This window comes from Moschus berezovskii, chromosome 28 (genome assembly GCF_049115385.1).
Source record: "Moschus berezovskii isolate FMDL1 chromosome 28, NW_MosBer_1.0, whole genome shotgun sequence".
In the NCBI taxonomy this organism is placed as follows: Eukaryota; Metazoa; Chordata; class Mammalia; order Artiodactyla; family Moschidae; genus Moschus; species Moschus berezovskii.
Window position 1 is genome coordinate 14,518,098 of NC_142487.1, and position 144,179 is coordinate 14,662,276.

Here is a 144,179-nt window from a genome sequence, read left to right on the forward strand (position 1 = left end):
AAATCTTTTCTCTCCCTAGCCTTGGGTGAGGCATACATTTCCAGTGTTTTGATTTGTCTTATTTTGGCTTTCACTTGTCCAAAGTGGTTTATCAAAGCCCCACGTCCCCTCCCCATTTGGGGCTGGAAGAGCTTTGGTGGCAGAGAAGGTGGAGAAACTCCCAGGCTCCTACCCCATCCAGCCTCCCCTGTTACCAAGGCTGCTGCCCCAGAATCATACTCTGCCCCTCCCTCAAAGAGAAACTGATTGCTCTTACTAAGTTTCAGGAAGAAGCTGCAAAGAGAAAAAACAATTTAGAACCAACCAGGCCCAAGATGATAGATTTGATTTCCAGTGGACCTTGAGCCTCAGTATACGCTCTTTCTAATGCATTAGAATCTGAATGACAAGGACCTTCCTGGTGGTCCAGTGGCCAAGACTCCCCATGCAGGGGGCTCAGGTTCCATTCCTGGTCAGGGAACTAGATCCCATATGCTGCAACTGAAGATCCTGCGTGCTGCAACTAAGTTCCAGAGCAACCAAATAAATACTGAAAAAAAAAAGAATCTAAATGACACACCCAAGGCACAATGACAGTTGACAATTGCCTTGACAACAAGTAGAAAAGCTCCGCTAACTCATGAACATTCCTCTGACTCTTTCCAAATCCCTTCCTTTTACTCGATCCTCCTATACTGTATATTTGGTGTCTCAGCCCTAATCAGGTTGAGAGGTTGATTTGTGAACCGGGTTCCTGCCTTTCCATTCATTGGCCACTGAATAAAGCTTGTGCTATTCCATTCTTATTTTTTTTTTTATTGGCTGCACAAAATCAATTGTAAAAGAACCTTCCTAGATGAGATAAGGGGTCTTAGCCTGGGCTAGAACTCCAGAGTAGATCCAGTTAATCGGTTTGGTAACACTCCCACCCCCAAGTCAGAGAATACAGAGCTCACTTGAAAGAGAAGAAGGTGCCCTCCCCCTGCCCAGCCCGTTTCCAACCTCCAGCCCCTCCTGCCCCGCCTGCTGCCCTCTGTCCAGGCCCCCTCCACCCACACACAGTGAAATAAAAGCCTCCCACTTAGCTCAAAAAAAAAGAAAGAAAGAAAGAGAAGAAGGAAAGGAGAGGAAAATGATTGATATCTTGAAAATATCTCCCTTCACAGGATTCTGAGAATGCACAAGACTTAGCCCAAATCTGTTGTGAGCAAGAACTCAATGGGTATTAGTTATTAAATGTCCACAGTCCTTTACTGGAATTTCCAAAGTCCCAAAGCTTTAAAAACCCGAAAGTCCTTCATAATTCATTTGGCAAAACCTAATCTGACCTAAGCTTATTTGGCAGCAAAACCTCACCTGAACCACCATGCAGCTAATTTTGGTCTACATGTACCACAAGGTATGAGTAATCATATATTTCACTGCAGAAATCTACAGTGATTACAGAGTGCCATCCCAGACTGCACCAAGGATGTTGTGAATCTATGGTGTAACTGTCTGATTGTCTTTTTTAAAATCTAGAACACTCTGAATTCTGAAACGTAACTGAACCCTGAAACTGGTTTCTATATGAAACTTAGGTTCTATACCTGAACTCTGCTTTTATCTAGCTGTGTGACATGTGGTGATTTCGTGACCCTAAGCTTCATGTCTCCTGCATTTATCCATGTTTCCCTGGTGGCTCAGCTAGGAAAGAATCCGCCTGAAATGCAGGAGACCTGGGTTCGATCCCTGGGTTGGGAAGATCTCTGCCCTTTGAGTGTGGGCAGGACCTGTGGTCTAACATCTAACAGAATACGGCAAAGGTGAAAAGATTTTGAGGATGTAATTAAGATCCCAAATCGACTGATCCTTATTTAATCAAAGAGGAAATGAGTATAAGTGGGCCTGGCTTAATCAGGTAAAAGCTTCAAAAGAGGGACTGAGGGCCTTCCCTGAGGCCAAGGCTCTCTCACGTGTGGGCTTTGAATAAATGTCGATGCTGTGAGAGGGTCTATGGAGGGGCCCTTGGCGAGGAACTGTGGGCAGCTTTTAGTCACTGAGAACACTCGGCTGACTACCAGCCCGAAAACAAAGACCTCAGTCCTGTTACCACAGGGAGAGGGATTCTGCCAGTAGCCCGAGGAGCTTGGAGACAGATCTTTCCCCACTCGAGACCCTGATGAGATGGCAGCCCAACTCACACCCTGATTTCAACCTATCACAATGCTGAGTCACAGAACCCACGAAGTCAAGGTCAGACCCCTGACCCAAGGAAGCTGAGCTAATTAGCCTGTGCTGCCTGTATCCACCGTATTGTGGTTGCTGGTTATGCAACCCAGGGAACTAGCACACTGGAGTGAGTCCTTAATCTCCCTGGGCCCCAGCTAGCTGCCCATCCATAAACTGGGGAGACGGGTGGACGAAGGTCACATCTATGAGTCTTTCTGGATCCAGCTTTTGGAGACCCTCTGAGATTCTGGGTGCCTTGGTTTTGGCAGAGAAGGGAGAATGGTCCTCCAGCAGGTGAGCAGACATGGGGCAGGGGGCCGTGGGCGCCAATAAAGTGCACACGCAGAGAAAAATGCAGACAGCCGAGAACTCCCCCCAAGTGCCCAGTGACCCATCTTCTGCTGGGCTGGACGCTGCCCGCAGCTGGCACCACTCCTGGCTACAGAGGCGATCGTCTTTCAAAAGCAGGGAAAACAAGCATCCTCTTTTCCTTGCTCTGTCAGGGGAGCTCCACACTACCCTGAACACTGCCCCATCTCTAGCAGTTTAGGAGGGGCGAAAAGTCCATTCCCAGCCATCTTCTCGAGACTGCTTTGGGCTGGTGGCCGCAGGACAGGGAACCACAGTGGGCTGAGTCAGGGCAGGCATCAGGTTTCCTATGAGTTCTTGGCAAACCTCCGGAGAGGGTGAGCTTGTGCTTCCGTATCCTCTCACCGAGTCCCTAGGCCACACGTCCCTGCTTTCCACACTTCTGTGCCTGTCAGGGGGGCCCGGACCACCGCCGTGCCCCAGGGGTGGCGCAGCAAACTTCCCTCTGCAAAGACTCCCTGAGACCCAGTTGACACTCGCATTTCACTGGCTGAAGGGATGGTCCCTTATGAAATTCCTTGGGGGATGATCTCATTAAGCCTTGTTATGGGTCACTTCTATTTTAGGGAGAATAAATTTGCTGGAATCTTTCTATGGGCAGCTGGTTAATTGAAACCTGAGGTGGGGGTTGGGGGAGGGGTGGGCATAGGTGAGGCGGTAGAGAAAACTTGAAAGGCTGGGGAGTGGGGAGCGGCGAGCTGGTTGGAAGAAGGAGGCGGGTGGGGGGGTACATATGAGGGGAGCCGATAAGGAGGACACCACAGGCTGAGGCGGGGGAAGGAACCTGAAACAAGCGTCCACTGCAGGCTGATCCGCTTAGATAACCTCCTAGGTGCCGTGTGGGCCTCTGTGCTCAACCCTGCCAGACACGTGAGTCCAGACCAGCGTTGACGTGATAAGGGCCTAGGCCAGGATGTGGCAATAGAGATGGAAAAGAAGGAGATATGAGAGAACTTGGAAACAAATTTGATATAGGGATGGAGGAGAGGAAAGAAGCCAAGATGACCTTGAAAGATGCCTGCAGGATGGGGAGAGGTGTCAGAGTGCAAGCCCAGCAGAGGCCTAGATCAATGCCAAGTTCAGGGTTCTTTTGTTTGAAGAATCCTTCTTCACCCACTTCTGGAAAAAACACTTCCTGTCTGCAGTCTTCTGACTCTTCGAGCATTCACGCCTGCAGGCAGCTAATGTGAACTGAGTACCTGCTGTCGGTGGCACCCAGGCTGAGCACTGGGCGATGCGAATGTAAACACACACACGTTTTAGGCCAAGTCACTTGAGTCCCTTCAGAGCAGTTAGCAGCTCAGCAACTCTTTTACTTCAATTTCTTTTTCAAACAGCTGTGCTGATCTTCAGGATAGGTCCTACAGAGAAGTGGATATAAAGATGGTAGAAAATCTTGGGTTGGGGACCGTAAAGTCAAATGAATCACAAGTGGTCACAGGTGACCACTGATTAATTGTGTGACCCTTGGCTGGACTGCAATCAGGCCTGGGTTCTTTCATCTATAAAAGGAGTATGGTTAGGCGATTTCTGAAAACTCTCCTACCTTTCTTTCATGTTTTTGTTTTTTTTTAACTTAAATTTTTTTTATTTTTTAATTTAAAAAATTTATTTATTTGAATTTTTTAAATTTTGACTGCACTCGGTCTTTGCTGTGGCACGCAGTCTTCTCTAGTTGCAACACTTGGGTTTAGTTGCCCCACGGCATAGAGGATCTGAGCTCCCCGATCAGGGACTGAGCTCGTGTCTCCTGCATTGGAAGGTAGATCATTAAGCACCCACCACCAGGGAAGTCCCTCGTGCTTTGATTTTGATGACAGTGTTATGAAAAGTTGGGTTTCTACATAAATGTGAAGTGGGCAGTGGTGGGCTTCTGTCTGTGGGATCGCACAGAGTCGGACACGACTGAAGCGACTTAGCAGCAGCAGCAGCAGCAGTGCTTTATTTCAGAAAATGATAATAATGTGAGCGCTCACAGAGGGATGTAGGTGTGACGAGGGACATCCCACGGATGGAGGAGCTGGGCGGGCTGGAGTCCATGCGGTCGCAAAGAGGAGCACATGACTTAGTGACCAAACAACAACAATAAAGTTGAATCGGTGTCCTTATAGGAGGAGATAAGGACAAAGACAGTACAGACTGAGGGGTGCCCACGTGAAGACAGCAGGGGGGAAGCCGACTGTAAGTGTCAGAAGAAACCGAACCAGCTGACACCTTGATCTTGGAATTTAGACTCTAGAACTATGAGGAAACACATTTCTGCTGTTTAAGTCACCAGTGGTCCTTCAGCCCTAGTGAACTAATAAAAACTCTCTGTAGGGCCTGCCCACTTGCACAGGGACTATATTCTGGCCTGCTCACCAGGCAGTAAATCCACTACGTGGGGGAAGGTCTGAGGTTGTCCAGTCTGTCTGCAGCTGGGTGAATACAGTCTACGGTGGCCGTGACATATTAGGAAGATGGTGGGGCCTGCACATTTCTCTGTGTCCTCCTATTTAGCTTTTCTTTATCATAAAGTTGACATGGAAATGTTCACCTGTTTTCTGTGTCATATTTTTCAATTGGTTCCAAACTTTCTTTTTGAGGACAGGGAGAGAGGGCTATTTATTGCACCTATCCTAGCAAGAAAAAGGAAAGAAAAAACCATCTCAGCCCATCTTACAAATAAGTTTTCCTTGGGGACTTTGTTCTTGTTTCTTAACTCCTCTTTTGCTGTTTCCCTCATCACTCCCAAATGAGCACTCTGACCCCAAGCCCACTCATTCCCAGAACGACTTGGCTCTTTTTGACATCTGCCTAGAAGACTTAGCTCCTCTTCTCGATGCTGCAAATTCTCTTCATTCTCAGAGTCTTGGCTCAGAAGTCTTCTTCCAGCTGAGTCCTCCCTGGGCACAGGCCATGTTTGCAGCTTCCTGGTCTCAGCTCCTGGGACTCTGGGTACACACTCCCTTTATGTTGTCACAGAACCCTACAGTTAGGGGACCTCAAGTCTGTCTTCCCCACTAGGACAGGGTAGGCTGAGTTCTGAACCTGGAAGGGCTCTGGGTCTGTGTCTCCAGGGCTGGCATGGTGCTTGGCTCCAAAGCAGGTCCATAAAGTGCTGGAGAATGAAAGAGTGGCAGGATGATGTTTTGACATACTGATTTATGTTTCTTATAGTATCCCAACTAATTCTTCCATTTCAAGTAGACTGCCAGGTTGGTAATTTCTTGTTTCCTTGATTCGGGTTTGGTACAAGGCAGAAGGAGGCTGAGGTCAATGACTCTTCTTATCTTTAAAAAAAAAAAGTCTAAACTCAATGGGTTTCATGTACGTTGTAAGGGGAAGGGACAAGGTAAGAAGGGGAGATGGCCTTTGAGAGAGAAGAAATCATGAGGGCCTGGGCGGTAAAAGAGGTGTGAGTAATGTTATTCTCGTACAGATGTCCGTGATGGAAGTGGCCTGCCCACCTTCGTGGGGTTGGGGGCCTTTGGGGATCCGGTGTTGGCAAAGATTTCTCTCCATGCATCACATGGAAACAGACCCCAGCTACTGCCCACCACTGTGCTTTGGTAAATGACAGGTCGATGTACGTGAGAGAACAGGCCCTATACTAATTTTCCAAGAACTTGGGCCTCCTGAGTACGGAAGGGAAATGAAGCTTCAGCCATGACTGACATGGACTTTCCTGCCAGGTCGGGGCTTTAGAGTACAAATTAAATTGGTTTACAGACATAAGGAAAGTGAGTTGAATACAGATGGCCAACATGCACATGAAAAGATGCTCAACATGGCTAATTATTAGAGAAATGCAAATCAAAACTACAATGAGGTACCACCTCATCCCTGTCAGAACTGCCGTTATCAAAGAGTCTACAAATAATAAATGCTGGGGACAGTGTGGCAAGAAGGGAACCCTCTTACACTGTGGGTGGGAATGCAAGTTGGGACAGTTACTATGGAAAACACCACAGAGGTTCCTCAAAAAACTACAAATAGAGTTGCCTTATGATCCAGTAACCCCAATTTTGGGAATATATCTAGACAAAATTGTAATTCAAAAAGATACGTGCACCCTTATGTTCGAAACAGCCTTGTTCATACTAGCCAAGACAAGGAAACAACCTAAATGTCCATCGACAGCAACGTGAAAGGGTAAAGAAGACGGGGTATATGTATACAGTGGAGTACTATTCAGCCATAAAAAGAATAAATAATGGCATTTGCAGCAACAGGGATGGGCTTAGAGATTATTATACTAAGTGAAATCCGAAACAGAAAGGTAAATACCATGTAATATCACTTATATGTGGAATTTAAAACGACACAGATGAACCTGTCTAGGAAACAGAAACAGACCCACAGACACAGAGAACAGACTTGTGCTTGCCAAGGGGGTGGAAGCGTGGGCGAGGGGTGGATTGGGAGGTCGGGGTAAGCAGATGCAAACCATGATGTATAGACTGGATAAACAACAAGGCCCAAATATATATGGTGCTGGGAACTATATTCAATATCTTGTGATAAACCGTAACAGAAAAGAATATTAAAAAACATGTGTATAACTGAATCACTTTGCTATACAGTAGAAATTAGTACAACATTGCAAATCAAGTATACATTAATTTTTTTAAAAGGCTCAAAACAAAAAATGTGAGTTGGGGATCTAGATTATAATCCACTAGAAGTTGACTCAATGAATTCCCCAACGGGGACTGAACTCCGGCCTCGGCAATGAAAGCCTAGCATCCTAACCACTAGGCCACCGGGAACTCCCAGGAAATTTTGCTAAGGCCTCATCTGGTCCAGAATCTACTTCTTCATCCCTTTACCTGTTGCCTGGAATGTGGCTGTTTGGGGGTGAGCTGGTGAGGAAGGCACTCACAGTAGCCTGGGGCAGCCCAGGTAGGAGAATCCTTCAGTCAACGGATGTTTCCTGCCAGGGACTAAAGGCCCCAGGGGGAAAAGTTCTTCTAGGGAACACAGTGAGGACCAGGATCGTGAGACACACAGACCTCGCTCCGCGCTGAGTCACCTCCAGCCCAGTTCAGTCTGCTGGCGCCTCCTCCTTAGCCCCACGCTGTCCCTGATGGCCTCCTCTCCCTTGATGCGGAGCCCAGGCTCCCCAGGGGTAGTCCAGTGATGGACTTACTGGTGGCCGGCCTGGGACACACCATCTGCCTGGAGGGAGGCAGGGGAGAACATACTTTGAGAGGACGACAGAGCAGCAGAGAGAAGAGAGGGAGCTGAGTGGGGCTGGGGGAGACGGAGAGGAAGGGGAGCGGTGGGCTTGAAAGTGAAAAGTGAAAGTGCTAGTCGCTCAGTCATGTCCGACTCTTCTCGACCCATAGACGGTAGCCAGCCAGACTCCTCAGTCCATGGGATTCTCCAGCAAGAATAGTGCAGTGGGTTGCCATTTCCTTCTCCAGGGGATCTTCCTGACCCCAGGATCGAACCCAGGTCTCCAGCACTGCAAGCAGATTCTTTACCATCTGAGCGGGGATAGCGGGGACAGGGAGAAGAAGGAGAGTGGTGGGCTTGGCTTCGCCCAAAACAGAGTCCAGGACAAGAGCTTGTGCACAGGCTGTGGACTTGGGGAAATTCTCCAGGAATAGAAGGGAGTAACTTCGAAGAGCAGCTCAAGGAAGCAGGGAGGGCCACTGCAGGGTGTACTACCCAGTGGATCTCCAGAGAGGCCTTGGAGCATGGTCCTGCTGGTGGCCACTAAGGAGCCTGGCAGAGAAGGCTTCAGACTCATCTGCCTGCAAGAAGGCAGCCAGACATTTATCCCCCAGCTCTGGCCTCTGCTGGCTTGAGGGTCACCCTGAGGGGTAATACTAATTCCTTCTCTCCTTCAGTTTATCCAGGGTCCTCCAAGTCCTGGGAGGGAAGCCCTGGGACAGGGGACAGCAGGCAGCTGAGTGGCGATGCAGACTAAGAAGCCGTGAGTTGGGGCATATGCAAGAGGGGAGGGTGAAGACGGAGCAAAGACACTGCTGCTGCTGCTAAGTCGCTTCAGTCATGGCCGACTCCGTGCGACCCCACAGACAGCAGCCCACCAGGCTCCCTCGTCCCTGGGATTCTCCAGGCAAGAACATTGGAGTGGGCTGCCATTTCCTTCTCCAGTGATGAAAGTGAAAGTGAAGTCGCTCAGTCGTGTCTGACTCTTTGCGACCCCATGGACTGCAGCCCACCAGGGTCCTCCGTCCATGGGATTTTCCAGGCAAGAGTACTGGAGTGGTCTTCTCCAAGAGACACAGAGAGGAAGGCAAAGAGGGCGGTGATGGGGAGATGAGGCAGGACAGACAGGAGCCGCCCGTTTGGACGGAGTCGGAGGGGAGCAGGTTTTCGGTGATGACAGTGGTGAAGAACCGCTTGCCAACGCAGGAGACAGAAGAAACACGGGTTTGCACGGCTCTGTGGGCTCGGCCCAGGTCGGGAGAGGCCGGCCGGCCGCCCAGAGCCTGTCCTCACCCTCCTCGGCCCTGCCACTGAGGAGCCTCCTGCAGCAGGCACACTGCGGGACCCCCGGCCTCCCCACCCCTCCTTCCCCCACTCCGAAGCGGAGAGGTTCCTGATCTAGGTGGCGGGGCGCGCGGGCTGCCTGGGCCCTGGGCCCTACCTCTCCACACCACCCGCCGCTGCGGCCTCTTCCCGCCTCGGACAGTTCACCACGAAGACTCCCTACATGTGCCCACGTGCCGAAACCCCGTGGGTGCCCAGGCCCCCTCCTCACCTCCCGGCACCACCCCCCTGCCACCCTGCTGGCCTCCTGGCCCAGCTCCCGCTGTGGCTGATGCCAAGGGCCAGCATCCAGCCATGTGCCAGCGCCCCTCCGTCACTGCCGTTTTGTCTTTAGCTTCAAGGAAAGAGTCATTGTGCCATTGCAGACGTTCCCCCCACTTTCCCCTGGCCTGGAAGGGCCCCGCTCTCCCTCGGGGGCTGGGGGCACATGCTCACTGCACATCCCTCTGTGCTGGCCGGGACCAGGTTGGGGACGAGGGGCTGGGCAGTGTGGTTTTTCAGTGCCAAACACAGAGCCAGGGGGTGGCGGGGGTTGCCCTGTGATGTCCCGGTACTCAGGACAGACAGGGTATGGGCTGGGCTGGGCAGAGGCCAGTGACCCGGGCAGGGGTGCAGCCCACGGGGACATTTGGGGCAGGAACCCCACTGCTGTGAGCCTTTGGTGCCAACACAACTGCCGAACTCAGCGTGTGGGTCGGTCGGCCACACACACAGACACAAGCTCATCCACACTCAGGGCGAGCCCAGGCACAGCCCACACCAAGCACGTCCAGCGAGGGTCTCAGACCCTGCATTTGGCTTCTGGGGCTTCTGGTGAACCACCAGGTGAGGTGAGCCGTTGACCAAAGTGGCCAAAACCCCGGGGCTTCCAGAAGCTTCCTGGAAAGCGCGCCCCACCCCGTCTGCTGGACACTGTGGACACTAAATTGGGTGCCCCTCAGGCCTCCATGCACCAGTCCTGTGGGGGTGGGGATGGGAACAGCCCCCCAGGAACAGCTCATGTCTCAGGATTCTCTCAGCTGGGAAGGAGCCAGGCAGCAGAGCCCCTCCTTCCTAGGGGGCTGATGTTTCTGGAGCCTCTAGGCCACAGAGCCCACTGGCGGTGGTGGGTGGGAGTGGGGCCGCCCCAGCTAGACCAGCCTGGGGTGGGGGTGCTCCCACCCTGCCTGGCATCTGCACTCATGTTGATTGCGAGAAGGGACCCACTGCTGGGGGCGGGGTCCCCGAGGCGGGACCAGAGGCCCGCAGGTGCAGGTCTGGGCCGCGGGGGTCGACGCGTGTCTGTCTTTACGTCTAGCTGACATGGCACCCAATGCCCAGGCCCTGTGCCCCTGCCCGATGTTCACGTGTGTGAGTGAACACACGAGCCTGCTGTGTCCACACAGAGGAGGTGCTCATCCTGGTGCCCCCGCCACCTCCCACCCCCATGACCCACACAGCTGTCCCCCGGAAACAAGCAGTCCATCCACCCCACCTCATCCACCCCACCTCATCTACCCCCTCACCCCCTGTGGTGATCACTGTACAATTTATTCACAAATCCATGCTCCTTTCCCCTTTAGCCTTCACCTTGGGATCGGTAGCTTATTTGTCTGGCTTCTTGGAGGCACCTCTGTGCATTTGTCCTCAGGTGGTCTTATGGATGTCTTTCAAACAATGGTTATTTTTTATGATTTGTCATGGAATTTGTTCTGATAAATCATTCTATTGTGTGGCAAAAATAAAAGAAGAAAGAAATGCAGGTTTGATTCCTGGGTCCAGAAGATCTTCTGGAGAAGGAAATGGCAACCCACTCCAGTATTCTTGCCTGGAGAATCCCATGGACGGAGGAGCCTGGTGGGCTACAGTCCATGGGGTCACAAAGAGTCAGACACGACTGAGCGACTTAGTCCAGAGGGGAGCAGAGGCAGGAGAAAGACGGGGACAGAGGCAGCGGAACGGGGACTAGCTGGGGTGAGTCCTCGGTGTCAGTCTCCTCGTCCCCTAGACTCTGGCAGGCCCTCAGGCAGGGACGGAACATCCTCCACCCTTGTAGCCACGGGCCATCTCTTTTGTGCTTCCCAGGTAGATAAGCTGCCTCCTGGGTGTTCCTGGCTTTTACGCCACAACATCAATTTAGGGTTTGGCTGAGAACAAGTTTCTCCCAAGGGGCAGTTGAAGGCACGTGATTATACCAAAGGATGTGACCTGCCTGCCTGGAAGCGAGCTCCCTGCAGTCCTTGTGGTAATGGGAAATCCAGTTTGGGTGATTTGAGGAGAGAGGCTCTTGAAACTTCTGAAGTTTAAAGAGCCTGCAGCGTTCCATACTTGTATTCCACCTACACTTCAGACCCAGTCTCATCCCACCATCGAGTGGGACTCCTCCCACACAGCATCAGTCTTTTCCTTCTCTGAGTTATCATAGCACTGATAACCAATAGCACCAACTCAGTTCTCAGCTCTCCTCCTGTTCTCTCTGGGATATTTTTGTCTTCTTGGGTTGTAAATTCTAGAGCTTCTTGGTATTTCCCAGGTTCCTGGTACACCAGGAATGCACAACAGTTGGCATTAGGCCTTGGTGAGATCACACAGATGACTCTGTTAGACTGGCTCTCCTCGGTCGTCAGAACGTCGTGATTTGAGAATGCTGAAAAACCTGGTGAACTAAAAATACCTTCCTCTCCCCAACTTACCTGCCCTGCTGTCTGAAATGCCTTCCTTTTATGTCACTTCCTGACAGCTTCTAGGGAAGTGTTCATTTTCGTTTAGTCAGCTATCACTCTAGCAAGAATTAGGTTCCTTAATTAATTTTTTTAAAACAAAGAGTAGAAACCTTGGAGACTGAGTCCTAGACCAGGAAGTCTTGGTTGTCAGAAGGTGGGGGAGTGAGACAAGGAGGGCTAAAGTCCTAAGGCCTTGAGTGGTAGGAGGTAAAGGCACTGACTTGGTTGGGGGGTGGGATTGGGAGGGGTGGTCCTGGACATAATGTGTTTTAAAAAAACATGCAGCAAACTGTTTGCCTTCTGTAAGGCCACTTGCAGTGGAGGGAGGTTGTTCAGGAGACACTGTGTTGTCCATTAGTTCCCTGAGGGCAGGGATAGCCAGCATACATCCCTCTGTCTCATCTGCGGTACAAGCTGAGTGTTTTCTTGGGTGACAAGAATGGAGCCAACTTGGCACGCACTCCTCAACTTTGCAAACATCCTGGACTTGTGGTGAGCCTATATTCACTCAGGGCGGCCTCCCCGTCACTTCAGAAAGGGACCTTGAGATGACCCCTGCAGAGCTGGCCTTTGGCCTGTCTACTGACTATGGACTCGGGGCAGAAATCACAAGCAGAATTAAAAAGCCAGAATGGGGCTTCTCTGGTGGTCCAGTGGTTAAGAATCTGCCTTGCGATGCAAGGGACACTGGTTTGATCCCTGGTCTGGGAAGATCCCACATGCCATGGGGCAACTGAGCCTCTGTGCCACTGCAACTGTGGAAGGCCTCGATCCCTAGAGCCCGTGTTCTGCAACGAGAGAAGGCATGGCGATGAGAAGCCCACTCACAGCAGCTAGAGACAGCCCATACGCAGCAGTGAAGACCCAGCACAGGCGAAAATAATAAATAAATAATTTTTCTTCTTAAAGCCAGAACAGTTCCACTAAGTGCTTTAAGAAACACATGTCTCTAAAAAGTATAATTAGTAAACATATACTGCTGCTGCTGCTGCTAAGTCACTTCAGTCGTGTCCGACTCTGTGCGACCCCATAGATGGAAGCCCACCAGGCTCCCCCGTCATATACTAGTTTTCTGCAAAATAAGAGGTGATCTCTAAGCCTCCTTCCTCGGCCTGGTGGCTACTCATGGTTCCCAGTGAATCAGTCACTCAAAGAGGAGGGGAGGCTTGTAGCCTATGTTCCTGGGGACTTGCCTGCCTGGCTGGTGGGGGCCCTTCCAGCCTGCTGCCTCCCACACAGGTTCTGTAAATCTCTGCTTTGTCTTTCTCCAAGGGAGCCCCGTCCTCTTTTCCCAAAGCCTGGTGCTTTTGTACCGACTCCTCAAGAGAGGAGTCACATGAGATACTCTGCTTCGTTTAATTTTAGATTATTGTTGCTGCTGTCAGTCTATTGAAGTACTTTAATGAATGCCTGTATTGTTCTCAGGCCCCAAGCCTTTTTCAAATGATCAGCACATTATAAAACACAATAATGAGCCTAATTCCCTACCCTCAATACACACTCACACACACACACACAATGAGATTGCTAAGTCCCCCAGCTACAAACAGTAGTGAAGAGTCTGGGATTTGGAGGCTGTAGAGCAAAGTTTGGTCCTGAGTCTCCTATTTAGTGCTGGTGACCTTGGGTAAGTTGTTCACTCATTCATTCACTCAGAGCAAACTTTCACTGGGACCTTCCTGGTGATCCAGTGGCCAAGACTCTGTTCTGCCAGTACAGGAGGCCTGAGTTCGATCCCTGGTCAAGGAACTAGATCCTGCATGCCGCCACAAGGAGTTTGAGTGCCGCAGCTAAAAATCTCACATGCACCAACCTAAAGACCCTGCACGCTGCAACTAAGGCTTGCTGCTGCTGCTAAGTCACTTCAGTCGTGTCCGACTCTGTGTGACCCCATAGACGGCAGCCCACCAGGCTCCTCTGTCCCTGGGATTCTCCAGGCAAGAACACTGGAGTGGGTTGCCATTTCCTTCTCCAATGCATGCATGAATGCTAAGTCGATTCAGTCGTGGCCGACTCTGTGTGACCCCATGGACAGCAGCCCGCCAGGCTCCTCTGTCCACGGGATTCTCCAGGCAAGAATACTGGAGTGGGTCACCATGTCCTTCTCCCAGCTAAGGCTTGGTGCAGCCAAATAAATAGATTTTTTTTTAAAAAAAGAACAAGCATTTATTCAGAATCTCCTTGGATCAGTTGGATATATAATCTCTGCAAACTGTTAACAACATCCACCTCACACTACCCTTTAGGACTGCTTGGAGCAGCTAATGAAGTCATACTTACGAAGCGGTCAAGGTAAGCTCTAAACAAGAGAACATTGTTGGAATTAATCAGTAAAAAGACAAAGACAAAACTGGAGGGTGGGTGATGAGGTTCCAAACCACAACACCTGATCCATCACTAGTGTGAGAGACACACCTGTTTTGCTGTCTGGTGGTACCTGTGCTTTCAGAGTCCAGCCTTCCCTCAAGCCAGACCTGATTTGCCCAGGGCATCTTTCTCGTCATCTCTGTCCTTGGAAGCCCTGCTCTTTCTCCAAGCCACTGGTCAAAAACTTCCTCTTCCTCGAGGAATTAATTTCTCCTCTCTCACGTCCCTCCTCTGCCTCTGTGAATTTTTCTAGACAGAGCCCTGTTATGCACTGTCTTGAGGGATGTAACTGTAAGGTCATGGAAACGGGCGTCTCAAGCTGTAAGGAAATAACCCAGACACCAAGGGAAAGTAACAGGCTTTATTGGCAGTGCTCTCCCGGGCAGAACCCACTGACCGCAAGAATGGCCACGAGGAGTTCTGCCCCGAACAAAGGCAGGGTGCGATTTTTATGCCTTCGGGGCAGGAAGTGGCATCATATAACTTGGACAGGCCTAAAATAAGGTAAAGCTCGGGAACACGAGATTGTGAGTGGTCAGCTAGTCGAGGTGGTGAGACCGGGTTGGTCACTCTGGAGGTCAGGAAGCGGGGTAGATCTCCACAGAGGGTTATTACATCAGAGATTCCTCAGCGGTTTGGTGGGAATTTTTCCCCTCTGGCGGGGGTTGAAGAGGGGAAGAAGGAGACAAGATAGCCACCGGGAAGGGGAAGCCAAGAAGGCCACCAGGGTCCGACCTTACAGTAACATGTTCTCCTCCAGGAATCCTGGCTCTGCCCATTTAGCTCCTGTGGTCTTGGTCAGGCGCACGGTCTTCTCTGGCCTCTGTGTCCTCTTTGGTGAAACCTCCCTCCCCTTGCTGACTGGTGTTCGGTTGCTCAGTTGTGTCCGACTCTTTGCAACCCCATGGACTGCAGCACGCCAGGCCTCCCTGTCCATTACCATTTCCCAGAGTTTTATCAAATTCATGTCCATTGAGTCGGTGATGCCATCCAACCATCTCATTCTCTGTCGTCCCCTTTTCCTCCCGCCTTCAATCTTTCCCAGCATCGGGGTTTTTTCCAATGAATCAGTTCTTCACATCAGGTGGCCAAAGGATTGGAGTTTCAGCTTCAGCATCAGTCATTCCAATGAATATTCAGGACTGATTTCCTTTAGGATGGACTGGTTGAATCTCCGTGCAGTCCAAGGGACTCTCAAGAGTCTTCTCCAACACCACAGTTCGAAAGCATCAGTTCTTCAGTGCTCTGCCTTCTTTATGGTCCAACTCTCACAGTGGCTCAAATGGTAAAGAATTTGTCTGCAATGCAAGAGACCTGAGTTAAATCCTTGGGTTGGGAAGATCCCCGGAAGAAGGGAATGGGCTACCCACCCCAGTATTCTTGCCTGGAGAATTTCATGGACAGAGGAGCCTGGTAGGCTATAGTCCCTGGGGTCGCAAAGAGTAGAACGTGACTGAGCACCACTTGCTGACTGTGGTGAGGATTAAAGCAACACCACGCCCAGGGCCTACAGTGCCTGTGCTTAGTAGACAGGACTCTGATGGATGTCTGCTGAATAAGACTGAATGGCAGGCATGCTTTTCTGGGCTCTCCTAAGACTCACAGCTGACGTGCTGCTTTCCACATGCAAATGAGGAAACTCCAGATCCTCCCCACCCAGGAATGCTCCCTGCACTGTCACCAGGAGAGAGGAATTCCTCAGAGGCACTGCTTTCTGTTTCCATACCACCGGGACAGGCTAGCATTGAACTTGCCTTCCAGAGGCTTGGGTGTTGACAGCATCGGCTGCCCTCAAAGAGGGAGATGCCGTCACAGGGAAGGGAGGTGAGGATTCTGAAGAGAGACTGTTCCTGCTTAATGTCATGCTTATTTGAAACCAAACATAATGTATTTATTTCAAGTCAAAGCTTAGGACCCTATGTGATTTCTTTTCTGACACCAGTTCTCCAACAACTGGGTGTCCAGCCATTCAGTTCAGTTCTGACACTAACTGCCCAGAATTAGTGCACATCCTACAGGTTCAGGGCTCAGCCTCACGAGACTGTCCCAATTCTGATGCCACCTGCAAGCAGCGGCCCTGGGCTTATGGGACTCACACTTGTGTTCTGCAGACTATAACAAATTGAGGAGTTCTGTGGTTCCTCCTTGTGTGCGTGCAAGTCACCTCAATCGTGTCCGACTCTTTTCTACCCTATGGACTGTAGGTTGTCAGGTTCCTCGGACCATGGGGTTCTCCAGGCAAGAAGACTGGAGTGAATTGCCATACCCTCCTTCAGGAGATCTTCCTGACCCAGGGATCGAATCCGCATCTCTCATGTCTCCTGCCTTGGCAGGCACGTTCTTTACCACTAGTACCACCTGGGAAGCCCAGTTCCTCCTTCCCTTTGATAATTCGCTAGAATGACTCACAGAACTCAGGAAAGCATTTTCCTTACTGTTGCTGGTTTATTACCAAGGATACAACTCAGGAACAGCACATGCGGGTTGTGGGGGTGGGGCTGGCACAGCACTTCCATGCTCTGTAGGAGAGCATCCCAGCATCTGGGCGTGTTCACCAACCGGGCAGCTCTCTCCACCCCATCAGGTGGGGGTTATCCAGGTTTCATTATGTAGGCATTGTTAATGAAACCATTAGCCTTTGGTGACTGAACTCTTTTTATTCCTGGAAGTGGCAGCGGGGCTGAAAGTTCCAACCCTCTCTCTCCTCAAGGGATAGTTCCTCTGAACTATCCAGAGGAACTATCTGATAGCCCCTCATCCAAAACCTACCCTAGGGGTCCATTAAGAATCACTTACTTTGTAAATCAACTATACTTCAATCAGAAAAAGAAGAATCGCTTCCTTAGCCTGAACTTGGGCTTCTTACGAATAACAATAGGCCCTCCTATCACCCAGGAAATTCCAAGCATTTTATGGGCTCTGTGCCAGAGACCTGGGACAAAGAGCAAATATAAGTTTTTTAATTACACCCAGAGTCTCCTGATGTTGTTCCCACTTAAAGGCTGCAGTTTTTGGAGCTGCAGGGGAGAAGATGGAGGACTGGAGATGCTCTCCTCAAAGCCGGTGTTTCCCAGAGGCTTTTACAAGTCTTTGCTTCCCAGTCACTCTGTGTCTTTGGAATGTGTCTTATCCGCCACCCACAGGGAAGGTCCTTGGGGCTCCAGGTCCTTCTGTTACCGAGTCCAGGCTCGCTCTGGGCTTGCCGCACAGTAGGCCAATGAATCCGAGAGATGAGGTGCTGAGACAAGGAAGAGACTTTAATTGGGGAGTGGGCAGACCGAAATGATGGCAGGCTAGTGCCTCAAAATAACCATCTTATTGGGGTCTGGATGCCAGAATATCTTATAGATCAGAGAGAAAGAAGCAATGAGGAACTAAAGTCAAAAGGTAGAACAGGGAGGGCGATGCAGTGAGGAAGTAAAGTGAAAGGGTCTTCAGTGTTGCAAAACATCTCCAAGGGAATGTCCAGCCTTCAGAAGGGGTGTGTTAATCTCCTCTATTCACAGGTGGGCAGGGACAAACTATCCCTCCGGGAACTGAACAAAGGCACTTCAGTTTACAGTCAAGCAGAGGGGCAGGGTCCTCCAGGCAAGCCATTGAGTATGATTATAATAATAAAAGCAAGTCAAACAGTTTCCAACATGGAGTCAGAATTGGCTTCCTCCCTGCCAACACATCCTTTCTTTTCTAAAGCTTTCCTTTCTTTCTCTCCAGCAGCTGGCAGTTCGACTTTCTCCCTCCATGGACAGTCTGGGCTCCATGTTCTCCTTCCTTTCCAAGTGGGCCGGGAGGGTCTGTTTTCTGCTGGCCTTGACCCGAACACTCCCCAGAAGTCCAGTGAGAACTTCGAACATGGCTTCCCCAAGAGGGTTTAAAAAAAGAAGCCCCGGCTCCTTCCACTCACATTAAGCCTCTGACTTACTACCTTTCACTGTCCAGCCATGGGCAGCAAGGCCCTCAGGCTGTCATCCTGCAGACATCCCAGGGATTTTTCCACCTCTTGTCCCCTTGACCTCAAAGGTCAGCTTCTCTGCACAGCTGTTCTTCAGTCACAGCCATTACTTTCCGTGTTCTGTCTGCCAGGCCCTGAGCTGGACAACGAGGCTGCTGCGAGGAAGGTCGGCCAGAGCGCTGCCCTCCAGGCACTGAGCCCTCCTCCTTCTCAACAGCTGTCTGCAAGCCCGCCGCCCTCCTCCCAGCTTCTCATCCAATCGGCATCTGGCACCACTTTCTTGTTTTGACATCTTTTCGGTTTTCTGTGTCTCCCCAGCTTAGGTGCTTAGACTTCCTCCATCCACACCCATCCACATATGGAGCATGTCCACCGCAGAGCAGGACAACTCAGTCCAACCCCCTCGGAACTCTCTGCTGTGTTGGATGGATGAGAAAGACGCAGGACGGGTGTATAGGAGGGCAGATGTCACTAACGGAAAAGTAGCTGTGGTGACAGGCGGTGGGTGCTAGTACTGATGAGGCATGAGGGGAAATCCTCACCCTTCCCACCCTAAAGGTCCCACAGAGTTAGGCGCTGTTACACAGAGCTGTTCTTTTTTTTTTATTGCTGTGTTCTATGGTCTTGAGATTCCCTTGGACTGCACGGAGATCCAACCAGTCCATCCTAAAGGAAATCAGTCCTGAATGTTCATTGGAAGGACTGATGCTGAAGCTGAAAACGCCAATCCTTTGGCCACCTGATGCAAAGAAGTGACTCACTGGAAAAGAACCCTGATGCTGGGAAAGATTGAGGGCCGGAGGAGAAGGGGACGACAGAGAATGAGATGGTTGGATGGCATCACCAACTCAATGGGCATGAGTTTGAGTGAACTCCGGGAGTTGGTGACGGACAGGGAGGCCTGGCGTGCTGCAGTCCATGGGGTCGCAAAGAGTCGGACACGACTGAGCAACTGAACTGAACTGAACTGATGGCATATGGGATCTTAGCTCCCTGGCCAGGGATGGGGCTCATACCTCCTGCAGTGCGAGTGCAGAGTCTTACCTACTAGACCACCCAGGAATTCCCGGGGATATTCTTTTATTTAAAAAGAGAGGAACTTCCCTGGTGGTCCAGTGGTTAAGAATCTGCCTGCCAATGCAGGGGATACAGGTTCGATCCTTGGTGCAGGAGGATTCCACATGGTGCAGGGTAACTAAACCCGTGCATCCAGAGCCCCGTCCTCTGCAACAAGAAGCCAGGGCAGCAGAGAGAAGAGGAGCCTCTGCTCACCGCAGCTAGAGAAAAGCCCACGTGTAGTTAATGAAGACCCACTGCAGCCAAAAATAGATTTTTTTTTAAAAGAGAGGTTAACACCTACTTGTTGAAAAACTCAGAACTGTCCTTTGCACTTATTTCCACTTTTTAATAGACTCACAGACTTTCCATATAGAGGGGGTGTCACCTGATTGTAAAGAGGGACTTTACTCAAGAGAGATGAGCCGCCATCACCCACCCCAGAGGACCAGAGCAGGGTGGTGGTGGTGTGGCTCCACCTTCACGGCATCCTTTTGCCCTGTTTCATTCTGATTCCACGTGAACTTGTTGCACTGGAAATATGAGTCCTTCGAGATGGCAACACCACCGTACTTGACCCATGTGAGTCTGTGCTTGTAGGAGGCGCTGGCCTGGAGTGTAGCCATCCGAACAACGGCCCTGTTGCGAGTGTTCTCTCTGAGCCAAGAGCTGTGCTGGAAGCTTTACCTAAACTCCTTTCAACCTCACCCCTCACAAGTAGTTGTTTGACAGGCGAGGACGCTGAGTATCAAGGAGGTTACAGAACTGCCCGGAGGTCACTCTGCTCGAGGGAGGCAGACCCGATCCACATCCAGGTCTGTCCAGACCCCAGAGCTCTCAGTCCTGGAGACCAAGTCACCTTCCACTACTCAGCCGGCTTCCAGATGGCCTTCCAACATGGGGACATTAATTCTCTGGCATAACGCTGTGAGGTAGAACAGGGGATGTTAACTCTGGACATGGTGACCTGAATGAAATTATGAGGCCACCACAGTGAAGATGGCCAACACCACCCCTCCCTGCACTCAACCGTTCCACGGCCTCATGGCAGGTGCGGGGAGATTGCAGCAGAGGCTGCTTCTGCCGGCGGGGGTGGAAAGGTCAGGGTGGTTACACGAGGGAGAGGTAGCCCAGAGCTGGAGGTTCCATCCCTCGGATCCCCCATTTCCCTCATCTAACCAGTGGTTCTAACAATAGTGTCTGTCTTACAGGGGCAAATTTTGAAAGTAACCTGCTCAGTCAGGAGAACAGACTTCAGTCAAAGCAAGGCCAGCCACATTCTGATGCCATGGCTCAGGCCACTCTTTCTATTAGGTGCCTGCTGTCAGCCCAGCCCCAGTTCCAACGATGAATCAGGTGCAAGCAATGAAGCTGAAGATGAGTCAAGGCTGGGCCTCCAGGGTTTAAGACAAACTGAGTAGGACCACTGATGTGATGCAGCAGTAACTCCACAGATAGGGCACCGGGTGGACACGTTGGTAGGACAGTATCTGTGAGCAGAGGAATCTTGAGAGAAATTTCCTACAGAGGCAACAGGATGTGGTTTAGACTGGGCTGGTTTTATGGAGATATGATTTCAGGAGCTTGGAGGGCTGAGTATATAACGCACAGGAGATTCCAGGAGGCAATTCCAAGATAAGTAGGATCAGCTGCCCAGCACTTCCTGCTCCTACAGAAGGGGAAGAAGACAGCAAGCACCCTATTTACGGATCTAAATATGGCAGTAATAGCAAAGTTGCTCAGTTGTGTCTGACTTTTTGTGACCCCATGGATTATACAGTCCATGGAATTCTCCAGGCCGGAATACTGGAGTGGGTAGCCTTTCCCTTCTCCAGAGGATCTTCCCGACCCAGGAATTGAACCAGGATCTTCTGCATTGCAGGTGGATTCTTACCAGCTGAGCTACTAGGGAAGCCCGGCAGTAATAGGGATTACTATTATTACTATTAGTAATCCCTATTATTAGTAAGTAGGATATCAAACTCCCCAGACTTCGAAAATAAGCAGTCCACTCACTGTAGGGAATTGACTTGTTGGTATCAAACAGAAGGAGCCAAGTCAGTACCTATGAAGTCAGGGTCCCACTTCAGCATCTCTGCAGCACTGATGAGATAAGATCGTGGAGAGGCTGTTTTAAAACTGAATACAGAACTGAATGATTGGAGAGAATGGAATTGTAGCATGTATATTATCATAAGTGACCAGTCCAGGTTCGACGCATAAATTTTCCTCTGTTCATTTCTTTGCATTTGTGCTTTTTTAATAAAATTCTTTTTTAGATATAAAAAAAATAAAAAAAAAAACTGAATACAGTGCTCACTTTGTCAGCACATACACTAAATTTGGAAGGATACAAAGATTAGCATGGCCCCTGCACAAGGATGACATGCAAATTTGAGAAGCATTCCTTATTTTTTAGTGAAAAAAAGGAAAACTGAATGCATTTGTCCATATTCATTCGTTCATTTCGGACCGACAGCGCTCATCTTAGTTAGTCCTTTTCTCTTCTTCTCCTCAAAGAGCCTGGGCTCTTGTCACTACCCCCAAACCTCTCAAATTCCTTGAGGACTAAGGAAGCAGGGAAATGAATGAAATAACACACATAAACAAAATGTTTATCTGGCACATAGCGTGTTCTCATTGAATTTCAAGGAGGCACGTGGTGGTAGCAGTTGAGAATGCAGGCTCTGGAGTTGGGCTGTCTGCGTCTTGCCACTTTCTGATGAGCAACCTTGGGCAGGTCACTTTACCACTGTCGGTTTCCACTTTTGTCATCTGGGGCCAAGAATACCACCCATGGAGTTCTTGTGAGAATTAGATGAATGAATTCATTTAGATGCATAGTACAGTGCCTTGCACATAACAGGCATTCAGAGAAGTTAGCTATTATTATTATTTTGTCAATTTACTCATTAAGGAATGGAAAATTGCCATGCCTGTAGGCAGTAGGCATAAATGCGTGAACTAGTGGAGCTGGAGGGCCTGATCTAAAGGGGAGACTGACGTTAAGGGAAGCATGGAACCAGCGCTGTGATTTTCAGAATGTCCTCCAGTGTCACCCCAACTCCCAGCACGGCTCCTGAAAAGGTAAATCTTTGACATTTTCTCCTCAAGCCCTTATGTATTTATTTATTTCTCAAAACCCTGCTTTTAGGGAGAGCGAAGCGTTGGCCAGATCTTGAGTTGTGAGGTTTGTTCTTTCTCCTTCTTAAGCCCACCTTACCTTTCTTCCAGGTCTCGCGTCCGGCACGTTTCTCCCTCGATCCCAGACCTCAGCGAAGGGCGTCGAAGGCTCAGTGCAAATCCGGAGCGACTGCAAAGATGGGATTGGGGGCGTCTGCATAGCGCCACCGAAGCGATTTAGCAGCAGCAGCAGCAGCACAGCGCGTAGGGGGCGGAGCGGGGTCTCCCTGGGGGACTCTTGATTCACCAGCAGGTGGCGGTCTGTGTGCAAGGCGTGCAAGGTTCATCCAGAAAACTTGAACGGAATGTTGATGCCACTGCATGAGAGAGGCACAGCCAAGTCTCCCCGAGCAGAGCCGTGGGCATCCGCGAAAAGGTGGGGGAGAGAACGGAGCGGACTTCCTTGCCGGCGTGACTCAAGGATTCAAACGCCAAGAGCTTCCTTCGGTAAACGCTTCAGGAGAGGTGAGTCCTGAGCAGCGCACAGACAAGGGAGCGCCGACTTTCTCTTAGGGCATTGTCCGTGGCTTGTCTTGACTGGCTTCCCAGCCCCCCCGGGGCAAGACATTTCTTAGAAGGGAACTTGCCTGAGCGGATACGGGGAGCGTGGGAAAACCCGGGAGGCCGATGCCCGCGCGCCGGGCGAGCTGCAGCGGGAGGAGCGTGGGGTCCGTCCCGCCAGGGGGCGCTGTCTGGCTTCCTCGCGGCGTCCCGCGCTCGTCCCTGGAGGCTCCCCCGTCGCAGCGGCCGCTCTAGCCGGGCGGGCTCAGGGCTCTGTGGTTCCGGGCGGAAGTGAGGCGCCGAGCGGAACGGCCTCTGGTGACATTTTCTCCGGGCGGCGCGGACGAGTGCAGGGACTCGGCGGAGGAGGCTGCGGAGGCGGTGGGGCTCGCGTCGGCCTCCCCTCCACCCCGGCTGGGGTCCTGACCGCAGCCCTCTACTCGCCGCTGGAGCTTGTGCCGAGGAGCGAAGGCGGCGGCGGGGCCGTCGCGTTCCGAGTCGCCGCGGCGCGGAGGGACCCGGCCGGGGGGCCCGGTGCGAGCCCCGACGGGGCGCGCGCGGCGCGGACGGCGAGGCGCGGGGCGCGGCGCAGGTGAGGCGCGCGGGCGTGGGGCCGGGCGGCCTCCCGGGGACGCGGGGGCGGGTTCCGCGCGGCGGCCGCGGGCCGCGGGCGAGGCTTCTGCGGCGTTCAGGGCGCCGGGGTCGTGGCGGGCAGGGCTGTCGGGCGCCGGGTCTTGGAGCCCGGAACCCGGCGGCGGGCGCGGCCCGGGGAGCGGCCGACCCGGGGGGCGAAAACAGCCCGACCCCTGGCTCGCCGGCCGGCCGGTGACCCTCGCGTCCTCCGGGCCCGGCGGGCCGAACCCTTCTGCCCGCCTCCCTATCCCCGGTGGAGCCCTTTCCCCGGCGGCTGGAGGTGTCGCAGCCCGCGGGCCGCGCGCGTGGCTGGGCAGCGGCTTCGCGGCCCCGGAGTTGTCTTCCGCGCAACTTTCCGGGGCCCCGGGTGGCCGGGCGTAGCGGCCGCGGCGGCTTTGCCAACTCTGCTGGCCCCGCGAGCCGGGAATCTGGCGCCGACACCTGCTCGGACTCCTCCGAGAGCCCGGGCGGCCGCCCCAGCGCCGCGGCTGCTAGCAAGGCCTGGGAGGAGGGAGGAAGGCTCCCTCCGGCTTGGCGCCGCCTGCGTTTTCCGGCGGTTCCACTACCTTCTTCGGTCGGCAGACGCCCCCCTGGTCAATGGGACAGATGTGTCAGTCTCCAAAATTGATCTCTTTCTGGCGAATTTGTCAACTCCGTTTAGAAAAACCCGGCGAGGATGTAACCTGACGAGCCTCAACTTCGTCATCATCATCTTTCGCTTTTCTTCAGTGGTACTTTGTACTTTATTTTCTCGTAGCACCGATTTCAGTGGCTTGTTGGGGCGGCAACTCCCCCCAGAACCTCAGCCCGTCATTCATTCTCCCTTGTAAATCGTCCTCTCTGCTGTCACAGAATAGATGCTCACAGGTTGAAGGAATGAACGTCTGTACCTGTTCCAGATTGAACCGCTTGAGCAGTTTTTGCTGGATGTGCTTTTGGTTTCTCGCCTGAGCTTCTGCTTTCTGAATCCTTCCACCCCGTAGGATGCAAAACCCACTGATGATGCTTTGTCAAGGTTGGGCCTTTTCATTACATCTGGCAGTTTTGCTTAGGCTCTTGTGTAGTGTCGTGTGTTAACAGTTTGAAATTACTCTCTTGCTTCTCCTGGGATATTTTAAGGAGAGAGGCTATTAACTTTCTAATGTGGTTTTGCTGATCCTGGCAATCTGGATCCCTTCAGTAAGAACATTGCCTTTTAACAAGCATCTTTTGAGGCCTACAGTTGCTACCTGGTGTCCTGAGGAGTGACAGTGTTGATCTTTTTTAGTAGGAAGTGTAATATTTCTGTCAAATAGTCTGGGTAACACAGTACTTACTTGAGTGCTTTATGCACAGTAAATATAAAATTAGGAATTAAATTTGAATTCAGGAAACTTAAGATGAAATTTACTGTGATGACTTATATGCTACTCTATGAAGCGCTTTAGTGAGATTTCATGCCGTTTTGTAAAATGAGAAATAAAGACATTTCTAAATCACATTCCTTCAGAGTGCTTTTCAGTACGACTGTGATCTTGAGATGTGAAACCATACATTTTTCATAATGTTAACAAAGAGGTAAACGTCAAAACATAAAATAGGAAAGGAGAATCTTCAAGGTAATTCCACCTGAAGTGTCAGCTAAATATGATTTCTTAATGGGAAAATTTTTTTTCTGACATCTTATTTGTGAAAAATAGGATACACTAGATTTTGGAACTGGAAACTTTCTCTGTTGTTAGCTTTATATTAAGCTCACAATGTTACATTACTGACTAATCCAATTTGTATTACTCTTAAATGCATTTATGAAAGAGTGTCATAAACGCTCTTTGTTTTATAGTTTGCATGATTAAAGATAGATTTCCCTTTAGATTCTAATTTAATGAGGTTCTGAGAGAACTGAGTGCTCAGTGTTTGTTCTTCAAAGGGTCTGTTTCATTTGTGACATTACCCTTAGTGTATGACTAGTAACTTCTAGGGGGTTGTGTAGTTACTCATTATTCAAGGGGGTGTTTTGGTGGGATCTTCAGTCTTATGGATTTATTTTGATGTGTACATGAATAGAGTTGACATATGGGCAGTTAGAATGTTTTCTTTCTTTTGAAAGTTTGGAAGTGATGTATGTATGCATACACGCAGACACTCACACACATGGGCTTCCCTGGTGGCTCAGTTAGCAAAGAATCTGCCTGCAATTTAAGAGACCTGGGTTTGATCCCTGTGTTGGGAAGATCCCCTGGAGAAGGGCATGGCAACCCACTCCAGTATTCTTGACTGGAAAATCCCCATGGATAGAGGAGCCTGATGACTGTAGTCCATGAGATCACCGAGAGTCCGACACGACTAGGTGATTAAGCACACACACACACAGACATACACACACCCTGGAGACTGAGACCCTGTGTTTGTAACTTTGATAAATCATCTTAGACCTTCTTGATTTTCTTGTAGGTAACTGGCACCATGAAAACAGTTTATATTCATATTTACTGAATTGGTAGTAATTGAGAAAGTCTGTAAAAGGTGAAAAATGTTGTATTATTAATGTGTTTTTTTTTTTTGAACCACACTGATTTCAGTATTCTGTATTATTTTTATTAGGGCCAAATAAACTTTGCTGTGTAAGTAAGTAAAGTTGACATAGACATTGATAATGGAGTAAAAAGCTCTGGGACTGTAGAAGAGGGGAAGAGCCATTGTGCAGACAGAGGCCAAATGTTCCAACGGGCCTTCATTCTCCCAGCACTGATTCGGTGGCTGCTCGCCGGCACGGCGGCACTCAGGTCGCCGGTGCTTCTAGGGGTGAGTCTGACTGGCAGGCCTCGATGCTCAAGAAACTTACTTTTTTTTTTTTTAATAAGCTTACACTGCTGTTCTCGGTGTTATACATTCTGTAAATTTGGTCAAATGTGTAGTGATATGGATCCATCTTTATGGTATTACAGAGTACCTTTCACTACCCTAAAAATGCTCTGTCTATCCATCTCTCTTTTCCCACCTCGCTTCCAATGACTGGCAGTTACTGATCTTTTTATTGTCACCACTGTTTCACATTTTCCATAACATCATATAGTTGGAATCATACAGTATGTAGGCTTTTCAGATTGGCTTTTTCTTAATAATACATATTTAAACATCCTCTATGTTTTTTCATGGCATAATATTTAGGTTGGTGCAAAAGTAATTGTGATTTTGCATTGTTGAACTTTGCTGTTTGATATTGGAATACATTCTTAAATAAATGTGGTTATAGTTTCCATTATTTAAAATTTTTTATTTATTTGTTTATTTGGCTGTGCCAGGTCTGGTATGTATGTGTCATCTGGTTCCCTGACCAGGGATCGAACCCCACCCCCTGCAATGGGAGCTGGGGAGTCTTAGCCACTGGAACCACCAGGGAAGTCCTGTTACACATCGTTTTAATGGGCATTTTTCACTTTGTTTTTTTGTTAATGACTTATTACTTGCTATTTACTTTGTATTTATTTTAGACCATGGAAATGATGTTAGACAAAAAGCAGATTAGAGTGATTTATTTATTCAAGTTCAAAATGGGTCGTAAAGCAGTGGAGACAACTTGCAACATCAACAAGCCTTTAGCCCAGGAACCTGCTAAGGAATGTACATTGCAGTGGTGGTTCAAGAAGTTTGCAAAGGAGATGGGAGCCTTGAAGATGAGGAGTGTGGTGGCCGGCCATCCGAAGTTGACAGTGACCAGTTGAGCGCAGTCATCAAAGTTGATCCTCTTACAACTACGTGAGAAGTTGCCAAAGAACTCAGTATCAACCATTCTGGGGTCATTCGGCATTTGAAGCAAATTGGAAAGGTGACAAACCTCGATAAGTGGGTGCCTCATGATCTGACTGAAGATGAAAAAAATCTTCGTTTGGAAGTGTCATCTGCTCTTAAACTGTGCAACAGCTGTGAACCATTTTTTGATCAGATTGTGATGTGTTACAAAAAGTGGATTTTATATAACAACCAGCAACAACTAGCTCAGTGGTTGGACTGAGAAGAAGCTCCAAAGCATTTCCCAAAGCCCAACGTGCATCAAAAAAAAGTCATAATCACTGTTTGGTGGTCTGCTGCTGGTCTGATCCACTACAGCTTTCTCAGTCCTGGTGAAACCATTACGTTTGAGAAGTGTGCTCAGCAAATTGATGAGATGCACTGAAAACTGCACCTGCAGCCAGCATTGGTCAGCAGAATGGGCCCAGTTCTTCTTCACAACAGTGCCCGACTGCATGTCACGTGACCAGTGCTTCAAACGTTGAACAAATGGGGCTACAAAGTTTTGCCTCATATGCCACATTCACCTGACCTCTTGCCAACTGATTACCATTTCTTCAAGCATCTAGACAACTTTTTGCAGGGAAAATGCTTTCACAACCAGCAGGAGGCAGAAAATGCTTTCCAATAGTTAATTGAATACTGAAACATGGATTTTTACATTGTAGGGACAAACTGACTTGTTGGCAAAAATGTGTTGATTGTAATGGTTTCCAGTTGATTAATAAAAATGTGTATGAGCCTAGTTATAATGATTTAATATTCACTGTCTGAAACCGCAATTACTTTTATACAAACCCATGTCCGTCTAGTCAAGGCTATGGTTTTTCCCGTGGTCGTGTATGGATGTGAGAGTTGGACTGTGAAGAAAGCTGATCGCCGAAGAATTGATGCTTTTGAACTGTGGTGCTGGAGAAGACTCTTGAGAGTCCCTTGGACTGCAAGGAGATCCAACCAGTCCATTCTAAAGGATATCAATCCTGGGTGTTCATTGGAAGGACTGATGCTAAAGCTGAAACTCCAATACTTTGGTCACCTCATGCGAAGAGTTGACTCACTGGAAAAGACTGATGCTGGGAGTGATTGGGGGTGGGAGAAGACAGGGACGACAGAGAATGAGATGGCTGGATGGCATCACCGACTCGATGGACATGAGTTTGAGTGAACTCCGGGAGTTGGTGATGGACAGGGAGGCCTGGTGTGCTGTGATTCATGGGGTCGCAAAGAGTCTGACACGACTGAGCAACTGAACTGAACTGAATCATTTCTTTATAGTGTTGAATACTATATCTTTGTCTGGATCTACCACCTGAAGGTTGGTAGGTTGAAGAAACTTACACATTTAAACTTGGAACTGGAAATAGATTTCCAGGTGGACATTCCAGGCTAGGGAACAGCCTAAGCAAAGTTGTGAGTATCAGTGATTTTGGATGGTGTGGCCAGTGCCTTGAGTTTACAGAGGGATAGATGTCAGCTCAGTGGGGTATCAATCAAATTATCAAATTTTCAATCAAATTTGATAAATTGGTATTTTTCTTTAGTTGTCAAATTCCAGTCTTAAATGTGATTGGTGTCATGAAACTTTCTAAATCCTTTTATCTTTAGTTGAAACTACTTAACTTACTCTTCAGAACTCATGATTGAACTTAGGGAAGTAAACAGTGTTTTCTGCTTCTGTGTGGGCAGTTTGTTTTAGTAGAAGTGAGATTGATGTTCAATCAGTTTTCACACACGGCTAACAGGTCCTTGTGGTAAAAGAAAGGAACAAGGTGAAACTAAAATTACCTTGCTTGTTTTACTCTTGTATTTTTAAACTGCCAGGAGAGAGAATATGTACTGTATATATTGTACATATTTATCATAGCATTTTAATAGAAATGAATAATAGTAAATGTGATTTTAAAATAATTTGCAATGGGTGTTATTTATTGAACTGTGTATGTGATTTACAGTGTTGTGTTAATATCTGTTGTACAGCAAAGTGTTTCAGCTGTGTATAGGTAAATATGTGTGTGTGTATATATATACACATTATTTTTATATTATTTTCCACAGTGATTTCTCACAGGATATCCAGTGTAGTTCCCTGTGCCATCCAGCAGGACCCCATTGTTCATCCATTCCGTATATACTAGCTTGTATTGCATAACCCCAGTCTCTCTCCATTCCCCAACTTGTCTTGCTCCTGGCAACCACAAGTCTATTATCTGTTAATAGGGTTTAAGTTTTGCTTCTATTCTCTTTCATGTCTTTATTCAGAATAGATACCTCATACCTCTTTGCTCAGGTTCTGTCACTTGAAATAGCCAATAGATAGATGATGCAAGTCCTAAGTTACTAATTTAACTTTATTTACTTTTAAAACTACTTGGGTGAGTATTTTCTAGTTGGGCTGTGTGCTTAGTTGCTCAGTTGTTTCTGACTCTTTGCGACCTCATGGACTGTAGCCCGCCAGGCTTCTCTGTCCATGGGATTCTCCAGGCAAGAATACTGGAGTGGGTTGCCATGCCCTCCTCCAGGGGATCTTTCCAACCCAGGGATCGAACCCAGGTCTCCCACATTGCACATGAAGATTAATCAGAAGTAGAAATCTGTCTGCAGAACTTAATTTGCGGGTGGGGCAGTTATACCTGGTTAAACTGAAAACCCATTTTCTGAGCACTCAGTCACCAGGTGGAGATGGGCACAAAAATAAAAGAAATTTATGCTGAAGGAACTCAAATCTAGAGAACCAGATGATTTCTGTTTCTTTCCTGCTCTAAAATGTGGAGAAGAAAAGTAGGCTGTAGGAAAAAAAAGTATTGGATAACCAAACAACTAGTGTATGGAGTTAGTCTTTTCATTTATAAAATAAAATCAGATATTGGAAAGTGGCTTTTTTTCCTTAAACGGGTCTGTAAGTAAAAGAAAATGATTGGAGACTTGAATGTTCTTTTTGTACTGCCAGTTCATGTACCAAATACTTTTTTCTCTGCCTGAACTTAAAGTCCATGTATTGGTAAATTTGTTCTGATTGTTGTTCAGAGAGCAACAAAATTAAATGTTAGATCTTGTTTATTTGCAGCAGCCATTCCCAAGAATGTGGATAAACTAGGATTGTGTTTAGGTAAGACAGAAATTCAAGTTTTCATTAGCATGGTTAACATTCAGGAAACCAGGTACTGACCAAAGGAATCAATAGAAGTTATTTTTTTACTGAATTGTCTGGCTTAAAAAAATAGCTTCTGTGATGTCCAGAGTCAGCGTTTTGTTAGGTGTGTTATAATTAGAGAAAGATATTGTTGAGGATAGGGAAGTTGGGTGTGTACTAAAATTCTAGGAAAACAGGACTGTTTTCCTTTCTGTATTAAGGACAAAAACCTCATGTGGTCAAGATTTTAAGCAGTATCCTGTCTGCCTTAGTGTTAACCTAGCACAGAAGCATAGTTTATTCTTAAATCAGCATTATATCATCAAGGGTTTCCCGTTATTTATGTCTGCTGTTTGCTATGAGCCTGAGGGCATGATAGGTTTTTGGCAATATTTTGGGGACCTCAGGTCTCAGCATGTGGTAACCCATCTTTATTTGTACCCTCTTCTGAGCGAGATAGAGAATGGCCAGAGCAGAAATCTTGGAGGAAATCTAGAACCTGTGCTTTAAAATTATTCTTGATTTCCACTAATAGTGCTTATGAGTACTTAGAGGGTCTGTCATTAGCACTGGTGCATTCTTTGCATTGGATAACTTCCTTGGCTTCTTTCTTGATGCTAGTTTATTCACAGCCCTGGTTCTGGGCCAGATACATGTCAGTGGTGGAAGTATCCGCAACATGAAATGATTTGAGCAGCCATTATCACTTGGGGCCTATTTATAGAGCTTATATCAGTGGAGAAGAGGTTGGCTGGCAAGCAAGTAAAGCTGCTCTCTTCCCCTGGTTGCAATCTCATAATTTATTTTTCAGTTCCAAGTAGACCAGATCCATTCCGCTGCATTAATTTTTAGTGTTCCTTTTCTGTACTCCAGCCCTTTTGCACTCTAGTGTGTTTTAATCACCTTTACTCTTGAAGGAAAAAAAACCACATAACTTATCACACTGAAAAATAGTTAGCAATACTTCCTTGATAGCATCTGCTATTCAATGTTCAGATTTCTCCTATCTCATAAGTGTGTTTTTACAGTTATTCAGATTGAGTCCAGTAGGTCTCTGCATTGTTTTGTATTAAATAGGTGTCACCCCCACCCCCACCCCGTTTGTTTTTCCTGGCCAATTATTTGTTGAAAAAACAGGAGCCTTCCCACAGTTTGAATTTCCAGTTAACATTGCTGTAGTGGTATACCAGTCTCCTGTGCTTCTTGTTAATTGATATTAGGTTTAAAGGTTGAGCAGACTTGGTTTCTGTAATATATTATCTCTTTTCTCATTTTTTCTATATTTTCTTTGAGGGGGGCAAAAATATTTTATAGGTTTTTCTGTGTACTTGCATCAGGAGGCACTTAACGTTTGGGTCTCTGCAGTGTTAGCCACTGATAATGCTCATTGCTCATTACTTACTCATAGTTCTTTACTCTGAATGCCTTTCATCATTCCCAGTTCTGAGTCTTTTATACTCTGTCTTGTTTATAGTTATAGCCTCTTCAACCTCTTTCTTTTGAGAGCTGAGGGAAAGGAAGAGATGAGTTGCTGTGTAGAAAAGGGTTATTTCCACTGTATTGTAATTCTGTAGATGTTTTTATTTCAGTCTTGATCTTTTTTTAAATAAATGCATTTACTTATTTTGGCTCTGCTAGGTCTTTGTTGCTGTGTGAGCTTTTCTGTAGTTGCAGCGAGTGGGAGCTACTTTCTAGTTGCAGTGCACAGGCTTCTCATGGCAGTGGCTTTTCTTGTTACGGGCTCTAGGGCATGATGGCTTCAGTAGTTGCGACGTGTGGGCTCAGTAGTTGAGGTTTCCAGGCTCTAGAGCACAGGCTCAATAGTTGTGACACATGGGCTTAGTTGCTGTGCAGTAAGTGGGATCCTCCTGGACCAGAGATGGAACTCGTGTTTCCTTCATTGGCAGATGGATTCTTTACCACTGAGCTATGAGGGAACCCCAATCTTGAGTTTCGATTTCTGCCCTGTCCACATTACCTGTGTTACAACTTCTCAGTGGAAAACTTAACCCAAATCCTGACAAATAATTGAAAGAAGTCCTTCAGAAGCAAAATTTATTGTGAGATATTGGTACTTAAAAATACTGTTGTCATTAGAGTATGTTAGTATTTATGTATATAAAATAGAAAAAAGATTATTTTTTCTATTTCAAATGATTTGGGAAAATCACTGCTGCTGCTGCTGCTGCTAAGTCGCTTCAGTCATGTCTGACTCTGTGCGACCCCATAGATGGCAGCCGACCAGGCTCCGCCGACCCTGGGATTCTCCAGGCAAGAACACTGGAGTGGGTTGCCATTTCCTTCTCCTGGGAACATCACTATTGTAGTAGAATGTCTTCTAAGAACTAAATATCTGGAGAGAGGGGGTTTTATTTTGATCTTTAGTAAAATACTGTCTTTTACATTGTTTGGGTTATGTGGCTTAAGATACTTAGTTTCATGGTGTCTGGTTTTGTATCCTTATAAATATACAGTCACTTCATATATTGTTATAAATGTAAGGGAGCAGCTTTATTAGACTTTTAGCAGTTGTGTCTGTTTTGTCTATTTTATCTGGAAAGATAAAAGGGGAATTACTCTATTATAAATCATGCTGATTCTATGTAATGGAATATATATATATATATTAAACTTCTCTATTTTATTTTATTTTTAATTACTTTTTTGGCTGTGCCACGCAGCATGTGGAATCTTTACTGCCCTGACCAGGGATCTAACCCATGCCCCTTGCAGTTGAAACATGGAGTCTTAACCACTGGACCACCAGGGAAGTCCATGTGATGGAATATGTTTCTATATACAAGTCACTAGTACTACTAAGCAAACCCAGTATTTCTTTAGTTAAGTCTTGGTGATATTTTTAAGTGATTCAGTTCATCAGTTCAACCAGTATTTGTTAAATATTTCGTTAGGAACTGTAGGGAACTCAAGGTGATTAACATAATCTCTGTTTTCAAAGAAGACTGTAATGTAATGGGGCTGGGGAGGGTGAATAAAAACATTGATACAAATACATTGTATCCTTAATTGCTTTCTTCATAATGTATTATTTCCCTTCTCCCCATTTATAAGGTAAATACTTGATTTCTTGGGGTTAAATGTTCTTGGTCATGATGTATATGTGTGGAGGGGGAGGTGGTTTGCTTTAAAAGTATCACCCTCTCACAGCAGTGTATTTGTGTGCCACAGTCAGAACAGTCGGTTAATAATTGTTAGATGCTAACTTTTTTTTTATAATTGCTAGTATTGTGATTCTCTCCCCCCACTAGATTTTCACAATATCTATTCTGATATCCACCTTGTAGAATCACTTTTTGTGACAGTCTTTCTGTGACAACTGCCCATCCCAGCCGGAAGTAAGCACACAATATGGTTTGAAAGCCCTGCTTCATTTCTAGTTTTATCTTAACAGATTGCAGTGCTGTCTCTGGTTCCAGTCTCCTGTTCTTGTTTATTGGGGCAAAAAAAAAGGATTAAAAAAAATTAAAAAAAACCAAGGGTTCAGTGGTACAGAATCTGCCAGCTAGTATACAATCACTTTATATAGTGTTCTAAGTGTAAGCGAACAGCTTTACGAGGCTGTTTGCAGTTGTGTCTGTTTTGTCTATTTTATCTTGAAAGATAAAATAAGAGGGGAATTACTCTATTAGAAATAATGCTGATTCTGTGTAATTTTTTTTAAACTTCTCTTTTATTTTTGTTTTTTGGCTGCACCACGCAGCATGTGGAATCTTACTACCCTGCCCAGGGATCGAACCCATGCCCCTTTTAGTGAAAGCATGGCGTCTTAACCACTGGACAGGAGACACAGATTTGTTCCATGGTCTGGGAAGCTCCCACGTGCAACTAAAACCAAAAACCTGTGATCCGCAACTGCTGAGCCTGTGCTCTAAAGCCCAGGAGCCACAACTACTGGGCCCATGTACCACAGCTACCGAAGCCCAAGGTTGCACTTGCTCTGCAACACGAGAAACCACTGCAGTGCGAAGCCCAAGCACCGCAACTAGAGAGTAGCCCCTGCTTCTGCAACTGGAGAAAAGCACACAGCAACAAAGACTTGCCAACACAGACATGAATAAAGTAAAATAAAAACCCAAACCAGGCAAAGCTTCAAAACACTTCAGGCCTTTTAAAAAAAGTTTCTAGGTGTAGAGTAGGCAAAGTTTGACAGAGACCCAAGAGTGGTTTTAAAAACACATGACTGATGTCAGGATTTTTTTTTTTTTAATTTTGATTCCAGTTACATATTAGGAAAGTTACTACTACTTAAAAAATGAGTTAGAAGAAGATGCAAGCTATAATCTGTTTCATATCATTACTGTCTTGAAAGGAGGAAATTTCTGTTATCTTAGAGTTAGCTACATTCTTATTGGTCGTCACATGACTTTTAAGTCTCATCTATGTAAGAAGTAAGTATTTTTAACAAAAATATAGAAACAGTCCAATTGCTTTGATTTTTAGTGCTAGGAAAGTGCATCATTTTTGAATCATAAATTCGGTAATAGTGTGTAGTTGAATATTTAAACTATAAGGCAGCTAACAATAAATATTGTTAGACTTTCAAGCCTATTTTAAAAAAAGAACTTTAAAAAAATGTTTTTAGGGACTTCCCTGGTGCTCCAGTGGTAGGAGTCAGTGCTTTCACTTCCATGACCCTGCTTTCAATTTCTGATCAGGCAGTGCGGCCAGATAAATAAAAATTTGTTTAGACTAGATTGCAATGAAACTAAACTGCACCTCCTTTGCTTAATAGCTCCTTTCCTCTCCTTTAGTGGCATAGTTTTTACTTTAATAGATTAACCATTTGGCATACTTTGGCCACCTCATGCGACGAGTTGACTCACTGGAAAAGACTCTGATTCTGGGAGTGGTTGGGGGCGGGAGGAAAAGGGGACGACAGAGGATGAGATGGCTGGATGGCATCACCGACTCTGTGGACATGAGTTTGAGTGAGCTCCGGGAGTTGGTGATGGACAGGGAGGCCTGGCGTGCTGTGGGGTCGCGGAGAGTCGGACATGGCTGAGCGACTGAACTGAACTGGGCATAATTTTAAATAAATACAGTGAGTAAAAAGCTATACCATTTGCTTCACATATGAAGATAACGAAGAAATGGTGGTTGTGTGGTTTCTATAAAATGAATCAAAAATGATTCATGATTCGAAAATGGATCAAAACAAAGTCTGTATTTTTAGGGAAGGCTATCAAAGGAGCAGTCTTGTTTACCTTCTTAAGTATAAAATGTAGATATATCTTCTCATGAGAAAGATGTATTCTTATATATTTGTGGGCAAAACAGATTATGAAGTGGCTTGGTGTTTTTTGGAGGGCCAAGCCACACCATGTGTAGGGTCCTAGTTCCCTCAGCAGTGATAGAAATTGTGCCTCCTACAATGGAAGCAAAGTCCTAACCACTGGACTGCCAAGGAATTCCTGGTGTTTATATTACTAGCTTGTAGTAATAGGGTAATAGATCTAAGCAAGGATATGGCATGTATTTGCATATCTGGTGGCTGCTGTTTTGAAAACAATAATTCATTTCTAAAGCCTTGTACCAAAAAAAAAGCCTTGTATCATTATGATGTATATTTGAAAGATGATGATATGCCGATGATGCACTTATAGTTAAAAGTCAGTGCTGAAGTAACTGCACAGCAGCAGTTTGTCCTTAAGAATTTTAAACGGTTCATACATTATTAACAAATATGTGAGATTTTAAAATGTCAACTTAATTAAAAAAATGAAGATGTCCTTAAGATTATATTTTAATAAAAGATTTTATTTTAAAATGATATGGAACTTCTTATCCACAGGGCCTAGCAAAATGTCTTTTTTTTTTAAATAAATACTGATTGTATGTTTAAGAACAAGACTTCTCTGGCAGTCCAGTGGTTAAGACAGTGTGCTTCCACTCTGGGGCACATGGTTTGATCCCTGGTCAGGGAACTAAAATCCAGCATGCTGCAAGGCCAAAAACAAACAGACAAAAATAATATGTTCAAGAGATTTTATATACCTACTACACATAGGGTATTTTTCTAGTGGTTTGGTTATAATAATGAGACAAAATCTTGGCCTTCTTCTATCTTACAGTCTATGAAGCATATAGGCAATAAACTAGACATATAAATAAGCACGATAATTTTAGGCACTTTAAAAAGAATAATGGGCTGTGGGTGAGAGGATGCATTTAATGCATTCAAGGAAGGCCTTTTTAAATGTGAATAATTGAGAATACCTGAAATATTAGAGCCAACCTCAAAAAGAGCTGGGGGAGTTCTTTCCTAGTAGTTTGAACAGCAAGTACAAAATACCCTGAATCTAAAAAGATCTGATGAAGAATTTGGAGCCTAAAGAGACAGAAATGATGCTGAAGTGAAGTTTGAGCAATACATACTTGTAAGTTTCAAAAAAAAAAAAAAAAAAAATTTTATTCTAATTGTAAGGAAATTTATATAAAGTTTCTAAGCAAGTAGCAGCCTTGTTTGCCCTCTCCAGTGTAAAATGTAGATGTGCCTTGATTTACGCAGGTGATATATTCTTGTATATTTGTGGACAAATCTAAATTTTAGCACCAGGTTCCCCACAAATGTGTGTGTGTGATGGATGGTCTGCCCAGAAGCAGGTCATCTACAGATGGTTTAGCAACAGAACCAAATTTTGAATATCAGACTTCAAATACATTACAAAAACTTGTTTTAAAAAGAATCTGTATTAAAACTTTATCTTTTAAATATAACCTACTTTATCTTTTGTAAATATCCAGGTGTTCAGAATTTTTTTAAAATTTTGGTTAAAGGAGACTACTTGTGTAGCATGATCTAGTCTTAGGTTGAGAAGCAGGTTGGAAATTCAGAAACTGTTCTAAATATATCTGTCTAAATATATCTAAATATAACTTGGCCATTGACCTACATATTCTTTTCTTAGAAATGAGGATTATACATATTGTAGGTTAACTATGAACAGTAATTAATAAAAATAATTAAAATGTTCTGAAACCCTACATAGAATTGTTTAGATAAATTGTCAGTGTGGATAGATCACTTATTCTGTGTATCTTTTTAAATTACAGCTTTTATAAAAGCCTACAAATAGGCAGTAAAACATTTACGAATTTCTTTTTTTATATGTATTTGTTATTTTATTAATGGAGTCCTGTGACTCAAAGTACTGTCATATTCACTGATATGGTTTTCTAAAACTGTCTGATTATTCAGGCATCAAGCATTTGCTAAAGGATATCAGTATCCTCTTAAAATATGTAAGGTTTTTGAGTTTGGTGAGCAAGTCAGAAACTGTACTACTACAATTATATCAACGGAAAGTCTATGATTGAAAATACAGATTTCGTTGGTAAGGAATCTGTATTCCTGAGATTAGAGCTGAAAACAGTTCTTTGTTGCAGAAAGAATATCAATAGTATATTAATGAAGTAACTACCAGTTTGTTTTTAAAAATCATTAGTGACTGAAAGAAACATTGTTTCATGGAGTTTTTCAAATGAAATTTCCTGTATCTTTTAAGAATATTCCTTGAAACTTTCTGAAAACATTGAGAGGCTTCAACTAATCCATGCTTGAGTATTTCATGTTGTGGCTAAAATTGACCAGCAGCACTAGCAGTGCCGCTTAGAGGCATTGGTTTTCCGATGCTGAGAAGCACAGGCCAGAGTAATGCAGTTTGTGCTCATGTTACCTTTTCCATGAAGTCTGTGTAAGTAGAGCCACTAATTGCAGCGGTTTTCTGTATGCTATGACCCTAGTTTCTGTGGAGATGTTTATGCAGAAGATGACTGTAACGTGTGTGTGGAACCGTACGGATTTTTTTAAAAAACAAAAAGGAGCTCTGATAGGTTCATTTCACTGTGATAAGTCCAGTGTACCACTGGCCTAGTTGAGTCTGGGAGCTCATTTGATATCATCTGGGCACTGTTTTTCTATTTTTTTCTCTCTTTACTGCTGTTCTTTGTGGGCCTCATTTCCAGTCAGGCATTCCTCTCATAAGGACACAGTTGGCCTTCCTAGCAGCTCTAAGCCCGCAAGTTTCCTCAGCATTAATTAAAAAAATTAATAGACTATTTTTAGAGCAGTTTTAGCTTTGTAGAAAAGTTTAGCAGAAAGTACAGAGAGTTCCTTTATGCCCCTCTCCTCCAGTTTCCTATGTTATTAACACTTTGCATTAGTTTGATGTTTATTGTTGATGAGCTAACACTGATACATTATTAACATTCAAATTTGTATTAAAGCTCACTCTGTTGAAAAAGAGACACTCTGTTGAATAACACAATATAACAGTTCTCTGGGTTTTGACAAATGCCTGTCCATCATTGCAGTGCTTAGTTGCTCAGTCCTGTCTTAACTCTTTGTGACCCCATGGACTATATAGCCCTCCAGACTCCACTGTCTGTCGGGATTCTTCAGGCAAGAATACTGGAGTGGGTTGCCATGTATTAAGGTGATCTTCCCAACCCAGGGATTGAACCCAGGTCTCCCCTATTGCAGGCGAATTCTTTACCGGCAGTGCTACCAGGGATTCTGTCATTACAGAATCCAACAATAGTTTCACTCTCCTGAAGATCTCTCCTTATTAATTCCTCCTTCTTCTCCACTACCCTCTGGTAACTTCTGATTTTTTGACAGACTTTGTTTTCTTGGGCTCCCAAATCACTGCAAATGGTGACTGCATCCATGAAATTATTAGACGCTTACTCCTTAGAAGAAAACCTAGACCAACCTAGACAGCATATTAAAAAGCAGAGACATTACTTTGCCAAAAAAGGTCCATCTGATCAAAGCTATGGTTTTTCCAGTAGTCATGTATGGATGTGAGAGTTGGACTGTAAAGAAAGCTGAGCACCAAAGAATTGATGCTTTTGAACTGTGGTGTTGAAGACTCTTGAGGGTCCCTTGGACTGCAAGGAGATCCGACTAGTCCATCCTAAAGGAAATCAGTCCTGAATATTCATTGGATGGACTGATGCTGAAGCTGAAACTCCAATACTTTGGCCATCCGATGAGAAGAACTGACTCATTGGAAAAGACCCTGATGCTGGGAAAGATTGAGGGCAGGAGGAGAAGGGGACAACAGAGGATAAGATGGTTGGATGGCAACACCAACTTGATGGACGTGAGTTTAAGTAAGCTCTGGGAGTTGGTGATGGAGGGAAGCCTGGCATATTACAGTCCACTGGGTTGCAGAGTCAGACACGACTGAACTGAACTTTCTCATCACATTAAATATATCATTCCATTTCCTTTTGGCTTGTAGACTTTTTGTTGAGAAATCAGCTGATAGCCTGATGGGAATTCCCTTGTATATTATTTGTTGATTTTGCCCTTGTTGCTTTTAATGTTTTATTTCTGTCTGGAGAAGGAAATGGCAGCCCACTCTAGTACTCTTGCCTGGAAAATCCCATGGACGGAGGAGCCTGGTAGGTTACAGTCTGTGGGGTCGCAAAGAGTTGGACTGAGCGACTCCACTTTCTTTCTTTCTTTTAATTTTTGTCAATTTGATTACTATGTGTCTCGGTGTTCTTCCTTGGGTTTCTCCTGCCTGGGATTTCTGCGCTTCCTGGACTTGGTTGACTATTTCTTTTCCCACGTTAGGGACGTTTTCAGCTCTTCTTCAAATATTTTCTCAGGTCCTTTCTCTCTCCTCCTTTTGTGCTGTGCTAAGTCGCTCAGTCATGTCCAACTCTTTGGGACCCTATGGACTGTAGCTGGCTAGGCTCCTCTGTCCCTGGGGATTCTCCAGGCAAGAATACTGGAGTGGGTTGCCATGCCCTGCTCCAGGGGATCTCCCCAACCCAGGGATTGAACCCAGGTCTCTCATATTGCAGGCAGATTCCTTACCGTATGAGCCACCAGGAAAGCTCAAGAATATTGGAGAAGCCTATCCCTTCTCCAGGGGATCTTCCCGACCCAGGAACCGAACCAGGGTCTCCTGCATTGCAGGAGGATTGTTTACCATCTGAGCTTCAGGGAAGCTGCCTTCTCCTTCTGGGACCCCTATAATGTGAATGTTAGTGTCTTTAATGTTGTCTCAGAGGACTCATAGGCTGTGCTTATCTCTTTTCATCTTCTTTGCATATTCTGTTTTGTGGCAGTGATTTCCACCATTCTCTCCTCCTGGTCATTTATCCATTCTTCTGCATCAGTTATTCTGCTGTTGATTCCTTCTAGTGTATTATTTATCTCTGTTCATTTGTTCTTTAGTTCTTCTAGGTGTTTGGTAAACGTTTCTTGCATTTTTCTCAATCTTAGACCCATTCTTTTCCTGAGATCCTGTATCATCTTTATCATTATTCTGAATTCTTTTTCTGGTAGGTTGCCTATCTCTACTTCCTTTAGTTGTTTTTCTGGGGTTTTTATCTTGTCCCTTCATCTGCTTTTTCATGCTGAGTAACTTTCTGTATTGTGACTTTTGTTCTAGTTGTAGGATTTTGGTTCTTGCTTCTTCTGTCTGCTCGTTGATGGTTGGGGCTAAGAGGCTTGTGTAAGCTTCTCTGATGGGAGGGAATAGTGCTGGGAAAACTGGGTCTTGCTCTGGTTGACTGGGCCTTGCTCAGTAAAGCTTTAATCCAATTATCTGTCAATGGGTGGGGTTTCACTCCTTCCCTGGTAGTTTTTTGGCCTGAGGCAACTTGGCCCTGTGGGCTTTGTGCTTGGGTTAATGGCAATCTTCAAGAGGGTTTATGCCAAGGGGGACCTTCCTAAACTGCTGCTGTCAATGCCCCATCCCTGTGGGGAGCCCCTCCTGACCTACACCTCCAAACCTCCACAGGAGACCCTCCAACACTAGCAGGTAGTTTGGTTCAGTCTTCTGGGGTTCATTGCTCCTTTCCTCTGGGTCTTGGCAAAACAAAAAAGGTTTTGTTTGTGTCCTCCAAAACTGGAGTCTCCGTTTCCCCCAGTCCTGTGGAAGTCTTGTAATCAAATTCCGCTGGCCTTCAAGGTTCAGATTCCCTGGGGATTCCCAGTCACTTGGTCAGATCCCCAAGCTGGGAAGCCTGAAGTGGGATTCAGAACCTTTACACCAGTGGGAGAACGTCTTTGGTATATTATTTTTCCAGTTTGTGGGTCACCCACCTGGCAGGAGTGGGATTTGAGTTTATCATGATTTTGCCCCTCCTACTGTCTCACTGCAGCCTCATCTTTGTTTTTGTACATGGGGTATCTTTCATTTTTTTTGCTTCCCTTGTAGGTCAGTCAGTAAAGAATCTGCCTGCAGTGCAGAAAACCCAGGTTTGATGGCTGAGTTGGGAAGATCCCCTGGAGAAGGAAATGGCAACCCACTCCAGTATCTTTGCCTGGAAAATCTCATGGACAGAGGAGCCTGGTGGGCTGCAGTCCATGGGGTCACAAAGAGTCGGGCATGACTGAGAGACTAACACTTATCTTTTATTTGGTAAATTCCAGTGTCTTCCTGTCGATGGTTGTTCAACAACTAGCTGTGATTTTGGTGCGCTTGCAGGAGGAAATGAGCGCTCGTCCTTCCTCTCTGCCATCTTGAACCTCACAATTTTTTAAAAAGACTGTAGAATCTCTTGTGTTCACTCACTCTGTTTTCTTCCTGGGTGAGCTGATGTATTCAGCGGTCACTTCTGCTTATAGTGATAGCGTCCTCTTGTATTTCTGCTTTTTTATTTTCCTTTGAGACTTGTGTTCCCATGAACATTATCTAACTCAAATCATAGTTGATTTTTTTGTCTTTTTATTTTTCTTATAGACTGCATATACCCAATTGTATATGCCATTAACCAGCCCAAGGAGTGTAGTGTTCTGTATATGTCTTACGGGTTGAGTTTGTTAATAATGTTAAAAAATCTATATTATTGTTGATTTCCTGTCTAGTTTTATCCATTTACAATGAGGCTTGACATCTGCAACTATTAGTGTTAACTCCTTTCTATGTGGTTGGTGCAAACGTAATTATAGTTTCAGACTGTGAATTTTAGATCATTATAACTGGCTCAACATATTTATTAATCAAGGTAGGAACCATTACAGTCAACACATTTTTGCCAAGGAGAAATAAGTTTGTTTATTCCTGTAGTGTAAAAGCTGTGTTTCAGGATTCAGTGAACTCTTGAAAAGCATTTTCTGCCCTCTGCTGGCTTTGGAAGCATTTTCCCTGCAAAAAAGTTGTCGAGATGCTTGAAGAAGTGGTAGATGGTTGGTGAGAGGTCAAGTGAATGCGACGGATGAGGCAAAACTTCATAGCCTAATTTGTTCAACTTTTGAAGTATTGGTTGTGCGACCTGTGGTCAGGTGTTGTCATGGAGAAAAATTGGGCCCTTTCTGTTGACCAATGCTGGCTACAGATAGATGGTGTGGTTTTTGGTGCATCTCGTGGATTTACTGAGCATACTTCTCAGATGTAATGGTTTCCCTGGGATTGAGAAAGCTATAGAGGATCAGACCAGCAGCAGACCACCAAACAGTGACCATGAAATTTTTTTGGTGCAAGTTTGGCTTTGGGAGATGTTTTGAAGCTTCTTCTCGGTCCAGCCATTGAGGTGGTTTGATGCTGATTGTCTATTATATAAAATCCACTTCGGCAACTTCTTGTGTAGTTGTAAGAGGATTAGCTTCCATGATTGCTCTCAGTTGGTCATTTGTCAACTTCTGATGGCTGGCCACTGTACTCCTTATCTTCAAGACTCCTGTCTCCTTTGCAAAACTTCTTGAACCACCACTGCATTGTATGTTCTTTAGCAGTTCCTAGGCTAAATACCGGAGAAGGCAATGGCAAGCCACTCCAGTACTCTTGCCTAGAAAATCCCATGGATGGAGGAGCCTGGTAGGCTGCTGTCCATGGGATCGCTATGAGTCGGACATGACTGAGCGAATTCACTTTCACTTTTCCCTTTCACACATTGGAGAAGGAAATGGCAACCCACTCCAGTGTTCTTGCCTGGAGAATCCCAGGGACGGGGGAGCCTAGTGGGCTGCCGTCTATGGGGTCACACAGAGTTGGACACGACTGAAGTGACTTAGCAGCAGCAGGCTAAATGCATTGTTGATAATGAGAGTTGTCTCCACTACTTTACGACCCATTTGAACTCGAATAAGAAAACTGCTCAAATTTGCTTTTTGTCTAATGTCATTTACAGTCTAAAATAATTACAAAATAAACAACAAGTAATAGGTCATTAGTAAAAAAACATAAGGCGAGAAATGTGCATTACAATTACGGATAACATAACCACATTTAAGAAAGTATTCCAGTATCAAATGACAAATTTCAATAATGCAAAAACCACAGCTACTTTTGCAACAGAGTCATGTTCTGTTAGTTTTTGTTTTATGTAACAAAGGTTCAAATTTTGTTAAGTGCACATATTTATAAGTAATGTATACATTTGCAGTTTTTATGTTTTCCTGATACTTCTTTTGTATCCTTATGAAGTGTCCCTCTTTGTCTCTAGCAATGTTTCTTAAAGTCAGTTTTGTCTGATACTGATACGTTGTAGCTTTCTTATGTTTGCTCCTTGCTAGTGCATCTTGTTCCACTTTTTTTAAAAATTAGTCTATTATATTTTTGAATCTAAGATATGTCTCTTGAAAACTACATGCAGTTAGATTTTTTTTTTATCCAGTCTGAAAACTCAGCCTGTTGATTGTAGTGTTCAGGGCATTTATATTTAATGTAACTATTAATATGGTTATATTTACTGTTGCCATTTTGTTATTTATTTTCCAATGGCTTGTTTTTTTGTGTGTTGTTGATCTTCTGTATTTACTTTTACTGCTTTTTTTGGAGGTGGGGATTGTTTTTCAACTATATTTTTGGAGTTATTTTCCTAGTGGCTACTCTGGAAATTGCATCTTTATCTTTATTTACCACATTCTACTTCAGATTAATACTTATATCCAAAAAAATACACCAGCAGTTCTCCAGTATGGGAGAGCTCTGTCTTTTCCCTCCTTTCTTTGCTATTATTTTTATACATATAACATCTGTGTGTATTATAAACCTAGCAATACAGTGTTACAGTCATTTGTACAATCTTGTATTTTTGAAAAGAAGATTCTCTTATTGCATACATGTTGGCATTCTTGATGTTGTCCCATAAATTTCTAAGGCTCTTTTCATTGCTCTTTACTTTTTTAATTCTTCAGATTGTATACTTTCTATTGAGCTCTCGTTGTTCCCTGATTCTTTTTCTTCCGTCTTGAATCGGCTGTTGTAAATTTTTCCTTTCAAATGGGCAAAATGTCCATTTAGTTCTTCTTTTATTGATTTCTATCTTTTTATTGAGATTTTTGTGGAATCATTGTTACCATGCTGCTGCTGCTAAATCGCTTCAGTCGTGTCCGACTCTGTGCGACTCCATTGATGGCAGCCCACCAGGCTCAGACTTCCCTGGGATTCTCCAGGCAAGAACACCAGAGTGGGTTGCCATTTCCTTCTCCATTGCATGAAAGTTTGAAGTGAAAGTGAAGTCGCTCAGTCGTGTCCGACTCCCTGCGACCCCATGGACTGCAGCCTACCAGGTTCCTCTGTCCATAGGATTTTCCAGGCAAGAGTACTGGAGTGGAGTGCCATTGCCTTCTCCGCATTGTTACCATATGTTTCTGTAATGTAAAAAATCGTTTGCGGCTTTGCTGGGCTTTCCTTGCTGTGAGCAGGCTTTCTCGAGTTGCAGCTTTCTCTTTGGGGGCTGTTCTTGGTTGCAGTGCTTGGGCTCATTGCAGCGACTTCTCTTGCTGTGGAGCTCGGACTCTGGGCACATGGGCTTCAGTAGTTGTGGCACATGGGCTTAGTTGCCCTGAAACGTGGGATTTTCCCAGACCAGGGTTTGAACCCATGTCTCCTGCATTGGCAGTCTAATTCTTAACCACTGAACCACCAGGGAAGCCCACTTTCCTATAATTTTTAAAGTGTATTTTTCTTCAGTTCTTTGAACATATTTCAAATAACTCTTTTGAAGTCTTTGTCTGCTAATCCAAACATCTGAGGAAACTCATTTTTCTAGTGACTTTTTTTTTTGGCCACACCTTGCGGCATGCAGGATCTCAGGTCCCCAGCCAGGGAGCCAGCCAGAGCCCCCGGCAGTAAAAGTGCCAAGTCCTGACCACTGAACCACCAGGGAATTCCCTCTAGTGACTTTTTATCTCCATGAATGGAACACATTTCCTGCTTCTTTGGAAGTCTCTTGATTTTTTTCTTGAAAACTGGACATTTTAGATAATATTGTAGCAACTTTGGATTCTGATTGTTTTTCCCTTTGAAAACATGGCTGTTTCTTCCTTTAGCTAACTAGGTAAATTTGTGAAATGTGTCTCTCCTGCAGTGTGTTGTTGCTTATGTCTCTGCTTTTTCTTTTTTTCCTGTTTAAAGTGTTAAGCCTGGTTGCTCTTAATCCTTTCTAGTGTAGCTTATTGGCCAGTCAGTGCTTGGACAGAGTTGTACTCAAACACCTCATTCCAGGAAGGATTTTTGTTCTTTGTTGATGGATCTGTATGTGGATGGGGGAACATATTTTAAAGTTCAGGCCATTTTCAAGTCTGCCTAGGGTTTTACTTTCTGATGGACCCTTTGGCATTTCCTCTGCATTATCATGCAGCCTCAGCCAAGAATATGCTGAACCTCATCTGTGACTACATCCCTCGGTTAGTAGAACCTATGACTGCCCTGATTTCTTGCTGCTGAGATCCCATTTGCACCTACAGTGCCCCGGCATAGGTGTGGCCATCCACTCCAAACTGAATGAGGCCCCTTTGTTAGTGCACACTGGCAGGTCCTCAGCTCATGCCCCCTGTCAATAAGGCAGAACCTGCTGAGGTGGGGGAGAAACAGGAGCAGCCTCAGGCAAGATAGATTTTCACTATTCTTAATCAGAATTTTGCAGGTTTTCAAGCATCAGCACTTCTGTTTGTGTATGTTTTTAACTGATTTCCAGAGCACTGAAATTGGCTGCTTCTGTCAATTTTGTCTTGCTTTATAGTTTCATTTTGGGGAGATTTGCTGACCCCCCTCACTTGCCCATGAGCTTCCTTTATAGCTCAGTTGGTAAAGAATCTCTGCAATGAAGGAGACCCCGGTTCAGTTCCTGGGTCGGGAAGATCCCCTGGAGAAGGGAAAGGCTACCCACTCCAGTATTCTGGCCTGGAGAATTCCATGTCTAAGTCCATGGGGTCGCAAAGAGTCAGACGCGACTCAGCAGCTTTCATTTTCGCTTGCCCACAGCCAGAGGTCTTGCCCTGTCGATACTTAGGAACCCTGTGTACTCATAATCCATCACATTTCTCTCACCCAGAAGTAACAACTGACTTGACATTTTGGTAACCGTTTCCTTGCTTCTTTCCACACAACTAGGTGCTTCCCTGGTAGCTCAGTGGTAAAAAATCAGTCTGCCAATGTAGGAGATGCAGGTTCTATCCCTGGGTTGGGAAGATGCCCTGGAGAAGGAAATGGCTATCCACTCCACTATTCCTGCCTGGAAAAATCCTATGATCAGAGGTACCTGGCGGGCTACAAGTCCATAGAGTTGTAAAAGAGTCAGACATGACCGAGTGACTAAACAACAACTGCACATCTATTTATCTATGTATGACGTGTCTTTTCAGTTTGTCCAGTTTTGCACTTTATAAACATTGGATTATAGTGTAGGGTTGGTTTGTTTGTGTGTTTGTTTCAATTTGTTTTTTCTTTTTTTGTTGTTTGTTTCAGTTCAGCCAGTCATGTCCAACTCCGCGAACCCATGAACTGTAGCATACCAGGCTTCACTATCTCCCGAAGTTTGCACAGACTCATGTCCATTGAGTCAGAGATGAGTCATCCACTCATCTCATCCTCTGTCGCCCCTTTTCCTCCTGGCCTCAATCTTTGCCAATATCAGGGTCTTTTCCAACAAGTTGGCTTTTCACATCAGGTGGTCAAAGCATTGGAGTTTTCAGCTTCAGCATCAGTGCTTCCAAGGAATATTTAGAATTGATTTCCTTTAGGATTGACTGGTTGATCTTGCAGTCCAAGGGACTCTTAAGAGTCTTCTGCACCATGGTATGAAAGTATCAATTCTTCAGTGCTCAGCCATCTTTATGGTCCAACTCTCACATCCATACATGACTTCTGGAAAAACCACAGCTTTGACTGTATGTACCTTTGTTGACAGAGTGATTATCTCTGCTTTTTAATATTGTGTCTAGATTCGTCATAGCTTTTCTTCTAAGGGCAGGTGTCTTTTGTGGCTGTAGTCACCATTTGCAGTGATTTTGGAACCCAAGAAAATAAAATCTGCCACTGTTTCCAGTTTTCCCCCATCTATTTGTCATAAAGTGATGGGACCAGATGCCATGATCTTAGTGTTTTGAATGTTGAATTTTAAGCCAGCTTTTTCATTCTCCTCTTTGACCTTCATCAAGAGCTTCTTTATTTCCTCTTCACTTTCTGCCATTAACGTGGTGTCATCTAGTATCTGAGGTTATTGATGTTTCTCCCAGTAGTCTTGATCCCAGCTTGTGTTTCATTCAGCCTGGCGTTTCACATGATGTACTCTGCATAGACGTTAAATAAGGAAGGTGACAATATACAGCCACGATGCACTCATTTCCCAATTTTGAACCAGTTCATTCTATGTCCAGTTCTAACTGTTTCTTCTTGACCTGTGTACAGGTTTCTCAGGAGGGAGATAAGGTGATCTGATATTCCCATCTCTTTAAAGAATTTTACACAGTTTGTTGTGATCAACACTGTCAAAGGCTTTAGTGCAGTCAGTGAAGCAGATGTTTACCTGGAATTCCCTTGCTTTTTCTATGATTCAGCTGATGTTGGTAATTTGATCTCTGGTTCCTCTGCCTTTTTAAAATCCAGCTTGACCATCTGGAAGTTCTTGGTTCATGTACTGCTGAAGCCTAGCTTGAAGGGTTTTGAGCATTACCTTGCTAGCATGTGAAATGAGTGCAATTGTGCAGTAGTTTGAACTTTCTTTGACATTGCCCTTCTTTGGGATTGGAATGAAAACTAACCTTTTCCAGTCCTGTGGCCACTGCTGAGTTTCCAAATTTGGTGGCATATTGAGTGCAGGACTTTCACAGCATCATCTTTCAAGATTTGAAATAGCTCAACTGGAATTCCATCACCACCACTAGCTTTATTTGTAATAATGCTTCCTAAGGCCCAGTTGACTTGACACTTCATGATATCTGGCTTTAGGTGAGTGACCACAGCATCATTGTTATCCGGGTCCTTAAGACCTTTTTTGTACAGTTCTTCTTGCCACCTCTTCTTAATCTCTTCTGCTTCTGTTAGGTCCTTACTGTTTCTGTCCTTTTTTGTGCCCATCTTTGCCTCAAATGTTCCCTTGGTATCTAATTTTCTTGAAGAGATCTCTTCTTTCCCATTCTATTAATTTTCCATTGTTTACTTAAGAAGACTTTCTTATCTCTCCTTGCTCTTCTTTAGACTCTGCGTTCAGATGGGTATATCTTTCCCTTTCTCCTTTGCCTTTCACTTCTCTTCTCAGCTATTTGTAAGTCCTCCTCATACAGCCATTTTGCCTTTTTTGCATTTCTTTTCTTCTTGGGGATGGTTTTGGTCACCCCCTCCTGTATAATGTTATGAACCTCTCTGTCCATAGTTCTTCAGGTACTCTATCAAATATAATCCTTTGAATCTATTTGTCACTTCCACTGTAGAATCGTAAATGATTTGCGTTAGGTCATACCTGAATGGCCTGGTGGTTTTCCCTACTTTATTCAATTTAAATCTGAATTTTGCGATAAGGAGTTCATAATCTGAGCCATAGTCAGCTCCAGGTCTTGTTTTTGCTGACTGTATAAAGCTTTTCCATCTTTGGCTGCAAAGAATATAATCATCTGATCTCAGTATTGACCAACTGGTGATGTCTGTTTATAGAGTCATCTGTGTTGTTGGAAGAACGTGTTTCCTATGACCAGTGCATTCTCTTGGCAAACTTCTGTTAGCCTTTGCCTTGCTTCATTTTGTACTCCAAGACCAAACTTACCTGTTACTCCAAGTATCTCTTGAATTCCTGCTTTTGCATTCCCATCCCCTGTGATGAAAAGGACATCTCTTTGGTGTTAATTGTAGAAGGTCTTATAGGTCTTCATGGAACCGTTAGCTTCATCTTCTCTGGCATTAGTGGTTGGGGCATAGACTTGGATTACTGTGATGTTGAATGGTTTGCCTTGGAAACGAACCAAGATCATTCTGTCATTTTTGATATTGCAGCCAAGTACTGCATTTTGGACTGTCTTGTTGACTGAGAGCTACTCCATTTCTTCTAAGGGTTTCTTGCCTACAGTAATAGATACAATGGTCTTCTAAATTAAATTCACCCATTCCTGTACGTTTCAGTGATTCCTGAAATGTCACTGTTCACTTTTGCCATCTCCTGTTTGACCAGTTCGGGTTTACTTTGATTCATGGACCTAACTTGTGGCTTGTGGCTCAGCTGGTAAAGAATCCGCCAGCAATGTGGGAGACCTGAGTTTGATCCCTCCAGGGGTTGGAAAGATCCCCTGGAGAAGGGAAAGGCTACCCACTCCAGTATTCTGGCCTGGAGAATTTCATGAACTGTATAGTCCATGGGGTCGCATTGAGTTGGACATGACTGAGTGAATTTCAGTTAACCTAACCTAACTAATAGACCTAACATTCCAGGTTCCTATGCAGTATTATTCTTTACAGCATCGAACTTTACTTACAAATGGCCATAGTTTCTGCTTTGTCTCAGCCTCTTCATTCTTTCTGGAGCTATTTTTCTGCTCTTCTCCAGTAGCATATTGGATACCTAGTGACCTGGGGGGTTCATCTTTCAGTGTCATGTCTTTTTGCCTTTTCATACTGTTCATGATAGAAACTGTGGCTTCTCTTGTGGAACTCTGGCTCTAGGCGTGAGAGCCGTAGAGGGCCCTCTACCTTCTGATACTAATAGAAATCTGGCTTTCCCCGGAGGGGAAGGCACTGCTTCACCTTGTAAGGGGTAGCTGTGTTTTTTCTCCTTCAGCCCTTATCCTCTGGTCTGGAGAAGGAGGGTAAATGATCTACTGTTCCTCATTGCCACTTTTCAAATGATTTTTCTCTTTCATTTATCCCTATACTGCTGTGTTCTTTTAGCCACTGACCCCTTTATATTGAAATGGTTTTTGTTCCTTGCTTAGTGTCATTTTGTCCATTGTTACTTTTGCCTTAAATCTTGGCCACTCCAGTATATGCATGGGTGACTCTTCTGACACTGCCCACTCAGTTCCTGTAATGGTTTTCGTTTTCTACCCTGCTTCAGCCTCTTATATGCATAGTTATCCATGGTCATACTGTAACCATGTTTCTTGAACTATCTATTGTATTTCTATTCCCATTCCATCTCTGGTGGATTTTGGGAGTAAAATATTCAAAATCAGATACTAGAAAATTAAAATGCTGTTTGTTTTCATGACAATATCAAATTGTTGTAAGTCTCTGATCAGTTATTCGTAATTTCTACAGTTCCCTCACTGCAGACAGTCATTCAGGGATAGCACTTTGAGCAGCACTGTTGCGGGATAGTGAGGTTCGAGAGGGTGGTTACGTCCCACGTCTCATGTGAGTCCCTGGGTTGGCTGCCAAGTGTGGGTTCTTGGCTTTGATGCAGGAAAGAATTCAAGATTGAGCCATAGTAAAGAGAAGATTTATGAGTGGGCCATCTCAGAAGGCAAGAAAGGCAGGCACCAGGGTATGGGGTTGTAAGTTCTTATAGGGGTGGGTAATTTCATAGGCTAATGAGTGGGAAGAGTAGCTATTTTGGGGAAGGGGTGGGCATTTCCAGGAGTTGGGCACTGCCTACTTTTTGACCTTTTGTGGTAAGCCTCAGAACTGTCATGGCGCCTGTGGGTGTATCATTTGTCGTGCTGATGTGTTACAGTGAGTGTATACTGAGGGTTCGGCTTGCCTGGTCACTTAGTGGTAGAGTCCACATGCCAATGCAGGAGTTGTGGGTTCGATCCCTGGGTCATGAAGATCCCTTGGAGAAGGAAATGGCAACCGACTCCAGTGTTTTTGCCTGGGAAATCCCCCTGCACCGAGGAGCGTGGGCAGGCTGCAGTCCATGTGTGTGTGCTCAGTTGTGTCCTATGCTTTGTGACTCCATGAACTGTAGCCTGCCAGATTCCTCTGTCCTTGGAATTTTCCAGGCAGAAATACTGGAGTGGGTTACCATTTCCTACTTCAGGAGATCTTCCTGACTCAGGGATCAAACCCACCTCTCTTGTGTCCCCTGCATTGGCAAACAGATTCTTTACAGCTGCACCACTAGGTCTTGGACCTAGTTAGTTCTAATCAGTTTATGTCATGTCCTTGGGCTGTGCCATTGTCTTAAAGTTGCTCAGTCATGTTTGACTCTTTGCAACCCCATGGACTATATGGTCCATGGACTTCTCCAGGTCAGAATACTGGAGTGGGTAGCCTTTCCCTTCTCCAGGGGATCTTCCCAACTCAGGGATCAAACCCAGGTCTCCTGCACTGCAGGCAGATTCTTCACCAGCTGAGCCACTATCTCAGCACTGTTTAGGACTTAGCATGCATGCATGCTTAGTCGCTTTAGTTGTGTCCAACTGTGCAACCATATGGACAGCAGCCCACTAGCCTTCTCTGTCCACGGGATTCTCTAGGCAAGAATGCTGGAGTGGGTTGCCGTTTCCTGCTCCAGTCTCAGGACCCTTCTGTAATCTCAGTTTCATTCAGTGTTTTTGGACTAACACGTTCTGTCTTTTCAGTTCAGTGTATATTATACCCTTACTCCACTGGGATGTCCATTCTATAGGTTCACTGCATTTTCACTGCCCTATACCTTCTTAGTGTTAGAACATTAAAATCATAGCATTATACACAGTCTTGCTTTTTCTTGAGTTGTTTTACTTGCCTGGTGAAAGTACAGTTCTGGTTAAATCCAACTTCTCCCTCTGCATTTAGACTTACACAGTTGAACTTGAAAGGAGAAGACACATCCATGTGTACCTTGGAAATTTTATGGTGCTTTAAATTCATGGTTTCAGCCCATGAAGTGGGTCCTTATTGTCTGGAGGTTACTGTACTTGCCTAGTTTCTTGACTTTCTCACTGTCACTACCATTTCACCCCAGTGCTGTGATCAACCTCCTTACCACCTTGTTTCATCCTTACTGATTATGTTTGTCTTTGAGCCATGCAAGACTAGAATGACACCTTTTGTTTTGATAATAATTTTTGCCTTGTGTTCTCTTTTGCCTGTTACTCATAGGGACAGTCAGCTGGTGGGGGTGGTTATTTATTTTCTGTTAATATACGGGGAATGGACATTAAACAGTGACACAGTTAGTTAACTGCAGTTAAGCAAAGTGTCCTGAAGAATGATAGGTATATAATATGTATATGTACTAGGGATCTTACTAGTCTGTGAGGTGCCCATGGCTATCCCCAAGGAAGCAGTGTTTATTCTGATAACCTGCAGAGAGTACCCAGCAGGAGGTCAGGCGCAGAACGAGTGGGAAAGGCCGGTGATCTGAAAACCTGTCTTAGCGATGCTCTCTCTAGGCTGAAGTCTCTAGGCTGTGAGTGGCCAAGATGAAACTGGAGAGATGAGTAGAGGGTTTTTTTGTCTTTTTGATGGAGGTTTTGAGTAGGGAAGAACAATCACATTTTAGCTTGTTTGTGTTAATGGTGTCTAGAAAATGAGTATTGTGAACTCTCTTTCATGCTATGTAAATCATTGTACTTAGCAGTTTTATTTTGTCAGATTTTCTGTAGCATATGTTAAACCCTTTTCCATTTTTCACAAACGTCCAAACCTGCTTCCTTTTTCACCTTGTATTATGCTTTGCTGAGGTCTGTTACGGCACAAACTCCCTCCAGATTTTCCTAGTAGCCTCGTTTACTTGTTTTAAAAGAGATCTGTTTATCTTTGACTGTGATGGGTCTTCGTTGCTGTGCGAGGGCTTTCTCTTGTTGCCATGAGCCGCGGGGCTACTCCAGCGTGCGGGTTTCTTTCGGCGGTGGCTCCTCTTGCTGTGGACCATGGGCCCTAGGTTGTGTGGGCTTTAGTAGTCTCGCCTCTTGGGCTCCAGAGCACTGGCCCCGTACTTGTGGCACATGGGGTTAGTTGCTCTGCGGCATGTGGGATCCTCGCAGACCAGGGATCAAACCTGTGTCCCTGGCATTGGCCAGCGGACTCCTAACCACTAGACCACCAGGGAAACCCCTTACTCGCTCTGATGCTTATCACTTCACTGTCTCCTCAGAGCGGATGGTATACTGCTCCCTTTCCATGGTTTAACTTTTCCACCTGTCCTGATCTTCTGTTGTCTTAGTTTCTTAATTAGTACAGGACTAATAAAATGCTGCATTTTCATTGTCCAAAATTGACAGTTTTTGAAATTGCATACAGTTATTTTAAAGGGGGAGAGAAAAGCATCAGCAAAGCTCAAGTTACCTTTCTCTCTCCTCTTGGTCATCTCTACCTCCTTCCCATCCCACTTTGCCACGTCAACCTTACAGGATATTTTAAAAATATTTATAGAAAGTATGTGAAATATAAAAAGAAAACTTTCCCGTATGAGCATGTCAAATTCGCCTTGTATAGAGACTGTTCTGCCTGCTGTGTGAAGAATGGGTTGGTGGGTAGGAGCAAGATTGAATGGAGAGTAAGAGTTGATTGTCGATCATCCCGTTGAAAAATAGATGGTAGAGGTTGTGTTGAGAGTGGTTAACAGTGGAGACAGAGGGTAGTGGACAGACTAGTAACCTGAGGATGCAGCGTTGGTAGAAATTAGTGAGTGAGGGGTTCTGTGAGTAAAGGAGAGGGCCCTGTCGAGGATAACCCTCAGAGTTTTGACATAAGCAGCTGAGGTGATAGTAGTACCGTTCACTGAGCCGGGTGAGCTAGAGAAGGAGCGGAGCAGGGCAGTAAAGAGATTGATGATGGTGAGTTGATTCTGTCTGTGAATCTAAGTGATGTCAAGTGGATGCTTGAGAGGACTGGAATAGAGTTCAGAGAAAGTCTGAGATGGAAAAGCAAAATTGCTGGTATAGGGATGGTAGTGGAAACTGCAAGTGGAGAGTAAGTCACTTTGGTGGGTGCGAAGAAGACCTAGCCCTGGGACTAATGACTGAGGGATTTGGTAGAGGAAGTCAGCCTTACAAAGCAGGCCGAGAAAGAGCAGCCAGAAGTAACACAGGGAAACCTGGACGCCAAAGAAGGACAGTTTCAGGAGAGAGAGTGGTGAGGTGTAGAATGCTGCTTAGACATTAGGTTAGATCTGTCTGTCGGGTTCAGGGAGATGGCGGTCATTAATGATCTTGGGAAGAACTGTTACTGGTTTGATAGAAGCAGATGTCAGGTGAGGTTTGGTTGGAGAGGGAATGTGAGAGGTAAGAAAATAGAGGAAGAAGTTTGGACAGCTCTGTTAATAGTTGGATGAGAAAGAAGAGTCCCTGGAGGAGGAGATGGGAGATGTGAGGTTGAAGTGATAGGCAGAAGTAGATTATTTATTTTTTTAATGAGTGAGTGAGTGAGTGAATGATCAGATGGTCTAGTTGAGTGTAAGAGGTTGATGAGTGCCAGGGAATAATCATAATGTAAGGTTCTAGAGAGATGAGAGGGGATAGGCTGTAATAACATATACAGTGTATGCATATATACATATACACAGAAGGGGATTGATTGCCTTTCGATTGGAGGGAAGAATAGCATGGGGGGTGGGAATGCCGTTCTAATAGGATAAATGCTAATTGTTGTGGATTTCATACTTGAATGTCAATTCACTGAAAAACCCTCTGAACATTAAACCAGAGGGTTGAGTGTCTTTTATGTCAGAGGTGCAACTCCCATTTGATAATTTTATTTTTCTACTGCCAGCTACATTTGACTACCTCTACCAGGAAAATCCCACTTTTTTCCCTCTGATTGAAAACCGTATATGCAGTAAATAATCTGTTTGGGAGAATTAATCTGTACATATGACATCTTTTCCCCTGGTGTTTTGGGTACTTCATCTTTATTCCATTGCGGAGAATTTTGTTAAAGAGTTTTTATTTCTACTTTGTTTTACTTTTTACCTTGTTTTATGAATTACAACCAAATTCCACTATGGGGAGAACTTCTAATAGAATTAACTGACTAAATTTGACCTAAATAGTAATTGGTGTCCTGAGCAGGAAAAACGCAAGTCCTTTTTTCCTTCAGAAGACTTTTCAGTAGACTTTTGTGTTAGGATGGAGTTTTGAGTAGAGTTGTATGGGATACAGAATTCAAGAGGCACAAGTAAAACGCCTTTGACTCTGGTGCCTCAGTCACTCTTTCCTTGCCAGCACAGCTGGTGTTACTCTCTTCTTTACAACCCTTCCAGAGATTTGTGTGTACAGACAAACTCATATAATTTTGTTCATTTTACACTAATGGTATAATGTATCTTTTTTGTTCATTTAATGTTATGTATTAGAAACTGCTCCATATTAGTATATAGAAAATTTTTTTATTCTTCATGGCCACATCATATGGGCATACATGATGTCCTGTTTATGGTTGATGCCAGTGTTTGTGATTAATATGGACATGTTTAGTGGTTTTGCCTGCAATACTGGTTGCTTTTTTAGGAATTAGAAGCCACTGTAAGTCTCAATACTTAAAATTTAAGGAATATGAAAGGTTGATGTGTCATATTGAAGGACATTGATAATTGTTATGTTTTCTTACAAGGAAAAACAGTATATATTTGTGCTGTCCACATAATTTATTTACTTGAAGCAAGAGTTTTAAAGATCATTTTAACAGATTTATTTTTCATTTTAGTATCTTTTCTGATAATTAAGAATTTTATTCTAGACTATATAACTTCATTCTCTGCAGAAGAGTCAACTCTCATGTTTATTCAGTTAGAAAACCTTGTTTTATTCCTCTTACCCGAGGATATTGCATATCTATAAATATTTTATTTCTTTTTTTTTTTCTCTTTTCTGTCAGCATGCTTCATTTAAGACACCGGCAGTTTGTTGATTTAACTTTTACTCCCTCTGTTGGCTTTCAGTGGTGTTACATTCCTTTTGGAGTGGTGTTTGCGATGACGTTTATGCTATTTTTCTTTTAGCTCAAAAATTAATAATGATACAAATATATTTATACTTTTTTTTTTTTGGTTGTGGCATGTGACATCTTGGTTCCCCGACTAGGGATTGAACCCGGGCCCCCTGCAGTGGAAGTGTGTGGAGTCTTAACCACTGAACTGCCAGGGAAGTCCCATGGGATTCTTAATGTATAAATGTTTCCAGAGGTCATGAATGTTCTGATTTTCATGAATGTGTTAGGGAAACTTGATCAGAATGCCTGTTTTATTTATTTCCTTGGTTGTGCTGGGTCTTCATTGCTGCTCGAGCTTTCTCTGATTGTGGCAAGCTGGGGCTACTTTAGTTGCAAAGTGCAGGCTCCTCATCGCGGTGGCTTCTCTTGTTGCAGGGTCTCCAGAAGCTGTGCCACAAGGGCTCAGTAGTTGTGGCTCCTGGGCTCTGGAGCACAGGCTCAATAGTTGTGGTGCTTTGGGCTTAGTTGCTCCGTGGCACGTGGGATCTTCTGTGGGAGTCGAACCTGTGTCTCCTGTATCGGTAGGTGGATTCTTTACCAGGGAAGCTGCAGAATGCCTGTTTTGTCAGCAGCTAAGAACAGGACCTGAGAGGGGAGAAAAATAACAGATATGTAGAATATTTATGTTTATAGTAAGCAAAAAGTAGACTTGTCATATTAGATCAGTGATTTTTCAGTTATCCTCCTGTTGCTGTCTACCACATGGTGAACTATCAAGTAACTCGATGGAATGATTAATGGACATGTCTTATTATATCTTTACTAACACCATGTAGCTTAATGTTTGTGTCTGTCTGCAACTTGTGGGACATTATGATAATTGCCTTCTTTAACATCAGTTGTTCAGGGTGACATACCTACTGGCCTTGCACAGTTAGCATTCTCTTATAAACTACCAGTTAATGAACTTCGTGCTGTATTGGTCACAACTCTTGTGGTTAAAGATTATGTCCTGTTTCTGTTATGAGTAAGTGGAGTTGTAGTACACGCAGTGGGGGAAAGATACTAGGTTCTAAAGGTAGCATTAGGAGGTGGATAATGCATGTGTAGGGTGTTTTCTTTTAAACCCTTTAAGTCATTCTTAAAATAGAGAGTATTAGGTTTTCTGGGTTCACAAAGTAGTTTATCTGTATTTAGTGGCTATTGTTTGTGAAACAAAACATACGTTTAAACACTAGATGCATATTTGGCATGATGAGAGGTTTATGGGAACTAGGAAGAACAGATGAAACAACAGATTCAGGTTTTTCGGCTTAATGACTGTCTAGAGCAGCTCCTGTTGAGCAAAATGGCAGACAGCTTTGATCACATAATTACTTTTGTTGTTCACTTGTCAGATGCACGTAATTGATGGTTTTTTCCCTTTAACGAAGGTGTGCATTTGATGTCACTCCCCTGTAGCTCGCTCCCTTGCTTCTTTTCTTTGAAGGTTTGAACATAAAAATAATCATTCCAGTTAACTTGTTCTAGTTCATTATTTTGACGCATTTATATTCGAGTTAAAAATGTGTGCTATCTATATCAGAGTTTTGAGGATCCTTTTCTTGAACACTTTAAATAAAGTTTTAAAGTTGAGAATACTTGTTTGGTTGCTTGCTGGCCTTGAAAGTTGAGTAATAGAAGATTAATATTATGTCATTTTTAGTAACCATGTATGCCAGTATTTGGTTGCATTAAGTCCTTTGAATTTGACTTGTTCGAGCAATTAATAGATACATGTATTTTAAAGGCCCATATGATGGCTGCTTTTACTATCCACTTAGAAAGGTAGGAATGTTGTGTTGATTCAATAATCTGCCATTTCTGTTTATTGATTTTTGTGTGTTTTTGTACAGGTTGGTTTCCTGTTACATCTTTGACATAGTTTCCTAGACTGCTTCATGAATTAACTCGAAAATCTGAAATGAAGATGGAGGAGGCAGTGGGAAAAGTTGAAGAACTCATTGAGTCTGAAGTGCCACCAAAAACATCTGAACAAGAGACAGCTAAGGAGGAAGATGGATCTGTGGAACTGGAATCTCAAGTTCCAAAAGATGGTGTGGTGGATTCTACAGTTCTTTCTTCAATGCCCTGCTTGTTGATGGAACTGAGAAGGGACTCTTCTGAGTCTCAGTTAGCATCCACAGAGAGTGACAAGCCGACAACTGGCCGAGTTTATGAGAGTGATTCCTCTAACCACTGCATGCTTTCCCCTTCCTCTAGCGGTCACCTGGCCGATTCAGATACATTGTCTTCTGCAGAGGAGAATGAACCCTCCCAGGCAGAAACAGCGGTAGAAGGAGACCCTTCTGGAGTGTCTGGTGCCACAGTTGGGCGTAAGTCTCGCCGGTCACGATCTGAAAGTGAAACATCCACCATGGCTGCCAAGAAAAACCGGCAGTCCAGTGATAAACAGAATGGCCGAGTTGCCAAGGTTAAAGGTCATCGGAGCCAAAAGCACAAGGAGAGAATCAGGCTACTGAGGCAGAAGCGGGAGGCTGCCGCACGGAAGAAATATAACCTGTTGCAGGACAGTAGCACCAGTGATAGTGACCTGACCTGTGACTCGAGCACGAGCTCGTCAGATGACGATGAAGAGGTTTCAGGGAGCAGCAAGACAGTCACTGCAGAGATACCAGGTAGAGGGTGTTTTTTAAACTGACTGTCGAGCACCTCATGGCGTTTCTCAGCTCTTGGGCTCAGTTAGATGAGTGACACTTGAAAAAACCCAGGAGATCTGCAGCTCTATGTTAATTTGAGGACTGCAGTATATTAACAAGATACGCCAATTAAAAAATCTGTTTTGAGGTTTCTAGTGCACTTTAGCACATCAGCTCGGAAAAAAAAAGATAGGGACAAGATTATTTTTAAAGAATGGAATTTCTCACAAGTCTCTTTCTCTGTAACCCACTACCTGAACTCCCATCATTGCCTTTCTAGCACTGCTTAGATCTAATACTCACTGTTCAGTGTTATTACCAAGTACATATTCCTCAGGAATAGGCACCTTGCTTTATTATATAGCCACTGCACTCAAGCTGATGGTGTCTGAAATAACGTGTTCTATCTTTTGTTAAAGGTTTCTAATAACTGTTCCTGCTTAAACAGTAGTTTTATGTACTCCCCTTCTCCCTCATTCAGTGCATGATTAGCTCGTTGTCACTTGCATTTGAAAAGAATGTTTTTTGCAAAATTTACCCCTTAATACCCCCAAGTTTAAAAAGTTCAGTAGAAATCCACTGTTCCAACTCTCATTGATATGAGTCTGTAATTTATTACATGTTTGACATAATCTGCTTTCTCTATATTACTTCGTCTGATACTGTGTACTATGAAGGCAGTCTTCAGATTTCCTAGTGGAAGAAAAATGAGATCTGAACAGTCCTTAATTGGGTGAATTCTCATTGTTGAAGAGACTTTCGATTAGGAACATTCTGTAAAGTAGTCAGCATGTAATAGATCATGACAGTGTTATTTGTTGCTACGGAAAAGAGGGGGAAGTTTTGGTTGTCAAAGTTTTATGGGTGACTTTTTTTCTCCTATTTTTTGAAAGGTTTCTGATTCTATACATCAGCATATTGCTGATATACAAAGAATATTTCAAGAAAAATCATATTGGTTAATTAAATCTATAACCAAACTTACAGAAACTCAGTAACAATAATGATTTTATAGGTGTTCGACTTATAATAAAAGTATCATTCATATAGTATAATTAAATGTGTTCCTAACAATTGTTGGACATGCTTACTGTTTTAATATCTGTTGAATTCCTTTGGTAGTTCCCTGTGTTATAATTACTGGGAGAGAGGGTTTAATTGAAGCCCATCAGTTGACTGCATGAGAGAAGCAGACACTGGGGTTGTTTTAAGGCAGGTATATTTAAGTTTTATATTTAGTGTTTTAAGGAAAGCCTATTAACAACCATGCAATTGTTTATGCATTCTTAGGTCCTGTGCTAAATTACTACTCATTATCATAATGGATCTCTTGATACAGTGCTTAATTCCACTCACTAAACAGATTTTTATGTAACTGCCCAATGCTTCTTTGTCTTTTTATGGAAACGGAGAAAGTGGGTGAACAAAATTTCTCTTTGAAGATAGACCCCATTGTAGAGGTGGCATGAGAAATACCTTCAAGGACGTTCTCTCTGTTTGGCTTATATAGATTAGGTGTGCTTTGTTTGTGTTTTCCAAACCCCTCTGCTAATAGACTACCTTGACCAGTATCTAAAACTTCTAAAATGCTAGTCATCTATTTCTTGTCTATTCTGAATTGTATACCAACCAAAACACCAAAGTACATTATCTGTATCTATAATTTAGTTTCTATTTTGAAAATATGTAGTGTTTTCAAAATATGTAGAGTAATCATGGAGAACCAAATGGTAGGTAAGGTGGAGGGCCGCTATATATGACTATCAGGACTGTACACTGCAATTTCTGAAGATGCTGTACGTATAAGCAGCTATGAATGGTCTTTCCTAGAATTATGCAAAGTGACAAAGATAGAACAGCTTAAGTTTAAATATTAGGAAGTTCAGTTCAACTATCCACATTGTTATCCCTGAAAAATTTTGACATTGGCCTTTTTTGTTGTCATAATTATGTGTACCTCATTTTCTTGAGTCACATTATAACTTTGGGGCAGGAGGGATACACTCTGCCCTAATAGCAAGGCAGTTGTTGAAAAGTTACATAGATTGTAAAGATAGGATAAAGTGTGAACTGACTTGAAACGTGAGTGCAACACCGTGGACATTCAGGTGAACTTAAACTGGATATGTCTAACAATGAATCTCTTGGGATTTGGAATTTGAATGCAATGATTTATACAGAATGGAAACCAAGAGGGAGAATAAAAACTGATATTCTTGCTTTACACTTTCATTAAGTTGCAAATAATTTTAGTAGTTCAGAAGTGCTTTATAAACTTTGGCAGCAGTTTAAACACTGAAGAAATTATGCTAAATGTTGACTTACGCCAAACAGTTTAACAATTAATGCATTTTCTTTTAAAGAGTGAAAATAATGTTGCAGACTTACATAGTGCCTGGTGATGCATAATAATTGAGTTTGATATTTGGACCACAGATATTTACAAAGTGGTTTTGTTGTCTTAGCATTTAGCTGACAGGCAGCTTAGTATCCACACTAGGTCATTCTCTCCTTGAAGTTTTCAAAACTATTGATATAGTTCTCTTTTAAGAATCTGGAAGTATCATATCAAGATAATTCTGGCAGTTCTTTCCTTTGGGGGACTTAGAGATGAGTAAAAATAGAGTATTTCATAGTGGATATTAATGTGAAAATAGTGTGTGGTGGTTTTGAGTTTTCAAGGTTTTTGTTGAGTATCTCATTTATAGATGATCTTTTTATATTATTAATCATTCTTTGCAGTTCTATTATTGGAGCATTATTTTTTCACGGGTTGTGAGAGACATCAGTTTTTCTGTAAAATCACTTTGAAACTAGATATATAAATTCTGCTCTTGCAGGGAATTTTTGTTTTTTGTTTGTTTTGGCTGTGCCCCATGGCTTCTGGGATCTTAGTTCCTTGATCAGAGACTGAATGCAAGCCCTTGTCATTGAAAGCATGGAGTCCTAACCACGGGATGGCCGTGGAGCCCCCCCAGGGATTTGCATTTTAGTGAGTGTGAATAATGGACATCAGACTTCAGTTCAGAAGTTCTCTGAACAGAGCAGCATATGTGCATCACTGAGGGTGGGCAGCAGAGACGAGTGTTTCCAGTGACATGTTTTTCATAAATATTTAGTGTACAGTAAACCTCACGGTAGCTTCATCTTGTGTGTGTGTGCGCTCGGTTGGTTACTTGTGTCCGACTCTTTGCGACCCCGTGGACTGTAGCCCACCAGACTCTTCTGTCCATGGAGTTTTCCAGGCAAGAGTACTGGAGTGGGTTGCCATTTCCTGCTCCAGGGGATCTTCCCAACCTGGGGATCAAACCCATGTCTTCTGTGTCTCCTACATTGTCAGGCGGATTCTTTTCCTCTGGGCCACCTGGGAAGTCTGTAGCTTCATCTTACCTTGGCTGTAATGACCTACTTTTGTGTAGTTTAGTAGTGCACCTTGTAAGTGACCACTCAGATTGAGGTTCAAAAATAGTATCCATCTCGGTAGGTAAGGGTCAGTTGGTTTGCATTTAGAAAATCTAATTGGTCTATTTTGGAGAATGTCAGACTGTAGAGGACACCTAAGATCATCTGAGTCCTTAATCCTTTGTAGTCAGGCTGGAGCTGCTCAGCCCTCCTGAAGCTAGGATCTCAGCATTCACAACTCACCACAATTATACAATGAAATCCCTCATGATTAGCTATCGTTTTACCTTACAGTTTTTCTTATGTAGAGACTTATTGTGCCTGATCATTTAACTCTTGGAAATGAAAAACATTTTTCTTTAAGTAATAAATCCTTCTTAGAAAAATTTGAAAATAGAAAAATGTGAAGTCCAAAATTAAAATCCTGTTTCTGTTAACATTTAAGAGGATTGCCTTCCATAATATATAACAGAATTGATCATACAATGTATACTTTTCTTTCCCTCTAATATTGCATTTTGAGCATTTAACCAAAACACAATAGTCCCCCTAAAACCATGGGTCGATTTTGAATAATTTAACTAACTATAAAATAACTTCCCTAATGTTGGCCCTTTGGGCTGTTTTTAGCTTTTGCTATTATGAAGAAGAGTATGAACACTTTTAAGTCTGTCAACACATACTGCCAAACTACTCTTTAAGACTTTATTGAGTTTATTTCATCCAGGAGCTTAAGTGTTGGTTGCATTATTTTTTCTTGAGTGTTTATGAAAATGTTGCTGGTTTGATGGAAGAATTGTATCTTGGCATTAATTTGTATTTCTTTGATCACTAATGAAGTTGAAAAATCATACTGGCCATTTGTATTCTTTTGGTAAACAATCTATTCATGTTTTTTGCGCATTTTCCTCTTGCTTCACTTTTGTTTAAAATTGATTTATGAGGGTTTGTAACCTACTGAGGGTTGAATTACTTGAAAAATTTTATTATTAATTTAAGCTGTAGGGACTCGCAGTGGGAGATGAGGCCCGAAACCCAGGTCAGGAATCCCGTAACCTTTTTCCTATATTGAATATGAGGGGACTGAAAGCCCCATGTCCACAATTTAAAATCTGATTGTATTTTGGCAGCTGTTTAGGAGACTCAGTAAATACACTGATAACAAAATACCAAGACTGTGTAATCAGGTAAAAACTGCCTGAAAGCAATGATTAGTAAATGCAAACAAAGAACATAGTATCTGTGCAGTTTTCAGTCTGGCTGTATGTTAGAATCACTTGAGTGCGGAGCACTTCAAACTTACAATCCAGACTTGTTAAATCAGAATCTCTGGATCTGACCCAGGCATCAGCATTTTCTCCCCAGTGTTTTGGAAACATAATTGACATATGACATTGTGTAAATTTAAGGTATGTAAGGTATTGATTTAATAAATGTCAGTTCAGTTCAGTCACTCAGTCTTGTCCGACTCTTTGTGACCCCATGAAATGCAGCATGCCAGGTTTCCTTGTCCGTCATCAACTCCCCGAGCTTGCTCAGACTCATGTCCATTGAGTCAGTGATGCCATCCAACCGAATCATTCTCTGTCATCCCCATCTCCTAAAAGTATATATTGTGAAATTTATTAGCACAGGGTTAGCTAGCATAGCTCTTACTTTGTGTACTTACGATTTATGTAGTAGGAAGTTGTCTTCCTTTCAAGTATATGATGCAGTCTTGTTACCTGTAGTCACTATGGTGTGTTAAACCCCTGGCGCGTACTCTTCTTATACAACTGGGAGTTGGTCCCCTTTGATCACCTTCACTCGTTCTTGCTGCACTCTACTCTCCATCAGACTGCTCTGCTTTCCTAGTTCGGTTTTCTTAAGATTCCACGTGCAAGTGACATCATACAATATTTGTCTTGACTTATTTCATTTAGCATAAAGGTACCAGCATTTTTAAGCTCCCTGGTAATGACATTGGGCAGCCAGGCTGAGAACGACTCAGTTCAGTAGTGATATGTGAAGTCTCCCATAGATAAAAATCATTGTAGTCTGCTTCGGTTAAGTTCTGAACGGTAGAGTCTTGTTTTTTAAAGTGTTCTTAATTATGAAAACCACAGCACAGTCTTTATTAATTAACAAACATAAGCAATTATAAATTTTTCTCCATTTAAGTGATTATATTAACAGCATGCATTGTTTAAATGTGATTTCCTCAATACCACAGTGTCCAGATAATTTTACCTTAAATTAGAAGCTTTGAAATGTTACTGGTGGGTATTCTTTGTCAATCTCTAATGTTAAAGCACCGAGGTGTTATTTTTGGCCTGTTTTTCCTAATTTATTTCCTTAGGCGAGTGCCCTTAAAAACTTTGTGTATGCAACAGCATAAACTTTGCTTTTGATACGTCTTTCTCAAAGTAGGATATATTTTAGTGTTAAAAGAACATATGTGTTTTTAAGATGAGAATATGGTCCCTGGTTGGGTTTCTTTTTTTAGATGTATTTTTCAGAGCAGTTGTAGGTTCACAGCAAAAGAAAGCGGAAGGTACGGAGATTGCCCATTTATGCTTCTTCTCACACGTGTACAGCCTCCTCCTCTACCGATACCTGCAGAGAGTGGAATGTACCTAGATTGACACGTCATCACTCAGAGTCCGTAGTTTATACATGAGGCTTCATACTTGGTGTTGTCCATCCTGTTTGTTTTGACATATGTAATTTCGTCTTCTTTTTAGACTTTAAAATGTCTTGCTTTTAGTGTTTTTTGCTGGTAGTCATCTTTATAAGGCTGCTTCTTATCTTACTGTCCTTAGCACAAGTGTTCTCATACCATTTTGTTGAATTCAGCTTTTAAATACTGAAAAATAAGCAGCACCAGAATCTGAAACATCAAAGTATGTTTGTCCTATACACTAAAGTTTGTCCTATGTATGTCCTATACACTAAAGTTTGTCCTATGTATGTCCTATACACTAAAGTTTACCCAGCACTTATAATGGGGACAAACTGTTTAAAGGAAGTTTAATATACTTCGAATTCCTTTTAGTTTCTCCATAAGCTAAATGTGTTATACTTTGGGGAAAGGTTTGTCCTTCTTGAAGAAGTTTACTTATAAATAAGGTGTTGTTTTTTTTTTTTAATGTGGAGAGAGGGCATGGAATGGAGTAATCAAGGGTGGAGGAATAAAATGAAGTTAGAGGGAAAAGTTGGTAACAATAAACTTCATCAAGTTTTTATTTGCTGGGTAGAATTGGGCTCAAAATTTGTCCCATAGCCTTTTAGGCGTTGAAAAGAGGGAGTTGGCATGATATAAGCAGTTCTCTTTATATAGGAGAAACAGTGCATTTTTTTTTTTTTTTTAAACAACTGAATATCGATTTATTAAAAAGGTTGATTTAGGCATCGGCAATGGTGACTTCCACCTCGACTCCTGGCTCAATACTGATGGAAGTGATCTGCTTGACAATTTCAAAAGGGCTGTGCAGGTCAGTGAGTCACTTGTGGATCCTCATTTGAAATCGATCCCCAGTCTTACAACCTTCACCACAAGGAGTTTTCCTTGTAGTTATTCTCAGAGTCTTGGTAGGCATCAGAACTGGTCCTTTCACTTTGAGATTCTTTTCCTTCGCGCCTCTGATCAGGTCAGCACACACCTTCTCCAGAGACTGCACGTTGCAGCTGGTGAGGGTGATCCTAATACAGTGAATGGCCACCTCTGGCTCCACGGGAGTCTTGCCGGTGTCTTTAAAGGCCATGACTGTGGCACGGCTTCCTGACCGACTTGTTCCTCGGCGAGAGCAAACAGCGGTGAGTCGGGAGCAGAAGCAGGCGGCACGACGCTCTGCTGCAGCGGCGACTGCGTCTTCCTCAAAGAGCTGCATTTCTTGATACTGAGACCTGGGAAACTTTTCTTTTGCCTATCCATGAAAAGCCACTATGAGATAAAGTAAACTATATTTTCAGAAATGCTCTGGGATAAATACAATAGAGCATTGCATGGGGGCAGTTTTTTATAAGGACTTTTTGATATAGGTAGATGGTATATGGCCAAGATTGATTGAGTCCATCATTCATTAATTCAGCAAATTTTGGACACCTGCTATGCAGCATTGGGAATGCAACAGTGAATGAAACATGTCTGCCCTTGTGAAACATCTTTTTTGAGGAGACAGATAATAAATGAATTCATCATATGCTCTCAAGTAGGAATATACATTATGAATAATAATAAAGCAGGATATAAGAGTTCAGATAAAAATGAACTAGAGATGGGGTAGAATAGCTATTTGAGGTAGCATAGGCAAGAGTGATCTGGAGGTAACAGTTTTAGTAGTTACCTGAAGAAAGGAAGAGTCCAGTATAATTAGTTTTATTAGAAACCCAAAGTATTTGGGACCCAAACCAAAACTAATCTGGCCTAGTTCAAGGATAAAATACTGTATATAGAAGAGCATATCCTAAAACTGGAATCCTCTGAAACCAGTGTTCTACTTGATATTAATAGGTGTACACTGTTCACACATTTGGAAAGTGCTGGACCATGTGGAAACAGATTTGTCTACTACAGGACAACTCAGAGCCATTAATGTGCTCTCCAAAAGAGGAGGATATGATTTGTATATCTAAAACTTAACTGCAAAACTTTTTTTTTGAGATATGTGTTTTAGTACCTTGCACAAACCAAGGTTTATAAAAAATATTACACAGCAGTATACATGGATTTTGCATATCCTTTATGTGGTTTTTCCATAAAGAAAACAATTTTTTTTAACTTAAGAGTAGTTGATGAAAATCAATTAACTGAGAATTATTTAATATACTGACTTATTATGGGTCAGCAGTTAAAGCAAATTTTAGAATTTTAAAGTCATGGTGTGAAAATATTCAGGGATACAGTGATTGTATCAGGGTTGTACTCTGGAATCACCTAGGGGGCTTAAAACAAACCTAATGCCTGGGAACCGCCTACATTTTGGTATTTGTTATACCATTCCAGGTCTTTATGTTTAGCAAGTTCGAAAGCTACTGATACTTTCAAACTTGAGTAGTTAGTTGTATAGTACAAGATACAAAATCCTAGGCAGATTCGGTGAAGCTATGAGAAAAGGGTAGTGTCATGTTACTTTTCTCAGAATTACTTTTGTTTGGTTAATTAATTTAAGTGCTCCTTATCATTGCTGAATCTATTTGCCTGTTCTTGGTAATGCTTAAGTCATTTTCCTGAATAAGCATGTCTTAATAAAAATACAATTTTCTGATTTAATGACATTTTATCAAATGGCCTCATTGCCTTTAAAGCTGACTTCAGTCATACTGACGGATCTGAAGGAGCGCCCAGCGAAATTTTAGGATTACTTGTCAGGGGTGCTCTGTGTGTTAGAAACGTTACAGGCAGTGTCCTAGAAGAGGCCATGAGCTGTTATTCCGGGATGCAGAAGCAGACAGAGAAGTTCCAAATGTGGATGGAAAAACTAACTCACCTTGACACTGGTGAAGAGAACAAGCAGCTACTGGAACCCAGGGAACTTAAAATGCGACTAGTTGGCCAAGGAATTTCCCCTATCACCCAGTCAGGTGCTTACACACAGTTGCCTGATTCCCAAGAACTGCTGCAACAGCCCTTTGTGACATGTCAGAATGTCGACAGCACATTAGAATCCTCAGACATTACAGTTTTCTGATTAACTTTGTTGAAAATGGGAATATTACAGAACAACCTTTGAATCTATCACAAAATTAATTGTGTTAACTATCTGCTTTTTGAATTGTGTAAGAAAGAATATGCTTTTGCCCGTTTTAAGTTTCTTTTGGTAATGTTTTAAAAATTAAATAGTAAATAAGTTGCTTTTAAAAAAATTAGTTATTCAAAACAAAGTTTCATGAATTCTAGTTAGAGTTTTGTTACATGTGCTTGGAACATAGAACTGTATTTATATGCTGATAGGAGTGATCCTCATCTTTATGCTTTTTTCATGCCAAAAACATAAATAACAGTAAGATATAAAATAGGGAATCTTAGTGAATCCAGATAGATGAGTGGTTAATTCCCCTAGAGTCTCTTAGAATTAATCTCTACAACAGTTGACTTGCTTGTGATTCCTTTAAGAGGAATGATGTAATTAATCTCATTCTGGAGGTCATGAGTGAATACTGCATGAGCATTTTTATGTCATTCTTTCCTAGGTCATTTAATGAACTGATTTTGTTGCTAGTCTTTAATGATTTGTATGAAATAGACTTTGTGTGCAGGAAGAATGAATTACTTTTTGAGCAAATTAATACCCTGTACCTGCTATGTGAGATACTGCAGGGAACGCAGATTAGACAGGAGTTTGAGTTTATGTGTGAGAAAAGCAGTATTTTTCCATTGTTACATAGATGGGTTTTTTTATTTTAAGCTTTAACTCTCTAAGCCAGTCATCTGGCAGAATCCGGTGAAACTGGTACTCTGATGTAAAGGGTAACCTCTAGAGGATAGAGATGAAATGGTCACTCTATTAAGGGTATGTGTTGAATGGGTCTTTAAATTAATAGTGACTAAATGTATTGGCTAATGTACTACCAATTTAATTTTGTTTTGAGTCCCTGGACTGGAAATAAATGATATGTTAAAGAGTCCATGGCGTGTATCAAAGGGGAGAAAATAGCACAGCATTGTTAGCTTTGCAACTTGATAGATTTTCAGTGTGTGGCCTAGGACTGAGAAATAGTGGTATTTTGTGTTTTCTGGGTTGGTAGGAATATTGTGGGAAAAAGCTAAATTAGGAAGAAAGTTTTCAGTAGGTGTATATAACTTTGCTAACATTACCTTGTGCCTTTTTTAGAAAATTGTACTTCCTACTGGATTTATTTACAATAAAAACATGGTAGTTTTTCCCTTCAAATTTATAAGTTCTCAATATGAGTAAGGTTATTTTAATACTTAATGTAGTTGCAACTTTGAAAAAGATCTGATTGTGTGTTTTGCCAAGAGGAAAGCTAGGTGATATATTTGGAGTTGCATATATAGTTGGACATTAGACCGACAGGAGTTTGAACTGTACAGGTCTTATATGCAGATTTTTTGCACTAAATATGAACTGTGGTTCTGCACAATCAGTGCTCGATAGTATTCATGGATGTGGGACCAGAGACTGTTATAAAGTTTTGTGTGGGTTTTCTTCAACTGTGCAGTGGGTGGGAGCCCAACTTTAGGGTCAGCTGTATAAACAATAAAGACCTTTGTTTTATTTTAGTAATTTACCAGTAACGACTCAGAAAAATTGTCATCACTTCTTCTATTCTATATTCAGATATTTATACCTTGTAAATTAACTGTAATAAATTGAATCAATTTATTTTGCTTTTTTTTTGAAGTGAAAAATGACTTTTTTTTTTTCTTTTTAGAGCTTAATATATGAGAATTGGGAATTAACTTTGGGAAAGTTATAACTGACGGGTTTTTCTCTGACATAATAGCACAACACTTGTACACTATTTCAGCTAATATTTTTTTTAACTTACCTGTTTTATGCCAATAAGAAGAGCATATTGGTTTTGGGTGAGAAGTTTTTAACTAATCTGTAATATTTATTTGAAATTAAGATGTTTTCAGGGAAGTTTGTTCTGTATTCAGCTTCTCCCTAGGATCACAGATTTTACTAGACATGGATTTTTAGATATAAGAAAATGTTAATTTCAGCATGTTAACATGACTGCTTTTCTGTGCATGCATAACTGCTTCAAGAACTTAATAGATTTCTTTGTTTCATGATTTAATGTTTCATATATTAAGCATGTAGTGAAATGCTTTTTATTTTTAAAATAGAAAAATGAATGAATCCTTTAAGAATGACATAAAAAATAACATAGACATTATTCTTAGTATTGACTGGATATGTTCTGATTCTTGTTGTTATTAGATAATGGAGTAGGAAATCTACAGATTTTTTTGCCTAAAAGAGAAAAATGTCAGTCGAGTGGAATTATCAAGCTTAAGTTTTAATAATTTGATATTCAAGGTAAAAATATTGTAAATATTTGAGAAGGTGTCGAACATAATACATTTGAGGAAGCCTTTTCTACATAAATTTGTATAAAGATATGGAAAAAGAGGTTTTGATAGAAGAGGAACACCAGAATGTACTGATTTAATTCATAGAATATATGCTAAAATTTTAAAATTTATTCCAAAACAAAATTTTATATTTTGTGGTTTGAAAAGTTAACCTTAAGAATAATTTTGTACCAGAAACATACATACAGTTTTTTCCCCTGATTTTCAGTTTGTCATGGTGTCTTGAAAATGTGTTGCTGTCTTAAGGAGTCTTGTTTTGAAACACAGTAGTTTTTTTTTTTTTAATGAATTGTGCTTTAAAGTAATTGTGCTTTTTCCAAATTGCACGATTTAAAAATTCTTTCAGAAAAATTTGTTTTTGTATTATGAACAAAGAAGTATTAAGTATTTGAAGTAGTTATAATAGTTTTTTAAAAACTTGACTGCTGTTTTGGATTATTGAATTCTCCTTCACTGAGGCAGAGTCTGTATTCCTAAGATTGTAGTCTAAATACATACTAAGAAGTGGAAATTATTTTTGGATTATGTGGTGGCATTTTTATATAGGTATTATTTTAGAAGTGCCTAGTGGTCATCCCTTGTGCTGTGCTTAGTTGCTCAGTCGTGTCTGACTCCTTGCAACCTCATGGACCCACCAGGCTTCTCTGTCCATGGGGATTCTCCAGGCCAAGAATACTGCAGTGGGTTGCCATGCCCTCCTCCAGGGTATCTTCTCAACCTCAGGATTGAACCCAGGTCTCCCGCATTGCAGGCGCCATTCTTTGCTGTCTGGACCACCAAGGAAGCCCATGAATACGGGAATGGGTAGCCTATCCTTTTTCCAGGGGAACTTCCTGAACCAGGAATCGAACTGGAGTCTCCTGGATTGTTCGCGGATTCTTTACTAGCTGAGCTACCAGGGAACTCTGGTCTTCCTTTAACTTACCTTAAATTGGCTTAATTTTCCTAGAATTTTAAGTATAGGGAATATATCCTGTTAGGGCTTTTTTGTGGTATATAAAGGGCTAATGCTGGACAGAAACGTCTTTCAGTTGATCTAGATCGTGTCTAGCTTTGATCTAGACATGGTTGAAATGCTGTTTATTTAAGAATATAATCCCACTCTGCTCAGTGTTATGTGGCAGCCTGGATGGGTGGGTGGGTTTGGGGGAGAATGGATACTTGTAGATACATGGCTGAGTCCCTTTGCTGTCCACCTGTAACTGTCACAACATTGTTAATTGGCTACCCAGTTAATCAGCTATACTCATACCAAATAAAAGGTCAATAAAAGAAAACAGTATAATCCCAGGAGAAAATGCTCCCAAATATGGCTGCCACCAGTGTCTACAGGCCCCAGGGCAAGCCAGGCAGTGGCCCCTCTGCTTCTCTAGGAAACTTGGGAAGATCAGCAGGGAGATGACCTTTGGAGAGTCACTGAGGACTGGTAGATTGCAGTGCTTTGTAGGGAATGACTGCAAGAAAAGAAAAACACAGATTGTTTGTTTAAAATATCTTTGCTCATTTTAATCAGTCCAGTTTTCAAGAAAAGGCTCAATTCTGAAAGAAATAGAAGAAAGATTAAAATGAAGACTATAATTCCATATTTGGATTATGTCATTTCTCTAATATCCACATATGCAATTTAGTTGCTGGTATTTAAATGGGGGTGCGCTATGGTGAATGTTTTCTGATAATCTATCTACAGACTGTTTTCTGCCTAGAGTCTCTTAGTTCAGTGTTGTAGGACATTAGATCCTAATCATTTTTAAGAAAATTTAACCAGCAGATTAAGATTAGAATTATCAGGTTATTTGAGCCTCTCATTGCATAATACATTTCAGTTATGTTAATGTGTAATTTGTGTGCATTATTAAAACTTGAGTGTAATAAGAGCTCAAATAAAAATTTAATTTAGAACACAACACAATAAAATTAAAATCTTAAAATTTTATTTTGCATGAAGTTTTTTTTTTTTTTTTACTTAAAGGAGCTGTCATTTTGGGTCTCCAAGAGAAAAGCCTGTTCTTTGTTACTAAGTCAGAGGACTAAGCCTAGTCTCAAGAGTGTGTGTTTGTGCACCTTCAGAATTATGAAATAATCCTGTATTTTTATTAATGCTATAGTTGGCAGGTTGTGCTGGAAACATAACTATGCAATAGTCCACAGGGATTTTAATGGATTCAGGTCACTAATATATCCATTCATTGCTTCCTAAATGTGTGTAAAAAAAAAATTGCCACATATGAGTTAGAGTGATTAATAAGTTAGAGGGAAAATTTATTTCTTAGATTATCAGATAAAGATTTGTAATGCTTGTTTGTTTCATTAGCAGACTGAGTAAAAGAATATACACGAATTAGTTTATTTTGCTTCATTGCTTCTGTCATGCCTTAGTTATGTGTATTTAACAGCAGATACTGTGATCTGAAGGTCGAGGTATAGCACAATTTCATGAAATTTATTGCTTAAGGTTTATATGCAAGTCAGATAACATGTACAGGTTATTTTACAGAAGGTGACTTTTTAAAATAATTACCTGTTATATTTTGCTTAGCTTGTATTCATTTCCTCTCTTCTGTTCCAATTATTTAAACAGTGTAGTAAGGGCACAATGGAAAAGATTTTGTGGGGTTTCACATGTGAGAGAACAGTATCAAAACAATTTGAGCAGATTTATTAAACTGAAATTTAATTCTTTTTTTTTATTAAATTTGTTCTAATAAAACTTGTTTTCAAAGAATAATTCTCAGAATCTTCTCTAAAAATGGCATATATGCCCTCAATCATTGTACAGATAAGAAACTTGTGATTTTTAATCTGTCTAGAACAGTTGTATGAGTACATTAATAATTATCAATGTGAATAACTTCCAAGTTCTATACTTTTCATTTTTTTCTTGATTCTGTGTTTAATTTCTTTGAAGTTTAGGAAAAGTTAGTGGGGTTTGAAACCAAAGTAATGAGTAGATCTTTTCATATTAAATTACTACAACATACAATAGAAGACATGTTAGGAAATGAAGGAATAATAATCCATGAGGAAGTGTATTCTTTGATAATGAAGTCATATAACTTTAAGATTTGGGAATAATGTTATCAAGTTGCTGTGATTTTTGTTTTTACTGCATTTTCTTTATATCTTTTACCTAATTCTGCATTTGAAGTGTATCAGTTAACCTAGATAAATAAAAATTTTTAAAAAGACATGTTTCTTGTTACTCTGTTTAGGATCCTTTTACATAAGTTATAGTGATTTCCTACCAGTTAATTCACATTAGGTGTTCCTTAGTAAAGAAACCTGCTTTTCCATAATGAAATGAATGGCATTAGTTTGTAGGTAATATCACTAGTAATTGATCTTACATGGTGTTTTTCAGATAATTTTCAGTCTTTTTGCAGTTGATATATTGAGAAAGGAAATAACAAAATATCAGTGCTAACATAAAAGGTGGAGATTTTTCTCCTTTATATGTCCTTCTGAGTTACCCTGTTAAAAATTGAAGACTGTTTAGAAAATAGCAAAATGTATCCTACCTTGAGGAATAATCAAAAAGATGAATGGATGTGTCTTTAGCATGGTACATAGATATGAGGATGTGGCTAAAATCTTACCAGATTTTCATGTTCTTCCTTCTTGTATGTAGTGTAGATGTTTTAGTTTTGTTCTCCATTGATCTGAATCCTCAAAGCAGAAATTGTGGATTTGTCCTTGAAATACAAAGATAAATTGAAAGATGGTGACCTGTGCAAGTGTCCTGTTTTCTGTATTTAATCTTGAATATTTCCTTTTACCTCTTCGATACTTTCAAAGTTAACTGTTCATCAGTATTATAGGTAACTTCTCTGGGCAAAATGACCTGTCATTTGTCAGTATGATGTAAGAACAGATGTAATCCTTAAAACTCTATTTCTCCCTTGTAAACTGAACATCTAAATTTTTAATAATTGAGTTGAGTATAATGGGAAAAGCACAAAACAGGCATCAATTCATTTTTATTTAAAAATGCTTTTTAACTTCTGACATAGAATTTCAGTGCATATTGCTGCATTTTATTTTCATTTAGCACGATTTTATTTTTCTTTTTACTAAAATAGTTTTGTAATACTATAAAGAAAAAATGCCCAGTTTTTGGTATTTAAAGTTGTTTTTTTAGAAATGGCACTTTTTGTCTTTTCTGGTTGATATAGTTATATTTTCCAAGAGATTCTTTGAAAATTACTGCTTTTATTCAATGGTTCTTTGTGTATGTGTGTATATATATTACATATATATGTAGATTAATAGTAATACAATACAGCATATATATTTTGTTAAGTATTTTATTTTTTCTTATTCCAAATAATCATTTTCCATCTTGGTAAATATTTAGAGAGAAGGCAATGGCAAGCCACTCCAGTACTCTTGCCTAGAAAATCCCATGGATGGAGGAGCCTGGTAGGCTGCAGTCCATGGGGTCGCTATGAGTCAGACATGACCGAGTGACTTCACTTTCACTTTTCACTTTCACACATTGGAGAAGGAAATGGCAACCCACTCCAGCGTTCTTGCCTGGAGAATCCCAGGGACGGGGGAGCCTAGTGGGCTGCCGTCTATGGGGTCACACAGAGTCGGACACGACTGAAGTGACTTAGCAGCAGCAAATATTTAGATGTGTAACTAAAAAGCTAGTTTTTATTAGGTAGGTTCTGCCAACTGCAGATTTCCCTTCCAGCTACTGAGGTTTGCTTCTTTCTTTTAATCCCTAAGTCTCACACCTCATTTTCCCTACATTTCTTTTCCTAACTTGGCTACCATACACATGCTCCTCCTTCCTAAAGTGCTTGGCTAGGTAGTTTCTGAGAACTCTTCTTTTAGGTGTAACTGTTTTTGAATCTCACTATTGGAGGGAGACTGAGAGTGATTTCAGCCTCCTCCCACTTTCTCTAGATGTTGTAGATAATGGCACTGAGCTTAGGACCTTTAATGACTAGGGAGACAGCACTTCTGTGGGGTCCTTTGACAGCAGCAGGAAAGTTTTTTTCTTTCCTCTTCTATGAGGGGTTTTGGGAAATTGGCTGTAGTAAAACATAGGGAAGGAATTTATTCTTTTCTTTATTGTATATTAATTACTGTAGTCATTGAAATGGGAATTGAATGAGTAAACGCTGTTTGTTGCTCCACCTTTCCTTGAGCCGAAGATTTAGCTATAATAGAGGAGGAGGAGTGATGTTTCCAGATGTCTCTGGGATACAAGAGGAATTTCTGATTCTCAGATCTGATTTCATACTGGGAGTCTGACAACACTTGTGTTAGTGGAAGGGCTTTGTAGGCCATATATGGGATAATCCAAAGTGACCTCTGTTTGGCTTTAAAACACTTCTATATGAATACATCTAAGCTAACATTTCACTTGAAACAAAAATAAAAATACAGAAGCCACATATGTGATGACCTTATTAATTCCAGCAAAGCATTTACTTAACAAGTTGGGTTAATCCATGACCAGTAGAAGGCACCAACTCAGGCAGTGATGTTTTTTCAAAGCTTCTTGCATGCAGGCTGTGTACAGCAGAGTTTACACAAACATAAGCAAACAGAGAAGTAGGGTTAAGTGCTAATTTATAATGGAAAGGTGGGCAGGTGGACCAGTATTTGAACTGTTGTGTTCTGTGTTATATTTTAACCTTACCCTGTGAACAAGCTGAGTCATAGGTTAAGAAGAAGTAGGCAGGATTTTAACCTATGTATTTGCTTCCCAAAATGTATGCACTTGATATACTGCTCCCAGTCTTACCCTGTATATTTCCCATTCCCTCACCACTGAGAACTGTAAACTATGCCGGTTTTACCTACCTAGGACTCAAAATTTCTCATCTGTAAAATAGGATTGGTGACTTATGTATTACATAGTTTTAAAATTCTGTGCTTTTGGTTGTCAGCTTTGGAAAGAGGGATTTGGAAAGATAGATGTAATAGAGGATGGATGTTAGGCTTTGTTTTGCTTTGCTTTTTGTTTTCGTGATTCAAATTGTTTCCATGAGATTTAGAAGAGAATACATTTGACTAAAAAGAAGACTAATTCATAGAATTAAACACTGTTGATAATAATACAGAAGATTTAAAGTCACATAGGGGTAAACTTCACTGTAGTAGGAATGTGTGATGAATAGACAGATCTGTATGTTTTGTTTGATTTTTCTTTTTTGGCCGAACTGTGCGGCAAGCTGGATCTCAGTTCCCTGACCAGGATCGAACCTGCACCCCCTGCATGAAGCACAGAGTTTTAACCACTGGACCGTTTGGAAAGTCCCACACCTGTACTTTGGTATTCGAAAAGTTAGAACCTGTTTATAAACTAGGAGGTCAGAGAGAGGAGACAAACCTGTCTAGCACAAGATAGACCAAGTTGATGTTCTTAAATGAAGCAGTGGATTGCTGAACATTTTATTTTTCTTGTGATCAGCAAAAATTTCAAGTTACTTAAATCGGACACAGCACTTGGATTAACCACAGACCAAATAGTTATTAAATAATTGAGTTTACCTTTATAGAGAGATACTTTTAATGACTATAGAAAAACAAAGTTCATCATTATAAACTGATGATGTATGGTTGACAGATACCAAATGGGAGAATGTGCAGTTTGAATAACCTTTTATGTTGTAAACATGGACTGCTTAGTGACTGCATTTTAAATTGGAAGTGTTTCCATGTGTAATTTTACTTGAAGTTGCTATTTTGATGTTTTTAAAAGTCAAAATTGCCTTAGTAGCGGCACAGTTGTTTTAGCATCCAAGAGGAACCATCAAGTCAGAGGAAGAAAAATAGCTTCATGCTTATTCCCTCCTGTAGTAAAGCGGTAGAATCAAATTGGAAGCATAGATAGCTGCTTCTGTTATTAATGTTCCTGGTTTTTCTAGCTCCTGTTAGTGGTTTTATTTTATTTTTTTCTTTTAAGAGATAGTTATTTTAAAAGGATCTTACCTGTCTCTTAATTTTGCTGTGTAGCAGAAATCATGTTTTAAAAGAATACCGTAAATTGTCCCCATCAGTTAGCTAATATTCATACTTAGTGGTTCAATATCCAAGCTTTGATGCTTAGTTTTTTAAACATATCTTACTTAATTTTGGTTTGCTGATAGTGTGAGATGACCTTGGGACACATGATGCTTAATTGTGATTTCTTGTTGGAAGGCAAAATTGGAAAAACAACCTTTCCTTGACTTTATTAAAGTTTATATAGTACTGACTTGTCATTGTTTGAATATATTAGATATGAAAAATGACAGTGATAATTTATTTTAATTTTCAGTATAATTAAAATGTGAAAATATTACTGTCTTTGTTTATGATGAATACTAAATTTAAGCTAAGCTATAAGGTGTGCTGTTTGGAAATATGGAAGATACAAGAATGAAGCCAGATAACAAGTTTATGCTTGTATATCCTACTGATGAAGACTTTCAGACAAGTTATTTCCATGGGTAGGTGATGTTACTCTGCATGTACATCTACGCTTATACTTTTTGCATGATTTTACATGTAGGAGTGGTACAATTTTGACTTGACTGTTGACCTGTTGCCTCAATTTGGTGGTTGTGGGGTGGGGGAATGTGAGGGCAAGAGGTTATGAATGGTATTTGTGAAACAGATTTTTAAATAAATCTTTTATTTTTTTCCAAGCACAAAACACTTAATAAAGCCCTTTAAAAAATTTGGTCAAATAGTCAATATTGTACTTGACCTTCATATCTTCTGCAACTGAATATTTGGACATCACATATTATCTTGATTCCATAATAATCATTTTGAACTCTGACGAGAACTCCATAAATGATACAGCTTTCTTTCTTTTCTGAAAAGAAAAACCGCAAACATGAACCAATATTTTGCTATTTGGTCTAAAATCCATTACTAACTGATACTGAGGCCACACTGTTGAATTTTATGAACTTGATGTACCCTTTTGGGGAAATTGGAAATTATTTTTAAGTAGTCAGATGAAATTGTCATGATCGTCAGAATTTCATATTGTGACATGTCTGTACCTTATACGGTGGCACCTAACAACTCATTTACTTTTATGTTTTGGTCATTTTTTATTTTAAAAATGTTGCCACATAAGCCTGTGGTTTGGGAACTTAGTCTTAAGAGATAAGTACCCCAAGTGTGTTTAATGTTTGTTTAGTGACAGTTTACACAATGGATGTTTGTATTAAAACAGTAATCCTTCATTGTGTTCTATTTTAATGATTCATTGGCATATGTATTCCTTCATAGTCAAGTTTTATAAAATAGGTATGTTTAATGTTAATTTATTAGATATTAAATTTTTTTTCTGGAATTAAGTGATTTGCTTGCACTTAATAAATAACTGTTGGGGGAGAGAAAGCATTTTATTCAAGAATGGCAGTTAGTGGTAAGGGATATGCTTCATAGTTGATTGAAAATGATTTTTGCTTTTTACTTTTATATTAGAAAAGGGTAGCACTAGCATTTTAAACCTTGTATCTATTTTACAAGCATGAATATTGAATTATTTAGCATCAATCACTGCAGTGTAATTACTTAAGAGCTCAGCTGCCCTTTTCAGCAAGTTAGGGTGATTGGGAGGTAGAAGGGCTCTCTTTTATTTTTCCAAAAGTTTTACTGCCTTCCTCTCAAATGACCCATAAGGTTGTGTATCACTTCCTTGGAGTGTCAGCTGTTTTTTTTCCTCAGGGAAAAGACAATAGAACTATCCCTCACAAGACATCCAAATCCTGAAGATGGATTTTATGAGTATTATCTTTCTGTTGGGGACTTCTCAGGTGGCTTAGTGGTAAAGAATCCGCCTGCAGTACAGGAGATTCAGGTTCGATCCTTGGGTCTGGAAGATGCCCTGGAGTATTCTTGCCTGTAAAATCCCATGGACAGAGGAACCTGGCAAAGAATCATACCCAACTTAAGCACACACTCATCTTTTTATAGAATGTTGTAAAATACATAACATCCCTAATATTTTAAAGGGGCTTTACTGGAAATAGATGTTGGTCAAGTAGAGCTCTTGAAGTAGGAAAATATATATTTAACTTTCTTCTCTGATTCTAGTAGGGACTTTTAGTATTAGCTACTAAGAGGAAGAAACTAGGTTGATCCTCTTAAAAAAATATATAAATTCAGTTTTAATAGTTTGCATCAGTGTTTCCTTTAAAAATCAGCTTTACCTTCTCTGTAGTCATCCCCTCTCTCTTAATCTTTTGCCCTTTAGCAGAATGACAGGAATTGAATTTAACTTTTGTTCAGTGTAGTTTTGTCTTTGTTCTTCATAATAACACCCTTTTTCCTCCTTCTCAAATGTGTCCCTCATCTATGTAAGCTGGAGTATTTCTTTCACTTTCATTTCATGTGCAAAATAATTAGATTGTATAAAGTGCAGCTTTTCTGACTAGGTAGAATAATAAGATAAAGGCAACAGGCATTTAGGGGGCTTTTAGTTATAGAAGTATTTTTCACCCCACGAGTTAGATACAAGTATACATTTTCTTTCCTCCCTAGATGGACCTCCAGTTGTAGCTCATTATGATATGTCTGACACCGGCTCTGAGCCAGAAGTGGTAAATGTGGACAATTTATTGGCGGCTGCAGTAGTTCAAGAGCACAGTAATTCTGTAGGAGGCCAGGACACAGGAGCTACCTGGAGGACCAGCGGGCTTCTAGAGGAGCTGAATGCGGAGGCAGGTTGGTCTCCCTACCCCTACCCCTCCTTCTCTGATGGAATAATATGCATGTGTCCTGGCAGCTGTTTTCCTTGCTTAGGAAAGCAGGCCAACTAGAAACATCTAACGTTAGATGATTGCGGCTATCCAGGACACCCTTCATAACTGAAAAGATTTGGGTAGCATGTCATTTGTCTTTACTAATCAGAAGAAAACAAAAATGAGAATATCTAAGACAATAATTGTAGGCATAGGTAAATTTCAGTAGACGTCTTGAATTAAAAATGCCTAACATATGGACACGACTGAGCGACTGAACTGAACTGAACATATGTAAAAATCACCCAGATGACCTGATACTGCCTAACACCCCCACCCCCAGTCCCATCCCCCCCACCAGTGGATTCCCTCACTTAACTCTGAACAGGGAGTGAACTTGCAGTTTGGGGAAGGGAGCTGTTTCAGTTTGCCCTGTGGACTGTTCACTGAAGTGCCGCATCGTTCTTCTGCCTCTTATGCAGTGTCCCTGTTAATTTCTCGACACTAGTTCTCATTTTGTCTTTTCCAACTCTTCAGTTGCTGTCTCTCAGGAAAATCTTTCTCCCTGTCTTGCATTGTTTATCTTGGTTCTGTGATGATTCTTAAGAGTGATGTTTTATTCTCTAAGAAACCTATTGCTATTACCTTTGAAAACCTTGCACAATGCCTCCAAGTCTCCTTCAGTATGTTCCCCAAACCTCTTTCTTCCAGCGTTCTAATTTAAACCTTTTTCTAAAAGTACTAGTGTTTTTAGAAAAGTTGAAGAAAAGAGGTTAGAGGGGATTGAGAGACAGACTTCGTATATAGTGTGTATTTTCATTATTGTTTTAGAAGGATTTTAGTTTTCTAGTTAGCTTATAAATTCCGTTGGCTTAATAACTACCTAGAATATTATTTTTATGGGAAATGAGTTTTGTGTTATGAAAATAGCAGTGGGTTAGAACTGTTTATATTGAAGTTGTTAGGAAGTAACAGACAATTCTACAGATCATTGTCATTAATTCATTTCATAATGCTCCATTAGAACTAAATAAAAAAGTTTATTTGTTGAGCTTCCAATTAATTTATTGTGACTAATTTTGGAACAGAACCTGGATTTAGTTTTAACTCTGTTGTGACTGCTAACTGCCTATTTAACCTTGGACAAGGTGATTCTCCTCTGGATTTCAGTTTTTATTTGTATAAACACTTGCTTTGCCCAACAAGTGTCTTTTAAGTGTTCATTAATATGTATTGTGTATATATTGTAACATTAAATGCTGTCTGGTCAGTAAATGTATACTACTTTATTGTGAATTGTTAGGAGAAATACGAACAGTTACTGTTTGTTTTTTTTTGCTTTTCATGGAATTTTAATATTAGGTTGAACTCTTTGGAATTGTTAATATTTGAGTTTCTGATCTACAACCAGTTTAGCGGTTTAATATGAATTAGCCTAATAGTGCAGCATTTGGGGGTCTTACCATATCATTAAAGTCACTAGCATTGGTAGGGGTGGGGAAGCTTCACATTTTCAGCTTGATCATTTGTTAGCTTGATCATTTAAAACAACATTAGCCTTTGGTGCTTAGCTCTAAATTCTAAGAAATAAAACATGACAAAAGTATTTGATGAGGGGAACAGGCATGACTTCTTCTATTCTTCTCTCTCTACTCCAGCACTGCCTTGAAATTGATACTTAATATTTGGTATTCCTATGTATTCCTTCATAGTTTTACTGCATTTGCTTTGTATCTGTAAACAAGCATGTTTTAATACTAAGTAGTATTACATAGAAGGTAATCATTTGCCACTTGCTTTTTTTTAGTTCAACATGTTGTGAAGTTTGTTCTTGTTAAGTACTGCTGTAGTCCATTCACTTTTCACTGCTGCTTAGTATTCCAGCATATGCATATATGACAATAGACTTACCCATTCTCTTGAACATTTATGGTGCTATTTGAAATGATGCTACCATTAACATTTCCTGTACATGTCTTTTGGTACATGTGTGATAATTTCTCTAGGATATAGTATATCAAGAAAACATGTATGTATTGGGCCATAATGCGTGTAGATTATTGTGTATCATAGGGCATGGACATCACTGTTCAACAGATCCCCATGGTATTTTCTTACGAAGCCATTTATTGATTCATTCAAAGTCTTTTTTTCCTTCTTTTTTTAAATCTGACATGCAGGTATATGAGTAATGTATGTGTGTGTATACTCAGTCATATCCAACTCTTTGCACCCTCGTGGAGTGTAGCCCGCCCGGCTTCTCTGTCCATGGAATTTTCCAGGCGAGAACACTGGAGTGGGTTGCCACTGTTGTCTCTAGGGGCTCTTCCCAACTCAGGGATTAAACCCAAGTCCCTTGTGTCTCCTGCATTGGCAGGTGGATTCTTTACCACTTAATAATACCATCTAGTCTTGATGTAATTGCCATGGTGGGAACTTGTTTTGTGAATTTGAATATACTTACAGTATCATAACAAAATGTTCATAGAATTTATGCTTCATTGCCAGTTTATAGATTTGAGACTTGGACTATTAGTATCAATTAGGTCATCATTCTTGTTTTTGGAGTTTAAGATAAATGTTGCAGTGGCTAATCATAGTCTTCCTTCTTCCCTCCCAATAAAATAAAAGCCAGTCACTGAGGTAGACTGTTCAGTGTCTCTGTACACTGCATTGGTTGCTCAGTCATGTCTGACTCTTTGTGACTCTGTGGACTATTAGCCTGCCAGATTCCTCTGTCCATGGGACTCTTCAGGCAAGAATACTGGAGTGGATTGTCATTTCCTTTTCCAGGGGATCTACCCGAGCCGGGGATTGAACCCATGTCTCCCGCATTGCAGGCAGATTCTTTACCATCTGAGCCAGCCACTTAGAATGGATATTCAGTGTCTAATTAATAATAACATTTCAGACCAGGTCTACAGCCCTCCATTTAGAATCAGAAATGGCAACCCACTCCAGTGTTCTTGCCTGGAGAATCCCAGGGACGGGGGAGCCTGGTGGGCTTCCGTCTATGGGGTCACACAGAGTCGGACACGACTGAAGTGACAGCAGCAGCAGCAGCAGCTTGTCTCTTTTTCTAAGCAGCTAGATGTTCTAGTACGCAAAACAGTTTTTAGTTTTAGTTTCAACCAAGGCAAAAGAGTTGAAATTAGGAAAGCCACTGATCAAAAAAAGACCTAAACTTTCCTTTTCAGCTCTTTCCATAGGTTTACTTTTTCTCATTGATGTTAGCATTAAATAGTGTAGTGGGTGGCAGCCTCCTATGAGCAAACTGCTGGATTTTGAACCAGCAGCCTCTTACAGACTGTGTGACCTCACATAAGTTATGCAGAGCCTCAGTTTTCTCTGTCAAAACTGAGATAAAACTAGTATCTACCCCCAAAGGTTATTATATTGTTACGTGAAAATTCTTAAAGAGATGCGAATACCAGACCACCGTACCTGCCTCCTGAGAAACCTGTGTGCAGGTCAAGAAGCAACAGTTAGAACCAGATATGGAATAACCGACTGTTCGCAAATTGGGAAAGGAGTACGCCAAGGCTGTATATTATCACCCTGCGTATTTAACTTTTACGCAGAGTACATCATGCGAAATGCTGGGCTGGATGAAGCATAAGCTGGAATCAAGATTTCTGGGAGAAATATCAATAACCTCATTTATGCAGATGATACCACCCAAACAGCAGAAAGCAAAGAGGGACTAAAGAGCCTTTTGATGAGGGTGAAAGAGAAGAGTAAAAAAGCTGGCTAAAAACTCAACATTTAAAAAACTAAGATCATGGCATCTGATCCCATCACTTTATGGCAAACAGATGTGGAAAAAGTGGAAACAGTGACCGACTTTATTTTCTTGGGCTCCAGAATCACTGTGGATGGTGACTGCAGCCATGAAATTAAAAGACATTTGCTCCTTGGAAGAAAAGCTATGACAAACCTAGACAGCATATTAAAAAGCAGAGACATCACTTTGCTGACAAAGGTCCATATAGTTAGAGCTATAGTTTTTCTAGTAGTCACGTGCAGATGTGAGAGTTGGACCATAAAGAAAGCTGAGTGCTGAAGAATTGATGCTTTTGAACTGTGGTGCTATAGTCCCTTGGATTGGAAGGAGGTCAAAGCAGTCAGTTGTAAAGGAGATAACTCAGTGTTCATTGGAAAGACTTGAAGGCTCACTCACTGTAAATGCAGATGAGGCCAAGAGAGGCTGAAGTCTGAAGTACTCTTGGTATAATCATTACACTAAACTAATTTAGAGATCCTCCTGCCTCAGAAGTTAAAGATTCTAAACAAATCTCATTTTTTCCATCAGCCTTCTTTTTAGGAAGGTGGATTATGAACATTCTCTCCATCCTTGAAATTGGGCTGGTAATCTTGATTTGTCCATAGTACAAGCTTAGTTGTAGTGAAGAGAAAAAAATCTTGGGTTTCCTGTCTTAGAGTAGGGCTTTTTATAATCAGACCAGAATGGCCATGTTTCTGTTGTTAGCACTTTAAAATCATTGTATCAAGTTGTGTGAAGGAGGTTTTTTAGCTGCTGCATGTGGACTGTAAGATTTTAGGTTTCTAATCTCCTTTTCTATCACTTTTTAAAGTTTTTAATATTTTTGTTTGAAAAAGCTCAACACAACATAATAATTTGCTTCTTTTAAAACTCTGTGAGTACTTAAGATAGTAACCTTTTTTATACCGAACATTCCACTGTCATCAGTATGTAATAATTTTATATACTGCAAATAGGCTTACGACTAGTTCTCATTAGATAGCTGATTTAAAAAGAAAATATTTGCCATGATAATTTAGTTACTACCTTTTCTGGTCTACTTTCTGACTGACTTATGTGGTGTTGAAAAGGTCTGTAGTAGGAGGCCAGAAATTTAGAATTTTCTCATGAAATGAAGTTATCTTTTCAAAAAGCTACACAAAGAACTACACAATAACTAAATATAAATCTTTTGCTTTATTTTCAGTCAAATATATGGTAACTGTGATATTTACGCTTTTCGTGCAGAGCTTATTCTAGAATAGGAATAGTATCACTGATGGTATTTGAAGAACCTCATGCATCTTTGACTTGAGTTTGTGCATGCTTTAGGCCCTGCTCTGCTGTTGGATTCCTTTGAGGTCTAGGGGTGTTGGTTGGGGCTATGTAGGTGTGACCCGAAGGCCAGAGAGTGTTCGCCTCTGCACAGGAGCTTCCCGAGGAATGTGCGACTTTCTGAAGAGGGTGACGTTGAGAGAAAAGGACTGATTGTCCTGGCTCTGAAATAGAGGAGTGGATGCATTTCTGACTTACTAGAGAATGCCATGGGGTCCCTTGTAGAGAATGGCACCCCGCAGACTTGGTGTGTGGCATTTTATTTAATGGCTTTGAGAGGAAATATGGCAGAATACTCACATCATTAGTTCAGAGCTGTAAACGCACACCAGGAAATTTGTTTGTATCCTCCCACCCGACTCCACCCCACTCTCTGGCCCTGTTTTGTTTTATACTGACTTTTAGACCAATCTATAAAGAAAATGCAATGGCACGCCACTCCAGTACTCTTGCCTAGAAAATCCCATGGATGGAGCAGCCTGGTGGGCTGCAGTCCATGGGGTCGCTAAGGGTCGGACACGACTGAGCGACTTTACTTTCACTTTTCACTTTCACACATTGGAGAAGGAAATGGCAACCCACTCCAGTGTTCTTGCCTGGAGAATCCCAGGGACGGGGGAGCCTGGTGGGCTTCCATCTATGGGTTCACACAGAGTTGGACACGACTGAAGTGACTTAGCAGCAGCAGCATAAAGAAAATGGCTGCATTGAGGTGTCGGAATCATAGGCCTGCAGGGAAGGCAGCCTTTTCAAGAAAGTCATGTTTCCACAAGGAGGCAAAGAGAAAGTTCAGTGCCCTTTTCCATAGAGCTGGCATTCCATAGGGCAGTGGAAAAGTTGTAGGAAGGTGAGTAATAGGTGGCTGGAGCAAAGGAGAATAACAGTTGAGTAGGGGACAAGACTGGAGGAGGGCACAGCGACCCACTCCAGTGTTCTTGCCTGGAGAATCCATGGACGGAGGAGCCTGACGGGCTACAGTCCATAGGGTCGCAGAGTCGGACACGACTGAAGCCACTTAGCACACTTGCAGACAGGGGACAAGACAGACAAATGGGTGGTCGCAGAGGGTTGTATTTTGTGAGTGGCCAGGAGGGTAGAAGTACATTTTACTTCTCATAACCATTGGTTTCCCTCTTACCTCTTCCTAGTGCCTTCTCCTTTGCTTGGCTCTACTTACACTGTTACTTCCTGCTGCGCTCTGCCTCTCCCTTACTGAGCCCGTCACACAGTCCTTTTTCAGTTCCCCCTAGTTGCACCTTTCTCTCTGTCTAGTTTGTTAGCCCAACTCTCCTTTGCTCCTTATATAGTTGACTTTCTTGTACTCATCTGGCCAAGTCTGATCCCTGGATGCACACTTCAGAGCCTTTATCCATGCTGGAGAAAGTCAGATAGTTGAAAAGTTGAGGGTCATATTAACTTCCTGATTTGCAGCCTCACCTTGGCTCTCAGTACTGCCCGGCACTTTCCTTCTTTCCTTACGCATCATTCTTTCTTCACAGTGGCTAGCTCACTTTTCTAAACCTACTCTAAACTGACTCTGCTATCCTACTCACACCTGTGCTCTGCAGATGGCCCTCTGCATTCTTTACAGATCAAGATACCTCAGCTTTCTGCCATCAAAGCTGTTTGCTCTCTGCCTTTTTTCTAGATATGGCCGGTAAAAATAACTGTACGCACGTACACACCCCCCTCCCTCAAACCCGGATCCCTCTTGGTGCCATCTGTTGCCATCTCCTCCACAGCCAGATGTCTTCAAATGTGTCTGCTCCATCTCTGCTTCTGTTCTTCAGGTAGCTTTGCTGCAATAGCTTCAGTCCCATCATTCCTCTGAGATTCCCCTGGCCAGGGTTGTGTATGGTCATCTTACCACCTGTTCTGTTGGGCTATACTTATTGTGTCTCTCTGTTGGGCATTGTAGGCACTTCTTCTGAGAAATGCTCTCTTTTATGGTGCCCTTGCTTCATATCTTCAGGTTTTCTTTCTGTCTCTTGGTTGATCTTGGTGAGCGCCTGTTCCTGTGCCCATCCCTTAATTATTGGTTTTTGTCAGGGCTCTGTTTTAGGCCCCCTTCGTTCCTCTGGATGAACTGTATCTTACCCGCTGTTGGGAGGACTTCTATTATTTCCTCTCTGGACCGCTGACCTGAGCTTTAGAACAGTAGTAACTTCAGCTGCCTGTTGAGTGTTTCAGAAGCATGTCATCCTCATGCCCTAAGCAGCACCCTCACATGTCCATTGGTGCGCCGAATGCCACTAGTTACCTGCGTCAGAAACCTTGGCGTCAGTTTTTCCTTTGCCTGATATCCAAGATTACTCACCGTTTGTTCTTACAGAAATACAGACTGTTCCTCCTTTTGTTTCATGGTTGAGCCATAGCCATTTCTCACCCCGGAAACTACAGCAGTCTTATCTGGTTTCCTTGCCTCTAATATTTCTTGTCCTGCTACTGGTTCTATTTCCGTACTTGAAAAATTTTAAATTCAAAATCCAATCATGTCACTTCTCTGCTGAAATCCTTCATTGGTTTCCTACTTTTCAAGGTCAAGTCCAGACTCCTTACCCGTGGTCTGCCCTCTGCTGACTTTACCAGCTCATTTCTCAGTATTTTTTTTTACTTCTGCTAACCGAGACCCCACCTGAAGGGCTGCACAGTGCTCCTCGCACTTTCTCCTCCCGCGTCTGCTCTTCCCTGTGAGCCCAGTGTCCTCGGGTGTTCTCCAGTCTAGGAAATGGTCCTTTCCTCTGCGTGCGTCAGGCATTCTGTGCCTCCCGCTCAGACCATAATGCCAATGGGCTGGTTTCTGGTGTCCTTGAATATATTGTAAGCTTGTTGAGGGTGGAAACTATGCCCCTCTTGTTTGTTCCCTGTAGTAGGCCTAGCGCTGAGCACGGTGCGTTTGTTGTTGTTTAGTCGCTTAGTCATGTCCAACTCTTTGTGACCCCATGGACTGTAGCCTTTCAGGCTTCTCTGTTCATGGGATTTTCCAAGCAATAATACTGGAGTGGGTTGGCATTTCCTTCTCCAGGGATCTTCCTGACCCAGGGATTGAACCCATGTCTTCTGCTTGGCAAGCGGATTCTTAACCACTGAGCCACCTGGGAAGCCCAAGCACAGTGCATAGCATGTCATAAATAAATATTTACTTTAGAAATAAGTAGATAAAGTATACTGTTAGATCTGGGCACAGCAAGTCTGCTTGAAATATTGAGTATGGAAAAACTGAAGGTTTGGAGAAAGGGGATACTGTCAATTTGTATTTGTCCTGAGCAGTACAGTTGGAACTATGTGCATGACAGCAGTCTAACTACAGCATTGAAGTAGAAATGAGACAAAAGACTTTGCCACAGACAAAGTAGTGGGGTCAGAGCAAGAATCTCAGTTTACCAAATCCAGGCTTAACCAAATTCCACTTAAGCAACCACCCTAGATTTAACAAAACTGGGTTTGTCTGGTGGATGTCACCTTTGCGTGCTTGTAGAGTTCAACATCACTGCCAATACCACACAGCATCCTATCTTTTCTTTAATACAGATAGGATTAACAAGCCTATGTGCTGTGTGTTCAGACACTCAGTTGTGTCCAACTCTTTGTAACCCCATGGATTGTAGCCCATCAGACTCCTCTGTCCATGGAATTCTCCCGGCAAGAACACTAGAGTGGGATGCCATTTTCTCTTCCAGGTGATCTTTCTGACCCAGGGATCAAACCTGTGTGTCTACCATCTCCTGCATTGGCAGGGCGGATTCTTTACCATTAGCACCACCGGGGAAGCCCACTAACAACCCTGTGCAGACTGTAATATAATTTCAGTCACTGGTTGTATCTAGAAGACTTTAATCTTCTATTTTCTCATATATGTATCACTTTCAATTGAAGAAAAAAAGGTAAAAATAATATTAAAGAATTGTAAAAAAGACCCACAATCATATTCAAATTCCCTTACTTTTCATAGCTTTTAAGCAGCACATACATATTTTTAGTGTTCCATGTGACTCTGTGTGTGTTACACATATATCTTCCCCAAGTTTCTACATAGCAATGTGGTGAGTATCATTTGACATCATGACTCTGCTTATTTAAAGTGTTTTCTGTAAGGCTAAATTCTCAGAGGCGAGATTATAGGGTCAGAGTGTATATAAATTATAAGTCTTTTTTGCTTGTGGGGCTGTCCAAAATTTTCAAAAAGGATTACACTACACGTTTGCAGGAGTATGAAAGTACAAGGTTTGTCTTGACCCTGAAGCATAGATATGAGTAAGATGAGAAGGGAAGAGAGAGTTGTATATATAAAATCTTATTTATATTGGTTTAGTTGACCTAAAGATCCTCTTGATGAGGGTGAAAGAGGAGAGTGAAAAAACTAGCCAAAAACTCAACATGAAAAAAAAAAAAGGCTAAGATCATGGCATCCAGTTCCATCACTTCATGGCAAATAGGAAGGGAAAAAGTGAATATAGTGACAAATTTTATTTTCTTGGTCTCCAAAGTCATTGTTCAGTGACTGCAGCTGTGAAGTTTAAAGCTACTTGCTCCTTGGAAGGAAACTATGACATACCTAGACAGCATGCTAAAAAGCAGAGACACTACTTTGCCAACAAAGATCTGTCTAGTTAAAGCTATGGTTTTTCTAGTAGTCATGTATGGATGTGAGAGTTGGACCATAAAGAAGGCTGAGCACCAAAGAATTGATGCTTTCGAAATACGGTGCTGGAGAAGACTTGAGAGTCCCTTGAACTGCAAGGAGTTGAGTCAGTCCTAAAGGAAATCAACTCTGAATATTCATTGGAACGACTGATGCTGATGCTCCAGTTCTTTGGCCATCTGATGCGGAGAGGCAACTCACTGGAAAAGACCCTGATGGTGGGAAAGATCGAAAGCAAAAGGAGAAGGGGGCAGCAATGGATGAGATGGTTAGATAGCATCATCAACCCAATGGACATGAATTTGAGCAAACTTTGGGAGATGGTGAAGGACAAAGAGCATGGTGTGCTACAGTCCATGGGATCTCAAAGAGTCAGACATGGCTTAGTGACTGAACAACAACAACAGTTGTTGGGTTTTTTTTTTTTAAATAGAAATAATTTTGTATCAGATGACAATATATTTAAATAAAAATACATCTTTAAAGAGTAAATGAAAATTTATACCTGTTGCAACTCTGTTTATTCCATGTTTACTCCTAGACATTCTGAAATTCATCCTAAGTCAGAACATTCATGAGCTGAATAACTAGGTTTTTAACTCTTTGTCTCGGTTTTTTTTTTTTTTTTTTTGACTGTGACATGCAGGATCTTAGTTCTCCCAGCTAGGTATTGAACCTGTAACCCCTGCATTGGAAGCGTGAAGTCCTGTCTAACTAGAGGAGCGCCAAGGAATCCCTCTGAATTTTAACTCTTTTTAGAATTGTTTAAACAACTGTGTACTTTGGTGCTATGCCATTAACCTGTATTGAGAATCAGTTCTATTAAACTCATGTTTAGTGGTGGAAAATGCATTTTATTGCACCATGGAATAGATGCTTTGTGAAGATCTTTGTGAGAAAGTCCTTACAGGCTCCAGTGCTTTCCAGGGTGAAGCATTGTGTGGTGCTTTCTGTCTAATGAGGAGTGTCAGCAACATATAAGTTATATATTTCAGTTTCTCAGGGCAAAAATTACTATTTGCTTCTAGTCTTCCCTTTTAGATGATGTTTTGGGTCCAGTCCACCCCCCCCCGCAACCAGAGATCAAACCTGGACCATCGTCAGCGATAGTGCAGAGTCTTAACCACTTGGACTGCCAGGGAATTCCCTTGGGTTTGATATTGTCAAATCTGGATTCCTGGAGAGAAAATTGTTAAAATTGTTTAAACTTGAGAGAAAAGTATTAAATCTTTTGTAAGGTTTCCCAATGTAGCTATGATATTAATAATTCTTTTATTTACTCCATTGTGCCTTTTAGTTTGTCTGGTTTGTTATATTAAAATGGTAAGCAGTAGAGAACCTCTTTGACCTGAGTGGAGACAAACCTACCCTCAGGTCATTTAAAAGCAGAGTAGAATTTAATGCAAAAAGCATCACAGGATAGAGTATTATTGCAATTTGTATATACCTACATTTATATGCACAAACTTGTCAGAGTACTCTAGAATTTTTTCTCCAAAGGAATGGCAGTAGAAAGCAAGAGAATTGGAGTTCTTACTCTTGGGTCCTTCTCTGTTGTTTGAACATTCTTTTGACAATGAATATGTATTTTTTTTTTTTATTTGACATAGGTAACAGTTTCATGGAGGCAAGCTTTTATAAGGGCACTCTGCCTCAGTGATTAAACTGAGAGGGGAAATCCATCAATGCGATGTTTCTGCTGCTTTTAAGGAATCAAAATATAGTACTTAGTTTTTTCTCCCCTTTCTCTCTCAGGTCATTTGGATCCAGGATTCCTAGCAAGTGAGAAAACATCTGCTGGCAATGCACCACTCAATGAAGAAATTAATATTGCCTCTTCAGATAGTGAAGTGGAGATTGTGGGGGTTCAGGAACATGCAAGGTAGGAAATTAATTGGAGAGAAGAAAATGGTATGGCATGCCATGGCATGGCTGGCATGAACGTTGGGAGCTATTTCTCAGCTTCCTGTAGTTTAAGAAATACATTTTGATTATAGACACTTGATGGTCTTCAGAATGTATTGCAGATTGTCTTATATCAGAAACATTTTGGCCACACATGTATGGGAACCAGAACTAATGTTTTTCTCTTATTTTTAGCAAATGGCTAGATGGCTTAACAGTTTTTTCTGTTATGGCCAAAGTATCATACCATACTTCCCCCCTCTCACCCATATTTTCTTGCCTTTCAGTTTATCTTGAAATATATCAGGAACAGATAATTGGAAAATCTGCATTTGACATCACACCTCTTAGAGCACCTCTCCTTATCTTCCATGAAAAGTTACAAGTTACTTTAGTCAGTTCCTAACAGTGTATTTATGGTGATTTTCATGTGATTTAGGATATCTTGTTTCTTAGGAATTAAAAAAGCTGTAAGACATTGAATTAGTGTGCAGTAACACATTGGAGAAGGAAATGGCAGCCCGTTTCTGTGTTCTTGCCTGGAGAATCCAGGGATAGGGGAGCCTGGTGGGCTTCTGTCTATGGGGTCACACTCAGTCGGACACGACTGAAGTGACTTAGCAGCAGCAGCAGTATAGAAATAATTTTGTGAAGTTTGTCATTCTTTAAGATAAGAGTGAGCAAACTGTAGCCCATGGGCCAAATCTGGCCTGCTGCATCTTTTTATACGGACCTCAAGCTGAGCATTGTTTCTATGTTTTCAAATGGTTGGGGGGGTGGGAAATCAAGACACGTCTTGATATGAAAAAATTAAATGAAATTCAAATACAATTTATTTATCCATAAATAAAGTTTTGTTTGAACAGACAATGCTTATTTACTTAAATATTGTCAATTTTACACTCCAGTGGCAGAATTGCAAAGTTTCTTCAGACACCTTAGGGTCCACAGAGCCAAAGATATTTAATGTCTAGCTCTTTGCAGAAAAAATTTACTGACTCTTCCTTTAAGATATGGTCCTAAGAATTAGTTGCAGCCCTGTCAGAGATATACCTGAGGAACATTTAACACATGCATACAAAACAAAATCTTGTCTGTGGAAAAATCTGTATTCTCTGTAGTGAACAATTTTTCTCCTGTGCCACAGGAGTTATGATTGTGTGATTTCTTCAAGTAGGTACACAAGATAGTATCTTGCCTTATTTTTAGATCTGATTTTGATCTTTGGTTAGCAAAACATTCACCAGCACTTATTTCTCCTGCTGACTTATATAAAAGCCGTATTTAGGAGTGGAGAAGGGGGGCAGGATACACATGCACAGACATTGAGGAGTCCTCTTTCTAGTGAGAACCGAGTTTACTTTCTGAAAGGACTTTTTAGTTAAACAATTGGGGCTTTAAGGGTGTAGAGTTAAGTCGTAATTTATCAAGCCATCTCCCCATAAATGGCTAATTCTCTATCAGAACACTTTACCTTCTATCTTGTATTTATGCCGTAAGTCTGTCTGCATAGCTGCTTCCTTTTTTCTTGTCTTTCTAAATGGTTATTTCCCCCTATTCTGGTGGGAAAGAACTTTCATTCTTTAACCATTTCTTTACCTCATTCTTTCTTCTCTTCCTTAATAAAAAGCTTTTTCCTGTGATGTTCTCTTTCATTTTCTCATGTATTTCCTTCCAGCTGACTTATTCATCAGATGAAGAAGATAGAACTCCAGATTTCTTGCTTCAGCATACATTTGTCATTATTTTATTTCAGCACTGTATAAATATAAAAGACAGTGTTAGACTTTAAGCCCATGTCAAGATCTTTCTAGAATATGATAGTATTTTCCATTTCCGACTCTGTACTTATTATAAAACTATTCTGCCTATTGACTGATAGACTGATGTAGGTTAATTATCTTCTGTTGTGCCAGGAGCACATTATCCAGTTACCAACTTCCTCTTGACTGACTTTTCAAATTTTAATTCAGTGTTACTCATGTGTTTCTACTTAAGTAGGAAAGAATAGGTCATGACCTGTGTTGTCTATTTAAGCTCTCGTTCATTCTGAGACATATCACTTGGTCCAGTTCTCTATTAACTCTTGCCAGTTCTTCCTTCTTTATTGTTTCTTTGTGCCTAGAGATGTTACAGATGCTACTCTTCTTTTCAGGGATTTCCCCAGTGGCTAAAGACTCTGCCTGCAATGCAGGAGACACGGGTTCAATCCCTGGGTCAGCAAGGTCCCATGGAAGAGGGCATGGCAACCCGCTCCAGTATTTCTTGCCTGGAGAATCCTGGAGTCCATAGGGTCGCAGAGTCAGACATGACTGATGTGACTGAGCACACACACCCTTCTTTACAGATTCTTTAACTTTGCTTTCGTAATGAAATCTTCAGCTTCTTTTCCTACGAATGTTTTTATCTGTAGCTGAAATTATATTATTTCTGTTAAAACTTGTAGATTTAAATTCTAAGTTTCTCTCACCTTCAGTACTCGCACACACTCAAAGATCATCTTTAGTAGACCCTTCTCTGAATTTGTTACAGTCTTTTATTCAGATTGTCATTTTACTCTATGAACAAACGTACTTATTTCAGTCTTAACTAAGTCAAATGACTTTGGGTACATTTTAAATAACATGCTATAACATTACTTTGAGGACTTTTTCTTACCAGGCTCTGAAATATAAAGATGTGTTTTTGTTTTTTAAATTCTGATCTTTCAGTTTGAATCCTGGGGAAATCATATCTTAGCAGTAACAGCTTTATCTTAAAATCTCAGTGTTGGTTAATAACTGTCCATACAGTGGAAGATAGGTAGGGTTGACAACTTCTATTGGAGTACTTTGAATGGACTCTTATCATTATGAGGGGATCTCTCATTTTGGCCCTTGGTCTAGGAATGAGTAGAATCTCACTGACTATGGTGCCTTTCTCAAAAGTGTTCCAGCAGTTTTATTTAGAAGAAGCCTGGTAGTCTTTCAAACATTGAGGTTAAAAAGGTGAGAAGCAGGTTAGGGGGCGGGGGGCTGAGAGGCTTTCTTATTGGCTGCTTTGAAATTGCCCCTTTAGCTGGCTGTGTCTCATCTGGAATTTGTTTCTTTTACAGGTCTAGGGTTGCAGTTATGAAGTATTGATGGGCTTCTGGCAGGGTTATCGCTTGGAAGAAGGTTTTAGGTTTTGATCCACATCTTTGTGTTCTAATTTGATTTTTTGCATGCATAGATGTTTTGTTTGGATTTAGTTGTCCTTTTCTTTTTCCTTTTGGTATTCTACCTTGTGGGCTTTCTGAGAGCTTTAAAAAAAAAACAAACCTCAGACTTCATTCTTGCGTTGTTCTCTTTGGGATTGTGGTTGTTCTGACTTGCACTGGATACCATTTTTCCATATTAGAAATATTCTGTTTTGTTGACCTTTGCACTCAGTAATTCTGGTTATGACGTGCTTTTTTTTTTTTTCAGTAAACAGTCATTTTTCTTTTCTTGCATGCTAACGTCTTTCCTTGCTCTTTCATTTTAGATTTTGCTCTTTCGTTTTAGATACTCCCTTAGCTTACGTGTTTCTTGTAGTTATAGGCTGGAAAGCATGCTTTCTTAACTTGAATGCATCTTTTATGGCTGCCTTGAATTGCCGTGATGAACTCTTGTCGTTGTCTACATGTCATTCCTAGGTGTTATTTTTGGACAGTCCAGTTTTATAAGATGCTGTTTGCTAGTGAGATGGGAACTTCTCTAAAATCTCTGGTTCTTCTGCACCCACTTAATTTTGCCATAAGTTTTAAGTTATGACCCTCTTGACAATATCTTTCTTTATGCTTTGTCCTTTTTCCTTCTTTCCTCTACCAGCCTCGTTGATAATCCCCCTAGGAAGATGAGTGCATGTAGCATGGGTCTTTATGTTGTGGAACTGTGCTGGAACAGTTCTCTTAGTACTTGTTCTGTGAAGCTTTTATGAATAATCAGACTCTTATCTCCTTTCACAAACATGGTCCTGTGCTCATTGGTTAATGTTGATTCACCCATCAGCAGAAGAATTAGTGTGGGAAAGCTTTTGCATTTAAGACTGACTGTATCCTAGAACCACTTGCTAACATTAACCTTAAAAAAGCAAGGGGGGGTGGGTGAGCATTTCTCTGAAGCTACAAGGATTCACTCCACCTTCAGTTCAGAAAAATAAGTAGGAATGTTATCTAAGAGGTCACCTCCAGGATCTGTAAATGAGAGCAAAAAATGGTTAATTCTTAATGTTGTTTTCTTAGAATAGTAAGTTAACTGTATCAACAGCTGATCATCATCAGAGCCTGCCCTCTTTCTGTGTTTTTCTTCCTTTCTACTCCAAAGTCTCTCCATTATTAGTTTTAGTGTATGAAGAGCAGAAGATTATAATAATATCAAACTTATTGTTTATAAATAGTGGATTGGTGGGGGAAATGGAAATGAGGCCTAAGCAGTTTTTCTTGGCTATGAGACTCAAAATGTGACTCTTTATAGACCTGTTGCCAGTCATATGCAGATTAAATGCTTTGTGAGGAAAAGCTTGTGTCTGCACTAGAATCTGATTGGACTGATTGTAAAACAGATGAGTATACTCCCACCCCATATCTTTCATAATAGAAAAAGGATATGTGCTAATACATGGAACTGTTTTATGTTAGTTAACCTTCCAAAATTTTGAACTTCTCACATCCTTCTTTTTTTAAAAATGTATTTTTATTATTTATTTATTTGGCTGCACCAGATCTTATTTCCTGCATGCAGGATCTAGTTTCCTGACCAGGGATCAAACCTGGGCCCCCTGCATTTGGAGGGTGGAGTCCCAGCCTCTAGACCACCAGGGAGGTCCCTTACATCCTCCTTTATAGGGCCTCTCTGTGGGATTAATAACAGTTGTTGTAGTCCCATTTCGTACTGAAATTTGTTTTCCTTCTTATCTAAGTTATTCTGTAATGTACCATCTTATAAAATAGAGCTTGACCTTTTTCCCCCGTACTTAAAAAAATGTGTTAAAAGTCTTGTTCTGTCCTCATCCATCTCCTAGCTACCATTTTATTTAAGGTGGTTGAGGTCTTAAATCATAAAAAATTTTTCGAATGTTCTGTTGGCTTTCTAACACACAGAGAAAAGCTGTAAGTTTGCATTCTAGCTTTTGTACCCATACCCAAGTAACCAGCACTCAGACCAAGAAACAGAAGTCCCCTTGTGCCACTTCTTAGTTAAACCTCCCCTGGGGCTTCCCTGGTGGCTCAGAGGTTAAAGCCTCTGCCTGCAATGCGGGAGACCTTGGTTTGATCCCTGGCTCGGGAAGACCCCCTGGAGAAGGAAACAGCAGCCCACTCCAGTATTCTTGCCTGGAGAATCCCATGGACGGAGGAGCCTGGTGGGCTACAGTCCACGGGGTCGCAAAGAGTCGGACACGACCGAGTGACTTCATACACTGTCCACCACCTTGTCTCCGTAGCTACTATCCTGACTCCTAACAGGATAGTTTGCCTATATTCAGAATCTTATTAACATTCCTGACAGATGCCTCAGCAATTACTTAAATGTTTAAAAGGCAGATTATTCTGTTTTGTGTCGTAATGACCATTCAAAACTTGCCTTCTAGAAAACTATTCATGGTTCTTACTTTGCTCTCAAGATTGTGTGCATGGAGGAGGTGCCTTCCATGGTTATTCTCCCTTCTTTGGCAGCTGCCCTTCAGTCACAGTTAATAGGAGACAGGGAAGTTTTTGACCAAAGAAAGGATCATCACATTCTCCAGAGAACCTAAAATTTTGAAGAGAAACAGAGTAAGAGGATTGGTTGTTGTTATTGTTCAGTCACAAAGTCGTTTGCAACTGTTTGCAACCCCATGGACTGCAGCACACCAGTTTCCCCTGTCCTTCACTCCCTCCCAGAGTTTGCTCAGATTCATGTCCATTGAGGCAGCGATGCTACCCAACTATCTCGTCCTCCGACACCCTCTGTTCTTGTTACCTTCAGTCTTTCCAGCATCAGGGTCTTTTCCAGTGAGCTGCTCTTCACATCAGGTGAAGATGGAGCTTCAGCTTCAGCCCCTCCAGTGCACTCAGGGCTGATTTCCTTTAGGACTGACTGGTTTGAAGGAGGCTCCACGAGCACCATGCTTTGGAAGCCTCAGGTCTTCAGCGCTCAGGCTTCTTTCTGCTCCAGTTCTCACATCCACTCACGACCGCTGGAGAAACTATAGCTTTGACTAGACACACCTCGGTCGGCACACTGATGTTTCTACTTTCTAATACGCTCTCTAGGTTTGTCATTGCTTTCCTTCCAACAAACAAGCGTCTTTCAATTCCATGGCTGCAGTCATTGTCCGCCCTGATTTTGGAGCCAAAGAAAATAAAATCTGTCACTGCTTCCAATTTTTTCCCATTCTGTTTGCCATGAGGTTATGGTTCTTTGAGGTGCTCAAGTAATGGTCACTTCCAGTAAATTTTCTTTTTTCGCTTAGAGTAGCCCAATTTGTTTTCCAGTAACTGGAGCTATTTATGACCTAACTACAGAAGTGGTTTAGTTTATACACCTGAAGAAATGCCTTATCTCCTTCAACCTTTCCTCATTAATAAATATCCTCTCTAAACCTTTCACTCACCTACTCTAGACACTTTCTAGAATCTGCTTTGCTTTTTATTGTATTATTCCTAGGAGCTAAGCAGTCTTTTTACAATAAAGCATAGTGTATAATACTTCAGGTGCAGTCTGGGAAAGACATGGTTGTTTAGTTGGAAATAAACTCCCCAGAGGAGACCTAATTTTGTTCTGGTTCCATGCTTTACTTTCTTAAGACCCTGGGAAGTGTCTTTTGGTCTTGGTTTTCTCTTCTGTAAAGTGGGAAGATTGGATTGGGTCCTTTTTAAAGCCACTCCTTGATGTCCTGATGTTACATTGTATGATTACTTTAGGAGCAGTGCAAAGTAATAGTTGGGAGTAAATACTGCTTTTATTTCAGAATTAATTTCTTGCAGAGATTACAAGAGATTTATTTCTGTCAGAGATTACATTGACTTTTTTTGGTAGCTCTTCATCCCCTGATTTTTCTAAGTTTCCAACCAGCTTTTACTTCAATTACTGCTTGTATAAATGAGTATTTGAACTGTTGAAGAACTTTATATTTTTTAATTGTTGGTCTGGGCCTGTCTTTGCACCCTGCTGACTCTGTTGTGTTTTGCCTTACCCAGTTTAATACACACCTTTGTTAAGTGGCAACATTATGTTGTGGAAAGCATTGGACCAGAAATCAGACTTGGCCTGAAGTTCTCTTGCCTACACTTTCAAACAAGTCATGTAATTTCTCTTTAATTCTCAGTTTCCCTGTCAGTATAGCTTCCACATCTACTTCATGGGTCTGTTGGGTGTGTCAGATGTGGAAAAACTACTTAATAATTTTGGTATTCTGTTGTCATCAGTCATCAAAACCATTTCTTGAAAATGTTGAATGGACTCCTTTGACTGACTTTCTTCCGTGACTACTTGATCATTTAATCTCAGTGTATTTAAAGAGTGGACAGATTTGGATTAGACTTTGGGTTTTTCTTTGTCTTATTTTAATGCTTTTCACTAGCTACTCTTTGAAAATATGGTGGCTTCTGGGTTAGTAGCCGCTTGACTCATTCCAGAAAGATGATGGCCCTCTGATAACTATAGCAAGTCCACATTCTACCCCTACTCTGGCCCCAAGGGATCTGTTTTTTGGCACCTCTCTTGGGAAGGGCGTCCTTTTCAGGCTGGACTTTGTAGGAGCTGGGCCTCTTTCTGTGATCTTAAGGATCCTCAGGGGCAGTTCTATAGCTAAACTTTGTGCACGCATGCTCAATCTCTTAGTCATGTCCAACTCTTTGTGACCTTATGAACTGTGGCCCACCAGTCTCCTTTGTCCGTGGGATTCTCCTGGCAAGGATACTGGAGTGGGTTGCTATTTCCTTGTCCAGGGGGTCTTAACGCAACCAGAGATTGAGCCCACATCTCCTGTGTGTCCTACATTGGCAGGCACATTCATTACCACTGAGCCACCTGAGAAGGCCAAATTCAAACTGAAACACCATCAGTTCTCCTGCTTCTAAGCCTTCAGACTCAGATGAAACTACACCATTGGCTCTCCTGGGCCTCCAGCTTACTGACTGCAGACTTTGGAACCTCTCAGCCGCCATGAATTCCTTATAATAAACTTTGTCTATTGTTACTCTAATGTTTCTTTTGAACCTAGAGGTGCAGGTGGCATGGCGTCGAAATTGGAGTTCTGAAGTGACTAAGCATCACTCATTGTATACAGGTAGTCAGAGCAGCTGCTTGCTATCCACTGTAGTAGTTTGTGTGATTAAAATCATGCCACTTGCCACTTCTCACGTGTGTTGCGCAGTGAGGGGTCTTAAAATCGAGATGGGACGGCATAAGGAGCAGTGATAGCTTGTGCTGCTTGCCTTCCTCTCATTTGAGTCAAAACTTACTCCGTGGCTCATCCTGGAGGTTCATGGTTCTATTATTTGACTGGAATGTGCAATTCAATCTGGAGGTATTTCTGAAACAGTTCTCTCCCAGTCGTTGAACTTTGAGATATGTCTGCTTGGCAGTTCTGTCACTCTTACGGAACACTGTTAGAGAATCTAAGCTAAGTACTTCAGCCTTGTTATTTTCGCTGAACTAAAGCATTATTGTTTGTGCTGAACTAGCCAGATTTTTCTGTTGTCACCTTCAAGATGAGGAAAATTGATCTTTAATTCATGTTGTTGCTTAGTCACTAAGTTGTATCTAACTCTTTGTGACTCCATGGACTATAGCCTGACAGGCTCCTCTGTCCCTGGGGTTTTCCAGGCAAGAATACTGGAGTGGGTTGCCATTTCCTTCTCCAGGGGATCTTCCCAACTCTGGGATCAAACCCACATCTCCTGCATTGGCAGGCAGATTGACCACTGAGCCACCAGGGAATCCTCTGTAGCTCATGATCTAGTACTTATATAGACATTTATAAATCTAATCTGTAAAAGGGGTATTACTGTTAACTTTTTGAAAGTAATATGGACAAATATGGTACGGAACTTACTTTAAGAACAGATTTCCTCTATATTTCTTATTGTTTCATTTGCTCAGACTAATTGGGCATCTTAATTTTGCTTGCGATTTATATGCTGTCCTATCCTGAAGATTCCAGAGACTTAAATGAGTTCATAGAAACAATATCTTGTCCATTATCAGTAATAGGTCTAGACATAACTCAGGAGCTTGTGACTGAGACAAGGATTTGGCATTTCTTAGGCTACGCTGAGAGAGGCAGGGAGACTGACAGACAGACAGACACAGAGGGAAGGAGGAGAAGGGGGAAGGATATTGGTTGTGGGTTTTACGAACTTGTGTAGTAGGCTGATCTTAGGAAAAGTGTTAATACAGCTGAAGCCATATTGCCTTCTGTTTTTTTCTCTGGTGGGATTAACCATGCTTTTGCTCTTCATCTCAACTGCAGGTGTGTTCATCCTCGAGGAGGTGTGATTCAGAGTGTTTCTTCATGGAAGCATGGCTCCAGCACACAATTTGTTAGTGCCCGGCAAACACAGTCGTGGACTGCTGTGACTCCTCAGCAGACTTGGGCTTCACCTGCAGAAGTTGTTGACCTTACATTGGATGAGGATAGCAGACGTAAATACCTACTGTAATACAATGTCACTGTGTTTCCTCTGCGCTGTTCCCTTCTACTTCCTCCTCCTCCTCTTTGTGACATGGAAGTTCATTGTCATAGCTTCAGCCTCAGAAGCTGTTTGTGGCATTTGTATAATCAAAAACTCATGGAAAATTGCTCTCCTTCCCTCTCCTTTTTTTTTTAAATTAAAAGAAGTCACTTAGGAAAATAACTTATCACAGAAAAGAATTTCTTTCCTTGTTTCCCTCCGTAGGAATATGAGAATGATGATGTTTATTAGACAACTTCATTTTACTTGGTAGCTTTCAGTCTTAGGAAACTCTGCCCTCCTTTTAGAATGGTATTTTAATTACCAGGTAAAATGGATTTCGGTTTTTGAGTCTTGTATTTATTTTTCTGTGTAATAAAATTAATATGTAGACTTGACCACTGTCAGCCCACACATTGGCACTCCTGTCTTAGGGCATTTGCACACATATTAGTCAGGTCCTTATTGGCACCTAGTAGGGCATGTGCATTGAAAACCTGTCCTTAAAAATAGAAGACAGAAGTTAACTTTTTCTTTTAGCTTAAGTCTTCTGCCTTCTTTCCTAACTTTGCTCCTGGCTGACTTCCCACAACCCAGATAATTAACATGCCCTTTTTGTGTTTATAAATACTGCTAAGGTGACTTAGTTGATCTCTTTCTTGCAATAATTTATAACCCTTTGGAAAATATCTCCTTGTAGGCCAGAGGCATTTCAGATAGATACCCACTATGAGGTTTGAGCATCTGAAGAGAGTATTGAGAGATCCCTTTCCCCTTCCCTGGTTTGTTCAATGGGAGAAACAGAACCTATTACTTAGGTAGACTATGCCTAAGTATATAGCTAGTAATATGAAAGTTGTGTGACTTCTAAGGCTATGGGCACTTGTAAATCTGAGAGGACAATGCCTTTTTCCATAGCTAGTCTCTCCAAAAAGGATGCATAACAGCTGTTCAGTGCTTGAGCTGAAGTTGACCTGATGCTGTATTTGGGTATTTTTCTCCTCTACCTTTTAAAAGTGGAAAGACCAAAACGTATCATAAAAAATCAGATACTCAGCACATTAATGGCACTGTAGATTTTGCAGTATCTGACAGAAATTATAAGGGGTAGTAGGAGCTTCAGGGAATTCAGGAAATGCCAGTGTTGGAGTTTCATGGCATTAGTTACTACCTTTTTTTCCTATAACGTTGTAGTTACTAGTGAATTCTTTTACAAGCAATACCTAGAGTTAGAACACTATATTCTGTGCACAGCGAACAGTGAAGTAATATTGGCGTAGAAGACCTCACTTTGTGTTTTTCCACAGTTTTTGTTTGCTTTTTTTTGGTTTCCATTTTCACCATACAATGTGGCGATAGCCCTTTGCCTCCCTTCCCAAATGTCTTGGTGGCTCTTCCTTATCATGGGAGCATGAGAACTACCATGTTCAGTTTCCATTCAGCAGACACACATTTACCAAGTGCCTGTTCTGCACGAGGCACTGCGTGGGGTGGTGCTGTGGGGCTGCTGTGTTGAGCAAGACGCCCCCCACGTGCACGTGAGGCAGAGCCTGCCTGGCTCCACCTGCCTGGCCTTTTCTTCTGTATTTTGTAGACTCGTTTATTCCTTCACGCTTCTTCCTGCTGTTTTGGTTCCTCTGTATCTCCTTCTATGGGAGTATATTCAAGCATGTGTTCTCTTCTGGTAACATCTCATTTGTTCTGGCCTCTGTTGTTCATCAACTTTCTATTTTCTTATGTATCTACTTTTAATAGATTAGGCTTTTGAAGAGATCTTGAGCCTCCAGTTTTAGCCCCTCATACATGGCCACAATTCTAGGCAAAAACCAAAGACCCAGAGGCCAGAGCAAAATAGGACCTTCTGCAGATTCACTACTGGTGTATCCTTGGACCTTCACATTTTACTTTAGGATTAATTTATTGAATTTTACTGTTACATGTTGTTTTTGACTTGAATTAAAATGCTAGACAAAGCAGAAATGTACAATTTCTGGTCTGTGTTTTCCAGGAATAACATTGGGGAAAGAATAGAGTGAGTTATAGGACTTGAAGTTTTTGCAGCTAATTTTTCCCCCAGTATCAGGGCAGAGTCCCATTTTATTTCATTTTTAATTTAATTTTTTTGCCACACCTGGTGGCTTGTGGGATCTTAGTTCCCCAACCAGGGATCAAACCCACTCCCTCAACAGTGAGAGCGCAGAGTCCTAACCACTGGACTGCCAGGGAATTCCCCAGAGCCCCATTTTAAAGAACAGTTTTGCATTATCTGTTCTTACGTTAGCAGTATGTTTTGTTCACTTCCATATAGCAGGTGATTTCCCAGGACATATTTTCTTTAGTCCCTCACAATCATCTTTGAATGTATGCGCTGTGGGTTGGGAATAGAGAGTGGAATTTTAAGCAGGCTCTTTTATGGCTTTTTACTTTTGTATTGGGTTGAAGTTTTCCCTTACCTATCCCTTTTCCACCACCCTGACTACCTGGTTTAGTGCACCGGAAGAAAAATTAAGATGCAGAAAGCAGGGAGGGGAAGGGATGGTGGAAATAGCTTTTCTCCCTACTAGTTTGAGACTTTTCCACCTTCTGACTACTATAGAGAGACTGTGTTTCAACTCTTCTTTCATTGCCAGGTCCAGGAGAGTAGGGATGTGGTTTCTGGCAAGCTATTAATGATAAAATTCTGTGGTAAATATTCTGACATTTAAAATTTCTTTAAAGGGGATCTTTTCTAACCAGTTTTGCATTTGGTAACATAAACACTTTATGCTTCACAGTCTCTTCAGAGTAATATCTCTGCTAAAATGGTACACTTTGGTCACAGATTGGTTTATGGCACCAGCATGGTTAAGTGCCCCCCCCCTTCCCTTAACTTGAAACCACAGAGTGGTAACTCAGCTACTGCATATTGCCCTGCGAGATGTGACTGCTGCTTGCTTCATTTTGATGGAAGGGGCCAGGCTGAATGGGCTCCATTACTCACAGCAGCTGAGCGTCCCATGAACCCTGCTTTCATTGCTACCAGTTGCGAACATGAACCGTCTGATTTGTTAAGTTAGTCGATCGTTCATGTTACTTTCAGCAAATTAGCACCTTAGGTAATTTAAAAACGAATTTGTTGCCTGCTTTTTATATATACTGTGTCACAAGGTTCTTGAAAAAGCTGGGGGCACAATTTTGTCTTTTAGTTTAAAGATTTTTGTTTTTTTTTTAAAGGCAAAGAGCTCCCCCCAATCCCTGTTTTTCAGTATGTGTATTATGCGACTTCCATGTATATATAAAAATGATTGCGCCCTAACCAAACTTCCTCAGATTGTGCACTGTTTGTTTAAAATAATCACGTATTTTAGTCCAATGCTGTTGTATTTTTCATTTTATTTAAAACACTACGTACTTCTTATTCTTTTAACAAGTTTTAAAGGGTAGTGATCTTAAAAAAAAATCACTGGATAACTAGGAAATAACTTTTTGTTGTTTTGTTTTTTAAAGAGTACAAAGGTCTTTAAAGCCTTTTGCTCTTCTTACCGTGAAAATGAAATGTTAGCCATTGTATGGCTAGGAACCAATGCACTTGGTGGTTAACAGATCTGCTGTTGCTGGAGCGTGGACTTGATGCAGTGACGACAAATCATTGCTTAGAATTAATGTTTTAAAATGTGCAACTCTAGTTTTTAAAATAGAATTTGGTTCTTCTTTACGTTCATTATTTAGTTTTTGTTTTCATTTAGTATTTAATGGTCTTTGGAGAAAAAAAAATAAAACAGAGTGTTATATATATATTTTTTGGTGCAAGATAAGATTTTCTGTTTTTTGAAATAAGTCTGTAGCATAAAGGTTAAACTATTTTAAGACAAAATAAAATAGAGTGTATTTAAACAAAGATAATTTCTGAGGATTTTTTTTTCCTGTCTGCTTCAGTTAATTAGATGGTCCCTGGAGCAGCTCCCAAGTTAGCTTTTGGATGTGAGAGTGAATTATATTTTGTTATCAGATCTTATTGTTTAAGTTGCCTGATTTTTTTCCAAGCAACAGCTGTATCCTACTCCTAGAATGTTTTGCAAGTGGCCTTTGGTGTATTAGATCTAGATAAAAATAGTTTTGTACTAGCTTTCCTGTAGCCCTCACTTCCTGTTCGAGTTTGAACCAGTGAGATTTCAAAGTCAACTAAAGGCTCCATAGTGCTTGACCCGTTTGCTCCTGGGAACAAAGTCAGCTGACAGTTACTTCTCAGAGTCCAACATGCAAGGGTAAGATGCCGTGACTGCGTGCACTTTGCTCTTGGTTCAAGCAAATATAGGATGTTTCAAAAATAGCCTAAAGAATTTTCCTCCTAATTTGGTTCTATTTTCAGGTTTTTAATTTGGTTATCAAAACGATAGGAACTACTGTATTAGCGTATTATTACTTTTGTAACTCTGCATCAAGGAGCATGAGGAACCAGAGAGAAAGGCCTATGTTTGTTTGAATATATTCACCCCTGGATCTCTTCATGTTCATCGAATTTTTGTTCTACTTGCACTGAAAGAGATCTGTTGTCAGGAAATGTTTTTGGTTTTTGAAAATGGTTCTTATATACTACCTTGTATCTGAGATCTAGACATGTTAGTACCTATGAGAAACTTCTTTTCTTGGGCTGTAGAGGAAATTTTTTTACTTAGAGTCTTGCTTCTGAACCCTTTTGCCCTTGGAAACTGCTTTTGAAGAATAGACAAGGCATGAGTAAGTAAAATGATCAGTAGCTAGTAATTAATCTCATTCTGACTTCCTCTTTCTATATGACACTGGCTTTTGCCTTGCCTTCTCTTAAAAGTAAAAGTGTTAGTTGCTCAGTTGTATCCAACTCTTTGCGACCCCAGGGACTGTAGCCTGCCAGACTCCTCTGTCCATGGGATTCTCCAGGCAAGAATACTGGAGTGAGTTGCCATTTCCTTCTCCAGGGGATCTTCCCAATCCAGGGATCGAACCTGGGTGGATCACCTGCATTGCAGTCAGATCCTTGACCGTCTGAGCCACTAGGGAGCCTTCCCTTATTTGTATGTTTTTCACAGTAGATGACAGCTATTTATAACTTTAATCTTAATAGAGAAAAGTTACATAAATCTTTACGAAATATCTCTTCAGCTCCAGTTTTGCAACTGAAGTAATATAGTGAATTTCTTTTAGGTTTTGTTTTAACAATATTGCTGATCTATAAAAGAGTGATTCTCCTAGGTTACTGGTAGGAATAATTTTCTTTACTTGCTTGACTCTGTGTTTGAGAGCACTGATTTACAGAATTAGAGAAGTTCCTGGACTATACAGTGGAGCTTTGACTGGGAGAATCTGCCTGGAACAGAAGGCGGCAGTGGCAAATACTGGAAGGAGCAATGAACTCAGAAAAAGATGCTTGTGATTATCGTGAACATCATCGAGATGTGGAAAAGCACATCCAGTAACTCAACTGAGGTTGTGACACTGTTGGCTCAATTCAGCTGCCATTGCACTACTTTGTGGGTAGCGTGCTTTCGAGGTGGAGATGACTTTAGGCAAGGATCCCTTTGTGTAGCGAGGATTCACCACTTCTTTCCTTTCTGCCAAGCCCTGAGATCTCATTTGGTAGGGGGATTTGAGTCAAGGATAGAGCGAGTGCTGGCAATGAAGTTAACCTTTGGAAAGGAGGTGGTGGCGGCAGCTGGTTCGGTCTGCTCATAGGTCCTGGCTTACAGGTGGGGTACATCTCTTGGTTGTAAATTCTGTTGATCTAACTTGTTATTCTTTGGCAAAGGAAACTATTTGGTACCAGTTTTTTCCTTTGTGTTTTGATAATTGACATCTCAGAGGAGTTATTCTGTTTCCTTTCCGTGATTGCTCTGTTGTAAAAATGGGAAGGTGAAATGTTGTGGACAGTTGAGCCCTTACACTTGGGCTTGTGTCTAAAGCAGGCAAGTCTGACTTTAGGATGGATCTGCGTCTTCAGTACGAGGGACATCAGAGCAGAGGGCAGAGGGACTGATATTTACAAAGCCTGAACCAGTGTGCAGGAAACCCCAGAAAGACTGCTAAGGGATTTGATTTCTATGCCTTAAAATGGAGCATTTCTAAAATTTCTTTTCTTAGATTGAAAGATAAGGCTGTGTTATTTTAGGGGATAATTCACTGTTCTGCAGAGCCATTGCTTTTCAGGCAGTAATACAGGAGAATGGCTCACTCCAAAAGACTGTTTTACAGTTTTGTCATCTCACAAGTTTTTTGAAGGCATTGGATAACTAACACTCCCAAAACCTTGAATTTCTATAAACTCTTTATTTTCAAAGTTTTAAAAGAATATGTATTTCAAAATTTCCACATGGGATTAAGAAGTGGTACAGATTGTTATCCTCATTTTGCAGATTGGAAGACTGAGACAGCAGAATAATATATCCAGATTTACAAAGCTTGACTTAGCAAGAGTAGATTTTTTTTTTCTTGTGGTTCAAATTAGGACTTTCTAACTTTAAGAATGAACTGACTGAACTTTAAGAAAAACAAAAACCTCTTTTCTCCACCTTATTTTTCCTTCATTCTTATTGCTGTTGATTCTACTTTGTTCTGGCCTGAACTGAATTGGAAGAAGTCTTTCCCAAGAAGGTAATGTTTGATTGGTTGCCTTTTCTCTCGGGCAAGTGGTAACAGATTTAAACATCAGAACCACACACCTGCATATGCCTCTCAGCCCCAGCTCAGGATGGCCATGGAACTTCTTTCTGCAGACAGATTCCCTGTCTCACAGTTTATGGAATAGGAAAATACAGATGGTCAGTAAAAACAGAAAATATGCTCAGGTTCACTACTAATTATGGAAATTCATACATATTATAGGACACCATCCCACATAGGAAGAGGCAGTTAGGATTACAGTTAAATAAGGAGGCGGGACAGTGGCAGCTCGCTTGTTGGCTTGTTTGAGCATAATTTGCTACAGCAGTTTTGGAAAACAGTGAAATTATCTAGTAAAAAACTGAATATGTGTATACCTCAAGCTGCAGACCGATTGACTGGGTCTCTCTTCCCTTCCTTGCATATGTTGAAGCTCTCCTACCCAGTGTGAGGTTATTTGGAGGTAAGACCCTTGACAGATAATTAAATTTATATGAGATTATGAGGGCAGAGCCCCCATGGTGTGATGAATCCATGTTTTTATTAGAAGAGGAGGAGACCTCATCCTTACATGTAAGACACAGTACGAAGGCAGCTGTCTGCAAGCCAGGAAGAGGACTCTCAGCCAGGCCTGACCATGCCAGCACCCTGATCTTGGATTTGCAGCCTCCAGAACTGTGAGAAAAAATGTCTTTTGTTCAAGCCACCCACTCTATAGTGTTTCATTGTGGCAGCCCAAGCTGACCAAGATACCCAAGACCCAGCCGTTACACTATCTGGGATAATACCCTTGAGCAACTTTTAAACTGTGGTAGTAATCTAGGTAGAGAAGTCATGAGATCGGTTCAGTGTCTGTAAACTATCTTTTGTTTATTTAAGGAGGTATTAACAACATAGAAATAACAGGAGACAGTATTGTTACACAAAACTTCTGTTACATACTGATAAACATCTACATACAAATATATGTATGTGTACCTAGGGTCAAGATATAAAATATGTTTTATTTATTTTTACTGTGGATTGCAGTAAGAAGATATGGAAAGCCATGGTTCTAAAGGAACTGGTTTATGTCCTCAGAGATGGTTAGTGTTAGTGTTAAGTTTTTCCTAGTTTTTGGCTATTTCAACATGGATGTTCACCTATAGAATAGGTAAACATTGTATTTATAGAACATTTAGACACTGTGAAAATTAATGAACTAGAGCAATATTTATATACTTAAATTAGTTATGTCAACATGGCTAAACCTCAACACTGTAAAGTGGGGGGGAAAAGTTGCAGAATATGTAGTACATGATGCCATTTATATGAAGTTAAAGACAAAGTAACACCACATCAGTAAAATACTGATGCACACATGGTAGGAGTATAAAGAAATGCATGAGGATAATAAACACCAAATTCAGAGTAATGGACACCTCTGGATATGGGAGGTAGGGAGGGGACACAGGGATTTCAAGTTTATTGGCAGAATTTCTTAAGCTGGGTAGTGGGGACACAGATGTATGTTATTATTTGCACCTTTATGTATATCTTAAATATTTCATAATAAAAGATTGTTTTCTGTCTCAAGTAGAAGGAGTAAAAGTTCTTAATGACATTGCAGATGATATTAAAGGAAATGAGTAAGATCTGAAGCTGATTGCTTTTAGATGCCCGCAACACCTTTTGGATGATGTATCACTGTAAGCAACAAAAGCAGTTTGATAATTTTGGCTTTAACAAAACCAATTTTGTGCTTCAAAGGACAACATCAGGAAAGTGAAATGACAACCCGTGGAATTGGTAAAAAATACTTGTAAATCTTATATCTGATAAGGGTCTTGAATCTAGACTATATAAAAACTGTTCCAAGTCAATAATAAAAGACAAAAAACCCAATTAAAAAACCCATAGACATATCTCCCAGGAAGAGATACAGTTGGTCAATAACATGTGAAAAGAGGCTCAGCATCTTCAGTCATCCGGGAACTGCAAATCCAATCCACAGTGAGATATCACTTCACACCTACACTAGGACCACTAAAGTCAAAAAGTCAAATAGCAACAACCATTGGTAAGGAAGTAGAGAAATCAGAAGCCTCATAGATTGCTGGTGGGAATATAAAAAAGGTACAGCTACTTTGGAAAACAATTTGTTTTCTCCGATGGTTAAATGTGACAGTAATTGAAGGCAGGCACGACCAACTTTCTTATGGGGTGTGACCTGATCCTGAGATGCACGTTCAGCTGGAGATCTACCCTCCATGGAGAGAGAGGCGGTTTGCTGAGGGTGAAGATAATTCAGCCAAGAAACCAACCATTCCTCACTGAAATGTAAGTGCTTGCCCTCAAGGCAAGGTCAGGACCATTGCCCATGAGCTCTTGAGACCTGCGCCAGGTTTTTGCCCAGAAAGCTTACAGCCATCGCGAGAGACCCGTTTCTGACAGCTGACATCCCACTACAGCGGCCCTCACTGCATCCTTTGGGCGGTGAATCACGTGGGGTCAGAGCAGGGGCAGTTTCTTGCCAGACATGCCCCTGCCCTCTGTGAGATTCTGCTGCAGCTGCCACCCCCTTGCCTGGTTTCCAGCTCCTGAGAGTCGCTGTACCTGCTGAGAGTTTCTGGTGTCCCTCAGATGCTGAGGCAGAAAACACCCTGAGGACCTTAGTTTTATGTAGTGCTGGGTTATCCACTTACCCAGTTTCATCTAGTTAGTAATTTTCCACCTCCCAAAGTAGAGGGCTGAATTCTGCTGATTAACTCTTTGGGCTCTTGGCAGCGTATATTCATTTGTTGTGACATTAAAGCTATATACCATTAAAAATGTGAACCTTGCACTTAGCAGTAAAACATGCAAAATCTTCAGCACAGGCATCAACCAGTCAGAACCAGCACTGAAAGTTGGGCTCAAGCAAGTTCCTGTGGCAGGTGTTGGATTAACCCTATCATTGCTGGACTGCAGATCCTGGGGAGCGACCAGGATGGTGGGAAGGGTATGCCAGGACTAGGGCATAGGTCAACTGCGATTGAAATGTGTCATTATTTTAACAACTGATAGGACCAAACTAGTGTATACTGGCACTAAGTCAGTCTTGCATTCACCTGACCTGTCTGTGCCTCAAGTTGCTAACTCATTTAAGTGGGGCTGGGAGTACTCGCCTTATGGGATTGTCTTAAGGAGTAAATGAATCAGGGCCAAGTCAATGAATCAGGGCCAAGTCAATGGCAGCAATCTTACCAGCTCTGCACCAAACAACGCTATTCGGCTGGCTCAGCCAGGAAGCTTGTAAAATTAAACTTGTCTTTAGGCTGCTAACAAATCTCATAGCCACAAAGTTAAACTCTTGGAACATCTTTTCAGAAGTGAAATGCTTCAAAGAAAGCAATCAGCAGTTTGGGTTATGTGATAACTGGCATGGGGTGGTGAAAATTAGAATGTCCCAAGGTCTACCATAACTGCTAACAAGCTGTGTGACCTCCCAGGGTCAGCCACCTCTCTGGATCTCAACTTCTTCATCTATGAAGGGAGTATACTTGCAGGCCTACCACTGCAGTGAGGGGGGACCGCCCCTCATCCTGTAGGCTGCTGAAAACTCCAAGCTCCAGGTGCGTCTCTGTAAGGGACAGAGAATAGATAGCTCAGGGACCTGTGGTCACGCTCATCCTTGGTCTCGTGTATTGCCTGAGTACATCGCTTTGATTGGCTAGACAGTCTGAAGAATCAGTCTCACCAGCCCTGTAACCTGAATCAATCCTATTTGACTTAGCTCAGTCAGGGTCTGTGTAGGCCAAATAAAACTTGTCTGCAGGCCTGATTTAGCCTGCAGGCTGCCAGTTTGCTGCTTCCGTACCGTGCAAATTTCACTGGTGCAGCAAATACTAAATACTTACATTCTAGGCACTGGGCCAGACCGCAGGGACACAGAGGTGACGGGAAGTCAGTCCTCACCCTCAGGTAACTTACTCCGTCTGGTGTAACAAACCATTGTCACAAAGCCTGACAGCGCTAAGACAGAGCTCAGTGAAGTGGAAACAAGAAGGGTCCCTAAGCCAGCTTTGGAGTGGAATGAACAAATGGAGGAAGAGCTCATGCAGACAGTGTTGGTGAGCTAAGTTTGCAGGATGTTAGGAACTCTGTGAGGTCAGGGGAGATGGAAGGTGGAGGGTGTGGGTGGATGCTGTTCCAAAGCTCTGGAAAACATGGAGGTGAGAAGGAAAGCCTGGCTCTGGAGGAACTGCAGCTGGTGGGGAAGCGGGTGAGTGCTGGAGATTGGAGTTGGGAGCCATAAGGCAAAGGGCCTTAAATGCCTCACTAACATCTCAGATGCTCTGGCTGTTGATCTCCACCAATAGAACGTGTATTGCCCTCAAAAAGCCTGCATTTTGAGGCAGAAAATGAACATCTAAACATGCGCGGTGGAGCTGTACCTCAAATGATGGGAACCCTAAAGTATTATATGGAGGAGAAGGAAGCAGCTCTTCCTAGCAGTGAAATGGGGAATTGGAAGTGGGAAATTTGATGAGGAAGCTTCTGCAGGAATTGAACAGTTACATGAACAAGGCTGTCTCAGGTGGTGGGAAGAACAGGGAGGAGAGGTCAGAAGAAAGAAATCAACTTAGGAGGTTGAATCTTGATGATTTAGTTAGAATACGGGCCATTCAGCATCCGAGTGGGGAACGGAGAGTCAGGAAGAGTCCATGGGTTATTCCAGCCTGAGTGGGAGATGCAGAAAAGGACTCCAGTGCAGAGACTGCAGCAGAGACTTTGGGGTGTCCCACGTCACAGCCCTCTGAGATGACAGGGTTTTGCCCTTTGTACTCCCAGCCTTGAGACAGCACCAAGTGCTATGTCCCTCTTTGGCTTTGGGACACAATACATACCACAGTTGGAAGTACTGTTGCTGTCCTTCATTGAGCCACTTAGAGCAAGGAAGTGCTCTTCATCAAACCCAGGCTAGAATATAAGCTGCCTTGCTGCTTGGACCATTATGACATAGCAAATTCAGTGGTGCTGGAGGAATTCTTGATGGATTAGGGTGTGGTGTGGAGTCTCTGGCTAGCCCCAGTAAGCGGGGTGTGCCATGGGATCCTACAGGTTTTGGAGGCAAGGCTGTGCCTTCTGTAGCAGAGAACTAACAATTCACCACTTGAAAAGCAGCTCCCAGCACACTCTTGGGCCCTGACCATGCAGCATCAATTGACCAAGGCATCAGCTGCTCATGATGAGCTGGATTTTGTACCATTCATGTGTCACTTCTGTTATACCAACAGGAGTTCAATCTAAGATGGAAGTAAGATGGAAGTAGTACATCTAGGATTCGGCAAAAGGCCAAGGGGCACGGGTAAGCTGCACAGATAGGCTAGCTGCACAGGCTTCTTCCCCAGACCTCCAGCGCACACCCCCGTTGTGTAGATGGCTCTCTCTCAGTCCACACCAAGCATTTTCTTGTGATGATCTGCGGAGGAAGAAAGATGCCAGTTCTGGTTCAGTGTGTTGGTGTTAGCCGAACACAGACTGCTGGTGTCACTAAAACCCCAGCAGGGTAGCCCTGAAAGACAGTAGTGAGTGGAACCTCTCCCAGTGGGCAGGACTTGCAGCAGTGTATCTGTCCCTCAGTATGCTCTAGAGGGAGAAGTCTATGTATTCCACAGGATCTGTATTGGGGGCTACGACAAAGGAGCTTGGTGGGTCGGTCAGGCCTGAAAGGAAAAAGAAGAAAGGCAAGGAGGTCTGGGAAAGCAGCATGTGGGCAATCCTATGGGAGTGGGCACAAAGCGTGTGGGTCGTCATTATGTTCCTGCTAGTGTTTGCCAGAGATCACCCAGCACAGAGGAGGTGCTGAACAGCGTGATGCTCTGTGGAGGTCAGCCTTGTCCTTGGCCACGGGGGCTTGCACAGTGAGCCCACGAATAGGGTAGCCATGGCGAGGCATGGAGGCTAGGCAGGGGCTCCCTTAAGGTGGTGCTGGTCACTGCCATTGCTGACTGATCTCTCAGCTCAGAGACAGGCTCCAGGTCCTTGAGCAGCCAGCTACTTGAGGAAAGTTCATTACATTCGGCCCCGTCCACCTTGGAAAGAGCAGTGAATCCTTCCTGGGATTGATACCCATCCTAGCATCCATATGAGGGTTTATAGAGTGCCTGACTTATTTCATGTGATGCCTGATAACATCACACCTCAGAGACCGATCTTACGGCCAGGGAAGTGTGCTGATGGGTATGTGATCATGGAATCCGCTGGTCTGGTATATATCAAATTGCTGGAAGTTGCGGATCTCGTAGGATGATAGAATGATTTGTAAAAACTCAGATAAGGTCCCGGTTCGAGGAAGACACTGGGTTTGGTTGTTGTCACCCAGATTGAACCTGTTCTATGGCACTGCGTCCCCAGTTGCGAGAATACACAGGTCCAGGAATCAATGGTGAATGTAGAATTGGTCCCTTTCCCCATCACTCAGTGGCCCGCTCGTAACGGGTGAGAGGATGTCTGGAACTCAGGAGGTGGACTCAGAAACGTGTCCTGAACTCAGGGCTTCCATGCCTGGTGGTGCCAGAAGAATGGGCTCTTGTAACAGCTCTGAGCTGACAGGCCAAGTCCACTGAGGGCGCAGTCTCCTCAGGGATGTAGGTCTGAGTCACCCCATCAGGCAAACCACCTAGACCAACGAGAATCTTGAATAGGTGGTGGAGAAGGAAGGTAGCGATCAGCAGTGTTGGCCTCTGGACCTGCTGTGGCAGCAAGTCGGGTTGTAACCTGACCCAGTAACTCTCCTGTACAAAGTGTTTTCACTAGAAGAGTTAGGGCTGACCGCTACCTTGAGTGGAGAAGGAAATGGCAACGCACTCCAGCATTCTTGCCTGGAGAATCGCGTGGACACAGAGAGGAGCTTGGTGGGCTACTGTCCTTGGGGTCACAAAGTGCCGGACATGACTGAGCTCTACCTTGAGGCCTCCGTGACTGAGCAGACTTACTGTAGATCTGAGTAGTGCAGAGGGATAGGCTGTTTGGGGTGCCCTGCACTGCATCCCCTTCATTAGCTTCTGATTTCAGCTTCAGCCATGATAGGTCTTTGCGTGAGCTTAGACTCGTGTGGATAGCACCCCCAGTTCAAGCACATGGTGTGCACCATGCTGGTATCTATTCTAGAGCCTTCTTCTAAGCCACAGGAATCTGTTTTCGCCTGCGTCATTCAGACATAACCCAGAGGGATTTCCCTGGTGGTCCAGTGGCTAAGACTCCATGCTTGCAATGCAGGGGGCCCAGATTCAATCTCTGGTCAGGGAACTAGATCCCACTTGCAACTAAAGATCCCACGTGCCGCAACTAAGACCGAGCACAGCCAAATTAATGAATAAAAATAAATATTAACATACAGAACCTAGAAGCCCAGAAGTTGGGGAAGTTAATGGCCCTGGGCGAACGTGCTCAGTCGCTAGGTTGTGTCCAACTCTCTGAGACTCCGTGAACTATAACCTGCCAGGCTCCTCTGTCCGTGGGATTCTCCAGGCAAGATTACTGCAGTGGGTTGCCATTCCTCCTCCAGGGGTTTGTCCCAACCCAGGAATCAAACCCACGTCTCTTGTGCCTCCTGTATTAGCAGGCAAACTCTTTGAGCCACCTGGGAAGCCAGATGGCCCTGGGCAGCCCTCTAGAATGGAGCCAGTGGATGGATGCTCCCACCTCCCCTGCACTAGGTGGGGGATAAATGCCTAGCCTAACATTTGTGGGGGAGGGTAGACAAATCTGGGAGGCATCCTTCATGTTTCTTTGGAGAGTCCAGTGGGATTGAGGCCCCCCCCACACTGCTCACAGCAGGGCCTTTGATGTTGGACCTCGTATCGGCTTTTCCCCCTTTGCTCTCCCGCCTCCATTCCTCACTCCTGTGTCCTGAGATCACTCCCTAATTAAACTGCCTACACCTGAATGCTTGTCTCAGCCTCTGCCTATGGGAGAATCTCAGCAAGACAGAAGAGGCCGAGTTCACTAAGAACTTGACATTCTGAGGAGACAGAGTGGAAACGGGCAGCAGGCAGTGGCCGTGTGACTTTTGGAGATGTCGATTTCTACATGAGCATAAAGTACAGATAAAAATCACAACCACACCGCCCTTCCTCCAAAAAAACCCCTGCAAAACCCAACCATATTTAAGAGACCCATGGAAGAGAAGCACCCTTCTAGAGCCGTGGTTCTCACGCAGGGGCCATGTGACAACGCCTGAGGCCATTTTTAGTTGTCACAGTGTTGGGGTGGGTCGATGCAGCTTCTGGCATCGAGTGAGTGAGAGTTAGGGACACTGCTGAACACCCTGCAACACACAAGTCCGATCTCCATGACAGAGTTATCCAGTCCCATGTGTCAGTAGCGCTGCAATTGAGAAACTGTTCTAAGATTGCGAAGATCAGGGGTAGGAAGGAAAGCCGGAGAGAGAGGCTGTGAACACCAGAGTTCCCTGGAGCCTGGAGGGCCAGCAGGTCAGTGCTGCAGAGGGGCGGGGGAGGTGGGGACTGATAATCATCCATTCAGTTCAGCAATGAGGACCTTCACTAATGTGCTTTCATTAGCAGCGTGGGGGCAGAGGTCAGTTTGGAGTTGGGGAAGGACTGAAAGGCAGTCAGTGAAGAGAAGGACAGACTCTTTCCAGGAGCTTTGAGGTGAACAAAAGGGGTGTTGGGGTGAGCTGCAAGGAGCTATAGAGGAGGAGAAGAGCTTAGGAAGGTTACAGGAAGACAAACTCCCTGTGTATACCGATGACAGAGAACAAGTAGGGATTCGGAAAGGGGCTGATTGATGGAAGAGAGGACCCGTGGACATCCGTGGTACCAAGAACTAGAGCAGAGGCGCCCTCACTTGAATCGTGGAAGGGGAGCTTCCTCTGAGGCTGGAAGCAGGCAGGGTGGGCAGGGGAGTGTAGACCGTTAAGGGTTAACCTGAGGGCTTTTTGTTCTGCAGCGGAGAGCTGGTGGGGTAACAGGCTATGAATCACTGCCTGTTGATGGACTGTGGGGGTCATTTACTGCATTGCGATTTTGTGTAGCTCTGCCCTCACAGGTGAGCCTCCTTGGGCCGTTTGTCTGTTTTCTTGCCTCGTATGTTCCAAACGTGAGCACAGGCAGTTGTGGAAACTGGGTTCCGTCCACCGCAGGGCGTCGGCTGAGCCTGTCCTCTGTGGAACGCCTGCAAGCTCCCTTCAGGCTGTTTATGGACTTGGGTTTTGGGCACACCTCTGTCTCTTGTGCATGTGCAGTCTCTGCCACGAATTTAAGCTTGGACATGAAATCCTCTCATTCTACAAAACCACCTCGCACCAAACATGTGGGCGTGTGGCTGGGTCCGGGTCCTTGCAGAGCCCACACCTGTGCCATTTTGTGAGCAGCTTGCTCCTCCTCATCCCTTCCCAGCCCCTGATTTGCCTCCTGCAAATTGACCTCATCTCCAGTTCCTTCTCGCTCTAGTAACTCAGCCCTCCTGAGCTCCCAAACAGACTACCCCAAACCATCCTGGCGCACGGTAGACAAGAAAGCTTCCTTTAGACAGCTTCATCCTCCAGCAGAAAGTGGTTGTGGCTTAAAGTCGTGAAAATGTGTTTTCTCATGGGAGAAGCTCAAAATACCAAAAAAATATATATATTTTTTTAATTTAATGAAATGCTCATTTGTCTTAATTTCTAAAGTGAGTACTGCTCTGGTTGTCAGTCCCACACTGTCTTCCCTGTGTTGGACTGCTTCATTTAATCCTCTCATCTCCCCAGAAGAAATGAAACCCTTGGGGGCATGCTGGGTCCTTACTCCCTCCGCCCCCGCCAAAATGTGTTTTCTGTAAGGACTGCAGATTCAGTTAGGGTTTGGGGACCTCTAAGATTTAAGCCCAAACCCACCACAGCAACTCACTCTAAGCCAGGAAGGGCTCACTCTTTAAGACTGTCTGTCACCTTGTAAGGTGTCAGCTCCTTCGGGGACCACGCAGGGAGATGTTGGGAGACGAAGCAAAGCTACGGGAGGAAGAGGCCCAGCTGGGAAATGGTTCCAGTCCCTTCGACTGCCTCGTTTGTCTCCAGGGGGCTGCCTAGAAGTCAGTAGGCCCAGCTTCTGGAACTTGCTCCTCGTCAGCCTTGTGACCTCCGTGTTCTCGTCTGTAGACTGAGGGTAATACGGGAGGATCAAAGACGTGATGAAATAGAGTCTATGAACACCTGCCTCGTGCTTGCTACTTAATACACTCCAGACGCCACATTTCCCTCTGCCTTTGCCACCAGGAAAGGGAGCTGCACCGTTTCTTGCCTGGTGCTCAGAATGATTAGCCAAGTGTTTGGTGACCCTCGGCAGATTCCTTCTGCAGAGCTGGCTCAGCAGTCAGCGAGGGGGCCTGGAGCCCCGCGCCTCACCGGCGTGTCGGGTGGGTGTAAGATCCCAGCGTGCCCCCAAGAGCTTCAGCTCCTGCTGGGGAGATGAGAGGGCCGGGTGAAGCAGTCCGACCACAGGGAAGACGGTGTGGGACTGGCGACCAGAGCAGTACTTACTTTAGAAATTAAGACAGATGAACATTTCATTAAATTTCTTTTTTAATTTTTTTTTGTTGTATTTTGAACTGCTCCCGAGAGAAAATGGGTGCTGCCTCCCACACCTGTCCTGCAAGTCAGGCCTTCCCACCTCGCGGCCGCGGAAGCTCCTAGTGCAACGCTGGCAGCGCCCAGCAGGGGCCGACCTCGCTCTTCTCCGGCTGACAGCAGCCTGGAAGAAGGGCGCTGCGGGCTTTTCCGACCATGAGCCACAGTAGGAGATGTGTTTTATCTCGACGCAGTATGGATTTATGCACATGTGTATTTTACTAAACAATACTTACTCTTTTGCTTTTTGTGTGCATTCTGATCCAGTTTTCTCAGTTCTGTCCCTTATGAGGTCATTTTAAAGCATACTGCTCCCGCCTACCAATAGATGGAGACCTACGCTCTGAAATTCGCTGCGAGTCTCAGTGAGGGAGTGGGGGAGGTTTGGGCTTGGTCTCCTGGGGAGGGACAGTCAGGCTGCCCCTGTCACCCCAGCTCTGCCCTTTTCTCCTGCTGTGACCCGAACGACTTACTCCACCCACTGTGTGTTCGTAAAGGCAGCACCAGTCATAACAACAGCTCCTTTCCCACTCAGGAACAAGGATGGATGGCTGCAGAGTGCCACTCGGGGCCTGCCTGGCGTCTCGTGGGCTCCTTGATCCAGCACATGCTGACACCTGTTACTGCAGATAACTGAGCAGGAAGCTCCTGGCCAGGCTGAGGTGGCCAAGAAAAGAAGCACACAGACAGATGTTATGGGTGCATGGGTGGTGATGAGCCCGGGACACTCTGGGCACACCTGGGTTTCTGGAAGACTCCTTAGCTCAGGGCATCTCCAAGCATGGTCCCAGGGCCAGCAGCAGCAGCAAAGCCTGGGGACTTGTTAGAGATGTAAATTCTCAGGCCTTAACCCGGGTACACGGGGTCAGAAACCAGGGAAGGGTTTTGACAGCTATCTGTTTAACAAGTCCGCCTGGGGATGCTGGTGCATTTTCTGATTTAAGAATGACTGCCAGTGGTTCGGAGAAGGCAATGGCAAGCCACTCCAGTACTCTTGCCTAGAAAACCCCATGGATGGAGGAGCTTGATGGGCTGCAGTCCGTGGGGTCGCTAAGGGTCGGACACGACTGAGCGACTTCACTTTCACTTTTCACTTTCACACATTGGAGAAGGAAATGGCAACCCACTCCAGTGTTCTTGCTGGAGAATCCCAGGGAAGGGGGAGCCTGATGGGCTTCCGTCTATGGGGTCACACAGAGTCGGACACAACTGAAGTGACTTAGCAGCAGCAGCAGCAGCCAGTGGTTACCAGACTTTGCTGCATCTCGGGGGCGTCTAGCAGAAATCTGATCCCGGTGGCTGGGAGTCAGGCATCAGTAGTTTTTTAAAAAAGATCTCCAGGTGATGCCAGTGTGGAAGCAAAGCAGGGCAATCACTGCCCCCACCCACTCCTGGGGTGAGGCATCTGAGAAAGCTTTCATGGGTCGGGGGGAGTGCCATGTAGGCAGAAGCCTTAAATGCAGCAGAGGCTTGTGAGTGAACTTTGGTTGCAGGGGTGCCCATGGAAGTTTCCAGGGGACTATAATCTAGTATTGAAGAAGCTGGGCTCTGGAGATAAGCTGTCTGGGTGTGAATCACACTGCACCCTTCCTTACTGGCTAGTGGGACCGATGTGCTGAAGGCTCACAGCTCTTGGGAGCTTCATGTGACAAGAGATGACCCTGGAGAGATGGGGGAACAAAGCCTCAGAAGGCTTCATCACCACATCTGGGCCCAAGGGCCCTGGGAAGCCACTGGGGAGTGTCAGCATTGGGGGCCTGTGAGGAGGTATGTGTGGAGAATGTACTAGAGAACAACTCGACTGGAGCAGAAAGGTCAGGGAGGGGCTCGTCACCCCGAGACAGGTCAGAGGTGACCGAGGCCCACCTGGCTGAAGGGGTGGAGATGGTGAAACAGGTGGGACTTGAGGGTGAAGAAGTGGCCTGTTTCTGGGCCCAGTGCACCGGGTGGTCTGTGCACAGAGCTGGGGAACCCTCTGCACCCAGCCCCCCACTGGGTTTTCCCTTGGTTCTGAAGATGGAGGCCTGGAGATAGGCATAGGCATGGTCAGACTGGGCCTTTTGACAGGTGGCCCCCGGCCTCCCCACCCCCACTGCTCGCACGCACTTCTTGACAACGGCTGGAACATTTCGGAGTCATTCCTTGGCTGAAGGCTTGAAGGGCCGTCCAGGCAGGTTGACTTGGTGTCACTGAATGTGTCGTGCGTGTTCCCACCTCCAGGCCTTGGCCCATGCCTCCCCGTCTCCTATCAGAATCCTGTCTGCAGTCCACTCTCCTCCAAGACACTCTCCCCAGCTTGTGGCCTGGAAGTCTCCTAAGCACAGTGACTGCCCTGCAAAGGACAGTGTCCTGGATGTGCCACTTGGTCCTGTGGTCGGCCTGCACCTGTGGCCCCCGAAATGAACGCATGAAGGCTGAGAAGGATCTCCATGCCTCTGCGCCCCTCCCACCAAGCTTGGCCCAGTGTTCTGCCCAACAGATGTGCGGGTAAGGCCCCCTGACTAGGTTGGGAGGAAAATACAGAATTCAGTGACCAGCCAGAAAGACCTTGTTGAGAATTAGATGATCAAAATTATCAGTTGAGGCCTCGGCCCCTGGGGGCTCAGTGGGAGAGAACAGAAGACGGAAAACATGACGGTGTCAATCTCGGAGGGGCCCAGGGGCTGAGAATATCCCTCTGGTTTCTGCATGGTGGTCCCTTCTCCATCCTGCAGTGAGAGGTGGAGACAGCTGGGCCCTGGGCATCCCTGCCCCGACCTCTTCATGGCGGCTTCTCCCAGAACCTGGCCATTTAGGGGACGGATGCTGCTGGCTCCCAGCGAGAGACAGAACCAGGGGCAGCATTCAAGAAAGATCACTTAGCGGCTAAGGAGTGTACCTAAGGCCATTTTGGTGGGTTGGGTGAAATGTTTAGGTGAAAGTCCCAGAAACGGTAGGAGAATGGTGCAAAGTGAAGGGTGAACTTGTGTACCGCAGATACTCCTACCTGGGAGAGTGGAGACAAACCTGAGCTTATTCACTAGCTAAGGGACATTGAGCAACACTGGGACCTAAATGTCTCAGAATCTCAAGTTTTCTCATCTGCTAGATGGGGAAGATGAGAGCACCCATCATGCAAGTGATTAAAACTTTAATTATATATATTCAAAAGTATGCTACAGTGATTAATTGATACATATGAAAAAGGTGTATAAAGCCCTTTAGCCAAGAGTCTGGCACAGAACGAGCTCTAATAGGTGGCAGTCGTTACCGTTGCTGCTGTCCCTTCTGGTTATGAGTCATTACAGGAGTTCAGGGAAGGGTAAATCCACGGAATGATCCCGAATGGCCTGAGGAGACAGGACTGTAGGATGGGTTACAGAAGAGAAGGACTACCCAGCCTGAGGGAGCAAAACGTCCTGATTTTCAAAAAGAGAATAATATGCTTCCTGGGATGGAAACTTAATGTCACTCCACAGCATTCTAGAATTATTAGACAGATGGTCCGGGAGCACTTCACAGACAACCATACTCATGCCAGAATTAATTCATTAAATCATGTCAAACCCAAATCCCCATTACCAAAGGGTTGTTTTTTTTTTTTTTCAATCACTCAACATACTTATTGTTAGCATGTTAGGGAAAGCAAAGAGCATCTCGGCAAGCACTGAGCAGAGCTTCTTGTGCTGTCCGTGTGGATGTGACAGAGACGTGAGCGGGGTGATGGGAGGTGAGGTCTGTCACCGTGTGAACAGTTTTGCCCCCAGAGCGGGACGAGGGGACGGATGTCAACCAGGAGCACGGTCCCAGTGGCAGCCAGTGGGCTCTGGTCCAGCCGCTGAAGAGCCAGAGGAAGCACGTGTTGGAAGGGACGCGCGGTAGAGAACGTCATCATAGCAGTAAGGATTCAGCTCATTGGGAGCAAGAAGTAATAGCAGAACAGCAGAGAAATAACAGTGTATGTTACATGTTTTTTCTAATGGGAAAATGCAGGCTCATGGAAGAAAATCTAGAAATTATAGATCATGAAGATGTACCTAAAAGGTACCTGTAATTCTTCCTGAACAAATGATTTAATAGCCTATGAAGAATAATGGTGCAGAAGGGAATTCAGGGGCTACCGGAGAGGGTGAGAGTTTAGGATTGTTGAACCTAGAAAAGGTTCATGCTGTATCAGCCTTTGAAGAGTGGATAGGCTGACAGGAAGGACGTGTAGGCTCTCCTGTGCTGTTCCAGAGAGCAGAACCGGAACACAGAGGCTCCCAGAGGCCACTCAGCTCACAGAGAACGAAAGCACCTTCCAAAAAGTGGTTCCCCCCACCAGTGGGACTGGCTGCCTTGGGAGGGGGAGGTTCCATTCATTGGGAGTGTTTAAAGAGAAGCTGGTTCTTGGCCACTTCTCTCAGTGTTGGCAAAGACCCCTTGTACTGCTCTGGTTCCTTTAACCTCGAAGATTTGTGTGTCTAGAGGTGAAACCACGGAGGCAGAAGAAAACGTGTTCCATTATCACTGAGAGAAGAAGAACATGTTGCAAAGCAGTATGCTCTGAACTCTGATGAAAGCAGAAAGTGTTCGCTGAAAAGAGATGGTGAGAAAATGAACGTTAATACTTGTACATGCTTTTCACTCTGGGCTGTTTTGATTTTCCCAACTTTTCTGCAATTGACCTATTTAAAATACAATCAATATCGTGTTAACATAAAAGTAAATGTACCTCTTACATGTGTGAGGCTACTTCCTTTACTGAAACAATAAATTAGGGATGGGGTCAGAGGAAACATAGTCTAGATAAATATTTAGGGTGGGGTTGATTGTAGAAGGCCTTGAAAGTCTAGTAGATTGTTTAGGTTTGATGGTCACCACGATGGGAGTGACAGGGTCAGCAAATGAGCTTATTTGCTGGGCCAAACTCAGGACTGATAATTGGACAGATGGCAGCCCATGTGTGGGGATGAGAGGACAGAATACAGTAACCGAAACTGTGAAACTCACAGAGAAGCAGTGTCAGAGTAGGAAGCCCTGTGGGGTTCTTAAAGGACTGGTACTCATTTGCTTATTCATTCATCCAGTTGAGTATCACTTTTTAAGCCCTATCTGTATACCAGACACCATGCTGTGTGCCTGATGCAATTAGGTCCTTTGAGAGCTGAGTGCAGGACACACTAAAACATAAGATGGAGCTGAAATGGCCCGTTAGAAGGTCCCTGCAAATCCAGGTTAGAGGTCCTGAGTCTCAGGAGCAGGAAGTTCTGGTGATACTTAGAGATAGTCTTTGTTTGTCTTGAAGCTGCACGAAGGGTCCCTTTCAGCACTTTGAACAGAGCGGAGTGCACAGCAGGCCTTCAGTGAACGTGTGGCAGGCAGATGGGCATGTGGTGCCCAGAAGGGCTTGTGGCCGCTCCATGAATAGCCATCCCTCTGTATCCATGGGGATGCTCAAGTCTCTCATATAAAATGGTGTGGTCATTGCATGTAACCTGCCAGCATCTTCCCATGTACTTTATTTTTATATATTTATTAATTCTGCTGTACCGGGTCTTGGCTGCAGCACACAGGATCTTGAGGCATGTGGGATCTTTAATTGCGGCTTATGAACTCTCAGACATAGAAGTAAACTCTTAGCTGTGGGCATGAGGGATATAGTTCCCCGGCCAGGGATTAAACCCAGGCACTGCATTGGGAGCGCAGAAGTCTTAGCTACTGGACCACCAGCAAAGTCCCCTCCCATATACTTGAAGTCAGTGGTCCCCAACCTTTTCGGCACCAGGATCCAGTTTTGTGGAAGATGGTTTTTTCACGGATGGGGGTGAGGGGGTTGGGGGGATGGTTTGGGGATGATTCAAGTGCATGACATTTATTGTGAACTTTGAAAGTTGCTCAGTCATGTCCAACTCTTTGCAACCCCATAGACTATACAAGTCCATAGAATTCTCCAGGCTAGAATACTAGAGTGGGTAGCCTTTCTCTTCTCCAGGGGATCTTCCCCACCCAGCGATCGAACCCAGGTCTCCGGCATTGCAGGCGGATTCTTTACCAGCTGAGCCACACGGGAAGCCTTTGTGCACTTTATTTCTATTATTATTACATTGTGATATATAATGAGATAATTTTATAACTCACCATAATGCAGAATGAGTGGGGAGCAGCTGTAAATACAGATGAAGCTTGCTTGCCTGCCAGATCGTTTCCTGCTGTGTGGCCCAGTTCATAACAGGTCAGGGACCCTACCAGGGGTTGGGGACCCCTGCTTTAAATCATCTCTAGATCACTTATATCTAATACAGTTTAAATACTATGTAAGCAGTTGTGAATACAATACATTTAATGCTGTGTAAATACTTGCATGGCAAATTCAAGTTTTGCTTTTTGGAACTTTCTGGAATTTTTTCCCCCAAATATTTTCATGAGCAGTTGGTTGAATTTGAAGATGAAGAACCTGCGCATGCAGAGGACTGACTGTAGTTCGCTGGGGTGGAGATGGCTTCTGGGCATATTCCTGCCATTCACTGTGCAGGGCCAGAGATTGTCTCACAATGTGAGTGTGTCCCCTGAGGCTGGGCTGTGAACATGTGGGTAGGGCAGGAGAAATGAACTTTGAAGCGGTGAAGCCAGAAGCTAGTCTGGGAAACATTCTTCTGATCATCAAATGCATAAAGTCAGAAACTTTGATTGTTATCAATCCCAGTTCAAAATGGAAGTGCAGTCCTAGGATTGACAAGGATTCTCTCCTTGACTAGACTCTAGTCGGGCTTCTCTGAATTCTCTTAACTTGGCCCTGACTTTCGGGCTTCTGTGTGTGTCTCCGTTGCCCAGGATTCACAGGACTCCTGCTGTGCCAACCAGTTTAGCCAGATTCCCCTAATCCCTGACTTGGTCACCCTCATCTTCTCGTACCCCCGGCGATGCCTGATCACCCTATCCTGCCTTCAGCAGGAAACCCTCCCTCAGGCTTCCTCTTCATAATTTTCCATGCACTGACTACCACCCTGCTCCTGCTCCTTGGCTGTAAATCCCCACTTTTCTTGCTGTATTTAGGGTTGAGCGTGCTGTCCCTTCTACAAAGCTCCATTGTAGTAACCAACACCTCCCCCTTCCTTACCATCTTAAACAAATGTCATGAATGATTTTTTTTTTTTTAACATGCTATCCACCATACTTGAGAGTCCCTTGGACTGCAAGGAGATCCAACCAGTCCATTCTAAAGGAGATCAATCCTGGGTGTTCATTGGAAGGACTGATGCTAAAGCTGAAACTCCAGTACTTTGGCCACCTCATGCAAAGAGTTGACTCACTGGAAAAGACTCTGATGCTGGGAAAGGTTGGGGGCGGGAGAAGAAGGGAACAACAGAGAATGAGATGGCTGGATGGCATCACCGACTCGATGGACATGAGTTTGAGTGAACTCTGGGAGTTGGTGATGGACAGGGAAGCCTGGCGTGCTGTGATTCATGGGGTCACAAAGAGTCAGACATGACTGAGCAACTGAACTGAACTGATCCACCATACTTTTTCTCAAAATGGGAAACACATAAAATATAATTTATTACATTATTTTTGTGTTTAATTTTTTGGATGATCTGAACACAAAAACTTGAAATGCCCTGAATTCCTATCATTTACATCCAAAGAAACTGATAGAAGTTTTCCCAAATTTAACAATAATCATAAACATTTACACTGCAATACCAGTAAGAATTTGTGAATGTGAACATTTTCTAAACTATCCATAGTCAAAGAACAAATTTAGATCAACCACATTAGAGGAAAGACTTGGCTATCTTTCTGTTTTCTCTGTGGAAAACAGAACAGTTACAGAATTTTCTCAAGAAAAGGTAATCAAAGAGTATAAAGCTCCAAAAAAAGAAGAAAAGTACAATAGAGGTGGATTGGGCTGTAAATGAATTTAAAATGTCATGTTATTTTTCTGTATTTTGTGAAATCTGTAGTATTTCTTAGCTTTTTCTTTTCTTTTTTTGATGTAGGTCATATTTAAAGTTTTTATTGAATCTGTTACAATATTACTTCTGATTTTTATGTTTTGGTGTTTTTGGCCTCAAGGCATGTGGGATCTTAATTTCTTGACCAGGGATAGAACCCTCATCCCCTACATTGAAAGGAAGAACTCTTAACCTCTGGATCACCAGTGGTCCCTCTTAACATTTTTTAATATTTGTAATTTAGCATGCCATTTTCCTCATTCTAGATCAATTTTCAGGTTTGTACTCCTTTTAATTTTGTATTTGTCATTTTGTATTCTTTTTGTTACAGAGTTCCACCTCCAACCAAATAGACAAAACTACACTGTGTAAGCTACAAGCCCCTCTGTCCCTGCCCACAGATGGGTGACTTGGTGCCTTTCCGTGGGCCTCTGTGTCTTTCCCCCCATGAGGGTAGGTGCCCTGAGCTTTCACCAGACCCTCTTCCAGGGAGAATTAGAGGGATGAGCCGGATAATCCTGCCATCATGCCTCACGCCTGCACAGGGAGAGCACATGTCAGCCAGTATTTCATTTGATCCTTCCTGCAAGCCATTAGGAAAAAAACCTCACTTTTAAATTATGGAAATGTTCAAATTTATGCACAATTAGGTGAAATAACCCCAGCTCCATGCTGTGGGCTGGGCTCAGCAAGGTGAGGGGAGCGCTGGGCTAGGCGGTGGGGGGCCAGAAGTTAAATCTCTGTGGGCAGAATCTTCTCTCACCCCCAACGAAGCTTCCTGGCCTGGGGCACGGGTATTGATGTGCTCACATCCGCATCCCTGTGCCCGCCTTGAAAATGGACAGAAACTGAACTACCGGGAAGGTGCAGGAAGCCGGCAGCGGGCTTGGGGCTCCTTCAGAATGTGAGATGCGACCGAGGCTGCTTCTCTCAAGGACCCGAGGGGCCAGGTCCCCAGGCAGCAGACCTGGGGGCAGGCCCAGGGAAGCATCAAAATCACTGCGGGGGCTTCTTCCGCTTATGGTCTGTGCGCCTCACCCCGGCCTGTTCTGATACAGGCTGGAGAAGCGAGAGGATGGGGCATTTGGGGAAAGTTAGCCAGTAAATCTGATACCCACTCACTTTCAGGATGAGAACTATGGCCTGAGAGGCTCACGGGAGTCACCAGGAGCCTGGGGGAGCGCAGATCTGCTCACCGCTGAATGGAGCCATCTGCTCCAGAGGAGCCCGGAGCAGGGCAGACCGCCTGGGGTGAGCCCCTGACCCACCTCATCTCTAGCCGTTTGACCCCGTCCAGGCGCTTGACCTTCAGATCCCCCTGCTTACCTGAAAAAATGCAAATAATTGAAGCATCTTACCTTAAATGTGATGGTGCACATGAAGCCCTTAGCACATAAAGAATTAGAGACACACTGCTCAAAAATGTTAGCCACTGCTAACATAAGTTTCCTTCGCTGACATCAGCCCCGGGTGAAGAGGAAGGTGTATGTGGCAGCCTCCTCCCTCCTGCACACCAAGGAGGCAAGATGCCAACAGCCAGAGGCTCGTCCTGAAACCCAGTCCAGCTGGAGTCTCCTTTCAGCTCTGCTGGGACCACTCTCTTTTGTCTGAGGCTGGGGAGACGGGTTTGGAGGCACGACTCTTGTGTCATCTATTTCCATCCTTCCTATGGGCAGCTGGGGGCTGTCCCAGGAGAGGGACGAGCCCACAGACCGTCTTCCCTTTACAGCCAGAACAGATGGGAAGCCTGGAACCAGAGAAGGGACCTGGGTCGGCTGGTGAGGAATGGCAAAGGGGGCGGTTTTTCTCTGGTATCCCATTCTCCCCCTTTCCCTCTTGCCTGGAAGCCATGATCCCCGAGGGGCTCAGGTGTGCACGCCGCCAGTGTGCCACTTAGGAGGAAGGGGCTTCGACTCATTTCATGAAGGCGTTGGGGTCTAGATGCCGTTCATCTAGACTGGTGATGCCTTGGAGTGATTTTCAAATGCACACCCTCAAGCGCTCAGACTGGGGAGGGATTGGGGGATTGGCCCTCTGCCCGAGGTGCCTCTGGAGTCCCTAGGGCTGGGGAAGCGTTTTCTATACCGGAGGGTCTCCTCGGCCATGAGGCCCACAACCCCTACTCCCCTCCTGAAGCCGATCAGGGCTGAGATGGCACTTGATCAGAACTCTGTCCTGCACTGCAGGTGGGCCCTTGGCAGGTAGGTATTGGGGACTGAGGCACAGTCCTCTTCGCTGCCCACCCTAACAGGCAGCTGCTGGGGGACCCTCCTGGATGCTCGGATGTGGGCCCAGCGCCACGCCATCTAGGCCCCACACCCTGGGGTCAGAAGGCCAACACCTCTGGAATTAATCTGGGCTTAGTTGGGTGGACTTGGACACATGGCAGCCACAGCGGCCATGTGGTTATGTGGCTAAGGAGCCGGGTCCTGCTGGTGATGAAACAGCTCTGTTGTTCAAGGGCCCCAGGACTTCGCCCTTTGGGATAACTCAGTGCTCGCCCACCCCCAGCAACCTGCAATGCCGCCCTGCACACCACAGTCTCGGAAGTAACAGATTTGATGTCCAGACGGCCAAATGGAGGAGCTTAAAACAGAGCCAAGAGGAAAAAGTCAGAGAGGGAGATCCCTGACACAGTCCGTTTGTATTCATTACAATTACATGTGGCTAAAGCAAGAATGTCCATTCGTAGAAAATATGAAATCCGCCAGAAAGGTGCCCCTTGGAGAGCAGAGGGAGAGAGAAGGCAGCAGGACCCAGAGGAGATGAGAGAGAAGCAAGTTTCTGTTGTGTTCAAGCCCTTCTGAGAATCCTGGTTGGTTTTTTTTTTTAATTGGAGCCTAATTACTTTATAATATTATAGTGGTTTTTGCCATACATTGACATGAATCAGCCATGGGTGGACATGTGTCCCCCATCCTGAACCCCCCTCCCACCTCCCTCCCCACCCTATGCCTCAGGGTCATCCCAGTGCACCAGCCCTGAGCACCCTGTCTCATGCATCCAACCTGGACTGGCGATCTGTTTTACCGGGTTGTTTATGACCGCAGCTCGCCCTGACTTGTGCTCCCGGGGACCTTCCTCTCTGTGCTGGACACTGGATCCCTGCCTTTCCTCAGGGTGCTCATGCTCCCCACTGCCTCTCCGGCTTCTCTAAATCCCACCCAGCTTTCCCAGACTAGTGCAGACCCCACATCTGCCGGCAAGCCCTCCCTGACCACTTCAGACCAGACCACTGCAGACCTAGCCCAGCGAATCCACGAGTCCTCTCCCTCTCCGGGGTGGTGAGGTCGGGGGACAGGACTGGAGCCCTTCCCAGCTTGGGACAGTGGGAGTCTCAGGTGGCAGAGGAGAGGTGAGGCCTAATATTAACTGCAAACCACAGGTTGTAGGCAAGGGAGAGAAACCCGAGCTCTCGGGGATGGATTGCACTTCTTGTGGGGGTTCCTGGGCACGTGCCCCCGACCAAACACACCCCTCCACACACACACACAGGCCCACAGTCAAGGCAGCAAGGCCAACTGTGCCTGAAACAGCTGAGCAGTTGGGTCTAAAGTAGTGAAGAGCAGAAGGCACCCCCGCCCCCTACTAGTGTGACCAACTTGGTAAGTGAGAGTAGCTGTGGCAGCTGGCAGCACTCTGATTCACGGGAGGGCACGGGGAAGGCCCAGGAGAGGGCACGGAAGGAGGGGCTGAGCTCAGCCTCCAAGCCCAAGGGTCAGGCAGAAAATGCTGGAAAGGGCCCTGGAACCTGGGCCATGCCTTCATCTCCCCTGGTCTTTTCCCACCTGTATCTATTCGCCTTTCTATGTTTTGGAGTTTTGATAGGCTAGCTCACCTCCTCTGTGGAGCCTTCCTGGATTCCGTCAGGAGCAGAACTTCCTCCCACCTCTTTCGTGTCTCTAATCTCATGGACAGAGGAGCCTGGTGGGCTACAGTCCGTGGGGTCACAAAGAGTCAGACGTGACTTAGCGGCTAAACAACAACAACAAAATTATAACTCTCAGGACGCTGTGTCAAATTCTTCTCTCTTTCTAAACTATGACCACTCAGGTGTAAGATTCCTAGTCCCCAGCATGGAGCCTGGCATAGAGGAGGTAGATGCTACCTGGCAGTAATAAAATGATATATCCCTAACATGTAAATAATAAAAACTGAAAGAAGAAAAAAAATTTTTTTGTTTGTTTCTGGCTGTGCTGAGGGGCATGTTGGATCTCAGTTCCCAGACCAGGGGTCAAACCTGGGTTCCCTGCAGTGGAAGCGCAGCATCCTTACCACTGGACTTCCAGGGAACTCCCTAACTTTTTTTTTAATCTTAAAAGAAGTTTTAAAGACATCTCCCTTTAGAAGAATGTGCCAAAGATCTAACAGAAAATTCACACAGGCAAATGATATAACAATAACCCTTAAGTGAAAATATTAAGAGAAGTGCTAATTAAAACTGCACTGAGACATTTCTCATTCATCCGATTGGCTAAACTTCAGACTTTTGATAATCTGTTGGTGAGGCAGTGGGGAAACAGGCTGTCTTAGGCATTGCTGGCGGGATTGCGAGACCCAAGACTCCACAACAGAGAATTTGTGAACACCTAAGAAACCTGCATGCAGGGACTTCCCCGTTGGTCCGGTGGTTAAGAATCCACCTTGCAATGCAGAGAATGCAGGTTTGATCCTTGGATGGGGAACTAGAATCCATCATGCTGTGGAGCGACTAAGCCCACGCTTGCAACTGAAGACTCCCTGAACCACACTGAGAAAGATCCCAGCCGAATAAATAAATAGAACAGAATTTCTCAAATGGAAGCAATAAAATGGGAGACTATTTTAAAGGAAAAAAATGCACATGGGCTCCAGGATTTAAAAAAGAAAGAAAACTGCATACAGGCTTACCCTCCACTCAGTAAGGGAATTGCAGAGACTCACACTGAAGAAGCACCTGAGTGCTCAGTCTCTCAGTCCTGTCTGACTCTCTGCAACCACATGGACCAGGCTCCGCTGTCCATGGAATTGTTCAGGCAAGAAAACTGGAGTGAGTTGCCAGTTCCTACTCCAGGGGATCTTCTCGACCCAGGGGTCAACGTCTCTTATGCCTCCTGTGCTGGCAGGTGGATTCTTTACCGCTGCACCACCTGGGAAGCCCTGACCTTGAAGATACAGGTCAGCAACATGGAAATGAGTTAAATACCTGTGGTTCATGGCAGCATGATTTGTGATCGAAAACTGTAGGAAATTACCTAAATGTCAAAGCCCTTAAGAGATTAGTCGGACATCCAGTCACTGGATCCACATCAACACAGCTGTGAAATCAGTGAGGAAGATCTCTTTGAACTGATATGAAGTGATTTTCAGGATATACTGTTAAGTGACAAAAGCAAAATGCAAAAGAGAGCATATCGCATGTAAGAAAGGAGGGAAAGAAAACATAATGGTATCTGCTTATTTTCTTCAAAAGACTCACAGGAAGGATAAACTAGAAGCTACTGAAATTGGCTGTCTACAGAAGGGATGGTGGGAGAGGGAGGTTAGAGGGAAGTTTAGGAGAGTGGTGCTTCTCTGAGTGTACCTTTTATGTAGGCTGACTTTGGAAATTATGTTAATATTCTCTACATTAAAAAATATATAGTATGAAATCAACCAGATGGAGGGAGCTGTGAAACTGAGTTCAGATGAAAGTAAATGGATCCGACCGTATTTGAAATAACTGTAATGAACACACTGAAAGAGAAAAAACTAATCCATGCAATTTTTGAACACAGTGCTTTGTCCCTCAGTCTATAGACAAAAAGAACCAGAAATGGCTTATCGCTTACTAAACTTACTTTTTGTAGTGGTATAAAGAACATTGGGGCAGTTGACAAAATTGGAACATAGATTTCAGGTTATAAAAGAAAAAAGTTGCATTAAGGTTACAAATTAACTGTTTACAATGTATCAAGTCCCCCAAATTTGATAGCAATAAAATATTAAATAATAGATGGAGATGGAAATTGGAAAATAAAAGGCTCAGACACAGACTAGAAGGCTGCATGGGAACCTGACACCCCTGGCAGTTGGAGTGGGTGGGCAAGGTTGCACTAATGAAGTGGGTTTAAGAGATGACCTGGCAGAGGCTGAAGATTGCCTGGCCAGTATCCATCCCACCCTCCTTCCTTAGTGACAGAGACCTAGCACAGTGCCCTGTGGGAAAGACTACATTTCCCAGCCTCCCCTGAGGTTAGATGGGTCTAGGAACTTTGCTTCTCTCAGTGGTACCTGGGACTCCTGGAAAAGCTCCTGGAGGGAGACTTGGGGGAGGTGTACCTCTATTTCTCCTCCCACCTTCCTTCTTTCTGCTTTCGGGTAGATGTTGTGGTCCCTGAGGCAACCTTGGGTATTGGCTGTGCACACTGGGGATGCCAGAGCAAAAAAGGCAAAAGAAGCCTGAGTTCCTGACAACGTAGGGAATTACCAGACCAGCTCTAGATCGCTCACCATTAGACTTTACCCAAACAGAATATACCCCTGGGTATTTGAGCCATTTGTATTAGGGGAGTGTGAGGGGTCACTTACATGGAGCTGAAGCCAGCCTTGATACTGATGAAAAGGATTGGAAGGTAGAGAGCAGAAAGGGCACTGGACAGAGGGTGGAGAGCATGCCTGAGGAAAGCCTGGAGACGGCCAAATGCGCTAAGTGGAGACCGGTAATGGGAGGTAGAGCTGGAAGGATGGTGGGGGGCAGACTGTGGACAACCTTAAAGGAACCTGAGTGCCACTAGCCTGCTGGCAACCTTCACTAAGTTGCTTTCTCTCTCCTGGGTTGGAATTGGATCAGAAACTTTTAACCTGAACTTCCTAGACAGACTTCACAGAGTCCGAGAACCTCCTAACAAATGACATAAGATTTGTAATTGCACCTATGTGTATTTTTCTGGAGAGAGGCCTACAACTTTAATCAGACTCTCTAAGAGGTGGGCAGCTCCCAAAGAGTTAAAAATCACTGCCCAGATGCTTCCAGCAAGACAGATCTCTCACTAACTTAATTATGTGGGCTCTGAGGAGTCTTTGGTGTTTGGAAGAGTAGTAAAATTTTTAGGTATCTGAAAAAGTTTTAGGTACCTGAAATTTTTTATTAATCTGGTAACAAATAACTTGTAGAAAATGTATTTTAAAAAGAAAAGCACAAAAATGAAAATTAAAAACATCACCATAATTATTCTGCCCTGTTAGTCAAAATGCTTGGCTGGATGAATCACAAGCTGGAATCAAGACTGCCAGGAGATAAAGATCTAAATGTAAGACCAGAAACTATAAAACTCTTACAGGAAAACATAGGCAGAACACTTTCTGATATAAATCACAGCAAGATCCTCAATGACCCACCTCCCAGAGTAATGGAAATAAAAGCAAAAATAAACAAATGGGACCTAATTAAACTTAAAAGCTTTTGCACAATGAAGGAAACTATAAGCAAGGTGAAAAGGCAGCCATTAGAATGGGAGAAAATAATAGAAAATGAAACAACTGACAGAGAATTAATCTCCCAAATATACAAGCAGCTCATGCAGCTTAATACCAGAAAAATAAATGACCCAATCAAAAAATGGGCCAAAGACCTAAACAGACATTTCTCCAAAGAAGACATACAGATGACTAACAAACACATGAAAAGATGCTCAACGGTGGGTGTGGTGGGGACACCAGATTAGTAAGAATCTGACATTGTGCAAAGCCCCAGAAGACTAACTGAAAGAAGTAAGCCCATTTGGTAGATGGGAAAAACAAGACTCCCAAATGGTGATGTGCCTTCTAAGCTGTTTTCCAGTCATTGACAGAGGAATTGTAACCCAAGTGGTTCTGAGCTCCACACCACCCGTGTGATGAGTCCGTTCTGAGAGGCAGCTTCCCTGGGGGTCTCCGTCTCTGATCCTCAGCTGTGACTTGGGGTACCCTGCATCCTGGGACAGTGGGACCTATACTCCTCTGATCTTTCAGCCACAGGAGCCACGAAGCGGGGAGAAGGAGGATCCTTGTGGTTCCCGTGAGGAGCCTCTGGCTGAGCAGTTCTGTCCAGGCTGCGGGGTGAGGGGTGGGGGAGTGGGGTGGAAGGAGAACCTCTTGACCTTCTGGTGAACTTGAGCTGGCGGACTTGCTGCAAGCCCCACTAGCAGAAAAGCACAATAGGGCAGGTTGGCCTCCTCCCCCCTGCCTGAGGGCCTCTTCACTGCAAGCGGCCGCAGGGCCTTCAGGCACAGCTGCTCAGCGGTGCTCAGCGGTGCTCAGCAGTGCTCAGCCGACAGGCGGCCAGCTGAGGATCCGGGGTAGAGGGCTGGGGTGAGGAGCTCAGAGCCTCTGACCCACGTGACTGCCACTCTTTCCCCTGGAAGAGGGGCACCCAGGCGGGGTCTGCGGCTCCAGTCTTCATGCTCCCTTCCCTCAGATAGAAGCGACTGGAATGGGTTTACAAACAAAGAAGGGTCACGGACTGAGAGCCTCCTGCTGTCGAGCTGGGCGGTAGGGCCCAGTGATTAACTCCTGCCTCTGCCCCAGAATTTGGGATGCAGCCTTGCTCTACCACATCCTGGTTCTGTGACCTTGGGCAAATGACTTAACCTCAGTGCCTCAAAGTCCCTCTCTGCAACGTACAGCATAACAGAACTCAGTCATAGAGTGGAAGAGGGTTAACAAAGATAGCAAGTCAAGTTCTCGGAACAATACTAAAGGGGAGAGATTACGATTTGCCCGTTATCCACACGCAGTGCCTTAAGCCTCAGTTTTACTAGTCTAATGGAATTGCTGATGCTCTTTCAACAGGGAACATTTTAGGGACAAGGATTTCTCAGGGCCTCTCTCAAGCTTGTACATTTGCAGGTAGATCCAGCCCTAGTCTTCTGTTTCCTTCGTGCCTTCAACTAGAGGAACGGTTTCCTTGCGGATTGATTTTTTTTCCTCCTGGAATCCTGTGACCCTTGGAACACATGGATCAGTTTAGAGCAGGGACTGGACTTCGGCCTCCACAAGACTGAGCTCAGTGTACAGCTTAATACATGCAGATTGGCCAGAAATCTACCTGCTGAGAGCCAACTTAGACTCTGTATGTGTGTATGTCTAAGAGGCAACTTGTACATCTAAACTTTGTGCTTCTGTTTCCTTGGTCTTTAGTTGTCATGAGAAGTGCCTATCTAGCTATGGAACATGTTTCCAGGCCTCTCTTCTGCCTTCACCTAGGTGGAGCCATGTTATGAGTTCTTGTCAAAGGCACAGAGGAAAAATGATGGCTCACTTCCAAGATAAGAAATGAAGTTAAAAAGCAGGTGTGCCTTCTCCCTGCTTTCCTCCCCACCTGCCAAGGGGAAATTGGCAAATTGATAGAAACCTGGGACCCTAAATCACCAGATGGAAAATTTTACTTGCCTGCCAGTCAGGAACACCCACTGCCATGGACTGAATGTCTATGCTCCCACCCACCCCAGTTCCTATGTTGAAACCCCAATCACCAATGTGATAGTATTTGAAGATGGGGCTTTTGGGAGTTAATTAAGTCATGAGAGTGGGGCCCTCAGAAATGGGATTAGTGCCCTTATTAGAAGAGATGTAAGACAGGATGTCTCTCTGCCATATGAGCACACAGTGAGAAGACAATTGTGAGAAGACAGCTATGAACCACGAAGCAGGTTCTCACCAGGCACCAAATCTACCAGCATTAGATCCTTGGACTTCCATGAACTAGCTTCTAGAACGAAGAGATAAATGTTTGTTGTTTAAGCTGCCAATGTATGGTATTTTGTTATAGCAGCCTGAGCTAAGGTACTCACTTTTTGATAAGGAGAGATATATTCTGATACATTTGAGGTTTATTTGTTACAACAGCTAATATTAGTCTAATGTGGAGGAGATGGGGTTAGGGAAGGTTTCACAGAAAAGTTAAAGCTCAAGCAAGGTTTGAAAGATGAGAAGAAACTGCAGGAGTGGAATCAGGGTGGGAAGAAATGGAGGGCAGATTTCAGCTCAATATAGGAAAGAATTATGGAGCAGTGAGAGTTGGCCCTATAAAATCTCTATGAAGCAGTGAGCTCCTTGCTCTTGGGAGTATATAAGTAGAGGCTGTTAGGAGTGTTATCCTGGGGAGCATGCAGGACTAGCTGTCTTGTGCTGTCCCCATCAGTTCTGTGGTCTCCATCAGCTTCCAGAAGGAAGGGATGAGCTGCCCCACAAGGTTGCCCAGAGTATCCCACACCTTTCTTCAGGGTTTTTCCGAACCTGAAGCAACAGCCCACTGTTAACTCCCCACTGTGGCCATGTGAACTGGGTATACTGAGAAGCCACCTACAGTTCCCAACATTGTGGCCAGGCTGTGTTCCAGAAATCTCTGTGTGAGCCAGTTGTTTGGAACTCAGAATGCATTTTCCCATAGAAACCGAGTTATAAATGATGGTTGATTTTTCAGGCCAGTCCACAAATTTCTGTTTAACTCATAATGTTCCTGAAGTGTGTCACTAACAGAGCAATGTTAACTGCACTTGGTCACCATTTACAGTGTGGTTTCTGTGGGAAAATGCATTTTATTTTCCAGTTTGGAATGCGAGCGTGCATCTCTCTTCTAGGTAGCATCAGAGGGCTGGAGACTCCTTAGGGAGACTGGGGAATGCGGTGAGTATTTTGGGTACTAGGAACTCCTTGCTTCTCCCCCACAGTGGACAGCGGGCTCCATGCCCCGGAGGTTCTGAGGCAGGGACAATGGGCCGAGTTCCAGCAGTGAGAGTGGGCGGGGCTGGGACTCGACACAGATGCCTCTCCCACCTTGTTGGAGCACATCAGTCATGTGCCTGCACACACTCAGTGGCCCTGCTCAAGGAGATAACTGAACCCTGACGGTCCAGGCAGGCCCCTGATTGCAGGCAGCCCACATGCAAACCACTTGGTGACCAGCCTGCGGGAAGAGCTCTGCTCGTTAGGGGTGATGGAGGTGTGCAGAGTCGATCCACGTGGTTGCCTTCAGGATTTGGACTGTGGAACAGAAAGGCACTAGGTCAGCTGGCAGCAGGAAGGACTGGATTAGATACACATTTATTAGTCAGGACTCCAGGACGCAAGCAACTGGCACTGACTCTAGCTGATCAAACAGAAAAGATGTTTCTGAAAGCCATGCTGGCATAAACATTGTAGCAAGCTTTGTCAGTGCCCTGCCCAGCCCCCAGACACTGAAGACTGCACACTGGGGCAATGGACAGATCTCTGGCCGCAGGGAGCACGCTTGCTTGTTTGCAGGGTGAGCAAGTGCTGGAGAGGGACTTCCCTGGTGGCCCAGTGGAGAAGCTTCTGCGCTCCCAGTGCACACACTGCAACTAAGTCCGAGGGCCACGGCTACTGAGCATGCGTGCTGCAACTGGAGACGTCTGAGCACTGCAGTGAAGACCCAGAGGAGCCAAAAGAAAAAACAGTCCTGAGGAGTTCAAGCCCCTGGAAGCAACTCTCAACTGATGACAGATGGAGAGCTGCTGAATAAATCGCCCGGCTCTCCCTTTCCCCAACTGATATGACTTTGAGGCATATTCTTTTTTTTCTCAAAGATACTTTACAAATCCCACGTATTTGGAACTTAAATGTCCACTTTTAAATGATGCGTGTATCTAAGAAGCCATACAAGGAAAATTAGAAAATATTTGTAATAGAATAAAAATGAAAAGGAAATTTAACAGAATTTGTTGCATGCAACTGAAGCTGCTCAATGTATTTAAATACAATGTGGAGTCTTGAATAAGGTATGAAAACAATGGACACTAAATTTTGTGAAATTTGAACAAAGTCTGTACTTCAGTTGATAATACTGTATCACAGGTTAGTTTCTTTACAATGTATCACATAATATTTCTTTATATTCTCTGGATTAGAAGTTTCAAGCCTCATTCAATTTTTTTTAAAATTGCTAAGATAATAAACTTTCTAGACATTCAACAGTAATACTAGATGCCAAAATAGATGGAACTATATCAAAGTTTTGAGTGAATATAAATTAGAAATCTAGCATTCTATTCATACTAGGTCAAAAAAGTAGAATAAAAATGTCATAAATTTTTTAGCTAAGCAAAAATTCAAAAGTTTTCTAAAATATATATATTATACATACTAGCTTTGTATATGTATACAACAGCTTTTGTACTATATTTGATAAAGGCTTGAGAAAGAACATAAAAAAAGAGAGAAATTGGAAAGCATAAACTAAATGAAATGGGAGCACTGAACATAAAATTGAAAAAGTGAAATAAACTCGATCAAAGCAAAAGATCATCATATAGGCCAGGTGTTTTTAAACATGACTGCTCGTTAGAAATCGGAGAGGGCAATGGCAAGCCACTCCAGTACTCTTGCCTGGAGAATCCCATGGATGGAGGAGCCTGGTAGGCTGCAGTCCGTGGGGTCGCTGGGGGTCAGACACGACTGAGCGACTTCACTTTCACACATTGGAAAGGGAGATGGCAACCCAGTCCAGTGTTCTTGCCGGGAGAATCCCAGGGATGGGGGAGCCTGGTGGGCTTCCGTCTATGGGGTTGCACAGAGTCGGACACGACTGAAGTGATTAGCAGCAGCAGCTCGTTAGAAATACATCTGAAGCTTTAGAGAAAAAAAGCAATATCTGGGCATTTGTATTTTTCAAAAAATTCCAAGATAATTCTGGTATGCATTTGGATTTTAAAAAGTGATTACAGGTGTTTCTATTAAATAGTAGTTTTGGTGATACAGAATTCTATTATATTCTGTTGACCAATCATAATACAATGGTATTAAGCAAATAATAGTTACAAGCCTTTGACTGTGTGGACCACAACAAACTGTGGAAAATTCTGAAAGAGATGGGAATACCAGACCACCTGACCTGCCTCTTGAGAAACCTGTATGCAGGTCAGGAAGCAACAGTTAGAACTGGACAGACATGGAACAACAGACTGGTTCCAAATAAGGAAACGAGTACATCAAGACTGTATATTGTCACCCTGCTTATTTAACTTGTATGCAGAGTACATCATGAGAAATGCTGGGCTGGAGGAAGCACAAGCTGGAATCAAGATTGCTGGGAAAAGTATCAATAACCTCAGATATGTAAATGACACCACCCTTATGGCAGAAAGTGAAGAAGAACTAAAGAGCCTCTTGATGAAAGTGAAAGAGGAGAGTGAAAAAGTTGGCTTAAAACTCAACATTTAGAAAACTAAGATCATGGCATCCGGTCCCATCACTTCATGGCAAATAGATGGGGGAACAGTGAAAACAGTGATAGACTTTATTTTTGGGGGCTCCAAAATCACTGCAGATGGTGACTTCAGCCATGAAATTAAAGAAGAAAAGTTATGACCAACCTAGACAGCATATTAAAAAGCAGAGCTATTACTTTGCCAACAAAGGTCCGTCTAGTCAAAGCTATGGTTTTTCCAGTAGTCATGTATGGATGTGAGAGTTGGACTGTAAAGAAAGCTGATCGCTGAAGAACTGATGCTTTTGAACTGTGGTGTTGGAAAAGACTCTTGAGAGTCCCTTGGACAGCGAGGAGATCCGACCAGTCCATCCTAAAGGAAATGAGTCCTGAATATTCATTGGCAGGACTGATGCTGAAGCTGAAACTCCAACACTTTGGCCGTGTGATGTGAACAGCTGACTCATCTGAAAAGATCCTGATGCTGGGAAAGAATGAAGGTGGGAGGAGAAGGGGACAACAGAGGATGAGATGGTTGGATGGCATCACTGACTCAATGGACATGAGTTTGGTCCAGGAGTTGGTGATGGACAGGGGAGCCTGGCCTGCTGCAGTCCATGGGGTCACAAAGAGTTGGACACGACTGAGAGACCGAACTGAACTGAACTGTCTGTAGGATGGTTTTTGTTCTAGCTGTTGTGGAATTGTGATTCTTCTTGCTCCTTCTGTCTGCCCTCTGATGGATGAGGCTAGGAGGCTTGTGTAAGCTTCCTTATGGGAGAGACTAGTGGTTGGAAGAACTGGGTCTTGCTCTGGTGGTCAGGGCTGTGCTCAGTAAAGCTTTAATCCAATTATCTGCTGATGGGTGGGGTTGTGCTTCCTCTCCATTAGTTTTTTGGCCTGAGGCGACCTGGCCCTGCAGTCTATAGGCTCTGTGGCAGGGTGAGTGGTGACCTCCAAGAGGACACACGCCAAGGGGCCCCTTCTGGGACTGCGGCTGCTGGCACTCCTGTCCTCACAGTGAGCCACTGCCGACCCACATCTCCACAGGAGACCCTCCAGCACTAGGTCTGGTTCAGTCTTCCGTGTGAACACTGCTCCTTTCTCCTGGGTCTTGGCGTGTGTAAGGTTTTGTTTGTGTCCTCTAAGGGTGGTGAAGTGAGTGAAAGTCGCTCAGTTGTGTCCGACTCTTTGTGACCCCATGGACTATACAGTCCAGGGAATTTTGCGGGCCAGAGTACTGGAGTGGGTAGCCTATTCCTTCTCCAGTGGGTCTTCCCGACTCAGAAATCGAACCGGAGCCTCCTGCATTGCGGGCAGATTCTTTACCAACAAACCTATCTCTAAGAGTGGAGTCTCTGTTTGCCCCAATCCTGTGGAAGTCTTGTAATCAAATCCCACTGGCCTTCAAGGTTCGATCCCTTGGGGATTCCCAGTCCCTTTGCTGGCTCCCCGGGCTGGGAACACTGACGAGGGGCTCCGAACCTTCACAACAGTGGGAGACGTTTGGTATTATTGCTCTCCAGTTTGTGGGTCATCCACCTGGCAGGTGCTGTCCTCCTTAAAATTTCCTTTGTTTTCTCTTGAGTTGTGGGGGTGTCTATGTGTCCTGGATCTCATGACTTTCTCTTGTTTGGTTTACTCCCTTGCTTTCTTAAAGCCCGTCACTGGGGGAACTATGTGATAATGCAATTAAGGGCATGGTACCTACTGCTCCAGTCTGGACTGGCTATCCTCTCTGGTCTTCCTCCATCATTATCCTCCAGGAAATTCTTTGGGCTTTCAGTTGGATCTCCTGTTTCCTGTGTCCTTGGCTTTGGTAGTGAACAAATTCTGTTAGCTCCCTGAGAAAAAGTTTGGAGTGGTGATTTCTGGAGACTGGCTGATTTCAGCATGGCTGAAAAACACCGTTTTCCCACCTGCTTGAGAATATGTCTGGATAAAGAGTTCTGGGGTGGAAATCACGCTCCTTCAGAATGCTGAGGGGCTTGCTTCATTGTCTTCTCTGCAGAGGTTCTCTACAGACACTGAGAGGTTCAAATGCATTGTGGTCACTGCCCCGCTTATGTTTCCAACGCTTTTCTTCCTGGAAGTTTGCAGTGCTTTTTCCTTATCCTCAGTGTCTTGAAAATTCCTATTGTCATGCATTAGAATGATATTTTTATTTTCAGTTACTATGCTGGAAGCTCAGTGGACTATTCAGTCTCATGGTGCAAAATTACCTAAAAGACTGCAGGGGAGTTGGGGTGGGATGGATTGGGATTGATGTGTATATATATATATATATATATGTATGTATGTATGTATATATACACTGCTGCTGCTGCTGCTGCTAAGTCACTTCAGTCGTATCCGACTCTGTGTGACCCCATAGACAGAAGCCCACCAGGCTCCCCCGTTCCTGGGATTCTCCAGGCAGGAACACTGGAGTGGGTTGCCATTATAAAATAGATAATTAATAAGAACAGACTGTAGAACACAAGGAACTCTACTTGGTGATCTGTGGTGACCTAAACGGTAAGGAAATCCAGGGAAGTGGGGATATGTGACTGACTCACTCTGCTGTACAGCAGAAACAAACACAACATTGTGAGGCAACTATACTCAATAAAAATTAAGAATGAAAAAACAAGTCCACATAAAAAAATACCCTGGAGCCTACTCTGGGTATGCCTAGACATAAGCTGGCTTGGCTCCAGGGTCTCCTCCTCCTTAGGCGGAGATACACCTGAGCACAGCTGTAAAGGAGCAGAACCCTAGGGGCCTTCCCAGGACGGAAACCCACCCCCAACCCCATGTCCTCTGCCTACTTTGTGTTTGTAGAAGAACTTGAGCATCCTAGGCCTTTCTCAAGTTCCAAAGAATAAAGTTAATCAGAGAAGTGAGAAAATGCGGAAGCAAAGGAAAAGTCAAACAAGACAAAATCATAATAGTTTAGCCATTAGGCTAAGTCAAGGACTTTCAGCTCCTCCTCAAAGGCTAAAGATAATATTCTGAACCATGTCCTTTGAGCTGTTTTGCAGATACTGAAACCCCTACCAGGTGAAAGAATCCCAGGTGAAAGATCCCAGGTTGATTGGAACCAGAAGGTGAATGATGTTGACTCTTGGTTACCTTGCTGCTGCTGCTGCTGCTGCTAAGTCACGTCAGTCGTGTCCGACTCTGTGTGACCCCATAGACGGAAGACCACCAGGCTCCCCCGTCCCTGGGATTCTCCAGGCAAGAACACTGGAGTGGGTTGCCATTTCCTTCTCCAATGTGTGAAAGTGAAAAGTGAAAGTGAAGTCGCTCAGTGGTGTCCGATCCTTAGCGACCCCACGGACTGTAGCCTACCAGGCTCCTCCATCCATGGGGTTTTCTAGGCAATAGTACTGGAGTGGCTTGCCATTGCCTTCTCCACCTGGTTACCTTACTACCAAACAATTAGAAGAATACCCACAAACTGGTCACATCCCACAACCCTCTCCATCATTCTGTCTTTAAAAACCTTTCCCTAAATGTTTGGATCTTTTGATCCATTAGCTGCCTGGCCTCCTTGCTTGCAGTCCTGCAGTAAACACTGCACTTTCCTTTACCATAGCCTGGTGTCAGTGGATTGGCTTTACTGCATGCTGGTGAATGGACCCAAGTTTGTTTGGTAAAATAGCTTCCTTTTGCACCAACAGCTTCCTCTCTCCTGCGCTTCTGCAGTAGGGGTTTTGTTGCTGTTCAGTTGCTAAGTTATGTCTGACTCTTTGTGATCCTATGGACTGCAGCACGCCAGGATTCCCTGTCTCCTCTAGTTTGCTCAAACTCGTGTCCATTGAGGCAATGATGCCATCCAATCATCTCACCCTCTGTTGCCTCCTTCTCCTCCTGCCCTCAATTTCTCCCAGCATCAGGGTCTTTTCCGGTGAGTCAGTTCTTCACATCAGGTGGCCAAAGTATTGGAGCTTCAGCTTCAGCATCCGTCCTTCCAATGAATATTCATTGGCATGGGGGTTTAGGGGTATACTTACAAACTCTCACAGCCAAGATCACCAGATGCTGGGCAACTGGCATTGCCCAACACCTGCAAACTTCAGATACCCTGAATGCAGACTGCCTGTTGTCAGAAGCCTGTTAATTATCACTTGACAAGACTACTTTCCTACAGTTGCCTATGAAAGGAAGACCCACAGTGAGGATGGGCTCCCTCCACTGGAATCAGACACACTTTCCATCCCAGCAACACTGTGGCCCTAACATACCTCCCTGTGAAATAATGGGAGATTCCGGGATTGCCACCCCTGTCTTCCTGTCTCTTCTTACACACCACGGCCTTGTGGTTTTCTCTTTCTCCAGTAAAGACTGTTCCTTACCATTCACTGAGAAATGCTGTGGAATTCTCCTTGAACCTTCGTGCAAGTCAGAGGTGA

At 43.4% G+C, this 144,179-nt stretch overlaps 1 protein-coding gene, 1 long non-coding RNA gene, 1 other non-coding gene and 1 pseudogene across 5 annotated transcripts; 3 read left to right on the forward strand and 1 right to left on the reverse strand.

The window, feature by feature from the left end:
- Window positions 1–21,452: 21,452 nt before the first annotated feature.
- On the forward strand, window positions 21,453–21,556 carry LOC129549928 (U6 spliceosomal RNA). The gene has a single exon (XR_008684733.1). It is a non-coding gene; the product is annotated as a U6 spliceosomal RNA (small nuclear RNA).
- A 1,210-nt stretch (window positions 21,557–22,766) lies between these two features.
- On the forward strand, window positions 22,767–111,736 carry ARK2N (arkadia (RNF111) N-terminal like PKA signaling regulator 2N). Of its 3 annotated transcripts, none has more exons than XM_055417295.2 (5): window positions 22,767–22,788; window positions 58,248–59,030; window positions 79,996–80,178; window positions 91,691–91,817; window positions 101,297–111,736. In XM_055417295.2, exons 2-5 carry the CDS (start codon window positions 58,316–58,318, stop codon window positions 101,484–101,486), a joined length of 1,215 nt encoding a protein of 404 aa, XP_055273270.1. In that variant the 5' UTR covers window positions 22,767–22,788; window positions 58,248–58,315; the 3' UTR covers window positions 101,487–111,736. The 3 variants fall into 3 exon arrangements, with proteins under 3 accessions (XP_055273270.1, XP_055273268.1, XP_055273271.1); XM_055417293.2 differs by lacking the exon at window positions 22,767–22,788 and adding an exon at window positions 23,153–23,416 and having other exon boundaries at window positions 101,297–111,735; XM_055417296.2 differs by lacking the exons at window positions 22,767–22,788; window positions 79,996–80,178 and adding an exon at window positions 23,158–23,416 and having other exon boundaries at window positions 101,297–111,734.
- Window positions 65,837–66,196, reverse strand: LOC148773578 (small ribosomal subunit protein uS10 pseudogene; annotated as a pseudogene).
- Window positions 111,737–118,252: 6,516 nt separating the features above from the next.
- On the forward strand, window positions 118,253–126,783 carry LOC129549825 (uncharacterized). The gene is made up of 3 exons (XR_008684700.2): window positions 118,253–121,188; window positions 123,148–123,268; window positions 125,092–126,783. It is a non-coding gene; the product is annotated as an uncharacterized LOC129549825 (long non-coding RNA).
- The last annotated feature ends 17,396 nt before the right edge of the window (window positions 126,784–144,179 follow it).

What these genes read in the sequence shown, in the direction of transcription:
- ARK2N (XM_055417295.2), top strand. Translation starts at nt 58,316, where the DNA reads ATGAAGATGGAGGAGGCAGTGGGAAAAGTTGAAGAACTCATTGAGTCT. An exon ending in AGTCACTGCAGAGATACCAG is followed by an intron (nt 59,031 to 79,995) that starts GTAGAGGGTGTT and finishes TTTCCTCCCTAG; the next exon opens with ATGGACCTCCAGTTGTAGCT. An exon ending in GGGGTTCAGGAACATGCAAG is followed by an intron (nt 91,818 to 101,296) that starts GTAGGAAATTAA and finishes TCTCAACTGCAG; the next exon opens with GTGTGTTCATCCTCGAGGAG.